At 33.8% G+C, this 117994-nt stretch overlaps 2 protein-coding genes across 2 annotated transcripts; both read right to left on the reverse strand.

Annotated features, from left to right (window-relative positions):
• Positions 1 to 238: 238 nt before the first annotated feature.
• Positions 239 to 18789, reverse strand: pins (G-protein-signaling modulator pins). Its single transcript, XM_089645829.1, has 10 exons — positions 18635 to 18789; positions 18142 to 18371; positions 16957 to 17235; positions 15738 to 15977; positions 14748 to 15012; positions 13401 to 13601; positions 12682 to 12947; positions 9004 to 9190; positions 7947 to 8087; positions 239 to 3894 (listed from the first exon to the last, which is right to left on the reverse strand). Exons 1-10 carry the CDS (start codon positions 18677 to 18679, stop codon positions 3841 to 3843), a joined length of 1908 nt encoding a protein of 635 aa, XP_089501955.1. The 5' UTR covers positions 18680 to 18789; the 3' UTR covers positions 239 to 3840.
• A 26031-nt stretch (positions 18790 to 44820) lies between these two features.
• On the reverse strand, positions 44821 to 117682 carry Awh (LIM/homeobox protein arrowhead). The gene is made up of 7 exons (XM_089645841.1): positions 117404 to 117682; positions 75973 to 76154; positions 51501 to 51718; positions 49103 to 49340; positions 47910 to 47914; positions 47013 to 47108; positions 44821 to 44882 (listed from the first exon to the last, which is right to left on the reverse strand). The coding sequence occupies exons 1-7, from the start codon at positions 117407 to 117409 to the stop codon at positions 44821 to 44823; spliced, it is 807 nt and encodes a 268-aa protein (XP_089501967.1). The 5' UTR covers positions 117410 to 117682.
• Between the last annotated feature and the right edge of the window lie 312 nt (positions 117683 to 117994).

Below are 117994 nucleotides of genomic sequence, written 5' to 3' on the forward strand. Positions count from 1 at the left end.
GCGTGCTGAACTTAAATAATTATTTTCTTAATAATACGGTACCAGGAAAATGTTGGGACACTCAAGAAAATCAAGCAGTTAACGCCTTCGGATTATTTTGTTCAGGGAATACTAAAAGTGTGCCACCTTGAACGTGCCAACCAATCAGGCCCTTATAAATCACGAAAGACTCATTCTTTAGTTTTACAAGAAATAAAAACATGTTTTAAAAAATTAATAAAAATCAACTTCATTGTATAATAAGTTTATTATTTTATTATAACTGTTAACAAAATATTCAATATTTACGTTGCTTCATCAATAACGATAACCACACCTGCCTTAAAAAAGTGTCTTATTCGATATGATAAAACATTTTTACAGGCTGTAACAGTTTGAGACAAAAAATAATATAAGTAACTTGTATTACAATAACAGCACCAGTAGATTGGGCAAATGTCATTCACAATGAGCTCATCTACTACCTTCGAAACCAGAAACAGTAAAGTGTAATGTTAGTAATTGAAAACATGATTCTAATAAAACCCTTATTTTATTGCTTAAACAAAAAAAAAACAACTTTTCGTCACTATCATTCAATTAAATTTCATTGGAATATTAGTATAAATATATAGAAGTAATGGATTAGAACATTACATTATCCATATTAAGTGTAACCTAGTGCATAATTGTGCTTGATTGCTTTTACCAATCCAAACATTAATCATTTAATGGTAAATATTAATTATTTACTATAATATATTATAATTTACATTTATGTTATCATGTATTAAATTAAAAGAGTTTATTTCGAGTCTCAATATTAGTGGCATGAAAATAATAACTCCACGAAATGACGATACCGTCAATTCACAAGTAAATATTAGAACCATTGGTTAACTATGCATATCGTAAGGTTAACAATATTTTATTATATGTACTTATCAAATTAATGGTTAGGGTTTTTTAAAAGTAGTTCATATTACTAATTCATTAAATTCTAGGCTTTGGCACACTACTTCTAACCATATTGATTATTGGAATACATAAATATATAAAAGCAACAATATTGTTTACATAGTGCACCATCACAATTTGTAATAAAACCTCCCACTCCATGAATAACACTGAAACCTAACTTGTCCAGATTCCGCCCCAAATCACACTATGGCATTGCACGCACGGTACGTGATGAATAATGTAACTAGATAATCATTATTCTAAACTGCAATTATGAGATCCAATCTACTTATTTGTATGGACAATAATATGGACGATTAGTATCAATCTAGCTTCATTCATTAATGTACTTACTGTCATCACTCACACTTATCTAAGTGGAGAATTATCTATGGAGTAAGTTACTGTACGATGGATTCTTTAACATTATGGAAGAGAATATTTACGAAATCTCAAATGCTGAATATGCCTATAAAATGAATAATATGTTTATTTACAATCGAATTACAAGAAGGCATTACGAATGCCATGAAAAAAATAATTATTTGTGATTAAAGCTTATCTGTGTATACTGAAGGGAAAAGGATAAATAATTCATGATTGTGGTGATTCAGATAAAAATATGCCTTTATAATAAATATACTATCTCTAGTCATGGCCGTTTTCGATGAAACCTTTAAATAAATGTATTCAAACACCTGGTTCACTAACCTTATTTTTGATTTTAACTAAATGTATCAAAACCTCTTATAAGAGAATAAATTCATTGTTTTGAGAGCAAATAATATTTGTTATCTATCTAATATCATTGTTTTAGCACATTAAAGTCTCTTTAGTACATATTCTCACAAATAAAAACACAATATTGAAAGTCATAACTGGTTGTCATGTAAACTCCTCAACCATAGTCAACCGTATTTGGTGTTAGGATTCTCACCCTCAATCATTCAACAATACATATTATTCTAAGGATGACATAAGTTTTGAAGCTGAGAAATTTTGAACAGTAAAATGAAAATATTGTGACATTTAAAACTTATAAAATCCAATCATACGTTTAAGCACACATACACAAACTTTTCCCTCAGGGAGGGAATGTGAATTAAAAAAGTCACATTAACATATTGAAAAATATATACTTTTGAAGAACAGCTTTGAAATAAAAATTATCAAATATGGAAAATTTTCTATTGCCAGAGCAATAAGCATAGACACTATTGCCAGAGCAATAAGCATAGACACTATTGCCAGAGCAATAAGCATAGACACTAATATAATTTTATAAATTTTAAATATGCGCTTAACCCATTGACGGACAATTGCCAGAAAATAGAGGTTCATAATACGACACATGCTGTTGCATATGTCGCTGTACGACACATTATGTATGTTGTTGCATGACACAAAAGGTATGACGCTAACAAGAATAGAAGAGTTTGTGGCAGTTTGTGGGCATTGTGACACATAGAGACAATACTACAACACAAAACTTGACTTCCTTGTCTTTTGTGTCGTATCGCGTCCTCAACTAAAAGATGTTTATATTCAGTGGCGGCTCGTGACTTTTGAGTGTGATAGAGGGCTAAGTTTGAAAAAAATCGACATATTGATGCTGTTTAGTCCAAAAATTTTTTTTATATATTTTTCGATAATTCAATTTTATGTATGAATATTTTCAGGAAAATTCAGATTGGCCAAGCGCTGTACGGATATCCTGAAAATTCATATAAAAAACCGAATTAAAAAAAAAAAAAGACTTTTTCACAAAAAAATGGATGTTTCAGTAATGCCATTTTAACATTAGCACTCTAGTACACCCAAAAGTCACCAACTGCCACTGTTTTATTGTTTCTATACATTTTATTGCTAGGATATTTAACCTCACTAGGTGTTGAGATTTGTTAACATTATGTATGTTGTGTCACTTCACATCTCCTCTAAAAAAATGTCAATAGATGTTGGGTCATATTACATATCCTCTAAAAATGACCTCAATAGTCATGGTGTTTGTGAATGTGTTAAAATTTAAAATTATTGTTCCCTATTTTCATTTTACTTATAATTTTATTTTTTTATTTCCCCCTCAGGAAAATGTTTACTTAAATTATCTCCTTTTGTAAATAAGATCCAAATCATTCTAATAAATAATACCAGCGCACTTAGTATAATAATTTGTAGGTATGATTTATTTTCACACTAAAAAAGAAAACACAGGGATAGTCAGTTCCCTAACTGAAATCATGGCAGTTTTACATCCATCAGTGGAATAAAAAAATCTCCCTTTTGAGCAATATTGTATGGCAGCATTATATATAATGTAATCTTTTTCTCCAACTAGTGGAAGTAATAATGATTTAAAGTCTATGGACTGAAAAGTATTTGAATGTTAAATTGTGCGCTCCTTTTTCCAATATAATAATTATTAAAGCAACGCTCCTTTTCCCTTCAAACCAATAAAACTAACTTAAATTAATTTGTAAGGATATAGTTGACTTAACTCTATAAAGAACTACTCTATCATAATAACATGTTAAAATATCAAGCTCAGTCAGTATCGATAATAATAAAAACCAGAACATACCAACTCATGCACTTGAGCAATACTTCCTCTTGATATCAATGGAAGGAGCCAAGATGAACAAAGATTAGCTGTCATTAAAGATAACAATATTCAATGCTTATTTCGAGAGATTTCTAAAACTCCTTTTTTTTAGGGAAGAGAAATGATTATCTTTATAAAATTAGGGTTTACCATCCAAATATTGTAAAATTGGAAGCCAATAGTGCGCCACTTAACAATTACACAATACTTAATTGATAAGGGAGCATTTGATGCAAAGTAGGCCAACAATTTTATAACCGTACAAACCGTTTGAGCACCAACAATATCTCAGGGAGTCTCTACTTCTTGGCAGCCGTGGTAGGCTTGGTCAGTTTTGCATCAGGATGAGGAACCTAGAACAAGAGAAATAATGATGCTTTAAAACACAAATGAGATAAAAAGAATTTAGATCTCAATAACTTAGGTAATGCCGACGAATGAAGGAAGTGACAAAAAGAAATAGATGGGAAGAAAAAGATTGGAAATTACTTAGGATGGGTTTCATGATATTTTATCAAAATGAAAATCGAACAATTTTTAATTTAATTAATTTAAAAACTAGGTTTAATAGTTACCTATGTAACCTATTTAACCTAGTTTTTGTATCACTTTTCATGACTTTATATCACTTTTTGTAGGTGAGTTGAATTGTCAGTACATTTCTCACTCTTTAAATGATGTGCAAATTTTTGCTCAGTCAAACTTAGTTATAACGACCATGAGGGGACCGACATAATTGGCACCTTATAGCCATTACTTGTTATATCAGAAATAGGATTTTTTTAAAGTCTTATGTATCTGCCTACTTACTACATATCAATATATTTGACAGTAATATGTTTAAAAGATAGAGTAATTAAAAAAAATGTATTTTACATTTATTGATAAAATTTACAGTCAATGATTGTTTTAACGATTCCGCTTTCATGTTTCTCAATTTCTTCCCCAAAACACTAAATGCATTATACCTCTCATCAACTAGTTAGAAGCTTCTAAGAAAAATATCACTAAGTTGTTCATCATATTATCACTAGCTTGATGATAATCATTAGCTCCAATAAACTGCGTTCAGATGGATAATTAAGCACACATTGTAAGACTCAACAGGCTGTTTATTTCGATTGTAAACCCTCACTTGTCATAAATAGATCTAGCTAGCAAGATTGGCATTGGCTACAGTTATAAAATGTTATAATGAAGCATTCATTGGCATAATACGTCGGTAAACTTTTTCTTTGATAATTACAAATTAAGTTTTGTTAGCGTTCAGCGTCATAGTGATTTTTTTAAATGGTTCTGGTATCGTTAACCTTGCTTGAAAAACGTGTGTTGGATGCTTTAAGGACTATCATACCAAATCAAATTTTTAATTATACATATATTGTATACGTAAATAAAAATTATGCAAATAAGATGTTCAACTTTTTATTTATTTAATAATAAAAAAACCTTACAAAAAATTTTTATTTTGAATATCTGAATTTAGAGCCGGCCGCGACGGAATACGGCCGCGAATTCTCGTTTTACGCGGAAATATATCGCATTTTTACGAATTTAAATTCAGATATTTGATATAAAGGGCCGGCCGCGACGGAAAATTACCGCGAAATCTCGATTTACACGGAAATATATCGTATTTTTACGAATATCTCAATTTAAAGGGTAGGCCGCGACCGAAATCGGCAGCGAAATTTCGATTTACGATAAATATATAGCAATTTATCGCGAATATCTGAATTTAAAGGGCCCGCCGCTACGGTAATCGGCCGCGAAAATAAAGAAATAATTGGTATTAATACGAATTTACAACTAAAATACCACCCGGATTTGAAGAGGCGGCCGAGAAAATCGATTTTCGGCGTATTTTTTTTTTTTTTTCATAAAATTTTGAATTTCGTGGGAATTTGTTAATTTGAAATTTGATTTTTGATGTCCCGTGGATTTCGGATTAACGAAGTTCTACTGTATTTAGTAAGCCACTGCAGATTTAAAAAATTTGGTACAAAATTAATTCAGATTTATGAAATCTTATGATTTATTTTCGTAAAAATCGAATTTTTGAATTACATGTACCTACATACAAATTTTTATGCGCAGAAATAAAAAAAAATTCGAATTACGAATTAACGATTTCCGAATTAAAAAACTGTTTATAAAAAAAAAATTCTGGCAATTTTTTTGGCGAATATTTCGAATTATGTGGTTTTTCATATTATCGGGGTTCGAATTAAGGGAGTTCTACTGTATACTGTTATGTATGTTTCAACAAGCAGTTCTCTCCATGTTTTCCCCTATTCGGCAACTGAGTCCCAAAGAGCTGGTCTCAGGTTAGACAGGATGTTACACTATGCTAATAGGTGGTTACATTATGTCATATTGGCATTCAGCAAGCTATAAGTGGAAACAACTCCGAGAGACCTTCATCAAGTGTTAGGTAAGAAAACGGATACATAAAATTATTATACAGATGATACCAAACATACGTGCATCTGCTTACATACTTGTTTTGGATTTACAGCATCCCTCGTACTCTACATTTAATAGCTTTAAATTTACGATATGACGCACAGAGCCAATCGAAAATGTTATACATTTTCAATGCTCAAATATCTTCGTGAAACAGCGTCTCAGCATCATTGCATTTAATACACACGAAAACACAACATACGGCCTCGGAACAAGTCGTTGTATGCTTGAATATCCATGAACCGCATACACACATAGCAGCAGCAGTTTGGATGTTATCTTGTACCCAGTATCCAAAAAGCTGCAAAGAATTCGAATTTCGCACTTGCGTATTCTCTCCCGCCCGCCTAGGTATTTGGCCAGAGCATCCAACATGGAAAACACAACTTTAATGCTTATGCGCATAGTGCTCAGAATAGCGTACCTTGCTACGAATGTAGTGGATTTTCTTTACTTAGTGTTTGCATGATGCATTTTAACAGTTTGGCTTGACATTATTGATACAATGAATATCCATCAAATAGTTAATGCTATTTTTGTCAGTAAGTGCATCAATAAAACTAATATATGTACTTTTAGCTATTTGACCGAAATCATGGCCAACCCATAACGTCACTATTTCGAATGCGGCCTAGCGTATTTTAACACACGTCAAGCGGGCAAAAATAGGGTCCAGTTCAAAAAAGTTCAAGTGATTTTGCTATAAACCTCTACATCTTTGAGAAAATTATATATTTGAATGATTTTTTTTTACTAGTAGTCACCACAACCCGACTGAAGTTAAAGTCAGTTTTGGGCCATTTAGAGATGTTTTATGTGTAAAAATGTACATCTTTTATTAGATAACAAAAAATTTGGTTCTCACTTAGGCACAAATCATTACAAAACAAGAACGACTTATGCATCTCCAGAGCCATAAGTGTAAGGATTTATTACCCATCTACAGGTTTGGTATAGTTTTCTTTTGATTAAATATTCTTCCACACAAGAGACAAGAAGATAACAAAATGGGAGAATTGTATAATATTTTTTATACACATTTATAGTTGGGATTCTCACAAAAAGATTGGTATAAACAATATTTATATAGAAATGTCTTTACAGCCATTCAAGAAGGACTGGTGTAAAAGGTAGAACCACCTAAAGTTAAGTTAATTAGCAAACTTAACTTAGGCGATCTATTTGTATGTTATGTCAAACCTTAGAAAACCGTACTTTAACAAACTTTCAGTAGAGATCGAGACTTCAGCGCAGTTGTTTTTGTTTTAGATTGTTATTTCATGTATGTAAATTTTATTTCATGTGTGTATATTGCATTTCAGTATGAAAAACAAAAAAAATTATTAACAATAAATGCAAAACTTAAATTAATCATTAAAAAGTTTTACTTTGATGCCATTTGCAGTCTATTGACTTGGGAGTAATTGGTAAGTTAATCCTTGTAATGCCAGGCTAAAATGACAAATGGCACGCCGTGCATAAAAAAAAAATAATACAATGAAGAAATACAAATATTTTATAATATATTTTTCAGCTAAGCGTTCTTCTCTAGTCCAGGCTTTCCGGTAAATAAATACAGTTATATGACTTTTGAAAATCAGAACTAGGATTTTGCAATGTGCTTTTTCACAAATAAAATAAATATGTTTGCAAATGATGAAATACTATAAGTAGAATCATTTTTAAGACACATTATTTCATTACAAATGGATTTGCTGGCATTCAAGGGGTTAATTTACTGTGAAATAATATTAGGTTCAGCCAAATGTCTAATACTTCACTTTAGATGTCATAATGGTAAGGTTGAAAACGATGACCATTGTGTCGCTAAAGATTTGATTCCAGCAGAAGTTTTTAAAAGAATAAACCATAAGACCACTAAAGTGTTCTAAAGTCATGCTCATATTGTTCTTACGTCACTATTGCAAAAAAAAATTACCGTAGCTCTCTGGTCTTCCATTCGTCCTCCTTGTACGCGGACGACGAGAGAGAAAAAATCCTCGTCAGGGACCGTGCAAGCCGACCTGTTGATGGGGCGATTGGCGGGCAGCTCGGTGCGCTGTTCTTCCAACCGGGAGCCCTGACAAACAAAAACATGGTCATCAGCAAGTAGAATATTATATGGATAATTGATGGTAAGGGTATTTAAATGAAAAATTGTTATGAAAGGACAAATCAGGTGAGAATATCAACATCATTAAATTATTATCCTGAACATACTAGTTCCTAGAGACGAGGACGATAGGGACATATTGATTGAACAATCAGAAGTTACAAACTACAATAAATGTTCAATTAACACAATCACTGAGGGACAATATTACTTCACATGGGATAAATGTATTATGCCCACATATTTTAAAACGATGTGGAAACATGGGACATAAGAGCCAGCGAAAGGAAACAGATCGACAGAGGAAGAATGTTCAAGATACCATGGAAATTCGGGAGCACCAATCCCTCAATTCTAGAATTGTTATGCACCCTAAACAGGCTGTCAACTGTTTGTACACAACGCACGCTAAGATACTTTGGACACGGAGCTCACCAACTAAGAACTCAAAACTGGAAAAATTCAATCACTGGTATAGTGGAAGGCAAGAGAAGCAAAGGAAGATCACCGATGGAATGATCAAATATAACAGAAGTCCAGAACATCAACGTTTGTAGCTCTTCATTCAGCGCAGGACTTTGGTGGTGGTAATGGTGATTGCAAGGCAATTGGAGTGGAGATTTGTTTTTTTGCTGAGTACAATACAAGAGTCTCAACTGCTCTCAACCCCTGGAGTCAGTGAGACTATGGCTATTCAGATCTGTTCACCAAACACGGCTGTAGCCATTTCAAGCAACGTTTCAATTCTAAATGGTGGTCTTACACCAGGGCGATACTGAGAGTATCTTCCACTCTGGAACGATTACGATCCTCAGTATTGATGCAACAACTCAAGATGTTCATATAAATATGCACTTGAATTTAATAAAATAAAAGTACTTACTTGGACTCTAGCCAGCATATCTAGAAAATCGTCATCTGGTTTGTCCTTGTCTGTCTTCGGTTTAGTTTGGTTCAGTGGTTCAGACTGTATGAGATTCTTCTTGGTAGGATGCAGTGACGCCCTCTGGGAGTCCATGCGTTCCGATTGAAGATCCAATATCATCTCCAGCATGGCTTCACTGTTCGTGCTGCAATACAAAGAAAATCAAACTGCAGGCAACTGGATATGTATCAAGGCAGTATTATTGATAATATATTTTATAAAATCGCTTCATTATTCGCTCTTTGTATTCAGGCACATTTATTTTACGCATTTTGCCTACTCTGGAAATCCTGTTTGGCCTGAAGATTTGTATATTTACACTTTATATATTTCTAATTAATAGATGAGGTGCTCTAATGAAGCTTTCATCTCTTACAGTATGTTAGTGACCGCTGTTATTACTTAGAATTTTCTGATAAAAAAGGTTAAATAATTGTGTAGACATTATTCATAGATTGACATTAGAAACCATTAAAAAGTGGAAAACATGACTTGCATTTAAGGTTAATTGTCTATATTTTTGGCTTCGTTCATTGCACTGAGTTAAGAATTTACTATAAGAGTGCAGCCACATGATTAATTAAATTAAAATGATTAAAACAAAGAATAAGTTTGAATTTAAAATACTATCTAATAATTTAAGATAATCTTTCTATGAAACACTTCACATAAATTGAAAGAAAATGTATTAAATCAGACATTTAATTTTTAACAAAGAATTAAAACAATGTAAGGAAAAACTTATAAAATCTTAAGATAGAAAAATTTCTATTGCGCTAGCAAACATTGACAAAAAAAAAGTTGTCAAGCGATATCGCTGAAATGTTCAAAATTAGTTCTTATTAGTACCAGGAGTGCTAAAGAGTGGTTTCAATGGTAGAAGTCAGGGATCCCCGAGGAATACTTAACGCAATGTCTCTGCACCGGAATGATAGTCAAATTATAGTCGATATAATGTAGCTTTCTAACAGTAACATTGTGGTATACAGTAATGAATGGTGGAAGAAGTAGGAGACGCCTGAGAAAGACATTAGCCATAGGGAAGCATAGACTGATGTCCTTGTCAAGTGTGTATGTTGATCAAATTTGAAAATTTTCAGGATGGGTTGTTTCAGAGAATTTCAACAATTCTTCAAATTTAAAAATTAATTTTTAAGTTCTGTGAAAGATTTTCTGTTATTATTTCAGTTCTGTCAAGCAACTAGCCAATAATGATATAATAACAGAACTTGAACAGGACTTTCACAGAACCCGAAAATGAATGTTTAAATTTGATGAATTGTTCAAATTCTGTGAAACCACCCATCCTAACGGTGAGTTATTCATTATTTCTAGTGTGGGAAATAATCCCAGTTTTTGTTCGCTTCATTATTATTCAGAAATAACAATCTTTTAATTACATATTACATTTGAAATAACTCCATAATAATTCATACAAATATCAGTAACACATTAATTAATTATGCAAAATAAGAATAAATAAAATAACAGTACTACATAATGTTAAACAACGATATATGTACAGTAGAACCCCGTTAATTCGAACCCCGATAATTCGAAAAAACGCGTAATTCGAAATTTTCGCAAAAAAAATTTCCGCTGAAAAATTTTTTCATACAAAATTTTTTTTAATTCGAAATTCGTTAATTCGTAATTCGAAATTTATTTTTGTCCGCGCACGAAAATTTGTTCATGTAATTCGAAAAAAATTGATTTTTGCGAAAATAAATCATAATATTTCGTAAATCTGAATCTAAAAGTCAGCCGTGGCGGTAAAACGCCGAAAAATGTATTTTTACGTGGTTATACATCGTCCTAATTAGTATTATTATTTTGTAAATCTGAATCGATTTACACTGGAATGTCGTATTTTTTCAAATTTATTTCGAATATCCGAGTTTAAAGGGCCGAGAAAATACATTTTACGCGGATATATGTCGTAGTTTTACGAGTTTACGCCAAATATCTGCATTTAAAGGGTCGGCTGCGACGAAACTCGGCCGCGTAATTTCGATTTACGCGTAAATATATCGTATTTTTACTAACTTTACTTCGAATATCCGCGTTGAAAAAATACGGCGCGACGGAAATCGGCCGAAAAATTTCGATCCATGCCGAAATATGACATATTTTTACGAATTTACTTCAAATATCTGAACTTAAAAGGCCGGCCGCGACGAAAAACTGCCGACAAAATTCGATTTACGCGGAAATATATCATATTTTTACGAATTTATTTCGAATATCTGAATTTGAAGAGCCGGCCGCGACAGAAAATTACCGCGAAATCTCGATTTACGCGGAAATATATCGTATTTTTACGAATATCTCAATTTAAAGGGTAGGCCGCGACCGAAATCGGCAGCAAAATCTCGATTTACGCGTAAATATATAGCATTTTTACGAATTTATAGCGAATATCTGAATTTGAAGAGCCGGCCGCGACGGAAATCGGCCGAAAAATTTCGATCCATGCCGAAATATGACATATTTTTACGAATTTACTTCAAATATCTGAACTTAAAAGGCCGGCCGCGACGAAAAACTGCCGACAAAATTCGATTTACGCAGAAATATATCACATTTTTATGAATTTATTTCGAATATCTGAATTTGAAGAGCCGGCCGCGACGGAAAACGGCCGTGAATCCTCGTTTTACGCGGAAATATATCGTATTTTTACGAATTCAAATTCAGATATTTGAAATAAAAGGCCGGCCGCGACGGAAAATTACCGCGAAATCTCGATTTACGCGGAAATATATCGTATTTTTACGAATATCTCAATTTAAAGGGTAGGCCGCGACCGAAATCGGCAGCAAAATCTCGATTTACGCGTAAATATATAGCATTTTTACGAATTTATAGCGAATATCTGAATTTACAGGGCCGGCCGCTACGGCAATCGACCGCGAAAATAAAGAAATAATTGGTATTAATACGAATTTACAACTAAAATACCACCCGGATTTGAAGAGGCGGCCGAGAAAATCGATTTTCGGCGTATTTTTTTTTTCATAAAATTTCGAATTACGTGGGAATTCGTTAATTCGAAATTTGATTTTTGATGTCCGCTGGATTTCGAATTAACGAGGTTCTACTGTACATAACAGAAAGATCAATCATATTATTTATTAAATACAATATTTAGCAATATATTGTGTATGCCTCAACTCGCGCTGCGATACCCATACCATCAAACAGATAATCCCTAGGTGTGAGATTTACATCGATTTGAAAGAAAATTGATGGCACCACCTTACACAAGACCTTTTTACTCCTAGGCCTTCGACACGCCCAATAAAATTGATTACCTGTTCAGGAAAGGACTTCAAATTTTGACAATATTTTATCAATTTCACTATAATAAGATAAAATTGACCTTACTTCGGTCATATAAACGCCTACAACACAATTCGAACAGGTTGTCGCTGCAGTGGTAACAGATAAAAATCGCAAATAACAACAATTACCACAGGCATGATTGAAAACTTTTCATTTTTTCATTTCCAAAATGTGCCCCAATAGTTTGGGACCCTCTAAAAGAGTTTTTTTCTATTTTGCAATGCATCGCCTTAATTGCCAAATAAATTTGACCAAAACAATATTCAGCGAGTATTCGGTAATCATCCATACCTGACATTGTGTTTGGTGTCATTGCTGGCGGACCTTTGCAACTTGGTGAGCTTCATACTGGAGTGCTTGCGGGCCTGATTGGCTTTACCAACTTGCGCTAGAGTGGCTCGCTGGTCGTCCATGCGCTCTGACTGGCAGCGGGAGAGCAGGTCGAAGAATGACTCTGCAGGGCCGGCGTCCTCGGACTGCATCTTGGTCAACTTCTTGGATGCCATTGTCTTGGAATGTTCCGTATTTTGCGATGCGTTCTTTGCATCTGGTGTGAGCTGAAAATGATACAGACATGGTAAGGATCATATTCATAAAGCATATTTTAATTTGGCTTATTCTTACAGATGTGAAATGAGGACAGAAAGAAGAAGGCTGAAAAGCAAGATCATTTTCATATTATTAAAACTTGGATTTGTCTCCTGAGGTTACCATCCCTGAACTAGAGCATTGTTTAATTCAATTAGAGTATGGCAAACAAGTGAGGAATTGAAAGATATTTAATAGCTGCATTGGGAATCCAGAACCACACTGGATCACTTCACAATAAAATCACTTCGGCAAAGCTGCCTGCAGTACCCAAAAGCAAAGCACAATCTTTAATTTTCCAAACTCTACCCTAATTGACTCGGGACTTAGCTTAGGATTAGCTTTCATTAGGATTTAGCTTTCAACTAGATTAAACCGGAGCAAGCTAAGTAGTCAGATTATAAAGATGCATTTTTATTTACCTGGAGTAAACTGAGTTGTTCCATGGATTGTCTTCTAACGCGCATGGCCATGATGGGGTCACACGTAACTCCCAAATTCACTCCACTCATATCATTCGTACCCTCAGCATCTTGGCTGGGGTCGATAGGAGGAAGTCCTAGCACTTTCCTCAAGTCGCATATATTTAGCTGGGCTGTAGCAAGTCCCAGCGAATCACCCAACTGAAAAAAAAAATTTTAATAAATAAATAATGAAACTTCCGTTTTGTAAAAACAAGACATCTTTGCCGACACGCACCCTTAGAATGAGAGTTGAAAGAGGGAATACCTAAATAGACTATGGGCCATCGACTGAACCCTTTGAGATAGGAGGCAAGTAGGTCACTGGAGTCTATGGAAAAGGTTGTTACCAAGTCAGTGAGCGAACCGTACCCACCTTCTTCAAAGAAGACCCTGAAGAAAATAATTTCCCTCAGGGCCTACGTCATCTTTGGGGATGATGTGTGGTGGGTCTTTTCAAGGAAATGAAGGAGCGGAAGTTCTGGGAAGGAAAAAGGTACGAGGGGTGGGTAGGAATCTATGAGCCAGTGTGTCCAGGAGTGACAAACGTATGAATCCATCCCTCCCGCTGCGGTGCAAGACGATGGGTTGAGAGACCAGCCGGGTCGCTGGGTTGAGAAGAGAGTTTCCGAGTTATCTTCAATCACAATTATTCAGCTTCATAAATTTAGGGGTGACAGCGTTAAGCTTCTGTTTTTCGACACAGGGTCACCAATCAGTTAGGTTTAAATTCAAAATGCAGTAATGTATATTATATAATGTTTTGTATATTCACAGCCTACGAAAAAATTCAGTGGCTGAAATGCAGAACTTTATATTTTGGTAACTAGACTGGGCACTTGAATAAAGATAGACACACTGAAGACCTGTTGTCCCAACAAGATGTCAGTCAGTCCACTCGCTTGTTAGACAGTCAACATGCGGGTAGAAGGCAATTTGTGTCCATATTTCAGTTTTGTCTCAAAAATCGGTTCCTCTTTAGGTAAAATTCTACACCTTTTGAATTTTGTTCTTCACTATTTACACTCTTCACTAATTTGAAAGAGAATCATTATTTTACAAATATGACACAATACAGAGCAACTTAACTATGGCCTTTGAGATGCCAGCAGTCACCGAATTTCAAGTCGTAATACTTGATAAAAGAAACATTGTAAGTCGAAATCGAATCGAATAGAGCAATATGTCCAGCAAAATCCAGAGATACTGACGAATAGAAGTATCATCATGCGTAATTGCATGATCGGCACCCGGGACACTCCCCTCATCACCCACAAACGCGTGAATAGCAATCAACCTGTTAAGCACCTGTTTGGAGATTTGATAATGCTTCTGCGCAAAGTAGAGTGCGCGTTCGTGATTTCCGAGCGCAGCGTGCGCATTTCCGAGTGACCAGCTGGCACGGCCCTCGCCCACTAGGTCACCGAGCTGGCGCGCTGCGGCCAGGTGGCGACTATGGTACTGCACAGCCGTGTTAAACTCGCGCAATAGCGTGTAAGTGTTGCCCAGCGAGTAGCATGCCTGCGCCTCCACCGCTACGTCACCCAACTCCTGAGCCAACACCAGGGTCCGTCTAGAAATTGTAAAGATTTATAAAAACAAAATTTTAAATGGTATTATTGATTCACCTACTCTACTGCAACTCATTCCCTTCAATATCCCCTCGCACAGACTCAGAAATAATGAACTGCTCTTCCTCAACCATCATTCGACAAATTATGGATATTATTCACCACTGTCCAGAATGTGTAGACTGGTCAACTCAAGTCAAAACTTTAACTTTTTTGGGATAAGTCTGAATGATTTTTGCCAGTCGCTAAACAAGTGACGGAATATTATAAGTGTCCTGTGGTCCTGACCCACGGCATAGTCTTGACTTGAGTTTGACTTGTCACTTTATTTTCTTATATTATATCTGCCTTATGTCTTTGCTTTCATGTACCTTTGTCTACTCCTGTATTTTTCATTTTACTGTATTCGTGTTATTATTTTGTAATTTGGACGATGTCCGTTAATAAATAAATAAATAAAAACGAAAACATACAGTGTGGAAGCACGGTTTATTCGTGCATACATTCATTTTCAAAAGTCATAATATCGTATTTATTTACAGGAAAGCCTCATAAGACTATTTTTAACTTATTTTTATTGTGAAGAATGCTTATTTGGCTGGAAAATATAATAAAACTCGAGAATTTTTTTGTATTTCATTATACAATTAAATGAAGATAAGCGAAAAGTTTGTTAGCAAATCATTTTATCAAAATCTCAAATAGAAATAATATTTAAAAAACATACTTGTAATGCTCAGCTGCATTTTCAAACTGCCCCAGGAAGATGTGGGAGTTGCCAAGGTTGCTGTTGGCTCGTCGCTCGGCCGCCTTGTCTACAAACTTGTTCGCAATCTCCAGGCGCTCCGTGTGGTACTGGATGGCCCGGCCAAAGTCACCCAGCAGGTAGCATGTGTTGCCCAAGTTGCCGCAGGCCCGACCGCACGCCTGCTCATCACCTAATTCTTTCATCAAAGCCAAGTTGTCTCTGGAAAAATGAAAAATAAGAAATATATATGTCTAATAATATAACAACGGTGAAGATCCAGAGAAAATGATGATTCATCTGTCTGGCTACTGCAGTGATTTGGTGTCCTTCATTTTTATTGAAAATCATTCACAAATTTATACCTACTTATGAGAAATGCGAATCAAACCTGACAGTCAATTGATTCTAGGAAATTATTCACCTTATAATGGTCACCCACACAATGTACATGTGGAGAAAAAACAAATTGTCTGTGTGGCTTGGGTGGATAGTAACCTGACTTACGGGTTAAGTTTTTTCTTTAATTGAACTAAACAAATATTTCCTGTTGAACTACTTTTATCCGTTATATCAATAACTTTAAACACATTTTAACAAAACCACCATTAGATAGAATATTATAGGGTATCACTGAAACCAAACAGTCTCAATAACCGAAAATCAAGGAAAATCTATGAACACACAGGAGCCCTCCTTAATCTATATGTATGCAACTGGGGAGGATTTTTTTTTTTTTTTTTTTACAGTATTACCGCACAAGAGTCCCAACTGCTCCCGTCTGGAGCCAGTGAGACTATGGCATCCCCAATTGGGGTATGTTGTGAGGCTGAGGGTATTGGGGAGGGGAGGGAGATGGGGAAGAGGAAGGTGAGGAAGTACCTGGCTATTCAGATCTGGTCACCAAACACGGCTAAAGCCATTTCAAGCAACGTTTCAATTCTGAATGGTGGTCTTACACCAGGGCGATAATGGATAATGTCATTAAAACAGTTCACAGAACCAAGAGTTATTTGAAATACTACAACTCGGCCAGATTCATATGAATAATTTGGGGATAACAACGAACCTACTGGGATAGGGATTGCTGGAAATAAGGCAATTAATAGACAGAAAAGAAGCACCATCATCAAGAAGTGGTGGCACATAGGCACAAAAGCCAGTTATTGGAAGCAACATTAAATATAATTGAAATACTCACTGGTAATAAGAGACAGCCTGGTTGAGGCAGTCACGCACCTCCTGCGGGAAATGGCCTGGGTCGTTCTGGCCCACACGGCCCAGCTGCTTGCCCTGAGCGTGGTACACATTGCCCAGGTTGTACAGCGCGCGCCCCTCGCTCAGCCTGTCTCCAAGTTCGCGCGATATCTCCAGGTGCCGCTTGCAGCATGCCACGGCCTCGCTGAACTTGCCCATCACCTTGAGTGTGTTGCCCAAATTGCCAGACGATTTCGCCTCGCCTAATTTGTCACCCATTGTTCTAAAAAATACAAATAAAATTTACATAATCATCGGTATTGAAAAATATATTTTTTTTATGTGACAGGTATTTTTAGTCTTGTCTCTCTCATGAAGTAACATCAAATTTGGTTGCTGTAATCAAATGCCGAAGATTTTTTTTTTGACCCATATAAACTATCTCAGTCAAAGTTTTGGGACTAGCCCATGACAAGGGATCAAGTCTGTTACTTAGCGCTCTTACCGTAGCCGTTGACTATGTATTTTGACAGTTCTGGCAAATTTGAGGCTTAGGCTACAGTCTACTCTCGAGAAACGCATCAATCTATGTTTAATCTAAAAATTTTCAATCTGTACTAACATGTAATAATTATTATCAGTGGACAGAATTTGTTTTGCTAGGGGATACCTCATTCATAACTAGATCACTGAAACTGGTGTGAAAGTGTAATTCAATCACTATCTAAGTCGTTTTGTTTCATAATTTGTATACATATATTAAATGTTTTCATGCAACGTAGGCTATGTATAATAAGGGAAGCAAAGCAGATGAACCATAGTTTGAAGGTCTATTTTCAAGGCGGACAATTTATTAAATTAATTTATCCAGTGTATACAAATTGAAGCCAGGTAGGCCCGGTTCAGGATTTGGAGGAATAATATAATAAGCGAAAATAACACAAGGACAGTGATATTATGTCTGACAATAATGTTTTGTATTACCAAAACAATTCATTTACGCACATTCTTCAGTTGACAGTTTTGCAGGGCGGGGTCAGTCTTTTCAGAATTATTTCTAATCAAGGTAGTTAGAATTATAATGAGTATGCAAAGCAGTACGGATGAATCAACAGGGTAATTGGTAGTTTAGAAACCAGGTCAGATAGAGAAAAGCGTGTGCAGATGTCTGATTTGATGGCTGACTTACCTGGCAAGTGTCAGATCGTGTTTATGATATTGCATAGCCTTGTTGTAGTCCCCAAGGTAGAAGAAAGCGTTCCCTAGCTGGCTGTAGATGGCACTGAGGGTCCGCAGGTCGTCCGTGCCCGCCTGGATCGCTGCTTGGAAGAAGGCCACTCCCGCGCGACAGTCGCCGGCCTTGCACAGCCGTTCTCCTTCTAGGGCGAGCTCTAAACACATTGAGCCTCCATCGCAACTCTAAACATCCCAAACAATACAATCATTAATACACTCCCCCAAAAGGCAATCATATTAACACATACGAGGTGACTCATTCATCTGCATGACGTGATTCACAGCATCGCTCACTTGTATTAACTAATAAGCCACCTATTGAATGTGTAAAGCTAAGATTAAACGCTTGGCTTCGAGCAAGGATATTTTCAAAACAACACATTATTTATTGTTGAAGTTTGCCAACAATAATATGAAAACATCTAATTATTATGATGAATGAATACCTGATTATCACCCGTCAAATTTTCAGCACTAGCACTTAATGACATTATAACTCAACAAGAAAGAAATAATATCAAATAACATAAATATATACTTAAAACTCCCAAATAACAAATAAAACAGAATAACCGACAGAACAGAGCAAAATCCGTTAAAAGGCGGAAATGTAAGATGGCGCAGCTGTACATTAAAACAAAAAAAGTATTGCCCGCGACAGGGACGCTGTACGTAGGAACTTTGTTTATCAAAAATCCGGGGTCACTTGTGTTATTACTTATTTACGTAACTACACTTTTATTAAATTTTTTATACGATGGAAAATGTATTAAAAAAACTGTTTTGTCTATTCTTGGCACTCAATAAATATAACGAATTGGAATGAATTATTAAATGTATCCCTTGGCGAGAGAAGAGGGGAAGGAACAATTTTAAAAAGTAAAAGTAATTAGAAATAATAATTTCAGTGGCATATACTAATATTAGACGGGGTGTTTCTTTGTGTAACTCTGGTTCAATAATCTCTAGAACTGGGTTTTCGTTTGATTTTCAACATTGAAACTGGTTGTCGGAACGATTCAGACACACAGTAAAATAAGTACATACCAAAATTATTTTAATAACAATTCTATGTATGAAATACGTAATAATTTTTTTTTATATTTTGATAGATATCGTATTCGTAAAGTTTGCTAACGGCAAGTGCTAACGATTTTCAGGTAAATTTAAAATCGTCTTACAGATCGGCTGAGGTAAATGTTTTTTATAAATGCTTTCAGTTTCACAGATCCTACAATTATTATAATATCCCTTAAGTACGAGGTAAAATAATATATTTAAACACTTTTTTTTTTCACATATAGAATTCTTTGGGAAAATGTTATTTCTTCAAAATGCAGTTATTATTGTTGCACTAGCAGAACACCTGTTATGTGTTTTTTTGTTGGTAGTTCCTGCAATGTAGAAAAAGTATCTGAAAGTAGGGTTATTCCTATTGATATTTGCCCCCTTCTACGTATATACGGATAATACGGTGGTCATTTTTGGGGGTGCTGTGTGGAGGGTCTTTTTAAGGCGCCGATAATTTGTTTCACGTAATTTTTTTTCCATCATATCCCTAATTGAGGTAGGTATGTGGTGTGGGTGAGGGGAGTGGAATATTAATTGTTTCATTCACAACCTTCAATCCTGTAGTATTTTCTTAATCGGAGATATTTTAGTATTGTTTGGGTGTGAAATTTATTTTTGTAATTGTTTATTAAAAAAATATAATGTTACATAATTTACAGAAAATATAGTAATACTTATTTCACCTATTTTTATACATTAGATGTACCACCATAATAAAGCTGGGCTTTTGTTTATGGCGTGTTAGTTGTGTCCTCAATATGTATCATTTTGACACCTAGCAGGCCCCCTCCGACGTTGGGGCCCTGTGGAAAATTTGGTTTCTTATTTTTCTATGTCCTCAAAGTGTATCAGTTTTATAGTATCCCCAAAGATTAAAAGTTATTTTTTTAGGACGTTATTTCCTATTGGAACTTTCTGGGGGAGTTAATTTAAAAAAAAAAATTGCCTGGCCGGTGCGCCTCACCCTCAGGTTGTGGCCCTAGGCCTGGCCTCTCGAATCTAGACGGAAGTCCGGCCCTGACCAAGACGACCCGTTACTTTTTACATTTGACATAAAGATTTCAGATTAGTAGATTTGTCGCCAGTTATAAACGTCTTTCTTTTATTTTATTTTTTGTTCACCAATTTGTCTAGGGGGGGGCAGCTGCCCCTCTCTGCCCCCTCCTGCTGACTCCCATGGGTAGATACCTTCCTAACCTATGCCTATACTTATTTTATTTTTTGGTATAACTTAATGAGTTAAACCTCAAATTGGAATATTTAATTATTGAAGACAATATTTGAGAAAATATACTGTCACCGTTCGAGTCCTAGATGTGACTTTCTTTTTCAAATTTTCGTTTAGGAATCGCTAATACTGTCTTCAATAAGACTAAAACTTAATTAAAATGGATGTGCAGTACTGCTGTAAAGTATCACAATGGCGTATTTCATTATAATGTTGTTATTTCCACCCGGACCGCTTAGCAGCGACGGATTCCCACTTTCCATCTAGACATCGAGGGTTCAGTCATCAGCTCTCTAAATCCACCGTCATTACACATTACATATTTTCAACTTATAATTATGGATTCGAGTGTAATTCAAATAGTAACAAACAGGTACCGAATCATTACTAACCCGGAAATGTTTATCTGTATTCAGTTTCAGCAATAGCAATAAATAGGTTATATCAAGACTTAACTGAGTGAAGAGTGAACAAAAGAGGAAAGAAGCATCCTACAAGAGCAAAAAAATCAGAAAGGTCATTTTGAAAACTTAACAACGTACGAGGATTATTTTTATCTAACTAATAATGAGTAGGTACAGGGCCGGCCCTGAGCCATACGGCGCCTGACGCTAGTAAAAACCTCAATGGCACTGTATTATAATGGTAGAAAAATACAAAATTTCAGCGAGCTAAACCATGAATTGCGGGAAATAGTCCAGTCAATGGGGAGTTTTACCTTGCAAAAGGTTAGGTAGTAGCGATTTTGATATATGTTGTTAAGATTGGGACTCTAAGGAAAAAAAAAAGTTTTCGACCTTGGGAGGGTCGAGCTCGACCCGCCATCTTGGATTGAAGGTGCCAAAATTTGTTTTTTTCAAAATAATTGTGAAGTGGTCGTTTTTACAACCAAATTGTTGAAGGCAAACTTAAAGACAACTAAATTACCTACATTTTTTGTAGAAAGTTATTTTTTGTAAGTCTAATAGATAACGAGTTACAGTGGCGGAAATGTGAATATTTTTCTAAAAAATGATGAAATTCCCAACATTGTAAATTTTTCGGGTTATTCATTACATAATTATAATAATTTTGTTAACTCATTTCCACACCACCATGAGGTAGAGAACATGTCGAATTTTTTTTATTGTGGTATCCCCAGTAGGTCTACTTCACAGATTATTATTACTATGAATTATGTTACTATAAATTATGTTACTTAATAACAGTCTTCGTCATCAATGTCATCATCTAACTCATTGCCTGTGATACTGAGATTCTGGGCTTCCATTGACAAAATCTCTTCTTCTTCGTCCTCGACATCGATGTGAACCTCTGGCGAATTTCGGCATGTTTGACCATTACAGCACCCACATACAATAGAACACTTCAATCCAGCTTTCCTGCAGCTACATGCAACGCCGCATCCTTTTTTACAATTGCATGAAATAAATTTTAATAAAGTCTCGGGTGCTGGTTTCTTTGTCATTCTTAATGGAAAAAGCCCGTTGGTGTCACGTTTCCAGCCCCAGTTTTCTGGATTTTTTTGGATTCCATACCATTTTTGGACTTGATGGTTCGTTCTAAATGCATGGTACCGTGCAGCGTCGTTCGTTGGTGGTAAAGAGGCAAGATTGAATTTGCTTTTTGTTGTCGACTTTGCGAAACGTTTGTAGCGGACTTCTTCCAAGGTTTCCTTATCCATGTCACCCCCGTACAAAGCAACAAGGAAGCGTGTTCCTGCAACTGCTATGTCTTCTGGTGTTGCATCATGTTGTTTGAAGATTCCTATCATGGCATTGAGTCTTGTGTCGTTTTGCACAAGCGAACAAAATTTTGTTTTTCCTTGGTTGAAGAAGGACGATGTTGTATCGCAGCCGCTAAAGGCATGAAGAAACAGAATATTCTCAGCCGCCTCTTTGTATTTCACACTATTCGCGGAATACAGTCTTTCAAAAGTTTTGCCTCTCCCAGGTTTGCGAAGATATATACTAATTTTGGGTGGTACATATGCTGTCAGCAGAACTAGGATCTCCTAGTTCCAACATCTTCGCCAATAATGAAAACAGCGTCATATGATGAACACAAGGAAATCGCAGTACTGACAATCAACTCATCAGCATCTTCTTCAGCCTGCTTAACTGTAAAATCATCCTGTATAATATCGCTTTGTAAGCATCGAAATCAGACGGACTTTTTTATTTTCATTGGCTAAAAATCGTTCTTGTGAAACTTGAACTGGCATTGTTTCATCGAAAAGAACATCTGCAGACATGAGCATCCAGGCAACGTCCTGTAACCAGGACTCAATCAGTGTTGCCAAGTCAGCTGTAGACTAGGATCCCACTATAACAAATCAACGTCATCGAGCAACACGGATGATGCTATATAAGTATATTGTAACGTAGAAATACGTTAAATTGATATTGTGTAATATGTTAGTACAAAATTTATCAAGAAAACTGGAGTTTTACAATTTTTTGTCAAAATTTTCTTCTTTCAACCGCTGTAACTCGTTACCTATTAGACTTACAAAAAAAAACTTTCTACAAAAAATGTAGGTAATTTAGTTGTTTTTAAGTTTGTTTTCCGCAATTCGTTTGTTAAATCAACCACTACATAATTATTTTGAAAAAACCAAATTTTGGCACCTTCAATCCAAGATGGCGGATCGAGCTCGACCCCCCCAAGGTCGAAAACTTTTTTTTTTCTTTAGAGTCCCAATCTTAACAACATATGTGAAAATCGCTACTACCTAACCTTTTGCAAGGTGGAGCCCTTTTTTATCCCCCACTGACTGGACTAAAAGGAACAAAAGCAACCACAAGCGGTGTGTCGCACCGTTTTGTTTAGTTTATACGCATCCTTAGGTGTTAGGTTAGGTTAGGTTAGGTTACTTGGCACCTTGGCGCCATTGCAAGTCGGCGCCTGGAAAGGACAATTGCAGGTAATCTGAAATGCTCCAATTAGCATTTGGCGCTGGTGTAGTTGGATATCATGCCTGCCATTATTCTTATGCAATGGCGAAAGTTTTTTTTACAAAAGTAATGAAACCGTCTCAATGTTGTATTGTGCCTGTATGCTCCTCGAAAACGTCTGGATATAGATTTCCAAGTGATGAACAGTAAAGATTAAAATTGGATTGTGCTTTAAAGAATCATAAATATAAAGCAGTATAAATATTTCGTTTTTGCAATAAACATGTGGTTTTATCAGATTATGTGATGCTTCTGGAAACTGTATAATCGTGAGCGTGGAATTTGAATATAAAAAACTATTTTAACAGCGATATAAATGTAAATAGAAACTATTTCAATACTTAAGTTTACTTCACTTTTCAACATTTTGTTAGTTAGTTATTTCTGTCGCCAGCCGCCAATCTTAAAAAAAAAACTCTAATCTAATTCTGTTTTCCTATGAACGTACGTGTTGATATATACGTTCAATTTTCTTTGTTCATCGTAAAACAATCTGAAATGGGTTGCGCTTATAAACAAACCAAGTCTTCCTTTTTCCCAATTACTTTGGCATTCATATTTCTCAATTAATCACTCTTTGACATTCCAACCACGATATTTATCAACCATTTGTTTATGTCTTTATCCTTAAAACAATATCTTTTGCCGTATCATATGACGCAAAGGGTATCCAACTGAACACTGAGCTGAAACAGAAAGCAGAATTTTTTAGGAGTGATATAGTATTCAATACACATTCTTTACACACGAGTATTAGACTCTTGTAAAGGTAAACATGTTAATTTTTATTGAAATATGTTCTTACTATGTAAATTTAAACATTATACTGTATTTTATAAAATAAATAAAAATATTAAAAAAAAAAAATAAAAAAAAATATCGACAGTATTCAATATCGACAGAATCACTCTTGTGAAAGACCACCATTAAGAATCTAAACATTACTTACGACATTGGCGGCGTTTGGTAACCAGATCTGAATAGCCAGGCCACTACTTCCCTACCTTCCTCTTCCCCAACTTCTCCTCATACCCTTCAACCTCATGAAATACCCCTATTGGGGTGGCAGCTCCATTGACTTCGGTCACTACGGACTTGGGACTCTTGACTCTTATGCGTTTTACAAATTAAAAATGAATAAATCGGTGAAGCAAGGTAGTACCTAACCATTAGGTGAAGCTACTAAGCTTCTAACTATAAACATAAATTTATCTGCCCAATAAATACCATTCTTTAAATATTAATTTTGGTTAATAAGCCATTAAAACGATTGTTTGTGACTATCAAAGTAAGACAAAGAAAATTTCTGGTTGCATGTCTCATGACACGTGAGACACGTGGGTAGCGTGGGCCGTATGGTGAAGTTGGGACTGTCAGGAGCTGAGTGGTCAGGCAGTCAGGCAATGCGGCAGTGGAGCATGGTCAGCCGGGAGCCGAAGGTAAGGTAAGACAAGCAGACTGCTGAGAAGCAGTCGGGCGGTAGATGAGTGCCGAGTAGCAGCCGCGGAACCGTTTGCTGGCGAGCCAGTAGCCGCCGTAGCCGGTAGCGCGACCCGCCCCTCGGTACCCGGTGCAGGGCCAGAGGCTGATTAACGACACTCGTGTATTTGTTCGGGCCAATGCCGTGTGTCCCATTTTTCAATTAAAATTCAAATTAAAAGGAGAAATGCGAGGCCCGACTTTTACGCGCATAAATTACCTCGGCGATATCACTCGTATTATATTTCTTGTTAGCCAATAAATTAATGGATACGTCCGGGTAACCTTTTATAAAAAGTTAATTAGTATTGTAAGGCCGGGACGCACCTCGACTGTAGGTTGCCCTGGATATCTCCAGATCTCCTTTGATTGTTTTACTAAATAATTGTTTGATTTATAAGAAAGATATGTTAATTGACCATAAATATCCCTTCTGTCGGAATCATGCCCTATCTATTATTGTGTTTTTATTTTATTTTGTAAGCATGTTATAGCCGTTGTCACAATTTAATTGTACCCACCCGATGTCCTATTTAGGAAAGAAGCTGCCTTATTAGATAGGTATCTAGTAATCTATAAAAATAACTACCTTGTTATGATAATGAGATAAGTAGCAACCTGCTTTTAATATTTATAGTCCAATGACTGCCATTAACGTACCTTGTAGCGATTTTGAAAAACTAGGTCCATCCGTTTTCTTACCAACGCCCATGCACCCTTCTCCTTGACATGATTCCTCAATAAGGGTTTGCAATAATCCCACTGGCTCCGGGCTTTTGTATAATGTTTGCAAAAATATAAACTAATGGTAAAATTAACATAAATACATATATCAAATAATAGGTGGTCAATTTTACATGGGTAATGGTCATATGACGAAATTACACCGCCGTGAAATTCTAATAGATACCAATAACGCTGCCAGAATTACGCATTGCCAAATTACATGGGCGCGAAATACACCCGGAGAGAAATTATAGATACTTTAATTACATCCACTAGATAACACACTTCAACAAACATAATGTTTTTAATATTTTCGTTAATAATAGTTTATTTTGAAAACGATCTAAAAGCACCCATTCCGAAACCTTTCCAACTGGCGACAACGTCATTATGACGTAGAAAACTCTACCTACTGGCTGTTAAGACGGCTGTCACCAATGTTGACCAACGCTAAGTAAAAAATCATGCTCACGATCAAAACGAACACATCGGCGGCATATTCAAAATGGTAAATTTCAAACGGTTATTTTATTTGGTTTTACGCCCACCCGGCTTTTACGTGGATTTTAAGAACAGATTTACCTAGTGAGCTATCGAAAATTATACACAAAGTTTTTAAAGTATGAAATAACATTAAACTGAATATGAAACAATATTAGTAAAACATGTAATAGTAACATAGAAAATTAAATTAAAAGAATTTGGCATTCTCAGTCTACAAAAATATTACCATTTGTTATTTCGGCTACTGACATCTACCTAGCTCTCTCATTCAAAATTTAGGCGAAATAGATCTGTCAAAGAATTTATATATAAAAATGCAAAAATCAGTCATTTTAAATACATGTAGGATTGCGAAAGATTTTTTAAATATTTATATTGAGGGATCAGTAGGATTTGTAGGTCCAGTTGGAAGTTCTACCGAGCCGAACCCTCTGATATGAAAATATCTGGAGTCGGTGAATTATTTTCCCATTTGATCTCTGGTGATTTGACGTGTTGTTCTTGTATTGTTTTGTATTTATAATGCTTATATAATGCACTTGCATAATGTGGATTGACTAGATGATCATTTGTGGAAAAGTGTATGAAAGGTATTTTTTCCGGTGGGGAAGATTTAACCCGGATATAAAGTCGAAAAATATTATAGCCACATAAATAATATATAACCTATAACAATTCTAAATATTAGACAAATCACTAAAACTTCATTATCGACGTTACTATAATTTGTAGGATTCAACAATGTGCTGGTATATACTACGCTTAATTCTATAAATGGAGTCAGTAAATATATCAATAGTATCGCCAAATTTGCTGCCCAGAACACGCATCCTACTGTTTAGTGAGTGTGTCTGATAGTTGGTTGTGTATGTATTGACGAAGAACGTTATATTTTGTCTTTTTCTTGTCTATTCGTCAACATAAAAATAATATAAAAATGCCATCACCATTGTATTTTTTTTCCTAATTCAATCAGTCAATCAGACTGTTGAGAGCAGTTGAGACTCTTGTGCGGTATTAACATAAAAAGGAAACTTCGAATTGTGATTATCAAACCACCCTGTAAGTACCTAGTATCTGCTAGCTACAGGGTACCTCCAGGGATATATTGACTGTAAAATTCTGTCAGCGAAAACGACGGGGATTTCATCCCCTTTGGGCGGGAAAGCGCCCTGATTAGAGACCCGGTAGCCGACTGAGGGGGACTGGGCAAGGGGTGATGGGAGGGGCTGATGGGGTATGGAGGAAAAAGGGTAGAATCTGGTATCTGAAATATTGGCGTATATATTAAATTTTCAGCGTTTATTCAATAGTCTTTCAATGTATTTTTTTGCTCTGGAAACTTCAAAGGTTGGAGACATATTTGACTCGGATGAACAGAAAACTATTTATGAGACGATAAATGAATGTGATTAAGCTAGGTTATGTGTCGAGAGAGTGTTTTGTAGCGGTCTCCTCTGCCCTCTCGGTTGCCCTCTGCCTACCCGATACACAATAAGTTATATACGTTGCATCAAAATACTATTTTACAGCATTTGGCAATACATCGTAAGAAAATGTTTTAAAATAAGGAGGGGCTCTGTTTTTGATGTGGGGTTAAGTAATCTAGAAGTGAAATAATTATTTTTTTACAATTCACTTTGTTGCTTCCAATATAAATAAATAAAAATCAAGTGAAACACAATATATTTTTGGTTTCTCTTAGATCTTGGATATTCGCGCATTTGGATTTCAGTTATTTATATAGATTCCTGATAAGTGACAAAAGTTTATGTTTGTCGATCGGATAACTTTTATATAAAGGGAGGGAAAGGCGGACTCGAGCGGAGCATTTTCAAATTATATTATCTGAGGTATATTTTCGTTTGCATTGATTGAACAGAGCGTGAACGGAATTTAAAATCCCACACAAAACGGAGTTTATATTCTGAAGAAACACAATATAAAAAAAGCGATCTGCAGGACTGAAGGTATTCTGAAACCTGAAACTGTTAATATATCCTGGAAATGTAAAACTGTCTAGTAACAATTTTATTTTTTGTATAAACTGTTGCTATAAGATTGTGAGGTTGGCATAAAATCACAATTTATTATTTAGTTTGTCCATCTGTTGAACTTGATATGTAGAGTGTGTATTATAAGTACCACTTTAAACAGTATGTCTAAAACGACAATACCTACTTGCACATTACTATCTTACGCGAGAATTCCAGAGTTTTTCTTTATTTTAGTCGAAAACAAACAATTTTCATTCATTCCCCAATTCAAAGGCTATTTCTACATAGACTTGGAAATAAATTAAATGACATTTTCATTTAACAAACGGATTGCAATCTTTAGAGCACATGCGTTGGATGAGAATGCTGCCCCTGTTCTACTGATATTTCAATAGAATTTGCTTTGAGGAACCCCTCAAAATTTGTACACAGTTGAAATTTGTCACATGATAACGAGTCTATGACTCGTTCTTGCGTTCAACAGCTCGGCTGTGGAACGATTTGCCGGCCTACGTGTTTCATCCCTCCTACATCATGAATCTTTTCGAGACCCAGGTTCACTCCTTCCTTTCCACAAATAGACTATCCACCCTTATCCCCAAAGATGATAAAGGGGAAAAAAATATTAGTCTGGAGTTAATGTAAAAAAGCTAATTATTTTTATTCGATATTACTTGACATTATCCTGACGAAGAAACCATTGGTTTTAATACATGTAGTTTATTATGTATTAATAGTGGTGTACACAAAGTTATTTATATCCATTAAATTAAAATGATGCTGCAATGTGAATTATTGATTTTTGAAGAAGGTATTTTCATTTATTTAATTTTATTTTTTTTTAATTCACTTAAATAATAATAATATTTGGATGATTTGTATGACGCCGATTTGTAAAAAAATCACGTCATTAGCGCGGTATGAGAACACTTACATATTATATAATCTGCACACTTTTATGTTGATTTTTGATATTTACCGTAGGTACCTAAAAGAAATTATTTTAATTTTTTATAATTTGTTGATTTATGTTGTAAATTTATCATTTTTTATTATATTTAACAGTATTAGCTCGTCATTAATGCTTGTAATTTATTATTATAAATAAATTTATGTAGATTCAATCACACAGTTACAGTGGGTAGATAAACAAAACAATAATTGAGGGATAAATAAATATGGACTTTCAGTTTCTACAAGCTTCCCGTTGCTATTTCCACTTACATAACATTATATACTTTCCATACCTTTACTGCCCTACTATAAAAATATGGCTTGGTTGGAAGAAAATATCATTAGGCTATAACCCACTTTATTCGAACATGAATTATATTATATAATATCCATAATTATGTTGTTGTGAACGTTTCGAACAGACTTGCATAGGGGTGAACAATTGCTCACATCCTCAAAAATGTTTTCAATTTATCATCTAAATTTTCATATCGAACGACTTCTATTAGAATCTTACAAGAATATTTTCTTAGGATCGGATGCGAACCTTTGGTGTTGTAGTATGCGGTGTTAATTTAGAATATTGACTGGGAAAAAGTACCACTGAACGACAAAGAAATGGGCAAAGTAATTAAGTACTCAACTATTTTGTCAAACTACATATTACTATTATAGGTAACAATATGAAAGAATTACCCATGTGAAGCAGTTTTTACCTATTCGGTAAGATTATTTGCTATCGAAGGAATAGTTATAATCACGAAGAAATTCCTACATCATGATAATATATTCGTAATTTACTAAAGGTTTATCAGGATATTTGCTAATTTATTCGTTAGGGCCTGCAATTCCGCACGGAGAAAAACGAGTAGAATTGCTAATTTATTGAAAATCTCTTCAAATTATTGATAATCCTTTTAAAAATGGGATTGCAGGCCGTTTCCTAATAAACTTTAAGTAAATTCCTCATATATCGGAACACGTGTTCATGTACCTGCATTTGAATATACAATGAAGAACATTAGAATTTTTATGAACACGTGCTCCGACATCGTGATAATACATTCATATTTTAAGTTTATTGGGAAACCTATTAATTCATTCGTTAAGGTCCTGCAATCCCGTTTTTAACCAGATTACGAATAATTTTAAGAGATTTTTAATAAATTATCAATATTCAATGTTATAAATATTTCTCCGTGCGTTTTTAACCGGATTACCAATAATTTGAAGAGATTGTTAATAAATTAACAAAACTCATTTTTCTCCGTGTTACCTACTTACTTTTTGTCTGATTATCTAGATAGGTACCTACCTACTTTTCGTCGGCGAACAGATTTTAGGTTGTATGATTTTCTCAACTTTTTGGTTAGTCGGGAGTAAATTTTATCTACTAATAGCTTTAACCTTACTTTTATCTGAATAATATATATATATATTTTTTTTTAAAGTGAATTGATTAAATTATAACAATTCGTTTCGGAGATACAAGATCCAATTCTTACTCTAATTTATTAAAAGACTCTTCTGTAAAGTTGGGAAAATTGTGCCCAATGTTAAAACAAATTTAGTAACCAACTACTCAGCCGTTTGTCAAATTTTATAAATTCTTCGCTTCTTATTCCGTGAGAATTATTAAAATAGATACAGAAACATCAGCTAGTAACTTGCAAACATGTTTACTGCTGAAAGATTTATTTTCTACAAAGTTAACAAAAAATCTGTATAAAAGGCGGAGCTAGACGGTAGACGCGGCACGTCCGGACTCTGTTACTGAACATCCGATTTCCAAAGTTTTCCAGTGTTTCCCTCCCAGGGGCGTTGAATTACGGAGCCATCTTCTTTTCCTGCGTACTACCTTCCCTCTATCTGTCCTTCCCAGAGAACTCGAAGGGGAAAATAATCCCGTGAATGTTTATGCTTCCCAAATATCTCATTTTCATCGCCTTTGATGATTTTCTATCCATCGTGTGATGTAACATATGAAGAATTTTATGAAACTAGGGTCATATTGAACATCATGTAAATCAATTATCATCAATATAGGTATTAAAGTCTATTTAGGGCAAAGGCGCCAATAAGACGTAGGTATAAAAATAAAAACCTGTATCTAATGAGGATACGCATTTCTTAATTATAATTGATGCAAACCATTCAGTACTTAGAACTATTATTAGAATGTTTGGTATTTAGGTATCTACGTTTCACAGAATTTGAACAAGTTCAAGTTCTTTTATTATATAATATATTGCCAGTTATTTTACAAAACTGGAATAATAATAATAGAACCTTTACAGAACTTGAAAATCAACTTTGAAATTTGATGAATTGTTCAAATTCTGTTGTGTAGAGTTTGAAATTAGTGAAGCCAAAAAACTTTCCTTTTATTATTTACTCTTTATTCAAAATAACTAAAATATATCGTCAACCATTAAATAGGCAGTTGCCTAGCATGGAAATTCAATGGATCAATACCTTGTCAATGCCATTTAAAAATCCATGTATTTTTTAAATAAAAAAATATGTATTGCATTTCAAGTTAACGTATTGTGTTTCTTTCGCCTGGCGTCAGATAATTTTAATTTTCACTACTCATAGTGTTGAAAGGGGGTTTACATGACAAATCAGACCAGGGATAAATCAGAACACGTTTGAAAAGTTGTGTAAAGTCAATAGTGATCAAAAATCCTAAACTAACATAACCTAGTATTTTCATAACTTTTCAAAGGTTTTCTGATTTGGATTTCATTCGGAGAATTTTGAGGATTTGGTTCCTTAGAACAGGCAGCGTGCCTAGCTAAGAATATCGACCTGATGAGACATAATAACACTTTAAATTTAAAATTTTCCTAAAACGGGAAACCTTCCTAGTTGGACAGTCAAAAGCTTCCTTGCATATAATATGAATATTATTAAAAAAAAAAAAACACTTTTGCAAATTTAAATAAAATACGCATGTAATATGTACGGTACTGAAAAATTGTTATTATGGATTGATAAATTAGAAAGAATAATACAAAACTACTTTTGTATATAGATTCACATTTATCAGGGCTGGAGTACACTCTAACTAGAAAAACTTATGAAATTGAATGAATCATATATTTCATCAACACAATATTAAAAAATCACAATATTACTGATTTATGTGCAATTTGTCATTCGTTACTTTATTCAGATGAAGCTTATTTTGCTACGTCCCTACAAATCTCTTAATTTATTTAACTGTTTTCGGTTTGTATTGTATTGTGATATTATTGGGTGACTAGCTAACGTGTACCTGGCGTTGCTCTACTTTACTCTACTTTCAATAAAAGTATAATATCCACAGACATAGGAATTAATAGACGAGAAGATAATGGCGAGGGGTAAAATCAACTGTTGAAGAACGAAGGGGGTAAGGCTGACTGTGATTCGTCAATAAATCAATCTGACAGTAAATAGGCACCTCGCATTATAATATCACCATTTACTTCTTAAAAGTAAAATCTGCTTTTGAATGAATAGACATTTTTACATGGGAGCGCAAATTACTCGCCACGTTATGAACAAATTTGCGAAGTCCAAATTCGGCAAAAAAATTCGGTTCTATTTTCAGAGTCGAATATTTCGTTTAAGTATTTAGTTAAGACACTTTTATAAATGTTCATAATTTACTTCCCAGCAACCAACCAGCTTTGTGTTTCGCGTCCAGACGTTTCTCGATGTGATAGTATATTATGTTTCTACAACTGATCCATATTATACGATGTGAATATGCTTAAAATAAAGTAAAATAATGCTTATATATGGAATGTAATACGACAATTGGGTTTCTTCTCTTTTTCACATCTATTTTTACAAATTTTCATGGCATAAGTCAACATTTTGCCGTGTTATTTCGTAAAATGAACCGATGATGCCTCGACCATAGTTCGCACAAGAATGATGACGTCACGTTTTCAAATTTCACTTGAGGCCATACGCGAGCACAGCCGGCTCCAATGGAACCGGTATGGGGAGTGGGGATAATACACTTTTAATCACTTAGGGCAGGTCTACTAATATTCATATGTCTATGATAATATCCATGTTTTATATATATAATCCTTCCGGAAAAAATTCTCTAAATGATAGTGAAAACTCTATCAAACTCCGTTGCATAGTTTAGAAGAACTAAGCGCAACAACAGACAGACGCGGATAGTTACTTTTCAATACTCGTATTTACAGATTCCAATGTATTGTCATGATCACGAATTTACTAAAAGTTTATCAGGAAACGGCCTGTAATCCCGTTTTTAGTTCATTATGATCTGGGATGTTCTGAGATGTTCCAGACTATTCCCGAACATTCCATAACATTCAAGAATATTCCACAACATTCCAGAATATTTCTGGATGTTCTGGAATGTTGTGGAATGCTCTCAAATACTCTCGAATGTTCTGGATTGTTCTAGAAATTTCTAAAGGACGAATATTCCACTCCTTATATCTACAATATCACGCCCTTTGGGTAAAACCGAGAACCTACTTCATGGATGGGGGATAGAGGGCTGCCATACTATAAAATTGCCTTGATCGTACCGGGACTTGTTTCTGAGTTTTAACGGCATACACGTTGTACAATTACCTTTATGTATATATATATTTTTTTTATGTATTTTATATAAATACATTTTTTTTCATATTTATATATATATTAATTATCATTAAACAAATATAATAGGCAAAATATCACTTATTGAAATTTGAACATTCAAAGACTTTTCAAAACAAATGTTCAAAACAATTCGAAACAAGTAGCTCACCACGTGTAACTTATCTATTCCTATACCTAGCCACTTATCCATAGAGAGGTATTTGAAATCGTTATGCTTATTATAAAATAAACATTCATTAACACCGCTCTCTTGTGGTACGTTATTTAATAAGAGCCCACACAGGTTGAAATGCGCGCAAAAAATAATTTTAAATTAAAATGAAAAATGCGTCAAATAAATAATAAGTCTTATTGTAAGTAATTGGTGTGCTTTGAAGTTGAAGAGTCGGAGTTGTGATCCGCGGGTCACGGGTTCAGGCTCAACAGAAAAGATACACGCCAGTGTTTTTGATTTAAAAATGCGCTGGCATTTCGGCTTGGTGGACAGGTTGAACTTTGTTTGTTTGCTTTGAAGATGCATTTTGAAATATGGAAGGAAACAATGTGAATTGTAAATAAATTTTAAGAAAATTAAAATTGGTTACACATGTGACAAACATTTTTTGGCCTTTCATAATCACACAACTTCAATTTAAAAATTTTAATCGTTAAATAGCCCTGTACTTCCTAACACTATCCTTCCTCCCCCACCATTTTCCTTCCGTCACACATCGAGTTTTACGTTTTATTACCTTGGTATTACATTTTATCAATATCTTAAGTGGAATATACATTGCCTACTTAACACGAATAAACTTAGAAAATATATTTATTTTAAATATTGAAGACAATATTAGTGATTTCTAAACGAAAATCTGAAACAGAAAAATCAGAAAAGGAAACGGTCACATCTGGGACATCTATATTACAATTTGAGGTTTTAATCAATAAAGTTATTCCGAAAAATAAAAATAAATATATTTATTTCTTCAAAAACATTAGAAACATACTAGACTCCAAATCTATGAAAAAAAAATTATTACTTTCTTTGTCAATCTATCATTGAGTATGGAATAATCGCATGGGGAGATGCAACACTATCAGCTATAGGTACATTAATTATCGAAGGCACAAAAATTAATCATGAAAGATATTCTAATAGTTCCCTTAATAACAAGTACTGCTGATATATTCTACAAATTCCATTTATTAGATATTTGACAAATTTACACAAAAACTATCTTAACTCATCTGTTTAAAAATATAAAACATACATTTTGTGAAAATACCCAAAATATTGTAAACACGAGGCACAAAACCAAAGAACTCATACAAAACACCTAAAACAAACGCAACATTTGGTCAAAAAAAATTCAAATACATTCCGTCTAAAATATACAATAACCTACCTGAAAAAACAAGACAATCGAATAATATTAACAAAATCAAAATCCTGATCAAACAATGGATCATCGAAAAAGGTCGTACAATAATTAGTCACCTCACCCAAATATAATCCTCTATCTCATTATTGTTACCACTGTTGGTGGGTACCAACCTGAAAATCTTTTCAAATATTTTTGCTTTATTGAAAAATGTACTATATTTTAATATTAAAAAATATTTGTAAACTAGTCTGTCTCGACACAGGATTTCCTAGTGAGACAGACAAAGCCAAAAAAATATATGTTAACCTTTTTTATATAGATGCACATAATAATAAATAAATAAAAAATAAATATTAATCGGTAGGTACTTACCTACCTACGTTTTCATGTTGTATTTGGTACCAATACAGATCTAATAGAAATATGCAAAAATCTTCTTCTGAGTCGGTTCCACAATACTGAGGATCGTGATCCCTACTCCAATTTATACGGTGGACAAGGCCCCTCCTCTTCTCGCGGTCCTGCGTTGCGTTTGGAGTTTGGAGCCAAGGACACCGTGGGATGTACAGGACGCCAGAGATACTTAGTCACTCCAGCGCACTGGTGACCTATCTGCATCTCCTGCCCACGTTGTATTTCTTTTACATTGATTTTCTCCAAGATTGAGTTAAGGTTCAGTTTGCCGAGCAATACGTCGAAAGTGTACTAAAATACGCTATTATAGGCAGACCATTGTCCAATAATATGTAATGTGTATAGGTACCACGAAAAATATTTTAACTAACCTTTATAATCGTGTTCCTAAATCTTAACGACTCATCGCAATCTCATGTTGCAACATCTCAAAATCATGTGATTTTTATGCAGTATTAAATCAATCAATAACATTTACTTACCCAATTCCTACATACAAATCAAATTTTCCTGAGATATTGATTTTGCTAACACTGTAATTTACCAATATTTTTAATTGCATTCTGCATATCACAGCGGAAAGTTTTCACTTTAATTTAACAAATATTACATAAGTTCTAGCTGCTAAGTTCCCTGGAAAAGGTAAAATGCATAGGCTAGAAGGTAAGAACTCGGCCTGACAAATCCCTATTACACCAAATGAATTCATTTTGTGTAATAGGGATTATATAAATCGACCGAAGAGTACAAAGTGAATTGCAGTCAATTTGTACTCTAATGAATATACCAAGGCATTAACTTATATTTTATTTAGCAATTTATTTATATGTAACAAGATAAAAATAATAATTTTTCATTAATGTACACCCGAATTTCACGTTAATTACATTTAGAACAAGCCCATCAAATCAAGGTACATAATGTTGGGATTATAGGGTTGTGGCCAAACATAATACCATGTCCTTTTTTCTACACTTTTCAGGCCCTTTCTTTTACTTAACTAACTATACAATACAATGACAAACTATGTAGGGGAAAAATCTACCCAATACTTTTAATCTAAAAACGAAATCATTATAGTTTACTGCGGAGCACCTGTTCGATTGACCTGCAGATAATTATTTCGCTTTACTGAAGAGCATTCACGCAGCAAAACTCGATTCAGCAATTTATGATGATTCGTGGTTATGACCTTATCAAAGGGTCGAATTGTAACTATGACATTTGTTTATTACAGCTGACATGTAAACTGCGTGTAAGGTAGTGTTTATTTACTAAAGAGCTCGGAGGGGGAGGTAGGATGCTGTGTATCGTAAGGGATTTAATTGGATTATCAGCGTGTTTGATGCAATCAATTCAGAAACATTATTACTGAGCTCTTTCACAATAACACTGTTTTAAATGTCAGTAGTTTAAGTTTGTTCATTTTATTGGAAAAACAAACGATATTGCTAAGCAGGCAACTAATATAGATGAAATTAGTTTAAAAAAACTGATAGGTTTAATGGGGGAAACCCTTTTTATTACTGAGTTTCCACTGGGAATTATTTTTTTCTATTTTTCTCCACTTTTGTATCTTTCTAATAATTGTTGCATTAATTTATTTCGTATTTCCAAAAAACCTACAAAGTTTCACAAAATGTGTTATGTTGTTGAAACTTAACATGATAGCTAAGCAGCTGCGTGAGGAATCCACAAAATAAATAAAAAAATACCTGCAAATTATTTTCTCATTCCTTCAAATATTAATCGATAAGAATAAGTTACAAATCTGCAATCACTTGTAACGAAATTTTATTGAAAATGAATGCTATAATTATACCTAACGTCCTATGAAATGTATGTTTATTGGTGAAGGTATTTATTTTATGTAGGTACTTTGTAGTATTTAGGTGTGAACTTATACCAACAATCCATGTTTTAAATTTACTTACACGCCTGCTGGTAGGGGGCGTTTTATTGTTACAATTGCACAATAGGGGCGGTAAACTCTATTAGGGTGCTACCCCGCGCTGTGCCTCCCAAGCAAATCTAAGGGAATAATGACACCCTGCACCCACAAAAATTACGCAAGGACCTTCTGTTACTGCCACATAATGCAGTCTACCAGGATGCAGTAATGGACCATGTTCGCATAATATATTATGTTAGGCAGCTAAATACATCGTGTGTTTAGTTTTTAGTTTGTTCTTAGTTTTTACTAAATTATTTTCAACTTTCATCGCCACATAAAATAGTCATTTGGACGATTATCAAAAGTATCCAAAGTTATTTTTTTTCTGTGATATTTTTTCCAAGACGTAAAATTTATACTTTCTTTATAATAAGTATATCAAAAAATGTTTGTATAAAAATACTGTAAGGATTTTTTTAATAAATTAAATTGGTGTTCTCTAATGTTGATATTATGTCGTATCTAATGAACGTGAATCAACCTACTCGTATCTTTTTGTTGTTTTCAATTGAGGCTACAAACTATCATAGCTCGGAATAGTCTAAAATAAACTACACACTTTTTCTCCGCTGTAAAATATCGTAATAGTTAAATACGATATATTTTAAGATCTATTTTCCAACGTAGAATATAGTAAGGGTTACCTAAGATAATTATTCGATTTTAAAAATGACGTAATCCGTCGTAAATGATTCTTACTACATTGCATTTCGTAAAATATTAAAATAAAATGACACCCGCGATACACTTGCGCTCGCTGCGCGTAGATGATAGTAGCATATTGTATCATATCGTATCATATACGCTGTATCTTTTACATTCACCGTCCCGCGTAAACTATTGTAAAATTACATACGATAGTGCACGCTGTTAAAAAATATTAGATTATTGAGTTACGATAAATTACGCTGTCGAAGAATAAATTTACATTTTTATGTTGACTCTCACATAAAGTTTATATTATATACAAACTAAATACCCGAAAAGTCGAAATGGTTATTTTGTGGTATACGATATTTTCCAATATTATTGTATTCGACCATTGTGTTTCTGGATTATGACTACTTTGAGTCCCTCAACTTGAGTGTGCCACAGCTTTATTGCCTCCGAGCAGCAGGTCTATTACGTAATTGTAATGTACGCATAAATAAAACATACAAGTTCCTACATTAATTGTATAAAAATAGGGAATTGCTACTAATTTTATTAATATTTTACCTGTATATTTATGTTGGTGCTGCTAACTTTGTTACTTCAAAAAACAAAATGTGTTGTAGTCAAACTATGCCATATGTATGTAGATGGTTTGTTTCAATAAAGAGAAATCTCTTTCAAACTCTCGTGTTCTAAGCGCTTTTACATGCAGTACTCACATAGCATAAATAATATTTGGGGGGTGATTTTTGAACAGTGCCCTGCAAATCGAGTTAGCTCTAAACCAGTTAGTTCCCGGGTTAAACTGGGTGGTGCAATCCTAATACGGCGATGCTATCGTAAATTGAGAGGCAGAGGCTCGATTTGATTACGACAGTATAAATTAAATCAATTACTTTTGTGCAATGTTGTAAATATTTTGCGCGGCCGAGGGATGCGTGAGGAATATCGATTGGTGAAGGAAAAGATAGATTTGGTTTTTCGATCCAAATTGCTTAGAATACCTGAGCAAAAATACATGGAGCAACAAAAGAGCATGGAGAAATTAACGTGGTTACATGACATCGATAAAACTCTGGCGGTACGACCAGATATTATAGATAAGTCCCTTGGACTTGTCACCCTTTCTAGCGGACTTCATAATTTATCTCTCAGTCAAAAATCAAATCCTGCTAAGAACCTCAATATCGGCCACAAAAAACGTCTTTATTTTGTTTTGTTTTCTTACCTAAATTGCGGTGCTAAGTATATATCATATAATGTGGTACCTATTACATATCTTTTTACGTGATCAACATATTGCAGGACAGATTTAGAATACAGATATTTTTGGTCGATACATTTGTTGTATAATAGATTTTTTAAACTTTACTTTTATTACCGAGTAAAAATAACACATTCAATTGTATTGGAATAACTTTTGAAGGTGAAACCCATCAATGTAATATGTCATTGAAGAAGAAGATGAGATAATGACGAAACATGAAACAGAACAAGACAGAAAAAATAAAAAAATCAACAAAAATGACATAAAATAATTAGGTCCCAATGACCAAGTGGTTAGAGGTGTTTTCCCGGTAAGACAGAGATCCTGGGTTCTATTCTGAGTTGAGACCGCTATCGTTTTTTTTTAATTTTTCTGTGTCTTATTCTGTTTCATGTTATTAGTATTATCGTCTTCAAGGATATAAAAAGAAATATACTTGCCCTTAAAAATTAAAATAAATAAAAAACAAAACTAACATTCAAAATAATTTAATCAGTTGTTCAAGACAACGGGCCGCTTCTTCGACTCGTTTTTGTGTAAGACTGCTCGTATATGAAACGAGCTACCAGCATTGTGTTTTTCATGTCTTTCCTCAACCATTTAATCCGGGCCTCTTCAAGACCCGAATTAACAAAGCCATTCCTACAGCCCCTACCTTAAGCCGCCTCACAACGCTGTCCAACAGGGTAGCGCCATAGCTCTCCAGCCTTTACACTGTACAGACGGGGGCGCTCTTGTGAGGTGTAAAATAAGTTTTTTCTTTCTTTTATTCTGTATATTTTCTTCAATGATTTATTGCAAGACAGTTTTTAGAAGGTTTACCGTATGTACATAAGATCCAGTAACATACCTGGCAACACTTTAATATTACAAATTTGAAAATACCTACATGCTTATGTTTGCACGGAAATCGAACCCGTAACCTTTCGACTAAAAGCCAAATGCGTTGACCACTACGAGGGGCATCATTTTCATGGCGACCATTATAAAACATACAATCATTATAAAACTATGGGAAAAGTTAAGGGGGAATGAGAATTACATTTATTTTATACATTCGTTTATTGGCGATATCATAGCGCGTCGTACATATTGAACATGGGAAATGATTATAAATAAACACGAACAATTTGAAACTATTTCCTACGTTTTGTTTAAGGAGATTCATTGGACATAACCAAAGACGTATTATTAAATTAAATCTAAAATTACATTACGATAATGACGAAAAATATCAGTCATCATGTTGTGTATTTTTTTGTAATTTCCCGATTTTATTGTAGAGAACTTTTCTCACAATAATTCAGAATTATATAAAGTGGTACTTATGAATTTGTATCGTTTTTGTGCTTATTTTAATGAAGGTTTATGACACCGACAACAATAAAACAAGTGAAATAATTTACGAGTCGCAGTATTATAATGCTTTAACAATAGGTATTGCTTTTTAAATATCGAGACAACAATAATCATTTTATTTACAAGATTTCAAAATACATTGAAATGTAACGTACATTAATACCTACTAGCATTCTTAGTTGGAGGAATGAAAAAAAATAATGAGAATTAAACATTAATAGGCTCACTTAAACGAACCATCATATCATATATTATATATAAATCCACAGTACTTCACCAACTCATTTGTAGTTACACTATCTTTATTGTGGAAAAATTGTTAAAATGATGTTCTTTGAATGTCAGTTAGTAGGTTACCTAAAAAGTGCATGTTTATATTCCTTGAAAAACTAATAAATATTATTTAAGTAAATAAAATATTATAACTTAAATTATTAGTACGTTAGAAGCTTTAGACACGTCGATTCTTTTCAGAAATATTATATTACACGGAGAAAAATGAGTATTGCATTTTTTTTTTACTATTATTTTTTACAACTGTAGAAAAGAATATGACCTTATCGGGGTACCCTGTTTTAAGGTCACATTGTACTTGGTTATTTGTGTGAATTATAATTTTGTTTTTTTAGTAAGTTATTTTGGAAGCGTGTCAATATACATATAACAAGAGGTAAATTATAAAGCGAAATAATAGAAGAAAAACATAACATTATACAAGAAAAATATAAAGTGGAAAAATATACAGAAAAAAACATAACATAACGTTAATCTTTTTTAGGTGCAACATTTTTTCTATATTCTTCCATCCAGTGTCAATAATCCATGTCTTAATACATCTTTTGAAGTCCGTTTCTTTTAATGGTTTTTATTGCAAGAGGAAGGACATTAAATAGTTTGATAGAGTTAATTAATTAAGAATCTCTTAAAATTATTAGTAATCCGGTTAAAAACGGGATTGCAGGCTCATAAAGAATGAATTGATAGGTTTCATATTAAACTTAATGAGGAATTTTTTATCACGATGTCGGAACACGTGTTCATAAAAATTATAATATTTTCGCATTATATATTAACAAGGCCAATGCAAGTGCATGAACACATGTTCCGAAATATTAGGAATTGGTAAAAATTTTATCAGGAAACTGCCTGTAAAACCGTTTTTAACCGGATTATGAATAATTTGAAGAGATTTTTAATAAATCAGCCATACTGATTTTTCTCCGTGCAGAACTTGAAACATGTTTTAGAAAAAATAAATAAATACACATATTTAAAGGTGTGGGTACCCAGAACGCCAGGAACGCCAGTTGAAGAAGTATACATGACTGTTTCAATACAAGAATTTTTGAACTTACTTTAACCATTTAAGAAATTTGATGCTCATTTCTGGCGCAATTCTAATGAGGCAACTGAACGACAAGAGGCATGCTACATGTTACCTAGTGATGCCAGTTTCTGGGTGTGCGACTTTGTGCCACAAATTTTAACAATATCGCATGCGGATTTTGACTACAAGCACGTGGTTTGCCGTATGCTTATGTCGTTATGCTAATGGCAATAGCATGCTTATAGCATATCGACATAAGCAGTCTGAACGTCTAAGCGATTAGCGATTCAAGGTGGTGGAGAAGAGAATTATATGTTGATGGTCAAGAAACTCAGAGTGATTTTTACAAGAAATTTGTTTCTATTGTATTTACTCTACTAATTTTATTATTCTACGACTCCGGTGAATTATGATATTCTTCGACATTGTTGGATACGTTGGAACGTGTCGAGAGTTGATGCATGCGCCCCGGCAACAATAATCAACATGTAGCATGCGGCAAAGATACTTGCTCCTTCGATTTGTGTCCCTTCGATTGGAAGACTGTCTGTAGCCTAAATATTGCCTCAGTGGAATTGCACCTTTACGTTCACAATGTATTTTTTTAGAAGTTAAGTGAATAGAAGAGAAAGTAGATGAGAATTTAGGATATTATTTCCTTTTCATTATAAATTAACTTACACATGTAATTAAATAAATAATAGTACATTTTCGTTCATATTTATGTAGGATGGGTACAAAACATTTGATATAATTCTCAATATTAATCCTCCACGAATTGTTCATCGATTTAAATTTGAAGAAGTTTTGGCACTTATCTTGGGAGTTTTTTTGTACCCTCTAACTTCCTGTACATTGTCAGTATCAAATATGGTATGCCACTGATCCGTTGTAATATTTTCTCATATATGATACAACATGTACCCAAAAGGAACGTTACAACGAAGCTCTCATCAGCAGAACCACATAACAGACAATAATATTAATCCAATCACCTAACAATTCAAATGTAAAACGTTTGTCCATTTTATTTGCTGTATTACATGGATCGTATATAGTTGTTACTGGTTACGAACAAATAGTCGTTCAATATTTACATAACGCGTTTGACTATTTCAGACGGATGAATGTGTGCGATAACATTTTATAATTAGTATAACTATACAGTTATATAATTCTTTACATTAATCATAGTTATATTACAGATTTGTCATAAATATTTTATTTTAGCCATAAACAATAGAATGAAAACAGATATTTACAAAGGTTATCATAGTAAATCGTATGTAACTAACGATATGTTATAACTTTATAACTGATTCGGATTCAGTGGCGGACCGATAAAAGCTACGACCCCAGGCTAAGTGTGAATAGTTAATGGCCACTGAATCAATAAATATGTTTTTTTTATATTTAAAAATATTTGTTTTGATGCTTTTTATAAATCCTTTGTTATTTATTCAAATACCTTCCAACGTTTTCAATTTATTTAAATATTGGCAGAATTTAGAAAAAAATCAATAGAATTGTAACACATTATAAAGCGTTTGCCTTAAATTTGAGGGTATGGAATCCATTGCTTGGATCACACACTTTTTATGCCTGCCATAGCTCTAGTAAAGTTTAAAAATATCAATTGTTTTTTTATAAAATAACACTTTCAATTAATTTCACATAAAAGCGGGATTAATAGGATAAAGTTAAGGTCTGATTTTCGAAAACTTCTTTGTTTTGTAATTTTCTTAACTTTAAGTTATCACTAGATATTTTTTATCAATTTGAATTCAGTATGTACGGATGGGTCACCGGATAAATCATCACATCTTTAAAAAGTTATTTAAAATCATGGAAAGTGATGAAACAAAAACTTTATTAAATCGGTTATGTAGGTTAGGTTAGGTTAAGAATTTTTTTTTTTCATCGTTCCTAATGACTTTATATCACTTTTTAAAAGTGTGTTGAATTGTCACTGTGTTGAGTTATCATGGAACCGTACGGATGATGTATGTTTTAAATAAATATGGATACTGTTTATATGTACACCTAATGCTATAGAGTACCATGGCTTATTATTATTTAGATTAAAATGTGCATATTCATGAGACATAGATTTTAAAAAGGTTTACTGTACACAATGAGCTAAAAAATGTGCTTTAAATAAATATCCTAGACAATAGAAGAATGATTGATAATGTACATTGTAAGTAAATTACATTACATAATGGAATATTAATGAAATCGCCAACTAAACTAAAGATTATTATGTTACTATCGTGGGTAAATGTTCTCATTCAATCAAGTTAATCTTATTATTATGTAGCATTCGATGGAACATTAGACTTTGATTTGCATGAAGTGTATTTACGAGTCTTCTGATAGTTCCATTATGTAGCATTCTGTGTAACATTAGACTTCGATTTGCAGGAAGTGTATTGACGATTTTTTGATAGTTCCATTATGTAACATTATGTAGCATTCTTTTTAACATTAGACTTCTTCTTTCATGCAGTGTATTGACGAGTCTTCTGATAGTTCATCCATTATGTAACATCATGTGGCACTCGGTGTAACATTAGACTTCGTTTTTAATGCAGTGTATTGACGAGTCTTCCGATAGTTCATCCATTATGTAATATTATGTGGCCCTCGATGTAACATTAGACTTTGAATGCAGTGTATGACGAGTCTTCTGATAGTTCCATTATGTAACATTATGTAGCATTCTGTGTAACATTAGACTTCGCTTTGCATGCAGTGTATTGAAGAGTCTTCTGATAGTTCATCCATTGAAGAATCTAAACAAATAAGGCAACACATTAGAACACCGTAAATACCTAGTTTAAAAAAAACTGTATGTCCGGGGTTACAGTGCGCTAACTTCAGCGGGTAAAAGTTAAAAAAAAAAATTTGTCGAATTCCTAACGTTTTAAGTTGGTTTTTTTAGGTAGAAGAATTAATTTAATTGGTTGAAAAATATTTTGGAATGGGAAAAAAGTTGGAATTTAGAAATTTTTTTTACTTCTACTATCATGTAAAATCATCTCCCTAAGTTAGCGCACTTTACACAGGACATCCTGTACATCGTAGTTGTAATATTATAATAATAATTAATAACAACGCCGCTTCGTGACAGGGACAGGCTATTGTGTAGTCACACAATCTTTGCTTCATCAACATTCATACTATTTTAGTGCTCCGACCCCTTGATATGACCTGCATCAAATACTTAGTTCTCCTCAATTCCTTAATCTTTAATCTACTGTCTTCAACAAAGATATTATTTTTTATGGATTAAGAATGTAAGAATTTTAAATAAATAAACTTTTTTTTAAATTAACTTCATAGGAGGACCTGAAGTTCTGGGGAGGAAAAATGTACGAAGAGTGGGTAAGAATTCGGGGGGTCAATGTTTCAATAGGTAGAGGACGAATTAATCCATCACTCCTACTACGGTGCAAGGCGAGGGGTCGAGAGAGTCCAGTTGGAGAGGTCAAAAAGTTTTCCTTCAACCAGTCTCTCTCCCTATAAGACCTAGACAAACCCCACCCCATGAACCCGGGCACCCCTGCTAAGTTACCAAACTTAGAAAACCACTTTGGGGTGACCTATGGCAAGGGTGTTGGTTATTCAACAAATGGTATCCGGGGCGGCGGTACCCATACCCGCCTCCCAAATTAACATGGAATTAATAAGATAGGTAGGTACCAATCTTTTTCAGAAGGCATACTACCTTTATGGAGCTACAATCTCTTGAATTTAGCCATCGATTTTATTCTATCATTCATTTTATCAACCTTTCGCTGCATCCAACATAACTACCTAAGCTTCTCATCTTCAAATAATATCTTAACTAATTTTATTGGTACTTTATTTTTTTTTTTTTACCCACCAATGTATCATTTAAGGCGAAGATAATACTAATAAATCTTAACGAAACATGAAACATAATACATTAAAAAAGATAACGGACTCAATAAAAATTGAATATTCATTTATACTTTTAGAAAAAGCCAATAGGTATCCCTAGTCTTTAAAAATTTGAAAACGTTTAAAGAGATAGCTGCCAAAAATTGTTGCAAGATAATATTGTTAATTCTGATTTAGAAATATGAGATCGACAAAAATGATGTATAATAATTAGATCTCAATGTTCTAGTGGTTAAAGACATTGTCCCGGTCTGGGAGATCCTGGGTTTGTTTGATAGTTGAGACTGTTATCTTATTATTTGTCTGTGTCAAGACATATATCTGTGAATCGAATTTGGGAGTGTATAGTGATTTTATATCGGAAAAAAATTTTATATGGAAAAACTATGTCTCTGTCAGCCTTTTTTCTAAAGGGCCTGGTACCTGTCTGGAAAATGAACAAGTTCAGTTTCATTATGTACATGTATTGTTAGTTATAATAAAATTGTACCATAATTGGACTTACCTGTCTGTCGTACAATAAAAAAAGTACCTACATTTAGATTTATTAATATTTTCTTCTTCCTCAATAATATCTCATCTAGTTATGTAGTGAGTATATATTTACCCAATGATATATTACCAATGCGTATGTCAAGCTATACACAGCGAAAATCTCTAATCTTTAAATAGTATAAAATTAAGTCGCTATCCGCGTCTGTCTGTTTAAGCGCTTTGTTCATCTAAACTTCTTCCGGAAAGTTTATATATATATAATACATGCATATTATATTTATAGAAACTAAAGAAAAGTCGATGTTTTGTAATCAAGACGTAAAAAGATATTTTCGAACGCTTGCATTGCTAAAGCTGGCTAAACCTTATAAAATACATCAACATTATGTACTACGGAATTGTATATCTTAAAAATGCCTGGATAATAGTATCAATATATTCCACTGTGGCGCTTTATTTATCAAACAAACATACATAAGAATCCTGGTGAAAATTTTACTTACCAACTGGTGCATATTGCTGTTTGTTCTGGAAAGAGTAGGTGAGGTGAAGGTTGATGTGCCTCCCGAAGCCCGCAGGATCGCCGTCTCGTCCCATCACTGGAAATACCAGGAACGTTAGGATTTTATTTTTATTACTGGCAAGGCGTTTGTGGCATTACAGAGCTTGCGAAGAAAGTCAACATTAAGGTGAGCGTGCTACTGAGATATGGACATACATTTGACAAAAAATTTGTTAAGAAGGATGGACACTTAAAAACAGTATAGCATATTTAAAAAATAATCGCCGCAAGAAAATTCATACATCAAATCAGTATCATAAATATTGTGTTTGTTGCTAAGTTGTGGTACATGTAGTAATTTATGTTTATAAATTGTTGGTAGTTAAATGAACTAAATATGTCGCACGCAACTAAACGTAAATTATTACATATGGGTAGATAAAAATGTATTGAGACATGTTATTGACCTAAACCACTTTTAGCGAAAGACAAAAACAACTTTTCTCTACTGATATGTGATAACTTTTGACTTTAATTTACAACTATTTATTTGGTTTGGAAGCACATTACATTGATTTATAATAATTGCTTTTGAAACCAGGTAAGGTTGGGTAACATAATGTTATAATCAAGAAAATTGGGTTGATATGTATTTATTTAGAATACAAGCATTGTACCTATTAACATTATAACTGATCACTTATTTCAAATAACTGGAACCCTACGTAAAACTGGAAAAGATGTAGATATCATAAGATTTACATAAATATAATTAATAATATCGCATAGTAGGTATATAGTGAATATGAAACAAGCGCAAAATAACAATTTTCTACGTACAAGCAATGGTTAAAAAAATGTATATTTACATCCTACGCCATCTGTAAGATAAAACAACTTTGTCTAGTTATAACTAATCGCAATATTGTGATTCGTTTCTAGTTGTTATTCGAAATACGAAAAACTGGCAAAGAAGGCTAACTTGTATGGGAGAAGAAATATGAATTAAGTGATTGATAGTTGAATGAAGATGTAACTTGAGAATATTAATTAAATTGTTTTGCTAGGTTATTTGTGGCCTAAATGGGCACCATGCGTACGCATCCAAATTGATGTACTTGCCCTAACATGTAATCCGCATATCATTTCGATGAGCTGGAGGCTCACCACGTGACCATATTGTTGGCGCCAGAGGGGTTCGAGAATGCTTTGAATAATCTACAATATCAGACGAACGTTGAACGCCGAAGAGCACACATTGAAATAACCAGACCCTGCGCAAAAAAAAATCGTCAAAGTAATTCAACGATTTACAGCGTAGTCTATTGTGGGACTAGTCTGCGCAGGATCGCAGACTAGTTAAAAAACCGAACCGCCTTCAAAACGGGTTGCGCAGCGATGCAAAAAAATGACTGAGATGGGTAAATTATAACACATTTGTATTTGTGTCTAAATAGTGTAACACAATATTCAGTTTTCGAAGCAAGGCCGAATTTTAGTTTAACCGATTTTTGGCGCCATTGTAAAAAGGACTAGTAATTCGTAAGGATATTTTACTATTAAAATTTTGATTTTAAAATGCGAATTGCCTGTATACTGTCAGATTCATTTGTTGAAAAATTACAGAAAAGGAGACGATCACAACCCCTCCGCGCTCCGCGCAACTAGGTATGTTCCTCTTTTCTTGGTGGGCTAGCCTATTGATTTGGATGTCTATGGCACCATGCTAATTGAGAATTGAAATCGTTTTAGATATAACAAAAACGAAATAAAAAAGGAGCTGCAACCAGCAAACTTACTTAACATAAAAAACATCATTTCTCCCAAATGACCGAAACGGTAATCAGTTAAAACAGAATACAATAAAATAATAAGATATGATTTTTTTTATTCCTCACTTTTCACACTTAACTTTTCCGCAGTGTTCTGTTTTTCCACGAAACCGCAAGAAACCACCGAAGATATTTATTTGCGATGCGACGGAAATCGAAACCCGCTTCTGTCCTTTGTCAATGGCGTCGTAATGGAGTTGACATTGAGTTCTGTAATTAAACATTAGATTTATAAATAGCCTTTATGAATCTTGTCTACTTACTCTTCGTCTTTCCAGTGTGCTGATGCTTCTTCTGCCTCGCCCTGGAGTTCTGGAACCAGACCTGCGTGACCCGCTTGCTGAGGCCCGTGACCTGCGCGATCCGCTCCAGGTCTTGCCCGTCAGGGTTGGAGTCCAGTTGGAAGTTGGCCTGCAGCACCTGGAGCTGCTCCTCCGTGAAGGTGGTGCGAACGCGCTTCGCCTTGCTCTTGTGGTAGCCCTCGCCCTCGCAGCCGTCTGGAGTGGGACACTTTGTCACATCAATCGATTGTTGCAGCGGGTTGTTTTAACACATTAGCACACAGCTTATACGATATTGGATCATTGTAAGAAATTGGATCATTTTCAGATGTTAGATAACTTTTAGATTTGGATTTTTCAGAAATTGGATCATTTTGAGATATTGGTTCATCTTTACATATTAGATTCCATAGGTTTTATATTGGGACCTATACTATATATAATGTATGTAACTATAATGAAAAAACTTTTCTCTTTTGTTAAATATTTTGTATTCGCAGATTATACGGCATTGGTAATATCACATAAAGATCTAAAAATTGCAATTAAACTCATGCAAATTGAGTTTAATCAACTTTGTAAATGGTCACATGATGCAGGACTATTAATAAATGCTAAAAAAATCAATCAATCACCTAATGCCAGATTTCAATTTAATCCTAATATTATTTCTCATAATTTTAATTGCATCCATAAAAATATCCCGACTAATTGTAAATGTGAAAGCTTAGAATTAGTTACGGAATATGTCTATCTTGGTGTTACAGTATATTGCTTTTTCGAATGGGACAAACATATTAAAAAACCCTGTAAAAGACTCAGATCAATTGCTGGCAGAATGTACACATAAATTTTTTTCCTATCAATTTAAACACTTAAAATAATTTATATGTCAATGGCAGAATCTATTATAAGATATGGATTAACCATATGGGGAAATACTACTATAACCAATCTAAAACAAGTCCAAGTTGTACAAAACGCAATTGTAAAATTACTAGTCGTCCCTAATATTTTTAAACAGAGACATAATACACCGTTGCTGTTTCAGAGTGCCAAAATTTTACCTGTTAAGGTTATTCTATGGCAAAAAATCATATTTCAGCATATATAGCAGCATAAAGAAAAATGAGAACATAAATACAATACTAGATTCACGCGCAATGACGGGTTAATAGTTCCGAAATTTAATAATAAATACGGACAGAGAACGTTTAAATACAACATACCGAAGATATTTAATTTATTACCTGACACTATAAAGCAACGTAAGTCTATGAATAAGGTTAAATATATGGTGAAAAATTAGCTATCGGGAAAAAATATTTACTTTAATATGTATGAAAAAATTTTGATTCTGTATATATAAGATGTAAATTATAACTTATAAAAATGTATATGTAACTAAACTTTAAGCACCTGTTGACAAGTCAATTTAATTGGCTTAGCAGGACTTGTTTTTTTATATGTATTAACTATTTATTAAAAAAAAAATTAAAAAAATATAACGTCGGGGTACCGAATCATTTGGCGAAATTAAGTTACTTGAGATATTGTATATTTTCAAGGATAACGTAATTTCAGAAAATTAATCACTTTTAGAAAAATTATCATTTTGTAATGTGTTGCTAATACCTACTTACATCATTTTACGCTGCAATTGGAAAGGTGCGATGTTATAAATGAACTCCATTAGATTATGCCTCTCGTGTTCTTCGTTTAAAATACATGATTTTAGTGACTTTGCCGATGGAAATAAAGTTACAGCAACGTAAAATCTTCTTTTTTATTCAAATGCTACCGCCTAGTTTGAGATGTGATCACGTTTTGATTTGTGATCATTTTACCTCTTTTTTTATATGCTAAATATATTTAATAGCTTCATTTCTACTGATCCAACATTCGAACCAGCACCTCACAATCCAAACGCAGATATTTCGCTAAACCGTGAATTTGTCATCAAAATATTAAGAGAGTTTAGCAGACTGATTTTAGACTTCCAATTACAAATGTTCAGCTGATCCAAATTTAAACAAATATGTACATACAAATCTATACATACGTAAGTAGATATGTATGTAATATATACGGTGTCAGAAAATTCATGGTACAAGCGGGAAACTGGTAAATTTACGGTAAACTGGTGATTTGTTTATTTGGATCACAGTGTATCTTTTCACTATACTTCAAACGAGTCGCGTTTTTCTTAATATTTCCAATTATTGTCGCGTTTTTAATTTCTCTTTGCAATGAAGGTTTACAAGTTTCCCGCTTGATCCACTAGTTTCTAAGAACTGCGTATTGGTTTTAATGTAAAAGTTAATTATTATTTTAATCTAAATAAAATATTTTATGTTATATGGTATGGGTGCTCACCATCGGAAGACACACTCCCCCCGTCCAGGGTCTCCAGGTAATGTGGCTTGCACAGCACGCGGTCGTCGTGCAGCGCGAACTGCTCCCCGGTGCTCAGCTGGCGGCCGCACGCCTCGCACGCGAAGCACGCCAAGTGGTAGACCTGCGCACGCGCCCGCCGCACCCAGTCCGAGCTGGAGATGCCCCTGCTGCACTTGGAGCACTTGGCGCCGAAACTTCTGGACGGAAGCGGGCATTAGTCTCGTAAATACCAACAAAACATTATTGATGAATTTTTACAATACTTCGCTATTTTTTTCGCTAGATTTTTTTATTATTACATTAGCAACTAAACACCATATACTTTAACACACAGTTGACACAGGAATAGGGATAATAATTTTTCATTGATGCTCGCGAGAACTAGACTCAGGACGTTGTGCATGCTTTATTTAGACGGAACCAATAATGTTACATTAATAGTTATTTCTTGTTATTAAGTTGAAACCAAGGGCGATTTATATTTTTAAGCGAATTTATCGCTCAGCCGAATTCGACAAGTAAATCAAAGTAGGGATATAAGATATTGCTAATTTATTTAAAAAAAATATTCATATTCCTGTTAAAAATGGGACTGCGGGTCTTTAACGAAAGAATTGACAGGTTTCCTAATAAACTATCAGTAAAAATGCGAATGTGTTTTGGCGATGTCGGAACATGATTCATCCAAATTCTAATATTTTCGCAAAAGATTCTTTAATAAATTAGCATTATCTTGTGTCAGTAAGATTTCTCGGTGTATATTCAGGACAAACGCAGGTGCATAAGCATGTGTTCCGATATATTATAATGTTATAAAATTTCAGTAGGAAAAGTCTTGCTATCCCGTTTTTAATAGACAAGCCCAAATGCTTAACTTATAAAGATACTACTTCAACGCATACATCATTTTTGTTAGTGAACATGTCATGGTCTGGAATAGTAAATTAATAATTTGTTGCAAAAAAGTCACTTACAGTGAAAGGAAACATTTCATGTATTACATAGCGCATTTATTTATCAACAAAAGCAAGGTCGCATTATACCTAATAACAATGTAAATAAAACAGAACATGGTGACAATATATAACTTGCCCTCAATACATAACCAATAGAAAATCACAACACATCTTAATATGAACGAAAGTAATAAAATTCCAGTAATCCAGAAGCTCACAATAATCTCGTCACAAGAACATTAAAGATCAAAGGGAATTCTCCGTGCCCTGATTATTGCCACTTTATAATTAAAACACTCCGAACATTGTAGTAATAACGTAGGTGGAAAGAACCTAGTAATTAATTCTACGTGCTATTGAACAAACATGTTTTGTGTAATGAAGTTCAGTAGGTTCCTGTTAGTTTAGGTAAACAAATCTCTCACTGGCATCAATGATGGTAACAACACGCCTTTTGGGGGCGTTGTGATTTGTAATTGAGTACGCAAAAAATATATATTATTGAAAGTTTTGATACAGCTTTGAAATATTTATACAAATTAAAATACATTGTAGTGCGTAGCAAAAAATCCCACAAAGGCAAAGCCTGTGCGGGGGCACTATAGTAGATTATAAAATTTATAGGGTTCGAAGTGCATTATGAGATAGTGAAGTATTGCAGCATAAAGCAGTAAAAACTATAGATGTATGTAGTTTTATATATTTATATCTCTTATATGATGAAGGGTCGAAGATTTTTATGATCTCACTGCCGTGCAGATGCCACCATGAGGTTTGTGAGGAATAGGCGTTCTGGATTGAGAATCCCGCTGTTATCACTTTCCACTCTGCGAGGGGAAGAATATCAATTTTACCTGTCTAAATATCTGCTTATAAGATTAATAAATTATGCTCTGAAATGGGATGGCGGAAAAGGTTGTCGAAATCTTGTAATTAACACAATGCATTACTCGAGTAACAAGAAGAGACACTCGACAACCGTTTACACTATTTTATATAGTCCTGTTTTCTCTTCTCTAAGGCTATCTTTTTCATACTTTAAGACGTCAGTCGCATGTTCATTACATATATTTAGTGCTAAACGAACTGACTGATTCATTGATGTAATTTAAACTCATAACTACAGACAATAAATACAGGCGTAACTATAGTAATATTGTCAGCAGATGGGAAACAGAAACTTGAGACGTTCTTCTATCTCTCAGTGTCCTGGTACTTGTAGTAAAGTCAGTCGATTTCTGAAAAAAGAAGTAGAAAAACTCCCGATAAGCGGGAGTCAGCAATGGCCAGATATCTGCAAACACGGCGCATCCGCCCGAACTAAATAATTAACATTCCTCCTGCTCTCCGTGTGTATAATGAATGAAACGGCACGGCTCGGACGCGCACTCAAATGCAACCTTCATGTTATATGCTAATGGCGGACCCTAATTAATCGATCAAGGCGGCGAGGCGTTTCAGTGGCACTTGTTTGTTTATAAGTATTACCACCCGACAGATCCGTTACTGCCTTTGAAGTCGGATAATAATAAATAAATGTCTGTCGCGACAGAGATTCAAAAACATGTTTCTCCTGTGTACACCAGTAAGTACTACGCTAGGATAGCGGAGATTTTATTGAAATGGTTAATGAAATAATACTAAACTCGAAAATGTTATCATATTTTGTAATTCAACCGACACATCGTCGCAAAAGTCACCTTTGGGAGTGGGCGGGAATGAAAATGTTTCGCTCTCTCTCACTCAGTTCCGTGACAACTCAAGACATTGGCAATTTAACACACGTTAGAAAATTGATATAATTCATTAAAAGTGTTGAAAACAAAACAAAAAACTGGCATTTAAACATAACCTAACGTAACCTACACTTTTCACGACTTTATTACAGTTTGTTGAACAGTCACTGTCATGAGTTGTCCGGTTATCCTTTCATTCGACCCTGACTATTGACCAGTGGCGGCTCGTGACTTTTGGGTTACTAGAGTGCTAATATTACAAAAAATGGCATTATTGATGTTGTTTTAGCTGAAAACGATTTTTTATTTTTTTTCGAAAAATTGATTTTTTGTATGAAGATTTTCAGGAATTCCGTGCGGCGCACGGCTATACTGAAATTTCCTGAAAATCTTCATACAAAAAATCGATTTTCGAAAAAAAATTAAAAATCGTTTTCAGCTATAACAACATCAGAAATGCCATTTTTTTTAAATATTAGCACTCTAGTACACCCAAAAGTCACGAGCCGCCACTGCTATTGACTACGTTCTACATACAAATTTTACCTCTTCAATTCAAATCAAATTTCTAACATATAACTCAAGTTATTCCTTTTCATATATCGGCATACTATTACACGCTGGTAATATAGTTATAATTCATGCCTGAATCTAAGGATGGAATGAACAAATTTGTAACACACTTTTTCCCTTTACCATACTAATAATACGTTGATGCCTTCAAAGATTTCTCAATTTCACCCAACTCAAAATTCGACTCGAAATCATCACCTTTACTTTACCAGGAAAAGACATCCACTTAAGTATACATACATATTTACTATTTAAACTCTTTACCTTTGCAACCAGAAAAAATATAAGGAATCTTGGTGTTTTCACTATCCTTCACTGTACCGCATACCTACAATCATTTTGCCATATAGCACAAGTAATATGTAGATAATCTGCGATGCATTTATTCTAATTTAAAATTGTGAAATACCTTGATGACCCATCATTTTAGAGAGGATTGGATTTCGTTGCCCAGGGGTTTCGATTCTCTAATCCAGACTGATCGCAATCGCCGTCGAAAGTACGTATATTAGTTGACACTCTTATTCTTGAGCCTCATCGAAGTTACATACTTACATACGCCAAACGTCGAAAGTCATTTCACTCGAACAACGAGTAGGTCGAACTACAATATAAACTAATATAAAGTCATTTCACTCGAACAACGAGTAGGTCGAACTACTCGTTGTTCGAGTGGAATGACTTCGTCGAGAATCGAGCCCCTGAACACCAAACCAGATCGAACGATTTATTTAGTATACCAAATTGTAAATCAAAATATGCGTAAAGTTTAATACGCAAAAAATAAAATATCTTACGAGATTTAGACATTTTCAACTTCACCTTAAAAACAATATAAAATTAAGCTGACTGAATTTATCGTACTATTTTGGTTCGAAAATTATACTCGATTTTAAATACATATCTTTGAATATTGGAGATAATACTAGCGATTTTTAAACGAAAATTTGAAACAGAAAGTCTCCTTTTTCAAATATGTAATTAGTATTTTTTTAATTTTAAAAAATTTTCCAATTTTATTTTTATCTTAAACACTTTGTGATCTATGTTTTTACTATTAGCATCGAAAATAAACTTGTTATTGATACCTAATCTATTGACTGCAATAAGGAAAAATTTGTTACAAGTGCACTGAGGCAAAATACACTAATTTAAAAAAAATACAAAAAGAATATTGAATGTTATTTATGTTTCAATATGGTTTATATAGTGGTTTTAATGGTAGAAGTAGTCGGCGGCGCTGGAGGAAAACGTAACGGAATATCTATTAATTAATTAATTTATTGGACAATTTATATAGCGCCGCTTTTGTGAGATATCACCTCAGGGTCGCTTTACAGTTGATGCAGGTATTACAAAAATATAAATATTACAAAAATAAATTGAATTTAAGTTAATTAAAATGAAGAACAGAAACAGGTGACACGAAGATTCTGCAGCAAGAATACTAGTTGGTGAAGAAACTGGACCAGCTGCTGCAGCGAGAGAGTCCACCGCGTCCACCAACAGTGTCAGCACGGGGTTCGTCATCCGTTCAGGTATGTGTCTGCTGTTAATAAAGCGCTGACACAATATCCTCACATAGATACCAGACCTTGGCAGCACCGCTGTGACGTTCGACGAAGATAGAAAAGGGAGATTATTCAGCAAGAATCCTAGGTGGTGAAGAAAGCACCAGAACGAGATAAACGAGATAAAGTCGATTTAATGTAGTTTTTAACGGTAACATTGTGGTATACAGTAGTAAATGGTGGAAGAAGTGGGAAACGCCCGAGAAAGACATTAGCAATAGCGAAGCATTGCGGTGTCCAATAGTTAATGATAAAACCATAATTTATCATATTACACACGTTCTTATTTTATTCTAGTAATAACCGACACCTGAGTAGTACGCCTTAGTGGGTTCCCGTTACGTACATTATTTGTTTTATGTTAAAGTAATGAGATTGTGGGAAAAAAGATATAAATATAATAGTTCTTATTATTTAAGTTCGGTCATTCTTTGAATTATCGTTGTGTGCCAGGGATAACAGCAATACCTTATTGTTATTTAAATCATCAACAAATAATATCTCAAATATTGATTTACATATTAATTAAATCGTTGTGATTTTAACGATCTGACGACAAGGCTCATGTCGGGGTGGTGGTATGTGGATGTGGTATTGCCGGCAAATGTATTAATAAGTATTGAAAAACGCTTGGAACGAATGCATGTCGGCCGCAAGCCATATTCAAATACTTAATTAGTTTTGGATGTCGATTGGATTTTATTTATAACGATACGGAGTCATTAAAATGTACGCCAACGAATAAATTACAATGTTAGATTAAGATGACAAATAAAGAATAACCCTTTTAATGGAGCACTTCATGATGAACTTTTTGTAGAACAGTTGGTTGTGCTGAATAAAAGGCTCAAACTAATTATATTTCAGTGTCCTGAACCTACAAAATTGAAGTGTCAAATACAGCAATTTTAATAATCAAAAATGACTTTACACAAACTGAAAAATAAACTCTATCCCATCCAACATATTTTTGAAAAATAAATTTTGTTTTTTATAGACATTTAAATATACTTAATAAATCTATAATATTTGCTTTCCAGCCGATTTTATTCATCTATTTAAACTAAAGAATTTAGTGCAGATATTTCCAACTAAATAACAATATTTTCTTGTGCGATCGATTGACACTAATTTATTCTGAATGAAGGAAATTTCGATCATTACAACCCTGTCGGTGGGCAAAATGAACCAATAAATAATCATACATTTTTAAGTGGCTTGTCCAATTTCCATGTGTGATACCTAAGCAAACCTCCCCTGTCTAAAAGAAAACTAATTTTACATCAACAACAAAATTGCGTGCAGTAATCAGAACTCTGTTTAACAAAATCTGTCAAATTCTTTGATAATCAATAAAATTCTACTCTGTAAAACTTTCTGACTTTTTCTGAAATTTATAAACAGTATAAAATAAAGACTATTTGTGCGTTTAGTTCTTTAACATCTTTATAGGATTTCACTATCATTTAAAAATTTCTTCCGAAAGGTTTATATTTATAATCCATGCATATTATATTTATAGAAAGTTTAGAAAAGTCAATGTTTGGCAATCGAGTCGTAAAAAAAATTCGGAAGCTTACATCGCTAAAGCTTTCTAAACCTTATGAGATTGTTTTTATTTAGTTATAATTGTGTGAATATAATGGAATTTTATATCTTAAAAAGGTTTACAGAAAATTCCGCCTAGGTATATGTCTATCTCCTAAAGTCCGCCTAGGTATATGTCTATCTCCAATGACATTCCCCAACAATGCCGGGTACACGTCAGCTAGTCTATGTATAAATGAAAATCGAATACAAACTAATATATTGTGTTTTATTTCACTAGCGCAGAATTCGTTGGCGCCGTTTAGCTGCGGTGCTTATTCCCTCGAGCTATCGTTATGTTTGATCTTTCTGTATCTCAGACAATTAATATTTTATTTACTACCTGAGATTGAATAATGTATAGAGGAAACATAAATGCTCCGATAAATTACCGGCTAACTAACACGTCATAACGAAGCACAGAGCGGATTTTAATAACCTAAATAATCACGCAAACTAATAATGGAATTCTTTAACCAAGCGCAGTTAGGCACATGTAACATGTATACCTATATATTATTATTTAATAATATTTACCAACACAATTATGAGCCCGTTTGCTTCCAGCAAAATTAATATTTCTTGGTGATGGTACGTTTTTCTACCTTTATCTAATTTAGATTTTTGTACCATTATGTTAGATAACATTACTCGTTTTTTTTATATTATGTTGTGTGAAAATAATCGTATCCTGCTTGTTTGTAATAAATTTTAAAGGTTATCTTTATAAGCTCATTTAATTTGTAGGTTTTCTCACCATAGAGAAAGGTACTCTACCCGAGTAAAAAACAAAATTTAATTAATAATTTATTTCAAGATTTCAAATGATGTTATCAATAAAAAATAGTTACGATTTGCAAGTGAGATTAAGATGCAATATAATATTTTTAAACTATTCAATATTCATTTTTGGAGAAATTTAATGAGTAAAACATCAATTTTTAATATTTAACTTGGGCTGTGCATTGATAAACAGCATATTCAAGAAATTAAAGATAAAATCACCTCCCTCATTAGCGTATTTAGCCGGTTATCATGTCTGTTAACAAATAAAATTTAAAAGGGTCTGTATTATAGCTTTGTACATTCACATTTAAACTACTTGATTGAAATCTAGAGAAACGCATATGAAACATATATAAATGAACTACAAGTAACAAAAAACAATGTCATCAAAAAGCTATTTCACTTCAAACCTAGAACATCCACAAAAAATTATACACGGAAACAAAACTGTTAACATTAAGAAAATTATATGAATACTATACATGTCTCCTTATATACAAAATAAATAATAAACTCATACATACAAATACAGAACTCATTAAAACGTCCCAAGTACACACACACTTTACACGGCAACACGATAACATACATTTAAATACCATACATACTCACTATGGCAAGCAATCCATTGGTTACGAGGGGGGCAACATATATAATTGCCTTGTAGACAAAATTAAAAATGAAAAAAGTATAAGTTCATTTAAAAAAAAAAAAATTGTTCACATTTATGCTCAATCAACAAAACACTGAAAGTGAATAATATTGTTCTGTAATGTATTAGTTATTTCTAGTTAAATAAGTGAAAATTTAATTTTCTTTAATCTAGAATAAAAACTTTTTAAAAAAGTGCGATCGCATCTTCTTCTATTTTTCTGTTTCAAATTTTCGTTTCAAACATACTATAATATACAAGTTTAACCAATTTTGAGTAACTTCGTTTTGAGTACGTACATCGTATGACTTATTCAATGGGTTAAATTTCATAATCTCATAACTAGCATTTTCACTTAGAACCTCGCAGAATGATTCGGTGTTGAAATTAAACGGGGTCTTAGTAAAATAAGACTAGAATATTGATATTCCGACGTGACATCCGGAAGTCCTTTTAACTTTGGACTTCTCAACCGCCCCCGATAAATAAAATTATAATATCTTGTGGATTTATCTGGAATCTTGCCATCACCCTGTTTGGGCATTGGGCGCACGTAGGGGAGGAAAATAAAAGGCATAATCCGAAAGGGAGAATCGGGAACAAGCGAGCGTGCGATTGCGCCAATTAGGTTATCCGGAGGTAGGTCCCGCCCGGCGGTCCTTCAGGGATGGCAATAGGATTAGAGCGGGGAAGCCGACTCGCCTGACTCGCCTGACTCGCCCGACTCGCTGACTCTCCCCCTGACTCGCTTGCTTACAGATACAGAATGTTACTTTGCCAGAGCCCCTTCCCTGCCGTACTTAAACCCAGTCGAAGTCTTCAAGTATACAGTTTCAGACAAACGGCTGAAGGGAACTCTGCCTTGATTGCTCACCCTTATTCTTGCAAATTAAGGGTAAGCCGCCTTTTTACATTGTGTTTGTGGTGTAATTTTTGACTAAGGATTCACTCAACTGTGAGGAATAAACCATTACGTGGTTATCGGCTTTCAAATAATTTACTTCAATCGATCAACATGTACATACATAAAAGGGAACTGGAAGAAAGAGTCTTCTTTCTTTCATCACCAATCATTATCTCGACTAACGAATGAAAAACACTTTCGAATTCGAATTTTTTTCATAAATCTTCCTGATGAATGTCTTTTGAAGAGACGAGAATGTTCTTTTTGCAAGTCTTCAAACTTGACAATTAACATCACAATAACATTAATGAGCTTTTGCGTTAGGTACTCTGGAAATGAACCCACAGCCAATTCATTTGCACAGACCACTAAGCAGGATGACGCATTCATGCTTGTTCCTTATGGTTCGCGTTATTGAATACTAGATACACCAAAACATAATAATTTACCACAAGAGTTTGGTTACTAACGACATCTATAGTAGATTCAAAATATACCATCTCACAAAAGCGGCGCTATACAAATTGTACAGTAAATTAATTAATTAATATAGTATGGTTTATTTTATTTCTAAACTAGCCTGGAAAATTCTACAAAATTTATCCCGTATCTGCCATGTTTTTGTTTATTCAAGATTCAGAGTAGAGAGATATTACATTGAAACTTAAATTGCCGTAATTACTGTACAAAATTAAGCATCAATAACGTAAATAAAACCGAACATTTACCGAGCTTTACTGACTAAGTACCAAACAACTACGATATCTCCCAATAAAATTAGAAACTTTTTTTAGAACTATTCAATTGGAGCAACTTTCAAACCATTATAAATAAAAAGTACCACTGGCACCGGTTAGGACATAATTATTTGAAATTCCAATCACTATTACAACAAATTATAAAACCAACCTTTCAAAACTATTTATCGACAAATTAAATAATGCCCGCTGACATAATATTTCCAAAAGATCATACTGCAGATAAAGTCATTGACTAAATCCATAATAATTATTGGCGGTGGTATATCAGGTTGATTCCATACAAGTACAAGCACAAGGGACGCAGCAGAGGGAGGTCTGGCGTCTGTACTGAATAGAAGCTGATTGAAGAGGGGAATCGTTGCCTGAGCCGAGATGAGAATGGCTACCCGAATTTAGTCACTGAATATGGCAACGTTATTAGTGACTTCACTGATTTGAGTTAAGGGAGACATTCCGATAACTTGTCATGTGGGTACAATTACCAATTTGTGTATGTACATAAACATACAACCTGTTATGGGTAGGCAAATTTGGAGATATGGCTGCCCCGCGTGGTGAATAATTGAAGTATTTTTCAGGGCATTGGTGGTGCGTATCAAACAATGTCATTCCGCAATCTGTATTCAGAGGCTATCCATTTAAAGGGTTTTATAAATCATGTATTTCGATCTGCCGTCAAGCTATTATCTGCCCACCTCGGATGGGAGATAATAGCGCTGGCACTTTATTTTCGTTCGCCCAGGAACGAAACAGGTGAACAACGGTGGAAGAAATTACTGTCGGTCGAATTTATTTAACAAACCTTTTATTTAATATCTAACCTGTATATAACATGTCTGTTATGTGCTGATAAAATTACGTATTGTTGAGTGGACAAAATACTATCCAGGTATTTAAATAAGTTACAGTGTTATTACTGTCAATTATGAAAAACAAAAACATGGTTCAAAATACATATGGCTAAAATCTTTAAAATTAGAAGAAAGTGGATAGTGAATTAAATTTCCTTTTGAAATTAGCTATCAAAAATAATAGCCGTCGAGGGACGCCTGGCAGATGTGAAACATCGAAATTTATTTTTATTGGAGGAAGTGAAAAAGAAAAAAAAGGTTTTATATTTTTTATAAAAAATCATTTCTTTTATTTTTATCAAAATATTCATAGTGAAATATATTATGAATTAAAAATCATCCTTCCATTGCTAATTTTAGTGAGAACAGGAGCAAATATACCGCACAGAGTTTTGGCGGCCGGGTGGAAAGAGCCGATGACAAGGCTGGCCGAATGTAGCGTTGTTCCGTGTAAGACGGTCGTTCCGTCTTGCCTCGCTTGCTACGCAAGAGAATTGATTTTACCCCCCTAGACGAGGAAAAACATTTCCCCCGTAAAAATTTAATTTAAACAAACTGTTGCTGATGTCAATATGGAATCACATATTTACCTCGTATTATTTTTGTTAAAAGTTATTTGCGGAATTATTTCAAAATAAGATACACCTACGATGAAAGGTTTAGAAACGATTTGATATAATTACAACAGTATCATCAGGCACGAAAGTAATAGCATCTTGGGATCAGAAACGTAAACTTTATTTAATTCTTTACCTTTATCGCGTTATGTGGAACTGGTAGAGCAGGGCCGCATCCCGATCACATAAATCAGCTTTGTCCCTCCACAGTACTCAAGGGTCAAACGGCTCTCATTAACATATCAAACACACCGCGGGTCTGGGAGAATCCTAATATATTAAGGAGTTACATATAAAAATAAAGAAAACAAACACTGCCCTTAGTGCCTCACTTTTAATGTCTTTTATTGAAAAATTATTTCGTGTTTAGGTGGTCCCATGAAAACCTCGTCGTTATGTCTAAGTTATTGTGATGTTATACAACATTTATAACGGTTTTGTTTTATAATTATGTTTATTTATAAGTGAGTGTTTGCCCCGCGGTGTCTACCGTCTGTGCTGGGGAATAGATTGTTGCAAGACTTACGCAAAGTAGGTTCCTAGTTCCTACGTAATCGGATTAGCTGATTTATATGTGTCTGCGCACCGGAGCAATATTTTAATATGTACAAACTTATCAAAATTGTGTATTACTATATCTCATATCAGGAGCGTCGCTACTGGATGTATTGTAATTACAGTGCAAATACGTCAATTTTTTTTAAAGTAGTTATCTTTTGACCGCCTGCAAAAAAAATTTTTCTAAATTTGATGCCACTTCAATAACTATAGAAAATTTTGTGGACTGAATACGAAAGTTATATGAATGGACTGAATAACTGGTCGTTACTGATTTAATTTAACGTATGCGTTCACCAAAATTACTCTTGTAAATTAGTTATTATTGAGAGATTTTTCCTCATTTATTGGGTAATACACATGTCTGAATGATTGTTAGACTCAAATGATTTTGTTTGTTTGTTTTCAAACTTTAATGACGTATTTAATTATATGAATGGCCTATATCTAGATCTTGGTGAACATTCCGATGTTCTTAAGAAACAATTTTATCCTAGTCGGCATGCTACGCACCAAATTTTTGCGGCTGTTTTTTTTCATTTCTTGGTTGTGGTGCCATATTTAAATGAGTTCCTCGATGAGTATTAGCTGTCTTCAATTGTTTCTTCACTATCGACCACAGATTTTTGTTAGGATTCATACAATTATTTTTTCACTATCGACCACAGATTCTCGATAGGGTTCAGTAAATTATTTTTTCACTATCGACCACAGATTTTCGATAGGATTCATTCAATTATTTCTTCACTATCGAACACAGATTTTCGATAGGATTCATTCAATTATTTCTTCGCTATCGACCACAGATTTTCGATAGGATTCATTCAATTATTTCTTCACTATCGACCACAGATTTTCGATAGGATTCATTCAATTATTTCTTCACTATCGACCACAGATTTTCGATAGGATTCATTCAATTATTTCTTCACTATCGACCACAGATTTTCGATAGGATTCATTCAATTATTTCTTCAATATCGATCACAGATTTTCGATAGGATTCATTCAATTATTTCTTCACTATCGACCACAGATTTTCGATAGGATTCATTCAATTATTTCTTCACTATCGACCACAGATTTTCGATAGGATTCATTCAATTATTTCTTCACTATCGACCACAGATTTTCGATAGGATTCATTCAATTATTTCTTCACTATCGACCACAGATTTTCGATAGGATTCATTCAATTATTTCTTCAATATCGATCACAGATTTTCGATAGGATTCATTCAATTATTTCTTCACTATCGACCACAGATTTTCGATAGGATTCATTCAATTATTTCTTCACTATCGACCACAGATTTTCGATAGGATTCATTCAATTATTTCTTCACTGTCGACCACAGATTTTCGACAGGATTCAAATTGAAGCTTCTTCCAGGCCATTGGAGCGTTGAAATTTGCATTTATTTAAGGTATTTGTCAAAAATTAAATAACTACAATAAACAGTTTTTTTGTAATCTAATGTATACCATAATGTTACTGTTAAAATACTACATTATATCGACTTTTTTTATTGTTGATGTATTATTTTACAATATTTCATATTTTAATTCAGTAATGTTGGCCTCACTGGGTTGTTTACCCGTGCTGAGGCCCCCATTTTATAATATAAGAATTTATACATTTAAAAAAAAGAAAAACAACATTAAAATAAAGATAAATTTAAACTAAAAATAAAGATTAAAAATTAAAATATAATTATCACACTAAAAGAAAAATATTAAAAGAGAATGTAAATCGGCATTTATAATGATTTATGTGTTTGTGCGTGTTGCGTGTTTTATTTTTTTTTTGTGTTGGGTGTATATGTTTTATTATTTTATGTCATAGAATTTTGGTAATATTGTATTTTTGTTCTTTAATCCATTTTTTTATTTTGTGTTTGAATTTATTTTTATTTTCCTCAGTTTTTGTTTCAAGTGGAAGACTGTTGAATGCTTTAATGGCGTGGTATTTATGGTGTCTTTGTCCAAAGGTAGTTTTTACCGTCGGAGTTTTTATGTTTTCTTTGTACGCTTGTCTGACCGGTATAATTTAATATAATCTTTAATACGACTCTTTACGTATTTCTTTCCGGTGTATAGATATTGCGTTAAGTATTCCTCTGGTGTCCCCGACTTCTGCTACCATTCAAACCACTCACTAAACACTCATGGCAATAATAAGAATAAAAAATTTATAAATTTTCAGCGATATCGGTCGACTAATTTTCGAGTTTTGTGAGCACAAACTTACGCAGGCTGATATTTTATCGATTGAAATTACATTTATATTCTGTCAAAATTACATTTAGGTTATATAATAAAATTATTACATTTATTACAATTGCAAAGAAACATTTTTAACAATAACGGTGAAATTAGATTTTTATTTTATTTTTATTCGGTACATTATTTTTTACATTTCAAAGTTTTCCAGTAATGTTATATAGATATACACGGTGTCCGGAAACTCGTAGTACAAGCGGGAAACTGGAGAATCTACACCACATGGGGAACCCAAAAAAACATAAAGTTTTTTGATTTGAGCATTTTCAAAAAAAAAAAAAAACCAAAAAAATATATTTTTCGGCTATTTTAGGGTTAAAGTTTTTTCTGGTGTTTAGGGTTGAATAACAGATGTTTTAACCCTGCAGAGCAGAAACATTTTATGATTACACCGGGTTAAATGAAGGGTGATTTCAAAATAATGCTTCAAATCCGAGTTTCTTCATTTGTTTTACTTTCAAATAGTTTTAATTAGTTGGGTACTTTGATCTTCAGTAATAATTTATAAGAATTTGATTAAAAAAAAAAAAAAAAATCAACTTCAAACTCGATTTACTCGATAACGAAAGCTCAAATAAAAAAAATATACTACAAAATCGACTCCAAATGTGATGTAGATTCACCAGTTTCCCGCTTGTACTACGAGTTTCCGGACACCCTGTATAGCAGACGTGGCCTTTTACGCAACAAATTTGGCGAATTCAAGGAAGTTAGTTTTGTGTAACCGATAGTTTTGTTTCAACGCGTCGGGTTCCCACACAGCTCTCCCTTGTTGAACCCTCTGCTAGCTAACTCTTCCACGATTGAGTCATCAACACTGAATAGGTGATACTGAATTATTATTCTATGATAAGAAACACATTCCATTGTTTTTGTAACTATATAAACCAGAGGTTCCCAAAGTGTTCTATATGGACCCCTCGGTGTCGATATCGGCTTGCTGAGGGTCCGTGTCAGCGAGAAAAAAATTTGGGGGTCCAAGAGATTCAAATGGGGGTACGTACGAGCGGAACTTTATTTAAATCAAGTCATCAACATTCAGCAGTTCCGTAAATGACACAATACATCTAACACAAAAAACACAGTTTACGTAATACTAATAATAGACTAACAAATTTCTTATTTGATATTTGTAATTTTATATTTCGTTAAATGTTTATTGAGGTATATAAATAGAGTCTCCGTTCCTTTTCTTGTCACAACTAATATATTGAAGCAAAACGTTGCACATTGGAAGCCGCAAATTTTCCTAGTTCCCCAACTTGTTTTTGAAAAACGTCTACAATTAACCTACTTCACACAGACTTCAAAACTATGTTTGAGGACATTATTACTATGGAAATGGAACGTTGAAGAATCGGATATCATATTGTGATAAGAAGAACTGATCAGAATAAGCACTAGATTGTATTGTTTGCTAGTACGAGTGGTAATAAATAAAATAAGCAAACATAAGGAGCAGTTACAGAAAGAAATTCCCGTTGTTTATCCTGGTTCATTTTCATTTGGTGTAATACTAGGAACTATACCGCCACCTGATTGTTGGGCAGGCAAGGGAAGGGAATCTTCTTACTAAAAAAATAAATGATTATCACATAGGATGCTAAGGCCCTGTAGTAAGCATTCACAGAAGGTTTGAAAGGGAAATATGTAAATACGAATGTTAGAGGGATCGCGCTAATATTAAAAAACGATAATAATTTTAAAAAATATTTGATGTTTTGTGAAAATATTTAATAAAACACGACTCGTTTGAAATAGTGCAACAATCTCTCGACAAATGCTTTAGTTGCTTTTAAAGATACATTGTGATTTTTTTCATGCCTATAAGATATTAAATACCAGAACGAAACGTGTTTTAAAAAAATTCCGGAGTTTACTTTACAATTTCATGTAATTAACTTTTTGGCGTAACAACTATATATATTATCTTTAAAAATAACATATATTTATTTTTTTAACTTAAAGAGTTAACTAAAAACATTCTATAAATCTTATACTTACTATAAATCGTTAGAAATTGGGTGTGCGGGGGCTTAATAGTTTTAGGAAAATTCAATATTCGGCAGGCAGAAAAAAAAATGGCAAGTGGTCTACGGGGCAAAAAAAGTTTGGAAACCTGTGGTATAAACAATCGTAGAGAAAAAAATGTTATTGATAAGGGGTTAAGAATCTACTTTCAGTTTAATTTATTTATGATTATTTGCAATAACCAGTTTCTCAGATACTTGATAATATATGCTCCTATTACGCGGAGGTAGCATGGTCCTTTTACAATGTAAAAATTATTAATTTTATCGTTCGTAATGTTTAGTAAATACAAATTAAATAACTCTACGAGTGCAAACGGTTAACAAGCTGTAAAAAGGGTGTTTAAAGGCGGGTGGGAGACGCGTGAGTGCAAAGAATGTAGGTTGATAAGCAATGTTATAAATATTTGTAATCAACCGTTTATCTGCAGGGCTAAGCACACGAACTTTGATTCGTTCGTCTAGGACAAGGCTGCCCAACCCCAGGCCCGCGGGCCACAAAGTGGCCCGCGAACGAATTATAAGTGGCCCGCGTGAACCATTTTCAAAAAACCCGCCAATTTGAAAAAGTGTCGCGGGCCCGCGGTAAAACAAACAATCGCTATTTAGGCTACTCAGAACGAAAATCAGCGACGAAAAAATCTAACCTGTTGAACTTACGTTTTAAACAAAAATACACCGGTTTTTGATATAATATTTTTTGCGTCCGTTGCGTTGTGGGGAATTACGTTTTATAGAAATTCTCTAACAACCCCCCCCCCCCATGGATTTAAAATATTTTGTGGGGAGCACTCATATTGAATTTTTTTGTGGGGAATCATGTTTTATAGAAATTCTCTAACAACCCCCCCCCATGGAAATAGGAACCGTCAGGTATTCAGTGGCCCGCCAGTGATTCAAAATCGTCAATTTGGCCCAACTGTTAAAAAGGTTGGGCAGCCTTGGTCTAGGACAACATATTCTTCAGTTATTCTGACCGTTGAAATGCTCAGACTAACTTATAACCTAATATGTACCTTAAATACTTAGTATAAGTTTTAAAGCTTTTAATAAAATATATGTATTTTTGAAGATAATATCCATATATTTGTAGAGCTGAAACGGTGATTATAGGAAAATTCTTAAAAATACATTTTGATCTGTTATTAAACTTGTTATAGTTCACAGTGTTTTTAATTGCTAATTTAGACATTTGTCAAAAGTTTTGCTCTATTTCAAATAATTAATTATGCTTTATTAAATAATAGTTGATCCCGTAATGCTAAGATATTGCTTTAAGTCTTTTTCGAGCGTCTCCGACTTCTTCCACCATTCACTACAATATTACTTTAAAAAAAACTACATTACATCCACAGACATAGGAATTAATAGACGAGAAGATAATGGCGAGGGGTAAAATCAACTGTTGAAGAACGAAGGGAGTGAAGCTGACTGTGATTCGTCAATAAATCAATCTGACAGTAAATAGGCATCTCGCATTATAATATCACCATTTACTTCTTAAAAGTAAAATCTGCTTTTGAATGAATAGACATTTTTACATGGGAGCGCAAATTACTCGCCACGTTATGAACAAATTTGCGAAGTCCAAATTCGGCAAAAAAATTCGGTTCTATTTTCAGAGTCGAATATTTCGTTTAAGTATTTAGTTAAGACACTTTTATAAATGTTCATAATTTACTTCCCAGCAACCAACCAGCTTTGTGTTTCGCGTCCAGACGTTTCTCGATGTGATAGTAACAACTGATTCATATTATACGATGTGAATATGCTTAAAATAAAGTAAAATAATGCTTATATATGGAATGTAATACGACAATTGGGTTTATTCTCTTTTTCACATCTATTTTTACAAGTTTTCATAGTACAAGTCAACATTTTGCCGTGTTATTTCGTAAAATGAACCGATGATGCCTCGACCATAGTTCGCACAAGAATGATGACGTCACGTTTTCAAATTTCACTTGAGGCCATACGCGAGCACAGCCGGCTCCAATGGAACCGGTATGGGGAGTGGGGATAATACGCTTTTAATCACTTAGGGCAGGTCTACTAATATTCATATGTCTATGATTACATCGCATTTAATTTACTAACTCATTCCGGTGCAGAGATCCGACTAATAAGAACAAACTTTGAAATTTTGAGCGATATCGGTCGACTACTTTTCGAATGTTGCGTGCGCAAACATACGAAGGCTGAATTTTTAAAAAACATTAATATTAAATTAAATTTTCAATTGTAAACGTTTTTCTTATGTTATCGCGCTTCCTCTAATATTCGTATTTACATATATCCCTTACAAACCATCTTCTTCTTCTTTTTTAAGGAGCCTTAATTAATTCAATTCACTTTGGGTAATGCGTGAGTGTAAAGTAGGAACTTACAAACATTTTACAAAATATTATGAACTTGAAAACAAAAACAAAAAAGGACTGACAGAGAGCGAGAGGTTTTACAAACATCAAATTCATCTGAATGACCTCACTTTTCCCCAATTAAAAATACGCCGTCATCTTTGTCGGATTTCGAAAAACTATAAAAATATTTTTAGGTAGGCATATAATATTCGTATTGGAAATATCATAATAGGCACTTGACATTCCGTGAAGGTGGCCGAAGGGTTGGTAAACCCGACGGTGACTTGCAACACTTTGTTTTCATTTGTCATTTATTTTGATTGTCGTAACTCCATCTGACATGCAACCATATATCATAATCTCCTGTCTAAAGTCCGGACTGCACCTTTGTTGTATTTGAGTAGCATCGAAGGAGATTCACAAACTTTTATGTATGATAAATGACTCGAAAGTTTTAGAACTGACGATACGTTTTCACGCTGTTCTTGACACCCGCTTTCGAAACCTAAATCTTAACAATAAAGCAGAAACTTTGAGTGACCCACTAAAAACTCTCGAACAGTGAGCTCGAGTGTTATAAAATTTGACAAGTTTATCTGTAAAGAAGCAACTATTTTCAACTAGCTTTGTAATATCAATCTCGAATCTCAAAAGGTGAGTGAGTGATGGCGTTATGAAATTTGAACAGCTTTTGTGTGCAGAGATTTTAAGTAAAACAAACTATATTTATATATATGCATAAATGAAGAATCATGTTTTTTTGGTTGTATTGTAGGTAACTATTGTATCTATGTCAAAGTATGTGTTTCTTTTAATTTCATTTAAATATTAGGTACAGGTTAATTAAACGCACTTATAACATCACATCCTTCTAAACATTAAGTTTATTTACGTCAGATATAATATTTCACATTAAATCATTATTTTTTGTACTTTTTGTACTTTTTTCTTTTCATTTTGTTTATCATCAATCAAAAATCTGCCTTGGCCTTATTTATGTACGTAAGCACCTACTACACTTCTCAATTGGCTTCATATATCACGCATTGTACTGTGAAATTAATTGACGTCGTAAAAAAGTAAACGACATCGTATCGATGCATTTTATCGGTTATCTGAATCGTTGTAACATTTTTACAACCTGCAGCTATGATTATTTTTACACTTGTCATCGTAGGGCTCTATGAAACGGAGGACAATAAAAAAGCTCGTCTTTTTCAAAGCCATTCACGAGCAGATTTTTTTCCACGTTGAATCCAACAATAAAAATTCTCCGTGTGACCTAAAATAATATTCGGTAGGATTCGGTTTATGTGAATTTTCGGGCACCCATTGTGAAAGCGATGAAATCGAGACAGGTGGTTAAAAGTCAAACTTGATAATGATTAGTTGGATTATTCTTGTAAACGGAATGGATTTAAAAACGGGCCCAAATCCGCCAAAGGATAGCTTTTGACGGAAAGGAATGTTTGGAATTTACAAGTCAATATTGTTATTAATCGGAATTGTCTGCTCACAAAACTTGTTTTTGAATATGATTACAAAACTAAAGTCAATTTTACCTGGCAATTAATTGCCGACAACCCGGGCATTTATTGAGATAAAATATTGTAATGCGTGTACATTACCTGTTAGACGCTATCAAATACAACAAAATAATTTAAAAATGTATTAGAATTACATAAAAATTGCAGAAAAGATACATGAAAATACAAAATTAAGTGTATAAATCAAGAATAAAAAATATTAAATATCTCATAAATAGTTATGTAAAAAAAAAAATTTCTACGTTATAAAATGTAAAACATGCCATAAATGCATAGTTCCGACATAATTACATTAAAAAAATATGTTCTTTAAAAATACATCAAATACGCATAAAAAAGAATTGAAAGATCTAAATCAAAAATAATATTACATTAATTATAAAATATACATAGATATATCAATTTTTGATGCATCTACCTGCGCATACGTTTCATTTAAAAAAACTTGTTTCTGTTTTATACGTTCATAATAATATTGATTATTACTTTGGAGAAATATTTCCTGAGATTATTACAAATGATAACAAAACATTTTTTTAAAACCATAGGTAGATATTTTGATGATTGGAATAGCGCCGTTTTTGGCGAAATAATCACCTCAGAGTTCATGTTTCACAAAATTTTAAAATTCAAGAAAAATCAAAGTTAGTTCTATTCAAGTTCTGTTTTTATCAAAGTATATAATAATAAAGAACCATCATACAAATTCAATTTTAACGTAATTAACGTTTAAAGTTTTAACTTTTTAGATTATGTGTTCCAATAATAATATTCTGTAAATTTATAGTTAGTAATAAAATTATGTACACATATATACATTTTAATTGAACACGTAAATCCTGTTGACAAACTGCTTCTGTAGTTTAACGGGACAATACTTTAAAGAACAATACAAAAATTTGAAAATAAAAAATTCTGTGAAAAAACACGTCCAGTAAAATAAGACTATGCTGCACAAAGTTATTGGGTCGGTATTAAAAAAAAGTTTAATTCCCGAGTTCTATAAAATATGTTTATGTATGAATTATTAATCTCCATGGTGAAAACGACATTGCGACAATCAGAACTATGTTATTTATAAAAGTGTCAGTCCAATACGTATCTTTACGTCATCAACGGTTGCTAGATTACCCGTGTAGAATAAAACACGTTTCCCCAAAAAAAACGTATAATATTCGTTTACTTTTTAACACAGGTTTTAGGAACGCTACGTTAAAAAAATGATTTATTCATGCTTACGAATGATACAGTAAGAATTCTGAGAACTCAAGTCTCAAGAAGTGATTTTTCATATAGGGCTAGCAGTTTCTTCAAAAGTGACCAGCTGCTAACCTAATCTAACCTAACCTAACCCTATACAAATCTCAAGTACACTTAACAACAGAATTTGGAAACCACCTCGGTGCTGGAGGCCCATAATATTTAATAAACCTACTTGATTCTGTGCAAAGAACAGATTGATTGAAAGAACGATTGCCTTCTCTAACGCGCAGAAGCATGCATGCTTCTTCTGTTCTACAGGTATTTCAATGGAGCACGCTCTAAGGAGCCAGCAGTATTGATCCCCGGTACACCGGTGCACGTGCGTGAAACTTGACGTACACGAGAGGAACACCCTTTTACGGTAAATTATGGCTTCATGAGAACGGGCCACTTCTTCGACTTGTTTATGTAAAAGACAGTTTCTTCCTGTAATCCGGGCCTCTTCAAGACCCGCATTTATAAATCCCTTCTTTCAGCCCATACCTTAATCCGCCTCACAACTATGTGGCAACATAGCTCCCATTGTGAGGTGAAGATTTTTTTTGAATAGTCAATAAATATCCAATTATTTTTATTAAAAAGATAATAACATATCTAAATTATTTGCATGCACGGAGAAAAATAAGTATTGCTAATTTATTGAGAATCTCTTTATATTTGGGATCCGGTTAAAAACGGAATTGCAAGCCGTTTCCTGATAATTTTTTGTTAATTCCTAATATATCGGAACACGTGTTCAAGCACCTGCATTTGCCTCTTTAATATATATAATGACGATATGCGAAAACTTTATGATTTTTTTGAACACGTGTTCCGGCATCATGATAATATATTCTTATTTTACTGAAAGTTTATCAGGAAACCTATTAAATCATTCGATAATAATTTGAAGAGATTCATAATAAATTAGCAATGCTCATTTTTCTCCGGTAAAACATGCACTATATGTGATTATATAGTATATATCATAAGTAATATTTCACGAATTTCTATTAGCAATATTTTTATGAAGGAATGTAACTATTGTTCGCGCTTGACTAGGCAGTTCATACCACGAGGTATGTGGTATTTTGTAGTTATAGGTACTAGCCCGCTGCAGTATCGGTACGGTGTTGTGCCAGTATGGTATCTTCTATTTGAACCCGGCACATAGTGTGGCCATTATGCGCAGCAACTAGCATTCCTGGCCGGTCTAATAAAGGTTTCCATTGATTGTATCGGCCACGTATTGACCAAACATAACAAATACTTATTATAAACGTTGGTGAGATTGACACATCATCTAGCGTCTGCAGGGGGCGGCCCGGCCCGCCGCGCACGCTGTTTCTTACCCGCCCGATCAATAATTTATCGACCCGAAAATAAAATTATGTATTAATAAACGCTTAAACACCGACACCATTTTAAATGCGTTATTCTGATATCGGATAACCGCTGATTTATTGACAAATAATCGGCTTGGTAAGGAAGCCTAATTTGTATCTAAACTATTAGATTAAAACTAATATGCTATTATATATCATAGGTAAATTAACTCGTTTTAGTTTTCAGTGTGTTGTGTATATATTATGCTTGAGATGTATTGACGAAATTGAGGTAGGTGCTATCAAGAGCGTAGCTTTATCATTCACATTGTGGAAGGGGGGTTTTATCCTAGGGGGGGGGGGGTAAGCTTAAATATAGGGGGTTATAAACAGTTTTTTTTTAAATTGGGACTCATTTTTACCACAACTTTTTATTTATTCTTAAGAGGGATGGTGCACAAATTGTCAGGTTTATTCGTAACCCGGGTATGTTTTTATTAAAAATATATATATTGTATTGTCATTTTTTCCAAAAATGTAATCAGTTAGTACTATTATCTTTCTTTTCCTGAGGCCGATGGGGGGGGGGGGTTAAACCTCCTAACCCCCCCCCTTACTTTCGCCTTTGGGTGCTATCTAATAAGGTGTTCTTCTATATTTAAGATCCATTCTAAATAAGTTATAAGGAAAAAGCAGGGTAAGTAAGGGGATGCTTAGAAAGATTTTTTATTTGTGAGAAAATTTGTTCAAAAGAGGTTTGGTTTTAGGATATAGTTTTGAGAGATAAATAAAAAAACAATAAATAAATAAAAAAACACACACAAAAATAGTATGCAATCATTATTTTAGCTCAAATGATTATTTTTTTATGAATAGGTAGTATTATTATTTTTGTTAACGCACGTAGCTTTGCAGAATACAATTGAATTACAGCGGGTAACTGAGTTATGGAAGTTACGTGATTATTCCAGATGACTGTCCTGGAAGTGTGGGGTGGGGGCAGTTTGCGGAAATAAGGCAGCGGACTAAGCAAAACTGACGAAATACACAGCGTATAAATATTAATACACTTTTTTCGGATTAATAAATATTTTTTCGCTAGAAATTACATTGAACCATAATCGGTGTTCCTAATATCAGACTGAACACTGAACAACCAACACTATTTAGTACTGAAGCACCTCAAGCTCTCAATGCACCTATTTTAATTCTTGTTTTAATTAGTATGTATTTATGCAACATTTTTGAAGGTTCAGAAAACGAATCTAGTTTGGGTAAAATAAACGGTGTTAAAACATTTGTCTTAATACTTATTCGTCTGTATATGTCTATTCCTAAATTTGTTAATTTTCATTACACGTTTATCCTGACGAAGAAACCATTGGTTTTGATTCAACCATTGAATTCGTTTGATCGATTCTTTTGATGAATTATTGGTGTATACAAAGTTTTTTTTTTATTATTTTCTTTAAAATTCTCTGTGAAACAAAACAATTGAAATACCCAATATATATTCGATGAGTTTACTTTACAAAATAATCATCTCGCCATTTCCCCGCAAGAAAAGACTAGTTAGTATAATGCATATTACTATTTGGCACTAACTACTTACTTGATCCATATCCACAATCTTAGATATTATATCTGAGATTCTATCTCTTCTATTAGTGTGACTATTGACATGACCCTACTCAACTCTTTCATTCACTTAAGCTCGCCGTGACTTCTTGGGAAGCACCCGACTCCTGCTTTCACCTACTTCTGCATCATGAATCCACCTGTTTCTTCACAGTGAGTTACCTTCGCTTGATTGAAAATGATTATTAACCGCCGATAATATTTTTCAAACAGTACATACATGTAAAAAATTCAAATTTGTCCATTTTATCGCATTAATAGTCACTCACTTGTGGAAAATTGTGAAAACAGTGAGACATTAACTTTATAAACTCCTCACGGGCACGCCTAGTCACACGGAATCAGAACGATTCGTTTGCAGTTTCTACTTATTAATCAATACAGGGTTGAGATAAAACGATCAAAATTGGAATAACGATGCGAACCGATCCCATGCGACTTGTATGCCACCAGTCGTGCCTAGCGTGTACTCACTTGGCGTAGTCCTGCTTGCAGTAGACCTGATGGTCCCGTATGAAGCACGAGGGCTGTTGCTCCAGTCGCAGCGCGCACACGCAGCAGCGCAGGCACGCGGCGTGCCACGCGCGCCCGCTCACCTCGAGCAAGAAGCGGTCCGCGATGGGCGCGCCGCACGACGCGCACGACCGCTGCTCCGTCTGAAAACAATATTCAGCAAGGTTAACATATTATTCAGTTTTCTTATTTTTCCCTTGAACTATAATTGGAATCAGTTACCTAGTTTATTTCATATTACCTAATAATAGCTACAATTTGTAATTGAAAAGCGTTTTAACAAATACAGATAAAGAAAAAAAATCGTGGTGATTTTAATGTGAAAAATCACACAGATTTTATACTGTTCTGTAAATGCACTTATTGTGCATTCATTCATTCATTATAATGCACTCAATTGAATAAAAAGAAAACTGAAAGTGAAATATCTTTTAATATAAGTTTTAGTTCAACAATAAAATTATAATCCATATAAATAAAATATACTAAATCTTAAATTCTTCACCGATTACTTTGAAATTTTGACACAAGGTATTAGAATTACCTCTTGGGGAGCACCTTGAGGAAGGATTTGCAATGAAACGCAACTTCACGAAAGTCGTCGGACAACTGACTGATTGGGCCAGTTGTTTGCGTATTTATTGGGTTAAAATTCAACAGATTCTGCACGTTTTAATGTTGAGCAACTATTCTTATACCTAAACATAAAATATTATCAGTTTGTTTACCTTGTTTTCCTTATTCTCCCTAATTAATTACTAAGGTCCCACGATTTTGTCGTACGAGTAATTCTTCCATGAAATAGAAATATGGCACGTGTACGGTGAATTTAAATATTATCAAGATGACTGATGCGCAAGAGCAGATAAACAATTATTTTAATTTTATAACATTTTTCTGCTGTCCGGTTCACCTACCTCATATAGATGTCACCTGTGACAGGTAAAAAGATGTTTTCTTAAGCAGTGCCATCTGTTGGACGTAAAAGCAACATTAGCTATTGTTTCACTATCTTCACAGACATAATGATTCACAGCAACACGTAGCGGGGTACAGCTAGTTTTCAATAAATAATTAGAAATCTTTATATATATATATGTAGATAGGTACCTACAGGTAGGTATGGATAGGTGGGTACCTATCTTCATCTAAATAAACAGTTTACATAAATACTTATTTATAAAAATTATCATTATATAAAAATACATTGCATAAAAATTTATCATTTTCCAGTACACATAATGCAGGTAAGTAATATTTTGCTTTGGTGAAAATCTGAGTTAGCTATTTCAAAGACACACGGAGAAAACCTACTGATTTAAAATATTGCTAATTTACTAAAACTCTGGTCACATTATTCGTTCATTATTGAATTGGGAAAGTCGGAACTCGTGTTCATAAAAATTAAATTTTCTCGTTTTGAAAAGCTCCTTAATTGTTTGACAACCATATTTGTATGAAAGAGGAATGCTAAATATCCTGAGATTTGCAAGAATAAGAAGGAAGAATATTTTTTTTAAATTGCTGTGTACCGATCTATTATATGTGTTAAATGGGTACTTTGGTACCTAAGAAATATTCATCATAGTTTCCTAAAATAAGACGTCGATTTATTTATTATTTTTCAAGTACGAGTATGTATTACACTGAAGCACATATTTAATGCAGGGGAGTATTAGCTGGAAAGAAAAATAAAAGGTAATTGGTCAATTTTTGTTATTCTCTGTGAAAAGTTATTTGGAATCGAAGAAATACTTTTAAACCATACAATTTTCTTTATTTCTTCTGTACTTGGCATTTCATCGAGCTTATTTTAAGTACTTCATATTATTTTGCCATATTTACGCTTATATGTAAAATAATTGAATAAATAATACTGCTAATAAATAATAATTTTTTAAAATAAACTGTTTAAATTCACGGTATACTTCGAGTGCCAATGTGTGAATTTTATAGCGCTAACAGTGTAAATTAGTATTCCTAAATAAATTTCTTCCGGATGCATGGGCTTCGCGCGTGCAATGATTTTGCACGGGATGAGTTATATATCTGCACTATTCCAACACTTGATTTTCCGTAATGAGCGTAATCGTCCCGCTCATGTCACCGTTTCGTGGACCGAGTTGTCTCGATTCAGCCCGATGCTGTCCCAGTGTAGTATCAACAAAGTTTTGTGCACAACGAAATACGCACGTCTCATTTGCGCTTGCGCGGGAGTCTTGTACTGAAATATACATAGCTCAAACAATGACCAGGCGAGAATGAGTGGAGTACATCAATGACTGGTGCACAGGCAACAGATATCATTGTGAAGACTGAAGACAAGCAGTGCAATGCACAAATGCACATACCAAAGCCTCTGCTTCTGACTACAGCTGGAATGCAGTGACTTTCCTTAATTTATTGGACAATAATGCATTAGTATTGATAAATACCCGTTTTGTTGGATAGGTACAATATTATAGGTATCATTTTGCAATATTGCGTAGGTCAAAATTCTTGTTTATCTAGACTTATTGATCAGCGGGTAGCTGGTGGAGTTTTTTAGTTTGCTAATATTGATTATTGTTGTAGAAAATAAATACATCTAGGTATATTAATTTGGTAACCGGATAAATCATCACAATGATAATTCATCACATCTTTAAAAAGTTATATAAAGTCATGGAAAGTGATGAAACAAAAACTTTATTAACTGGGTTATGTAGGTTAGGTTAGGTTAGGTTAGTTTAAAAAAATATTTCATCGTTTCTAATGACTTTATATCACTTTTTAAAAGTGTGTTGAATTGTCACTGTGTTGAGTTATCATAGAACCGGCATATGAGATAAACAGCCACTAAACTCTAACTCGGTACGTACTCCTACAAACACTTTCGTTCTTCTATCTCTTGACATGTCCCAACTCTAGGTTTTAAAAAAAACGTTCACGGGTTACGAATAACCTGACAATATTTGAAATTTACCTACTACCATCGTAGTAAGCGGCAAATATTGCTTTTGTCATGTTATGGGACTTTGCCAGCCGATGAATTGAACTCACTACATTTTATTCACTTGATTGTGTCATTTCTTCCTCGGACTTCCCTAACTACTTCTACAACTAATATTCGTGTTTTTTTCTACTTACACTCCTTTTATTCGCTCAACACCATCGCAAAGCATCTAAGCTTCCTTTTCTTAATCTTTATGCCCCCGCATACTAAGATATGCTATGCCTAATCGTTAATTATAAGAAAATTCACTGGATAAAAAAAATAGCAAAGTAAGCCCCGAAAATTATTTAAAAAACTTTTATTCTGTTATTTAATATGTTGTAAGCATGAAAAAATTCAAGGTGTATCTTTAAATGCAGCTAAAGCATCTGTCGAGAGATTTTTCTCTATTTCAAACGTGTCGTGTTTTATGAAAAATGTTTCAAAATTTTCGCTTATTATCGTTTTGTAACATTAGCGCACTCTCTCATATTTACATATTTCTCTTTCAAAACATCTTTGAACACTTACTACGGGGCTTTAAGGTGATGCAGTACGTAGTAATGCAAAAACATGTGTTTTTGGTTTGAAAATTTTGTCGCCTAGAAATGTTTCAGATGCTTTAATTAAATACTGCGAGTAGAATACATCTTGGCCTTTGAAATGATCGAGTATTTTTTAGATAAATTTTTTTATGAGCCCAGAAAAAAATAATGTATAAGGTCTATGAAAACTGCTTTAAAGTTCAAAATCTCCTACTTACGAACCCATTTTGGGAATGGTTTTATTGTATAATGTGGCAAATTAAGTTATTTATAAAATGATCGAAAAACATTTTAATTTTTTGCCTGAACATCCACAAAATAAAATAAAAGGCACTTTTTGGACATGTTTTTTTCTTGCATAAATCAAAACAGATGGATGGTGTTAAGTGGGAATTTAAGCCTTATCGCCATCTACGTAAGGTGTGTTATTGATAACGGCTGGATTCAAAATATTACACGACGTAGTGCATCGCCCCAATGAGGATATATCTACCTCAAAGGTTTACCACAAATACGTCTCACAACATACCACTCTGAATTCTGAATAAGAAAATACCCCGGCATGTAGATTGTTACAAATTCCCAATATCTACTGAGAGGAATGCATCATTCACAAATCGCAAAGGTCAAAGTGGTCCGTGGTCCGGTCACTGGTTTGAGCTCGGCCCGCGTGCACGCGCACGAGTGTGCGGCGGGGCCCCGCCGGTATGCGCACGCACACCGCGAGGCGCACACTCTCGTCTTCACAATGCCACTCGAGATTCCTCGAGGGATGATAAATAATGTTTCGATGATCCATCGATCTGCTCGCATCGGTGCTGGCAATCAAAGCCGTGATGAATTACTCCCGTCCGTACGGGAAATTGGGACATGCAACCATTTCACTTTTATCGTGGATATTTCAAAATGCATCGATCGAAGTAAAATGTATTTTTTTACCTTCACCTACCTTTATTATTGCAGGTTCCATGTCAACTTAGAACAGTTACAAAATAGAACTTTGAAGAAAAGTGAAATATGGTATCTCCCATTTATAAGTACCTACTTGTAACTTAACAACGTAACACCTCTCGATGAAAGTACAAATGAGCAGTGGCGTAGCTACCTAGGGGCTACGCGGGGCAGTGCCCCGGGGCCCTCAAGCTCAGGGGGCCCTCGAATCCTTACCAGAAATCTCGATCGAACTGAACTTTTGGAAATTTCTCCAATTATCAAATTCAAAATAAAAATGACAGGTTGCAACTTGCAACTCCACTTTAATCATGACAACTCAGTTGAGAGAAATTCAAAAGTTATGCCTAGGGAATTCCCCTAAATTCTTTCTGTAGGTTGGCAGTGTTGTCAATTTGACGGATAGTTATATGTGCCTCATTCCCCAACGACACTTGTAGCGTATTAAAATATAGATAAAAAGAAGAAACCCAGTGGTGCATTTAAACGCAAACAACGCCAAGAAAGAGAAGATAGTAAAAAAAAAATTGCCCAAAATTGACAAGATTTTTAGTCAGCCTTCTGCAAGTACATCTGGCCAAAATATTTCTATTGATAGTGACTCAAATAATGTGGTAACTGCAGTGTTGGTTGAGAAGCCTACTGAAGAAGATTAGACAATTATTGCAGTTGGAGATACCTCCGCCGCCGATCATGTGAACGTGGATGATGTTTGCATGACACACATAAGAGCGGAGGGTTTGGAGGAACCACATTTCATATTTTTATTTGATAATACCTAATCAGTTTACATAGCAGTGGGGCCCCATTTTTTAATTTGCCCCAGGGCCCTTGGTTACCTAGCTACGCCACTGCAAATGAGGTTTTTTAGATATATTCAATATAATAGGTTATAAGTTGAGTCAAATGTAATTGATATATGCTGTAAAACCGCTACTTTATGTACAGAAAACGATTAAGGTTATTCTTATACTTTTAAAATTACTGAATAACATCACAGATTGTCCTCACACAAATGTAAAGTGCCATAAATATAAGTGTTCCTCTTAAATCTACTTGACTCGACCATCTTTGTGACAACCAAAACACTAACTGTTCATGTGACTTACAACTAGCTTTTTTTTATCGAACTGCCAATAACTATACAAACCTTTTCGATAAATTATAACAATAATATTGAGCTAATGTATATAGCGCAGTTTTCGTGAAAAATCACCCCGAGGGCGCTGTGTTATATTCTAAACCTCTTCGTCCTGCACCAAAACAAAAATAATTCGTTCTGAATAATATATCATGTATTATCCGATATGTATTACTTTAGTTTCTTTTCTACTATAATTGTTGTGTTGTTTAACAAACTATTCTACCTACTACCTACTCCTATTTTAACTCAATGTTAAATGTGTAAAATCCCTACGGCTTTCAATAACTTTAATAAAATGAATTTGTGAGCTGAAGATACTACTTTAGCTTAGGAATTTCAAACTAATTAAATTGAACAAATTCCATGACGCTGAAACTCACTGTCCGAGAGAATTTTAGTGACAAATATAAAGAGATGTTCTAAAATATATGTTTAATTTATTTTTGACACATAATTACTACTTATGGAAGTAATTATGAAATGACCGTGTACTTATGAAAGTAACGTAAGTACCTTCTTTTCAAAATAAATTTCATTCTTATAATTACGTACTTCTGCATTCGACTATATTACAATTTTAAGTTCTACCCCAAAAGTTATTATTAATGTTTCTCATGTTCACTGATAATTTATTAAAGAATTTTATTCCTAGGTATACCCATACATATATTTGTAGTTTTGTAAGTATTTTTCAGATTTTTTTTGTGTTTTTGAATTGTGATGTTATTTTTAATATATATATATATATATATAAATTCATATATTTGTAATATTGCGTATTTTAAATTCCTTAAATAAAAGTTCTGAAATATCTTTATATCAATTACTGACGAGAGTAATATCTGTATCTGGTGCCACCTGTACCGCCCCCCTGGCGCGGCCGCTATAAAGCCCGAACTCTGTCGGCCTAAACGGCGGTACACAAACGAGTGGCGGCTGTAAAAAATATTATCTGTGTGGGAATGTGTGAGAGGCGAGTGAGATCATTAGACGTGAAGTAGAGGTGTGTTGGTGGCGTGATCTGCGACCTGTGGTGATTGATAGTCTAGCGGGAGGAGCGGCGTACCTCCCAGAACCTCCTCGGAGGTCCAAGCGCTGACACTCTTCAGCCAACCAACCAACTGAACCTACCAGCCAAACAACTGTGCATAATGATGACAATTATTTTATTTATCTATAAATTGTGTACACTTTCTAGCATGAGTTTAACTGTCTAAACACAGATCAACAGGCAATGCAGGCAAAATAGGTACAAGTTACAATAGGTAAGAAATAATATCATAATTGTCACATAAAAAATAAGAAGGCGTACAAGAGAACGCAAATTTTTATTTTTCCTATGGGTCTGTGCACATTCTAGCATGAGTTCACTAGATCAGAGGTTCCCAAAGTAAAAAGTAGTCAATATCGGCTGGCTGGGGGTTCATGTCAGCGAGAAAAAAAAATTGGGGGTCCACGAGATTCAAATATGGGTACATACGAGCGGACCCCCATTTACATCAATTCATCAACATTCAGGAGTTCCGTAAAAGAAACAATACACATAACACAAATAACACAGTTTACGTTATACTAATAATAGGCTGAGAAATTACTTATTCGATATTTGTATTTTTGTATATCGTAAAATTGTTTGTCGGGGTATATACTCGTAAATAGAGTCTACTTTCCTTTTCTTTTCGTTTTTAGAATTAATATACTGAAGGAAAACATTGCAAATTGGAAGACGTGAATTTTCCTAGTTCCCCAACAAGTTTTTGAAAAACGTCGAGAGTAATGTCGTTTTGATCTACATTAAACATTTAAATTTACTTCAGGCAGACTTCAAAAGTAAGTTTGAGGACATTTTGACTATGTAAATGGAACGTTGAAGAATCGAATATCATGTGATAAGAAGAACTGATCGGAATAAGCACTAACAAAGAACTTAAGCGGCATTTATACTGCCACTCGGTTGTTGGGCATGCAAGGGAAGAATAACGTGGGACGTTAATAGTTTTAGGAAAATTCAATATTCGGCATGCCTACGGGGCAGAAAATTTTGAGAACCTCTGAACTAGACATATGTATGTACATAGACGAACATCAGCTGTATGACCAGGGTCGTCCCTATGAGGGCGCAATTGGAGTAGTCCGCTCCGGGCGCGAATTGTCAAGGCACAAAGGTGCCGATAATTCCTAACAACTAACAGCCCTAAAACCACGCCCTTGAGATTATTTTTCATCAAAATAACGCTTCACAAAAGTACTATTCATCAGAAATATTATTGATTACAGTGACCTACATAGGCGTCAACTGGTCTTGATAAGGGGCATAAAAAAGGCGGCTCAGGGCCGGCCCTGTGTATGACGATGGTAATAATAATAGTTTTTGATCAAATGGTTCGGTATACATTCTTATGAGTTCAAGAGCCCTTACTTAGTTTAAAATCAGTGTTAGATAGACGAACATTTACATCATAAGATATGTTGTACTCTGCATAATTATGACAATAATTATTGTTTTCTATATGCTTTTTTGCATGAGTCCAACCCTATTAGCAGAGATTAATTAAAACTACTGTTTGTATAACTATGATAATTTTTTTATTGGTTGTTTGCATATTATTGCATGCGTACAGCGGTTTGGGCGAAGATATGGTTATTTGTTTATTCACATTGCTTTTAGACTGTTAGATTATGTAACATTACATATAAAATATTGAATTTAAAATAAGGATATAATATAAAATATAGGTTGCATATATTTATAATAAACAAACAAGTTAACTACGGAGTGTAGTAACAAATTATCAAGAACTGTCAAGAGCGGAAGATATAGACTCTACGCAAGGATTGTTCTGTGCAAGGATTTGCACGAACAGTGTAACGAATAATTTAATCGAATGTTCATCATATCCTGCGGTGTGCAAAAACATTCACCAAATTATTTCGTAAAAAGTTTGAGAGTTTATCGTGCCCAATAATTGTTGGGCTGTCCTTGTACTGTAGTGCCACCGAAATGTTTGCAGACGGGCCCGTTCCCGGGTTCTAACTCCTTAGCTAAAAACGGATCGCCAATAAGGGAATTTAAAAAATATATATATGAAAGTTTACATTCTAACTTAAATACGAGTTTTTTATGACGATTTCAGTTTTATTCAGATTTTTAGTCAATTATAATAATATTTTGTGTACATATGATTGCTACTGGCATTATACCTAGCTCTCTCATTAAAAATTTTGGGGTATTAGATCTATCAAAAAATTTATATATAAAGATGCAAAAGTCGGTCATTTTGAATACATGTAGGATAACGAAAGATTTTTAAATATTTATGTTGAGGGATCAGTAGGATTTATAGGCCCTGTTAGGAGTTCTACCGAGCCGAACCCTCTGATATGAAAATATCTTGAGTCGGTGAATTATTTTCCCATTTGATCTCTGGTGAGTTGACGTGTTGTTCTTGTATTGTTTTGTATTTATTTTGTTTATATAATGCACTTGCATAATGTTGATTGACTAGATGATCATTTGTGGAAAAGTGTGTGGAAGGGTTTAGTTTTTCCTATGGGGAAGATTTAACCCGGACATAAACTCGGAAGTATTATATATAATGTTTTATTCAAATAAGAGTGTTGTGCACTGTAAATGATGGTAAATTTCAATTAAAAATGGATATTCCAGCAATTTTGTTGAACTAAAACACTCTTTAAAATGATATGAATATGATTAATTTATTAGACAGAAGAATTTTCACTTTTCCCTTCTAAATTATGCATTTGATATTCCAGAATTGCTTGCATTGATAAGCTTTCGGATTCCACTACGTAATGCTAAAAATCGAGATTTATTTCAAGGAGAAACTCTTATACCAACTACCATATGTATTCCTCTTTACCCAAAATACTAATAGAGGGAAATAATTATACCGAGTCAGTGAACATCTTCAATTTATCAATAAACAACAACACAAAATTTTGTAACTGAGGCAGTTCAGTTAAATTAATGAATACTTTATATTTTTTACTATTCATATGTAATAGCGATAAGAGATAGCTTTTATAACTAAATAAATGAATAGTTAAATATTTATTTCGTGAACACCTCACAGAAAACATATGCTCAGGTGTTAACGTGTTTTTGGAGGTATTGTTGTACATTGCTAGTGTAACTACGTCAAAGAAAATTTATAATATTTAACGAATTAATGAATTGAACAATTCAAAACGATAATATTACATAACTTTTTTATTATGACTATTATGAGTGCTGTTTTCGCGAAAATATACCTTCCATATACCTATAAGAACTAGTCGATCCAAACCTCTTTTTAATTGCAATAAAAATATAAGGACTGAGTCATTTAGATACTCACTTGTACCTAGATTGCATGCAGTTGGCAATGTTTTCTCAGAAATTATAGATGTGTTTAACTGCACGGAAAATAGTAAAAGAAGGCTATAATAAAATACCTCAGTAATAATAACAATTAAGTTTAATATAAAACATTTTTTTGTATGGGTTCTGTATAATTTTAATATTGATTACTCTTTCACTGAATTTTATGTTCATATTATCAAATGTTTGTAAAAGTTCTTATGGGCGTATGATAAATAAATAAATAAATAAAATTACTATGGCAGTGTCCGACATCAACAATTTTTTTTATTCCGACACGAATGTACCTATCGAACAAATAGGTACATTCGTGTACAAAGTTAAAATAGGTTATAAACTAAATCTTATTTTTTACGTTTGATATTAAAACCAATAAATATATTTTTTTAAATGTGTAGGTAGTGATGAAATATATTATGTATTATTTGAACGTGGGATGGCGGGATATGAATGTGACATACCGTATAAGTAATGTCTTCCAATATTATCAACACATGTACGTAAATGTTTCCGTTAATATCTTTTTTTATATTTTATGACCCTAAAACCGTCACTTGTGGGTTGGGCATATTTGTTTTAATTTCAATTAAAATACAAAGTGTTAACATCAAATTAAGTGAAAATTAATAATAATGTGAAAAATTACCATCGCTTCGTTGGCGGTTGGGATTTTATGGCGGTAAACAAATTGATAAATTGTGATGAGGTAAACTTAACTTTCGATGTTATTGAAAAGTATCACCAAAATTGTATGAGTTATGCATTTCTACCCACAATGTAAGTGTTATTAAGGTTTTTACGTTCTAAATGTTATTGAGAAAATCCTCAATTTGATTACTTATCATAAAATAGTTTGTTTTTAATTTAATTGTTTTTGAAAATATTTTCAAGTTAATTTGATCAATAATTGAAAAAGCCTACAGTTTTTCAGCACAAATATTGTGTTGTGTTGAAAATCTGTAGGCTTCTTCGATTATTGATGAACATATATTGATAAAATATAGCGAAGTCCTGTCTTAACTCGACTCGCATTTCGTCTGTCCGTAAATTTGTTATCGTGTTCTGTTTTTTAGTTCAAGTTGGTGGCCATGTGGGAAAATCAGAATATTCAATATTACACAAGGTGTACTGTTCCCAGAACTGCTAGTATTATTTTTAATTTAGGCAAAACAGATTAATTATCCACTTCAGGTAATACAAGATTTTTTTTTTTACATTCATTACCTAACTTCCCAATAACAGTTGGGAAGTTAGGTAAACATAAAGTTTAAAAAGTTATTTAAAGAATAATTTAATACTACTGTTTTACAAAATTTGTCAATAGCACAATTCTTAATGTCATTCTCTCCTGTGCTAGAGCATATGTTCTGCCTTGTGGTGTCTTGAACTTGAAGATGTGTAAATTTTAAGAAAATTTCTATAAATTAGATTGTAAGATATTAGATTGTAGGTACCATTGTACAAAATGAAATCTTGTACTTTATCGGGACTTTCAAGAAAATGGCTTCCATACAGTAAATTTATCTACGATTGTAGATTCTATCACTTATTGTCCCAAGCCCAGATATCAATTACAAATATATATTTTGTTAATTAGGTGGTAATTTTTTGACGTCCCTGCATGTTTCGTTATTTATCATATACCAAATGAGAAAAAAATCTGTAATTTATTTGTCCTGAGATGGTATCTTCAGGTGACGCGGATAACCTAAAAATGGAAAAAAAATTCTTTATACATGTTACTAGAACTCCTTGCTATTATTATTATGTTTTATTATTTATGGTGGCACGTGCGTATTGGACTATTGTTTCACGCTCTTGCAATTATTTCTAGTGACAATTTTTAATTATCAAAGCGCGTGAAACTCAAAATACTCCCGCGCACCATGCTGCCACACTTATTTACCGAAAAATGAAACACAAGAAAAGATTTGCCGTGTCCAGTGTTGGGTAGACCTAAACCGTTTAAATACAATGTGTTACCCACTAATTGTAATGTTATTGAGTACCTATCATCAGAATTTGTGAAATATTAGCAATTTACAGAAATAAATTGAAATGGTACAAGGATCATATTAATCATTGACATTTTCGGTCATGAATTTTATTATGTTTGAGGAACCCTGTATATATGACTTTCCTTCACAAACCGCTGCATCTGTCTCAGTTATCACTCTCCAAAATGATTTATAAGAGCAGTCCCATCTTTTATGAATAATTGACGTAATATTTTCCCTTGGTGTCGCGGTACTGGCAGGTCGTAGCTCGCAGCTCGCAGCCCGCTCCCGGGCCGCACTACGCCCCGCTCACCTGCCGGCAGAGCTGGCCCCTCCTCCGGGGACCGCCCATCGCCGCCCCGCTCCGCCTCCTACCTCAATTCACTGCTCACATCACATTCGGAAAACACGACGAAAACGAGTCTATTTAAATGTTGCATGAAGACACACCGACAAACTGTGGGAAAAACGATGTCTTTAGATGAATTGATGAAATAGGTCACATATCCACTCGGTGTACATTGATTTCAATAAATATGACATTTTTGATTTTTTATCCATTTTCACTCAGTAACCATAAATTTTTTTTCTTTGTTGGAATATTCCGGAAGCTTCCATTAAGAAATAAATTTGGTTGTAGAAGAGTTTTATTTTGTAATGTCACCGCATACATCTGTATTAAAGTAGCATTTTTAAACTACAACGAAACCGGTAGCGTACTAAAAACTTACAATATAAAATTCTTCTAAAATAAAATGTCAAGAAATTATGACATAGTTAGTAGTGAAAAATACAAAAAAGAGAAAGTTTTTAGAATAGGTACATCCATCACTTTCGTGAATTATTTTTTTTCTGTGTTTAAAACAATAGTTTTCATTCAGGTTTTTTTTAAGTTTTCTACTTCATAAAAGCTAAAACACCCATTCAATAAATTTAGTTTTTCTCAAACCCGAAAACTACGTAGGTACTTAAATACCAAGCATTTTCTTTCTTTTTTAATCTTAATGAATTTAACCTGCGACCTGTGGGTTGCTAGTCAAGAGCCTTACCCCTCGTCGACGGATGATATCAAATATTGTATTACAAAGTATGTTATAAATTAATATCTAATAATTTCACATTTTCAGAAAATATAAATAACAAAAAAATTTGCAAAAAAGAATTCACTGAATTCTAAAATAAATTAAAAACCTGCAGCAGAAATAGGTAAAAAAATGTTTTAAGACTCCTTTTCAGAAAATAAACACAGGGAGCAATGAATAAATAAAATTAGAAGAAAACGTAAACAACTTTAAACCTAAATTACTAAAATACGTGGTTGATTTATTCTAAAATTGTTTTTTTTACAGCGATTGTATTATGTCATGGATAAATTTACCTATTTAAAATACCACAAATAAATAAATATGAAAATAGAATCTTCATTGAACCATAACGGGAAACATTGAACCGGGACGAAAAAAACAAATTTACAGATTTATTGGCCAGTGAAAAAAATATAGCTAGCCTATCTTTTTGAATGAACAGGGATATTTTTTTGATCGAATACAAAATTTACGATTAGGATTCTAATTATTATCTATGAACATAATATTTTGCCTACCTAGGTTTACCTACTATATGTAAGTACCAACTATCACGAGTGTCATAGAAAGAATGATTGATCTAACAGCTTTGTTGGTGCCAATGCGTTTTGATACCGAGCCATGATGCCGTGGAGATATTATAAAATGTAAAAAAGAATGCATCAACCACTCGGATTTCTGTCCCTACGTTTGCATCATTGTCTGTTGACAAACTGACATGTTTGATGATTTATAGCGCGGACGCTCTTAGATAGATACCATTCTGAATTCTGTAGAAATGAGATCACTGCGGCGTATGTGTGGTAAAGCCGTGAAACAAGAAAAAACGTGAAACGTAAAAAATGAACCAAATACTTGAGTCGAGCCATGTCAATAGTCAGAATAACAGAAGGGTATATTTGAGACGATGTGTGAATGTGAATAACGCAAGGAGGGTGTATCTAGACTGAGTTGTTTGACGGTCCATCCATTCGACTACCCCTGCGGGGTAACGTCATGTTGGTTATTTAGTTATTAATAACTTTCTCAAAACAATTTTCTCATCTTGTTGATTAAAAGTATGTGGTATTGGTATTATGGTATTGAAATGAACACAGCCATCTAATACAAAACCATTGAATTTGATCACATTTTGTGATATGTTTTAATATTTACCAAATGGAGTAATAGCTTTTTAAGTAAGCTTTTTTTGTAACTAGTATTATGCAATTGTTATAATACGATCACATTACTCTAATCGGTAGCGTTCAAAAATTTATTGTAAATTCCATTAATTGGCATATATCTCCTGATTTCGCAACTCAAAGTGATTTCTCGAATGAACCGGCAAACGATCCCAGAAGTTCCCATTGCTTTGCCATGAAGTTTGTAATTTAATGTTGCTATGATACCGTTCATCGTGTGTGAACTTATAGGTACCTAACTCTAGTAGGTGATTATTACGTCCCAGCCTCCCAGACAGACAGTGGCGTACAGTAAATAATGCCTCGATCACACGGCGAAGTTTTAATGCTGCTATCTTGCCGCGGCGAGTAATCTCCGCTTGTCGTGGCCGCTAGGAGACAGTCACACGGAGCTAGTGTAACTGCAAACGTCAAACAAAACAAAACAATACAAACTTCGAGTGAAACGTCATAGGTACATCTCGAAAAATGCATGAAACAAACAAAAAACGTTCAACAACAACCAGCGAGTGCGACTATTTGAGATATCGCCGACAGACTCGATACCGAGGCGACAACAGCGCCGAATAACGACAAAGACTGGCCACTAGAAGTGACGGCCAAAATCAGAAATGAATCACGTTCTAATCGAATTGCGTGATTTTTTAAGCTGCTAATTGAGTTGCACCTAGCGAATAACAGGAATACCTTGTCACACCAAGCTATTTCAATGCTACTAATTAAATAGCAGCGTTGAAATCGCAGCGTATTCGATTTTTAAAGGCTGAAAAGCTGGGCATACGGCCTACCCCAACAAAACTGTATTTTTTTAACACTAAACATTTCTAACCACTTTTTTAAAAATACAGGGTTTTTCAATAAGAGGTGTTATTTTAAATAGCCCGCTATTTCGGTAGATGTTACTTTTGAAGCTGTCATTTTTTAACATTTGACATCTAAAAACTACGCCATTGATAAAAATGGAACGATACAGGCTTCAACAACGCATTGAAATTATTAAAAATCACTTGAGTGAATCAAATGCAAATCATCTTGAGTGATGAGGCCCATTTTTTCCACCTCGGTGGCTTCGTCAACAAGCAAAATTGTCGCATATGGGGTTTGGAAAACCCAAGAGTTATTGTTGAAAAGCTTCTCTATCTTCAACGTGTGACTGTTTGGTGCGGTTTGTGGTCCGGCGGAGTCATTGGACCTTACTTTTTCGAAAATGAGGCTGGAGCAACAGTTACGGTGAATGGACTGCGCTATCGAGAGATGATTAATGATTTTTTTTGGCCGGAATTGGATGGTATTGATTTGGACAACGTTTGCTTTCAACAAGACAGAGTTACGTGCCACACAAGCAACGAAACCATTGATCTTTTACGATTGAATATCAAAATAACACCTGTTATTGGAAAACCCTACATCTATTAGAATTTCACTTTTGTTTTCGGGAATGAATGAATGCAAATCTTTGAATCGGAAAATAACCCACTTCTAGATCGAGCTGAAACTTGTCAGATAGACAAGTTGTCGATGACATTGCATTCTAATTAACTTTGCTGGTCATCACGTACACACGCATGGACATATACGCATTTCTCTGAGATTGGATAACATTACAGCAGTTAATGAGTGAAATAAATGTTGGTCCTAACCGATCAGTATTTGCCTAGGTGGTAGAGTTCTTGTTTCCAGTACCTGGATAGGAAGGTTCAATACTCAGTCAACAAATCAAAAAATTACAATCAAAAATACATTTTAAAATAGATTCGCAGGATTTGGGCAGGAACTACAAATACCTACGAGAGATATCAGCAAAAGATGATAATCAAATGGCAATTTTCAAATATTCAATGCACGTTTACACATCCATAGAGCAATGCACGCTACTGGTAATAGGTACCTATGTTAGAACTTAGGGTGTACGTTCCACTCCCCACAGTTTATAGTTTGTACATCAATATCTCAAATGTTATAAGTTACAACCATGTCACACCACCCCAGGTCTATTTGCTCGTCGATCAACCGTCGAGGACAAACAATGACGGAGACCATGTGTAATACATCAAAAGTTAATAAATAATAATAGATATACTCGGATGTGTCTGGTATAATGCAGAACACGCAGCCACAATGCCGGCCGCTGCGGTAAATGTAGACACAATGGCTTGCCGGGGGATCATAACAAAATAAATATCACAATGTCAAACCTCTGGGGCCTACTGGTCCGCAAAGGGGATGGTGACTGCGCGTGAATGCGTTTCGCATTATGCCCAAAGGCCGTCAAGTATTATTAAATTAACACCGGTGTTGGAAAGTACTTAATGAAACTTCCAGCCTACTTACTTAAATGCCGGAACAAATTGAATTAAATTAAAAAATGTAATAAAATAAATGTGTGCATACAAATAATGTTTCAAGACCAATGGTTTCTTCGTCAGAATAAACACATAATTAAAATAAATAATAGATATTAAATACAGGCAAATAAGTATCTCAAGGAAAAAATATGACAATGAGCTGTGATTAATTAGATATTGTTTTAAATAAAATTATTTAAAGTAAAATATTAATTATTTAAAAAAAAATATTTAAAATATTTTATAAGTGTATCAAACTATTTCTATTTATTTATAATTATTTCGTTGATGTTCGTATATAAAAGGTTATTATAAATTAATATTTTTTTATTAAATGGTGATTCATGCAGAGTGATTTTATTTAAGTTCCTTATCAAATGTATGGAAAAATTTCATTTTGTTCAGATATTTGACACTTTTTTTCGTTTTTCTTAGGGTACGCACATGTTATCAGTTATTTTGGACTGCGCGCTACTGATCTATGTCCGCTGTAGATATTCTTGTTTGTAATAGTATGAAGAAGAACATTAGAAATACCTTCCGTATAAATTTGAATGTAAGTGATGGCAAAACAAAGTTCTGCATGGAGAAAAATGAGTATCGCTAATTTATTAAGAGTTTCTCAAATTATTGTAAATCCTGTTAAAAGCATCCAGTTAAAAAAATATACAGTCATCCTTTTATAACTTTGTCGTATTCTAAAAAGAATATCCCTATTTAAATTAGAGTGTATTTATAATTGTTTCAAATGATTACACAAACTATATTGGAAAGGACGTTCGACATTATAGTATGGTCTCAAAACGTGGGTAGGTAGATAATCATAAAATCTATTTTCATCTTTATTAAGGTGTAATGCACTCCGATATCAAACGCAGTATCATATCAATCTGCAAGTCGAATATTGGAGTACTAATACCTGGACATTATTTCAAAGGTGTTTTGTATGACATTATTTGATTTGTCCTTTGTGGTCGTGTCAGTGTAAAAACGCAGTAGAAACGGCAGCACTCCATCGCAGGCCGGATTGGCCGTCCATTGTGCCTTCACAAAGGACTTAGGGAGTCAAGCGGGGCTTGACTGAAATTATACTGATATTGCGGTGGCAATTTAAATGCCCACTCCAAATGGCACTACTTTGGAAATCCTATTCACTTTCGAATAATAAATGGTCTACTTACAAGGGATTTCGTTGAGCCGGCAGTGTTGCATTCCTTGGGTGTAGGGGTTCGAAGGATTATGGGGCTTAGCCAATATTAAAATATGTTTATTATTTTTTTTATAAATATAAGAAATTTATTGCAATATTTCGTATTACCTAAAAATAAACTAATGTTTCCCAAGAATCCCTGATAACATCAGATAAGTGAATCAAATAGTTATCATAACATAAGAGAACCCATGAACTACTTGTTTGTATGAAACATCTTTTGGCGCGCCTAGGGGGGTAAAACCGACTATCGGGTGGCAAGACGGAACTACGCTCTTGCATGGAACGACACTCCATCTTCGGGTCTTTCCGCCCGGCCGCCTAAACTCTGTGCGGTATATTTGCTTCTATTCTCCCTAAAATTGGCAATGGATCTATTCCAAATGATGAATAATTTTTATTTTCTGATTTTTTTCTTTGTGTATAATTTAATATCAATATTTTTTTAAGAATTGCTTACTTACATACTTACTTCATTAAAATTCAACTTCTATGTTTCACATCTGCCAAGCGTCCTGTGACTATTATTAACTTTTTATATAATTTTTACCGTTTCTCATTTACTGTAACTTACTGTGTTCTAATTGTTTAATCTCCTCTGCAATATTATGTCTTTGGTATATAACTGTTTTGTGGAGACTATAAAAAATGAGGTATGACTGTGAATGAAACAAAAGGTGCGTGCCATAACAATTGTATGGCGTTACATTATTTTTGCCTACCTCTGCAGAAGAAATGGCGTGATTAGGTAGTTGGATTAGTTTTGCAAGAGAACTTAAGTTTTTCTAAGAAACCGAATTATTTAATTACACGAATTTACATTTTTATGACCTAAATGTTCATACGAACTAGTTTTAATAAGCATAAAAGCTAACTGTAATTAATATCTCCTACGAACAGATCAGAGATTATCAAATAAGTAATGATCGTTCTTGTTACAAAATCTGTTTTTTAAATTAATCAAAACCTCATTTATTTAAAAAGAATAACAGTGACGCCCTGAAAACCAACCACTTCAATCAAACACCTTAGGGGTGTGATTGCGTATAAAACGGTGGGCTCGCTGTAAAATATCTGTTAACATTTAACATGAACACATAACGGTTGCTGACGGTTCAAAAGTGCCACAATGGGAGAAGGAAACAGTAGGTACACAAAATAGGAAAATACAAACACAATTTTTAACTTATTTGAAAGAGATTGCTGCCATTCTTCTCCTAAGTGTCAGTTAAGAAAGCATAATACAAACCAATTCCGTTGTGACCCATTCTCAGGTAAATGAGCGTGCTAGATATCACCAAGGATGAATGTATTCTTTGGAAATCGAAGACAACGGACAGAGCAGCTGACTGGAAGATTCAAACGTCTCGACTACCCGAGAGTCCGGACAATTTATTTTGTTTTTTTCTCGAGAAGCACGTGCTAATTTTGGTGTCGCAAATTGATATTATAAGTTTAAAACATTTAAAAGATTTTCTGGAATCTGGTGAATCAGAAAATTTCCATTGAAATACAATTAAATATTTTTTTTTTAAATCCAAACATCCATCACGAAAACAGTCACCAGTCACCAGCGTACCACTGCAACTTAGAGTAACAATTTTTAACCGGTTTTATTCACTTTAGGGATGTCCTCATTAAAAAAGACTTAAGGTAGGTTGTTTCACAGAATTTGGATAATTCATCAATTTTCAAAGTTGATCTTCATGTTATGTGAATGTTCTATTCAAGTTTGGTTATTATTTCAGTTTTGTGAAACTACTGGCCAAAAATGATAATAACAGATTTTGAATATATCCTTCACAGAACTTGAAATTAACTTTGAAATTTGATGCATTGTTCAAATTATGTGAAACAACCCGTCCTTAATCAAGATCTACATGGCTATTGGACAATCACTGTTAGAATACGATATTATCGGATGGGGCAAACGACAATATCCTAAAATCACTGATTAAAAAGCCATAAAGGAAATTCTTCTGAAAGTTCCTGTATGAACGAGCACCGATGAAATCTTCAACATCTTTTTTTAATAGTGCAGTAAACATCATATCAATAAAACAACTTTATCTAAACGAAACATGAAACACAACAAGACAAAACTAAATAAAAAGATAACGGTGATAACTAGGAATCGAACCCAGGATCTCTTATCTTACCAGACAGGCGTCTTAACCAACTTGACCATTGGGACCTATTTATTAAACGTCATATTTTTTGATCTCGTATTTCAAATTCCGAATTAACAATATGATCTTGCAACTAATAACACAAGAGATCCTGACTCCTAGTTGTTACCGTTATCTTTTTTTTCTGTTTCTTGTGCTGTTTTATTTTTCTATTATCTTCATCTTTAGTAATATATTACATTGATGGTTATAACCTTCAAAATAAGTTAAAAAGAAAAAGTTGTAACAGAAAATAAAACAATTATTATTAATAATTTTCCAATTTATTTGATAATTATACAGTAAATAGTATAGTATAAGATATACTATATAGAAGTGTCTGTTTTACAGAATTTTCGGCTCCATACTTTTTGGTAACTATAATTAGTAACTACCGATCTGCGCTTGAAGGCAGCTTACCTTTGTACCTTTTGACATTGGTAGTTAGTTGGGTCTAGGTTAATAACTACCAATATCAAAAGGCACAAAGGTAAGCTGCCTCCAAGCGCAGATCTGTACTTACTAATTATAATTACCAAAAAGTATGGAGCCGAAAATTCTGTAAAACAGACAAAAAAATATATTTTAAAACGCGATGCCGCATTCTGTTTCTTGTTCATTAGCCAAAAAATTGTATTCATAGTCCATACCATTATCTATTCTACTTAAACGACCATCGGCTCTCGAGTGAGTTTAATTACTGCTAATCGTATCGCTCCTCGGTCAATGCCACTTCCTTTATAATATGAAATTCGCAATTCCAGAGCAGTGTAGTCTGAAATCAATCTTACATTGTGCAGTGCGGTTGAGAGAGGAGATTTAGTTAGCACAATAAAGCGTGCTATCGATAGGGCCATCGCATCTGCCAGCAGACGGGCGCAGACGGCGGGGCTTATAAATCAGGAGGCTCGATCGGCCACGCCCAGAACCTTCTACCTTCCACTTCTGCCTCTTGAGTATTTACATTATCGTTTATTGTGCGTAGCTTTACGCTTTTTGACCATCAAGAGGGATAATAATTAGGAAGTTAGTAACTACCTTCTTACAAATGTAAAATATATGTAGGTACCTACCTAATCTACACACATTTTAGACATCAACCTTTAATATTTTATATTATCACATCTAGAGGACGTCCGTTTTCGACCGTCTAAAAAGTTGATTCATCATCATTGGGTGTATGTTAAAAATAAGACTAACGTTTCGATTGTTTGACATGAACCACTAAAGTAAAGTTAATTCACAAAAAAAAATTGCGGCATGTTCAAAGCTCTCGTCGAAGCAATAGAATCGTTTCTTAAAATGGCTTTTGCCGTGTTTAGTGACCATATTTGAATATCTCCTTCTTCATTTTTGAACTACCCTTACTACTATTAAATGGGATTAACTATTAAAGATTCTTTGAGAGTTATAAAAATCATGTATTTGTCGCAAGTACGCAACTTATTACAATTCAATTCAATAGTGTGGTATCAAAAATATATAAATTGTGGAGTTCACATTTTTACGATTGACTTCAAACTAATCGTACTTATTCAACACATAAACTATACATTCTTACTAAATACACATAAAATATATTCCTATAGAAAAATAAATGGCAATTTTTTGTTTAAATTATTCACTCCGAACTAGCGGTTGTGAGCTCCTGCACCTAATCAACTTTAAAGTACCGAATTACAAAAGTTTATTATTCTTCAACAATATTTCCGGGACTTTTCACCTTCATACAAAACCTTGGAAACAAATTTAACTCAAATATTTAAGACGGGTTGTTTCACGGAATTTGAACAATTTATCAAATTTCAAAGTTGATTCGCAAGTCCTGTGAAGGTTCTATTATTATATCATTACTGTGCAGTTGCTTCACAAAACTGAAATCACAACAAAACTTGAATAGAACCTTCACAGAACTTGAAAATCAACTTTCAAATTTGACGAATTGTACAAATTCTGTTAAATGAGATACTTGAATGATATTTTCCCGTTGTAATATTTTATGTTATTTTATACCATATGCTTTTAAACACTGGTTTATTTTATTTTTTTCACTTTTCCATCTTAGCTTATATATTAATCAACAGCTATATCTATCGTGTATTTAATTATTTTTTTCTTTTTTTTATGTTATTCAAACATTTAAAACTGTTTTCTCTTTATCATGCAATTAATCATGTAAAATATAAAATAAATAAATAAAAATTTTAAAGAAAAGAAAAAATTTACCAACTCGATAAAACATCTATCTTTCCCCACTGCACCACGGGGCCAAAGCGAATCCATTAAAATTGCAATAATTAATATGAAACAAAAACGAAAAAACCTCTCAGAACCCAATTCTATAACATAATTTAGTAGAATATTTATGACCGCGTAAAGTCAATATTTGTAGGGCGCTGTAAGAATTATTACTAATGAGAAACGAAATATGATGAGATGCACAAAAACCTTGGTATGCCCTGCCATTTTACCTTAAATAAATGATTTAATAAATCAATTTGACTGTTGAAAATTCTATTACCATTGAAGAAAACGAACTTGATTTTTTCATTACACGTTGAAATTACATTTTGTTGCTTTGAGGTCACAAAAATAGTGCCATAAGAAAATATGAAAATTTTCAATTAGCTGATATTGATTCCTTATAATGGTGATATTTTATGATAATTTGGTAGGTACCAACTTAATAGAATACAATCAAATGCTGACAATAGGTACACTTTTATGTATGTCGGTAGGTACCTAACTACATGAAGTAGTCTTTTCGGCCAACGAAATAATAGAAAAAACTGTCTGTCAAAAAGTAATTAAAGTGTCCCATAAAAAAGAGTTATGAATTATTCGTGGTGTAAATATTATCTGTGTTAAGTAAGGTTATGTTTGGTTTTGACTACGTTACGGTAATAAAACCACCACCGTCAGGACATTAAACCAAACATATTTTAGTGATCCAATGATCATGGAACTCGTAGAACATCGATAAAGATGAAACAGAAATGTTTTGGTTTAAATTATTTAACCGTCTAGGAAATTATTGTTAACGATAGATATATACGACCGGTTGGTGGCCGGATAGACATCGCGTTTGGGTCCCACCCAAGCGTAGTGTGTTCAATTCCTCGGCTGGCTAAGTCCTCCGTCACAACCATTCAGCTTACTGTGGTGGTAGTAAGAGATTTTCAAATATTGTCAGGTTATTCGTAACCCGGGAATGTTTGTCTTTCTTTTTTTAAAATTTAAATTAAACAAAATATATACATGCATAGAAAATTAAAATTAAACAATATATATATAGGTAATTTTATGTGACAACAGTAGAAGGTATAGTAACCAATCGGGGCACGTACTTCAATATCTATTATCAGTATCCATAATCAGTATCTATAATCAGTTATATCCCCTTTCCTACTTTGGTCAGATATATAATATAAACCGATTGAGAAAAAAAAGGTTTATCTTAAAAGATTACCAAAGACGCATTACTTACACATCTAAAACAATGAAGGCCTCAGCACGGGCAAGCCACCCAGTGAGGCCAACATTACTGGAAAACTTTGAAATGTAAAAAAAATATTGTACCAAATAAAAAAAAATAAAAAATCTATGAAACAAAAAAAAGCTCACCCGGTCAAGGTTTGTCAAATTATTTCATAATTTTGTATTATATCACTAAAAAAGTGAAGCGAATAAAAACTTTACATCTTTCTGATTTTTTAGTTTTGTAAAATACAGTTAAAACAAAAAAATACGTTCAAAATTTTAATATTTTTAATTGCACACCGTTTGTAAAATCAAAATCCGAAAGAGTCTTTCGTCTGCTTTCAAAAACAGTATATTATTCATTTTAAGATATCTACGTTAAAAAACAATTAATCTACTTGAAATGGAAAGCCTCGCTGTAATATTTGATAACATAGTTTTATTTTGTCTATATTAGGGGTAGTGTACTTAATTGATTCTTATTATAAATAATTCAAGTAAATGACTCACTGAAAATTAACAGTAGTGGTATAATTATATTAGGTACACAACAGAACAGAAATATGCTGATTATAACATAATTATTAAAATTAATTATTTTTAATTAATTGGAGATAATTAATTGTAGATAATTAATTTTTTATAATTAATTGTAGATAATTAATTGTTAATAATTAATTGTTAATAATTAATTGTTCATAATTAATTAAACACTTGCATGCTGAAGCGGGGAGAAAAAACTTTAAATATCAATGATCGGGACACGAGAAATGAATTAATTTTGGCAGAGCAATCCACCGTTTTACAGAGACGTTTACTTTCTTATGTTCCGTGATTTTTTTATGTTTCCTGATTTTGCTGACATCTATATAATCTTTTGAATTATTTGTTAGCGGTTTGCCACGTAGCGGTTACAATTACAGGGTACCATGCAACATGAATATGAGATTTAGTTTTTAACAACAGGATATTATAAGGTAAAAAAATATTTATATTTCAACGCAGTTTAAATATGTTCTAATAACGGCTTAGCGCAAACCTCACCATTTTAAACAGCTAGAAGCAAACAACTCATGAAAGGGGTGAAAACGCCAAACAACAAACACATATTGAGAACCAGGATTAAAAAGGCCGGAAACAAAACAACAACCATGTCCGTAAGGCATTTTAAGTAATGTTAACTGCTAGTCCCTTCATAAATATACACAATATAAAAAATATCTTTTTAATTAAATTCTCATGAAAAATTTACCTATTAACTTGTCGGTATCGGACCACTTGTGATACTTCACATCAAATAATGACGGGATTATATTTTTATGTGTTCTAGGTCTTCATAAAAAGTACTCTAGATTGGATTAGGTACGCTCTAAAACTTTTAAAGCAAGCTGAATCAATATCTATATGTTCCTCAATGGAATAGTTACCTGTCGGCGCTGCTTAAAACTAGGTATTGGCACTCTAAGTTAAATTTTATACTGTGTCAAGTTTGCTTTTTACTGTAACTATTAACACTATATAAGTACCTTTTAACAATTTCCGATACCTAATTATGACGCTGGTAGTGAATGTTGACACTGAAAGTGGCTTTTCACAACGTATTTGACTGAAAAAAACTATGGCAATGTAACTGACTGTGGCGTTATTAAGGGATTGATCGCACTGCATATGACACACTATGATGAACATTCAAGCACTGTAAGTGGCTATCGAAACAGTATTGGTAATAAGTTTGGAAACTGTAAACGAGTTTTGACACTGTACGTTTTTTTAAACACTAAGAGTGATTTTCGACACTATAAGAAACTGTTGACCCAAAAGTGAACATTTAATCAAAATCGTCCGTCGGTGCAAAAAATGATTTTTAACACAGTAAATTATTTTTTATCAGAATATGTTGCTTATATCACAAAAAAGTGACTTTTGGCCCGAATAGTGTCTTTCTTTAGTGACTTTTCACTGCACGAAATGCTTCAAACTAGCCCATATCCATTATTTTCAAAAGCCATCTTGTGTTTTCCATATCAATGGCTAAGGATTTTAGTGCGGGTGGCTCATTCTTCATCCCTTTACGAGCCAGGCCAGGTCAACCCTCGCCGACGGGCCCGAGGGTCGCTGTCTAATTACCGCAATGTAAATTATGTCTCCCCGTATGATAGCCTTTTTACATATTAACGTCATAATATTACAGTAAATAAGTCTTCAAGTCAAATAAGTCGTAAATGTTTAACGAGTTTATTTTCGACGGCGGGCTTTTTGTTGACGAGGTCGAGGACTGAGGCTTTTACGGCAAATGAAAACAAACAAGGGAAAAATTTATTATTTGATTTAATGAACAGATTTAATGTTTTTAGTCGGTTCTTAACAAAGAAATTATATTTATATATTTTTATATTTAATTAATATAGTTTTATCAATATTATCAGACAATATTTCATTATTTTTGTTGTTGTTGCTAATTGGGGAAAAGTCTGAAGTCTACTACCAGGATGGTACTAAGAGTATATTCCATTATAAAAAGTACCTCAAATATACCAACATATTATTTTAAATTTTAAAACACAAAATGATCAAAGTCTTAAAAATAACATTAAGTAATTATTTATTTACCGATTTAAAATAATATCAATTACATTCAGTTATTACAAACATATAAATAATATCTAAAAACATATTATTAGCGATATTATTATAACAAAGTGGCGGTCGGTGACTTTTTAGTGCACTGCAGTAGTAAGATTGAAAAATAGGTACTATTTTTTTGTACAAGGCAATTCGCATTAATAATACAACAGTTATAATGTTGTTGTAAATGAGCAAATAATAATTTCTAATATTTTTTTTGCAAAATTTTAGTTCGTGAAGCACGGCTTCCTCTAAAACTGAAATAATCCTAAAACTGAAAAAAAAAAACTTTGAAAAACATATAAATATGTTTTCAGCTACAACGACGTCAATACTGTCGTATTTTTCAATCTTACCACCCTAGATCACTGAAAAGTCACAGACTGCCACTGGTACCTACTAATTATAACGATTACCAATCTCCACCGACCGGTCGGTGGCCGAGTTGACGTCGCGTTTGGGTCCCACCCAGGCGTAATGTGTTCGATTCCTCGGCTGACTCCATCAGTCCTCCATCCCAACACAAGCAACATTTTCAGCTTACTGTGGTGGTAGTAGAAGATTGTCAAATATTTTCAGGTTATTCGTAACCTGGGAATGTTTGACTTTTTATTTATTTATTTATTTATTTAATACATTTTACATTATTATGAAATTTACATAAAGTAGATATAATGAATCACCATACTAGGCGGCTGCCTGTTTCATGGTGACCAATTGAGTGTAATTAATTTGTATGAAATATGAAATCTAGTGTAAACATATGAAATTAGTAACTATAGATGAAGCTAAAATTTTGGAAAAATTGTAATAAAAAGTAGAAGATAGAAATTAGAAAGGAGAAAGGAGTAAATTAGCATTAGATTGTAAAAATGTACATAATTATATATATAATTTTTAATATGTGTGCATGCAAGCACACATGTGTATATAGCAGCAGACATACCTATATACATATAACAGCACATGTATACATACACCCATATGACGCATCCTCACGCATATAAACAATATATACACCTCTATCTGAGTACTTGGAATAGGCTACTAACACTATAACAATCACACATCAAAAAATCCCCGAGCGCTTTCCTGAAACTGTCGTATTTGGCTATTGATTTTATTTCTAACGTTAAATTATTGAATATTTTTGGAGCAAGAAAGTTAAATTGTCTTTGTGCCATTGAGGTTTTTATTGGGGGAATAGTATAATTCGATTTGTTGGAATATCTTGTATTATGGGTCGATTCAAAAATATTTTTTTTCGTGTGTTTGAATTTATAGTAGGAGGATATGTTTTTGACGTATAAGGATTTTATGTTGAGTACTTTGAAGTCGTTAAATAAGTCCTTCGTGGGGTGAATATAGTGTACTTTGTAAATAGTCCGCATTATCAATTTTTGAGCTTTAATTAATGGATCTAATATCGTGTTAGAGCATCCTCCCCAGACTATTATACCGTAAGATATAATTGATTGGCATAAAGAAAAGTATACCGTTTTTAGTGTATTTTTATTAAGAATATTTCGTAATGACCTGAAGATATATGCCAGTTTCCGTATACGGTTTGTAACATTTATTACGTGATCTTCCCATCGTAGTTTATTGTCAATTATTACACCCAAATATTTAATGGAATCTACTCGTTCTAGTGGATTGCACAGACAACTAGAGTTATCTCTACAAGAATGTATTTTTAGTGTATGATTGATTGAAGGCTGACTCGGAATATTAAGACTAAACGTTATATATTTCGTTTTAGTTATGTTTAAGGTGAGTAGATTATCATCCAACCACTGTTTAATAATTTGCAATGTTAGATCCGCTCTGTGAAATGTTTCTTCCCATGTCTTACTTTTTAGTACTAGGGCAGTGTCATCAATAATAGATAGTTTACATAAGTCATTTATATAAATGAGAAAAACTTTCTTTAAAAAAAAATAAAAAATAGTGATTTACCTGAGGACTACTCTATATCTCCACCTAAATTAAATTAGCAGCAATATTGGAACAGTTTTCTAAAGTAGGTACCTATGACAACTGCCCAATGTGGTGAGCTTTGACATGAATTTCGCAATGTCATTGCCAAGCCTAAATATCCATTTATTGGTACATTATAATAATGTCTTCGAAGCCAGGTAGCAATAATTAAAAAATATATATTAATAATAATCTTTTTTATTCGTCATTACAGTTACCTGCTAAACTGTCAAAGCACTTTTTAGCAGGTAACTTTTACAATATTCATTATAACACTAAAGTACACATTTCTATAAGCTACAATAAATAAAATAGATATTTTATGCCCGTGCATTGTGTTTTTGTTATTTGTTTTTGGGGTGTTATGCCGTGTTGCGCCTCCTCCTATTGAACTCCTTCTTTAGCCAACGTTTCGGACAACATTCCATCGTCAGGGCAGATGTGTAATGTGTGTTAAGTACTTAGAGTAATAATATACTATTACTCTAAGGTTATGTACGTCTGTGTGATACCTTGTTGCCAGCTCACTACTTTATGAGCTGGTTTTAAGGCGTTTTTTTTGTTTTGGTTTTTTTTTATTTTTAGCGCAACTCGGCATAACACCCCAAAAACAAATAGCAAAAATACTTTTGGCCGTGAAAATCTTAAATCATATCTGTGCATTGTAGTTTTCACTACAATGCAAAGGCATAAAATACATAGACAGATATATATTTTTCAAATGTACCTATTGCCATATCAGCTCTAATTTCAATTGTATCTTTTTTTAAAACCATCCAGAACATATATTGTTTGCTTCACTTTTTCATTTCATTTCGTCATAATCTTACATCTGTCTTAAGTCTGTGTATAGATTAAAGACAGACATACATATTATTTTGATTTTGTAGGTATCGCCCGACATGGCGGTCAAATCCTCGAGAACAATCACCGATAGCACACACATCTCAAGCTGAACATAGAAAGCAGCGGTTGACACTGATTATTGTCTTGGACACAGCTCCACAGGGGATGACCTTTGAATGAACGACTTAGGCGTTTCCTGTACCACCTAGCAAAAAAAAACCACCATACCTAGAACCATATTCAAGTCGCTTACAGAAGAAACCATCCCTTTTATCGAAAGTTCAAGCTTGGTCTTGGAGCTTAGGTTGAATTCTTTATCCATTGTTTCCTTCGCTAGTTGTTTGTAAAAAATTATGATTATTGCCTCGTCATTGGTTGGCGTCATGCCCGGCAAACCGACAAAAGAAAACAGCCTCACGTGAAGTGCCCGCAAGTGTATCGTAAATCGATGATGGGAATTAAATAGAAGGAAATGAATACTATACCCAAAGATTTATTACACATTGCGGGAAATTATTATACTTACATGTTTATTGGGTATTAAAATTGAGACAAAAGCAAATATGTTTGGTAGGTAATGCTATAAAGTTACCACCGCATTATGCTCTCTCTCAAACATATCTGGAGGGACTTTAGATTATGTATGCAAGAAATAGTTATTTATATGAAATGACAGATTTTTTTCTTTCAACTTTAAATAAGGTAAGTGCACTTGTAAACATATGGTAGTTATCCGTGTATTAATGTTTTTGGTGAAATATGTATGATATTTATTTCATATGCTAATTTACTATTTTATAAGTTATCGTATTATTATGTGAACATAACAAACTAACGTTATTGTGATATTCCTATGGGTAGGATTTGTTAACTAACTAACTAACATAGTCTTCCGCGAGGTTTGGCAAAGAGGATAGACCGCCACACAACTATTGTGTGGTGTATCTTGACATATCTCTAGAATAACAGAAAAATCCGAGGCCAAGAATTAATACAGGTCATAACAGCGGAGCTCAGTAATGATTCGGATATTGAGCGACAGAGAAGATCACTATGCATTGGGGCAAATATGATGTTTCGAAGATTTAATAAGAGTAGCCCAGAAACAAAAATGCAACTATTTAACATATGCTGCACCAACTGTGGACCGTCTACAATAAAGGGTCTTTAAAAATAATGGAAGTTCAATACAAAAACGCGCACCGAATGCTGTTTGGATTGTCCCGGTAATGCAGTGCGCAGTGCCACTGAGGTGTTCGAAGAAGGGCACGTTCCCGGATTTCGAGCCCTAATCAGAAAACGTATCACCAGCTACAGAACGCGACTAGCTACGAGTATTGGCAGCACTAAACTTCTGGAAAGGTCCCATTTAATAGCGATGGAGCCTATTCCTGATGTCATGGATGTCTAAAAGTTAAGCTTTATTATTCTTTGCATATATTTTATTATTTTTCTTTTCCATCTTAAAATATTTTTACTTTATATGGATCTCTTGGGGTTGCACCACCCTCCCCGAGATCTAAAATAAACAAGTAAAAAAAATATATTTAATGTTTGTTATTCTGAATTTTGACATGACCGACTAAAATATTTGATTTAATTGATCGTGCCATATAAATCTCCGGTTTCCTCGACTTTTTATACAATTCATTTTCACTTCATATAATATATTGTCTTAACACTCCTATTTGAACAAATAATTTTTCAAATATTTTTTCAATAATTTTTCAAATATTTTTTCAATATTTTTTCCTATTTGAACAAATAATTTTTCAAATATTCGTAAATATGCCTAAACAATTATTAATAATTAGCTAAGCAACAATAGTCACCTACTAAATGATTGGTGCTGCGTAAATTTAAATTCCTAATCGACCGCACATTCTTATAAAGACAAAGTGTTTATATCGCCGACTCAGCCTTCAGCCAGCGTTGAATATTTATAACCTTTTCAATATCTTCATAAGTTACCAGATTCTAAGAGACACCTATTAACCATTAACTCCCATATATCAAGCGCAGTCCATAATTTACTTTAGAAGTGATATTTGTGATTTTAAGTATGTATGAGCATAATGGCATTATAACGATAACCGTTAAAATCCGTAAGCCCGAGGAACTCAGATACAAAGAATAAACATCGGTCGAGAACAGAGGCCCCGCCGCGGCTCCTCTACTACTAGCCACAAGGTGTAAACATTTTTCGGATGACCGAATATTTTTTATATGCGTTGTAAATAAAAGAGTTCATGTCACTTCGATATGATTTATGTTAGCGATACCCGTGGCCTCCGCTCTATAGCCGGGCATTCATAGCCAGCCGATATCACACACTCCAACTTTATAAATGTTATATTATAAATTTGTAATAATTTAAAACGAACGTAAATACTGGTGGCCGTCAGAGCCGCGAGAAAAATGATACGCCGCAATCATTCCGCTTTTATTCAATTTGGGTTGGAGTTAGGCCTTACTGGAGATGTGTCATTACTGCTTGCAGCTTTAACACGTGCGGCTCTAAATAACAATACTTATCAACCAACTGAATTCTCAACTAACAAACTCTTTGATACTTTAAGGCATATACCCCGACAACATTTATATCATCCTGAAATGACCAATTTGCATATTAATATCATCGATCCGTTTTTTTTCTAATCTACCCAACACCACAGACCAGATAGCGTATAACTCTTTTAGCTAGGCGTATATCAAATATTTAAAAAAAGTTTCGTAAAAAAACCCACGTTATCTTGAATATTTCCTGTACTGGTTTGTATCAACACAGAAATAACAAACGCGGTTCTAAAGCAGATTGTCATCATACCGCTCCCATTAGCCTTCTTCAAAGATTTGTATATTTTGTTCATTCTAATTTAAGCGCCAGGTAATCTCTTACTCGGAAGATTACGGAACCTTATTCAGCTAACACGACATACTTTCAGGGCGGCGATCCGGGTAGGTATAATACAAATCAATATTAAAATAAATCAAATTATGCACAGGCTTTATAACAATCTAATAATCTTTATGGTTTTGATTACGCCAACTGTGTCGTTTGTCGCCCCAGGCAGTGTCCGCTAAAAGTGCAAGGCAATAAATAGAAACATTGGCGATTTGATAGTGTAGCATGTAGCATGATGTGATTAGTTTCGGATAGGTCAACTCTCATGTCCAATGGGTCAAATCCATTGGAACTGAAGGACTGCATATTATTGCGAGGTAGGTTTGCTGCCAAATTAAGAAACCCACAATACCAGTCTGCACATAATATGTACTTTGCTACGATGTAGGAAACGATCGTATTGATCATACATGACATGTATGATCTTTCGTAAATGTATTTTTTTTACCATAAAACATAAAGACAGCAAAATAAATTAATGTTTTTAATCTGATAATCATGTATAAGTGTGCATAGCGGAGGTACCTACACGAAAAAAAATCATATTTGTAATTTATTAAAAGTTTTTCAGGAAACCTATTAGTTCATTCGTTAAGGTCTGCTATCCTCCAAGATCCAAAATTTTCTTACAAACTCCACATAGGAGGCCTTGGAGTAAACCATTTCGTCTCAAGTCCTTGTCATCTTTGAGGGTACTGTACGTTGAGCACCTTTTACTAAAAAATTGTCTTAACGTGTGCGGCAAAGGAGGTAAACGTAGGTACGTTTTGGAAAAGTGGTGGGGTTCAATATATGGAGAGAATTTTTGAGGAAAGCAAGAATTGAAACAGGGTCTTGAAGAGAACAATGTTGTGAGAGAGTGGAACAGAAAGGCCGACAAAACATATAAATGTCAAGCAGTTGAACACAAAAAAAACTAGCAGTCGGTGTGAGGTGTAACCCTCACAGTAATTGGACCAAAACGCTAGATAATATTATATTTTGATAAACAATCAATCCATTCTCCTGAACAACAATATAACAAACATTTTAATATACCTATGTAGCAGGTGGGTTTCCAGTGGCGTTTACGCATAAACTGAAAACACTTGCTAATATCTAATTCAGCGTATACACTTGCGAGCCGAACCACGAATAGTCGGAAAGGAACGAACTAACCACAAACGGCGCAAAACGCTGCTCGAGGTTGGTTCCCATAATTTGAGAGCTTGAAAATGCATACACAGCGTAAGAAGAGATCATCTTCATAAAAATAAATTGTATCGCTTTACATATGGTCACATCAAATAAGAATTAGACAATTAATATAATATTTATAATGGCTAATAGTGAATTGAACCACAGTTACCTATCCCTCTCTACTGACATAGCTTTGTGTGGTGGAAAGATGACCGATAAACAGAGAACAATAGCTAAAGCTCTCGGCTTAAAATCAAAGATTAAATAATACGAAGCGACGCGGGTGTCGGGGAATAAAGTCGATTGTTGGCTTTTTGTGTCACCTTCAACAACGGTTTTTTTAATAGCTCTCAACTTAGGTGACTCTTTGCGTTCTTAGTGTAGGATTGACATAGATATAATTTTTTTGCGGCCGGAACACAAACTATTATTATGTACATGCACAAGTGGAAAAGGGCACGATTGGTTAACATTTTGACAATAATTATAAACTGTGATGTGAAATAATGTATTTACGAACACATTGTTCAAAAAATTTGAATATCGCAATATTTTCAAAATTTACCTCGATTGCAAGTAGACTTAATTCCGTTGAACTCAAAAAATAAAATAAATAACGACAACCGGAGGTCAAACCTAAGTCACGGCTGTAACATTTTTCCCAGTTGGATTTTCTTGTATAATCTGTCAATTAATATTGTTTAAACGTATAAAATATTGTTTATTCGTGTTGGTTGTGCTTCCACCATTTCGTTTATAAAGAAGGCATGGAGGTCTAACATAGGTCAAAGTTCATGGGTACGTAAGTAGGTACTACCATAATAAATATATGGATACAATGTTACACTCACACCTCGCAGGCAGCTAAGAGTGGGTACCTTCCGAATTAACCTACCGAAGTGGGTTGGGTATGGTTCAACCAGAGTTAAATAGAAGTTGGAACCTTGTTTAGGAAGTAGGTACCTATCCAAGTGGGAATCCCACAAGATTAATCGACAGTACAACACGAACAGTGGTCCAGGCGTACTGCAAGTATTGGGCTCATCTCACGCCTCGGAGGGGCTAACTCAGATTTCCCGTGAAATATACATTTACATATATATTTAATTTAGATATGTCAGTATAATAATATTTCACCTGGTGGGGCGAATAGCCGAACGCGGAATATCATTTGTCAATAGGGAAATCTTCTTCCATACGGAACGCTCAGAACAAATCGGACGACAGAGTGACGGGAGTGAATACACGTAATTGATTTGTCATGCACTTTGACACATCATTCTAAAATATGTTTTTGAATTATTATCTGGTAACTGGCTGCCACATGACACAATAAGATAAGATAAATGCCTAAACATATGAAAATTAGTCCGTTTACTAATTTGTGATAATCCTTACCCCCATCGCAATTGTCTTCCTTTCTATAGTTCTATAAAGGGATCGTTGCTATATTGGAATGCTGAAATTTGTATATTTTTACTTTTACTTGGCTTTACTTGGCGTCGTGCAGCCTCGAGGCGCCCGGAGAAATTGGTGAAGTGGACATTATTTAACAGTGGACTCTGTGGTTTGAACTTATCCACATTCTCACATCGAGTTATCTTGTCGCTTTTTATATATCATCAGCACGGAGAAAACTTACTGATATAAAATATTGCTAATTTATTAAGAATCTCTTCAATTTATTAGTAACTCAGTTAAAAACGGCGGAAAAATGAATGAATTGAAAGGTTTCCTGTTAAACTTTTAGTAAACTACTTATGTATTATTGGGATGTTAGAACACATGTTCATAAAAATTTTAAAATTTTCGCATATACTAAAAGTTTTACAGGAAACGGCCTGCAATCCTGTTTCTAACTGGATTTTAATAAATCAGTAATTCTCAATTTTCTTCGTGTACGCACGACGGCTTTGTGTGCGGTCCTGTTCTGCATTCTGTATTTACGAGTAAGTTCCAGACGCTTGTGAAGTCTAATCAGGCTGTCTGCTCTTCCGTAGTGTGATTTTCTACAGGTTAGGTTAGGTTAGGTTAAGCCAAGCTCTTTGAGAATCATTGACGTGACTGACTGCCAATAGTGTCCATGGTCCTTTTTTATGTTAACACCGCACATGAGTCTCAACTGCTCCCAACCGTCTAAAGCTACTGAGAGTATGTTATGAGGCTGAAGGTAGTGGGAAAGGAAAGAAGATGGGGAAGAGGAAAATGGAGAAGTACCTGGCTGATAACCAAACTCGACTAATACTATTTCAAGCAACGTTTCAATTCTGGTGGTCTTAGATCAGGGCGATACTGAGAGTATCTTCCACTCCGTAATATCCTTGGCTATACCCGACCTCAAGGACATCCACCCCATCTTCTTCCATTGCGTTGGCTGTTTATGTTTCCAGTAGAAGTACAGCGGTTAAATAACAGATTTTTGTTTCTGTATCGTTAAATTTCCCCGCAAAAACATATTAAATTATAAATTCTAAAAATCAGATTCCTAGATACGTACTTTTAAATAAACTGGATACTTGGAAAAGTGGGCATATTGTTCCGATACACCTATCTATCCTGTTGATGTAACTTCAACTTTTTATATGGTCTACAAATAGGAATATTCGAAAATTAAGAAAGAACAAACCGCCAGTTAAAACCCAATGGTTGAAATTTGGTTTAATTTACTAAGCGTCACCTACTGCTAGTGAAAACTCATATAATTCCATAACTTACACATACCTAAATCATGACATGTGTTAATGGTGGTGTGTGGAATGGAAAATGGGTGAGCTATCAGTCAACTTCTCTTGTCTAGCGCAGCAATCAAGATACACACACGTCTACCTACATATTTCGGCATTTCGAATGTTGCCTTTTTTTCTTCACCTTATCGACATTTGGAGTAATGCGTATTGGGTTTGAGCCGTTTAAGGTGTGAATCGGGATCCTTACCTCCCGATATATCCAACAAAATTAAAGCAACTGAGTAAAAAGGAATGGAGAAATGCTTGACATTTCAAAATGATGTACTGAAATGCTGGATATTTTTTACTGCTTGAGTATCAAAAGCGCTTTTGTCGGGCTTAGGAACGGACTCCCGCGGTGCAGCATTTGTCTCCATCAAGATAGAGAATTGGATATTAATATTAGTAATGTATCATGTCGTCATATCCCAGCGGACTCGGAATGAATCTAAATATTTATATTTCATTATAGGAAATGGATGAAATTCCCACTCATTTGGTAGGTATACCGTCTACCTTCTAGGTCCAGGTTATGGTAAAGAAGTTATAGAAAAATTAAAATGCTGGTTTACATCAAGTGGTTTGCAGTCCATAATGGCTAAAAGCTTTGCAAGAAAATCGGACCATTATATAAAATAAATTTTGATCAAAATGCTTTTTCACGTAAATTTGCGATTTTTTTTATGCCACAGACGTTCTACGTTTATAAATAGTTTCTTTATTTTGACAAATATACACTTTATATTAACATAACTAGCGAAGACCGGTGAAAAATCATGGAATTGTCAGAGAGGCGCTATCGCATGGATCTGGTCAAAACGTGTTCAATATCCTCCCTATCACGCGAGTAGCTGTGCGCGGGGACCGAAGTCAGTAGTTTCCGGTCGTTCGGCGTCGTAGTTTGGAGAGCGTTGGACTAATTGGGCGTTTTGAGACTAATTGAAGGTAAAAATTGGTTCCAATTTCTTATCAATTCAGTATGTCTAAATGTATTACATCAATGGGGATAGTCTCAACTCCCGACAGATCACTTTTAATTTAAGAAAGTGTTTTTTTTTATGTGAAACCGCACCAGAGTCACAACTGCTCCCAACCGTCTCGAGCTAATGAGACTGTGGAATCCCCAATTGGGGTATTTTTTGAGGCTGAAGGTAGTGGGGAGGAGAAGGAAATGGAAAAAAGAAAGGTGAGGAAGTACCCGGCTAGTCAGATCTGGTCACCATACACGGCCAAAACCATTTCAAGCAACGTTTCAATTCTGATTGGTGGTTTGACACCGGGGCGATACTGACAGTATCTTCCACTCTGGAACGTGCAACAATATTATATATTATTTAAATACGACTAATTAATTTGACGACGGAGGCCGTCAAATCTCTCGATTCTCCAATTTTGAAAATGCTGCTTAAATTTAGAGCAAATGTTTTAGAGTTTATTGAACCGTAATTACAAACAAAGTCACATCCGAAATTAATATTTTTTAATTAAACGACTATTTTCAAATAATCAAAGAACAATTCCTACCTGAATTGTAAACCAACACACAGCCTAACTTTATTCATAAATCATTACACGCCACTGTTCTTATCAGGAGAAGGTTCTTTTTTTAAATCATCAATTTTATTATCATCAAGCCGTTTGTTGTTTTAGATACAAATTTTGTGCTTTTTTGCATGTTAGTACTATTACATACTATTTAATTATTGTTACATCTACTTAGTAGGCTCTGCCACACGTACACTTCGGAGCGGCGGTACCACGCGCCACTACAGGCCGTCGCGCTGAAAAATCTCACAATGGACTGCTGAGTATACCTTACTTTCGGATTTTACTTCACTTTATTGGATATTTGTTTTTATTTATATTATTAGGTAGGTACCTACATACTAGGGTACATACTTATATTTAAATAGAGATATTTCAATGATGGAATAAAACAACAATTGAAGTTATAAATATCTTTCAGATGGAGAATCATTAGAGTAGGTATTTCAAAAAAATTGTATTTGGAGAACTTGGTAGATAGGAAGGTCAGCTTTGCAACTTCAAATCATAAAGCAAAGATGGAAACGTAGACATTCGTGTGAAAATACACATTATTTATAGAAGTCATTGCTAAAATTAAGATATTTGAACTGATAAACGGAAGGAAAACGTTTTATTTGCAAAGAGAAACTCCGCCATCCTATTTGAGAAACGTTTAATCTACTCAGGCCTCGGCACGGGTAAGCCACCCAGTGAGGCCAACATTACTGGATTGTACTATGATATGTAAAATATTGTACCAAAATAAAAATAACACTTAGTTAACAAGTGTAGGTAGCATTTTATTTTGCCGGTAGGTACCTTCTCCTCATTATTAGTAGGAAGGTACCTAAATAAATAATACCTAATGTTCTCAAAATATTTTTACACAGAACTACACTCTGACGGTGTTATACGGAGAAAAAAATTAGTATTGGTAATTTAACCCGCTAAAAAAGTGAAAGCAGAACGTTTACGAATGAATTGATAGGTTTCCTGATAAACTTTCAGTAAAATACGAATGTAGGTACTATCACGATATTGAAAAATGTTGTCATAAAAATCGTAATATTTCCGAATTTGGTCTATATATATATATATATATATTATCAAGGCAAATATGCAGGTAACATGTCTTACGATGTATTAGGACTAAAAGTTTATTAGGAAACTGCCTGCAATCTTGTTTTTAACCGGATTATCAATAATTTACAGAGATTATCAATACTCATTTTTCTGCGTTTACTTTACTTTGGGGCATTAATACAACAACAAAAAATAATAGTCAAACAATAAACAATAATAAAATATATTCAGAGTAGAGATTAGAGGCAGGTACGTACGTAGGTATATGAATGAAAAAAATAGTATTTCCAATATAAGGAGCAATTTTAGTCGGTCCTCTCGTGCTCGTTATAACCAAGTTTGACTGTAAAATAAACAATTTTAATAATATTTGTACAGCACGGTTGTGTGTTATTTCACTTGAAGTGCATTTTACAGTACCTAAACTAATTATAAAATATATAAAATCTGGCATGAATAATATATTAATATGGCGTATTTATTGTTAAAATAATCATTCCGCAGAGTACTTTGTATTACAACCGCACAACGTAATTCATTTTCCAATAACACCGGCTACGATTAATTTATGAGAATTTGAACGCCGTTATTATTAATTATTATTATGAGTTATGGCAACTATCTTTTATGGCCGACTTATACTACCTTGATGGCCTCAGTGGTTGAAAGGTTACAATCCTTGGCTAAGATTCCGGAAGTCGCTATAATTCCGCGAATTTGATTAATTTATATTATTTCACAATACATTAAAAATATATATTATATTTGCGGTACGTTTTAGAATGAGGTTTGCTTTCAATGTCAACCTAGTGAAAGAAGATCCCCATTCAGAATGGAAACATTGCTTGAAATGGCTTTAGCCGTATTAGGTGACCAGATCTGAATAACCAGGTAAATACTTTCACGCGTTACTCTCCCCTCCTCCCCCCCAGCCAATACCTTCAACGCCATAAAGCAAACCAATTGGGGATACCAGTCTGACTGGCTCCAGATGGATGGGAGCCAAAGATATTAGAAGAACGAGATATGCTATGTTGGCCGCCGGACCGTAGCCGGAGTACTACCTAATTAGGGTACTTTGAACGGTATCGGGACGTGTACGCACAGAAATCTGTTCTATGTTAGTGCGGATACCTTAGCGCAAGCGAAGATGTGCAGTAGTATTGGTGAACAAAACCGGCGACACTCGGCAAAACAATTCCACTCAGTACGAACTGCGCATAGCACATCTCGTTCTTCTAATATCTTTGATGGGAGCAGTTGGGTGGGACTAAAAAAAATAATTAATATTGTTCATTGTAAAATAACCTACCTACAGTAAGTGAAATATTTTTCATAAATAAGTAGGTACAGCTGTGTTCAAAAAAACTTTCAAGTGTGTAATATAATGTATCTACCTAACTGGGTATTTAGGGAAAAGCATTGTTAAGTACATTATCAAACTATGTCCCAGATCTATAATGAAAATTCTGTAGGAATTACCTATACAGGAATCGACAATATCAATAAAGAGCAGTTAGTTTGCTAACATGTCATGAGGAAAGGATTATAATGTTAAGCATTTTATTAGGATATTTTCACGATCAAAAAACGATGCTAGGAATTTCAAAATTAATTGTACAGAAGATGCTACCTTGATATTATCCCACTCTTAAGTATATACTTAGCTGAATCTACGTACACCAGATACCTACCACTAACTAGGTAACTATTTAAAATAGAAATATGTACTTTTAGATTTTTTCGCGGAAAGACTTTAGTCTGTCCGTGCGTTGATGTTTTTCATGTATTTTTAATAAAATATATTTCAATTAAAAAACTATAGTACCTTCTAACTTAAATCCTTTTTTACAATTCTGATTTCACGGTTAAAATATTTTTTCAAAGCGCGCCAAAATGATAGAAATCTGACAGGGTACGCCTGACGTCATACGTACCTCGGTTTTGACGGTTAATAGTACGGTCAATCACACTCTGGTCAACAAAAATCAAGAAATCCTAATTTAAACATTATTTAAAACCAAAATAACCTTTTTTTAAATAATTAGTTTACCACCTGTGGTAACCCTTGTCCACGCGGTCGACCGACTAGTGAGGGAGCGGTGTAAGATTTATAATGCAAAATTATTTTATGTGAAAACTTTGCCGCTTCATTCAAATTTAAAATATGATTTATTAATTAAATTATAATTAATTACAATAACCACTTAAAATTGAATAAAAAGAAACATATGTTTGTTTTTATTTAATCAGCGTTTGTTGATCTGCATGAAAACATATTTTTTAGCCGTATATTTTTTAGTTCTTCAGATCTTATACTACCGCAGACTCGTGGAAAATTAACACCCGTGGGATATTATAATAATTACAGTATTTGCAAAGCTGAAAGATGAAATATTTGACTCTGTATCATTATATTCAAATCAAATCTTCGATCAAAAAATTACCTTTAGGAATGAACACCGTTAGCAAACTTGAAAAATTAGGAATTCTAAACAAAATAAAATTTAAAATATTGAATTATTAATTGATTAAAATAAAATAACTCTCTGACTAGGTAGGTACTTACCTGATTCAGAATATCAGAAAATTTGAGTTCATTCGAAGTAAATATGAATAAATTCACGTAGGAAAATTTCACTTCACGCACCGACTACCAAATTTACTATTTTTGATAGATTTTTGTCAAAATTCAGTAACATAAGTTCGCTGACAAAAGGGGCATGGCTTTGTACCAAAATAGGTACAAAGACATACCTACTTTGTACCTATTTTGTCAATTGAATTTAAAGAAAGGTAAATTTTTATTTGTAAAATATCGGCATAACACACATACCTACATAAAGATTAATTCGTAAACTACACTTTCCAAGTAAAAAAAATACCTTATAGGCGAAAATAAAAGATTTTTAAACATGTTTTATTTTAAACGGTTCCACTACATTTGCACTTATTTCCTTATTATTTGTTATTATAGCTACTAAATGCTTATTTAGCGGACACCTAATGGAGTAGAAATGCATTATTTTAAATAGAACTGTAGATTCTAAATCATACCTTCATCTCAATTTTGACAGGATACAGCTTAGCGGCTTTGCAGAACCTTAGTAGTAGTAAAACATCAATGTTTTGACAAGTCTATCACCTTTCTCGCAAACTTCATAAATCACAAAATATCACCATCCATAATAACTCACATTTTAAACCGGTGAAACACGAAACGAGAAATGCGACACTAAAAATACATTTTTCGCGGATTGAATATGTATGACGTAGTTATATAATATATATATATATATATATATATATGATACATACAGCTTTTTAACAGACCGTTTATTTAATTTTTCAAGCACAGACCCTATACGCGTGTGCTGCGATTCGATATCTTTACGACAACTGAGCTTTTTCGTCACGAGCTTTGAGCGTGCGCGGCCTAACCCCACTGAGCACCTCCTCTACCATTGGCTGTTGAAAATATCTGGAGATCCCTGGCTTTGCTGCCATTGGTCCAACGTCCTCCGGAGGCGGGACCCTATTTAAATAAAATAATTTTGTTTACATAGGCAAAGCGTTTATAATTCCGATAAAAAGTTTTTTCCATGCGGAAAATTGCGATCGATTTGATGGAAATAGCTTTACGTAGTT

The sequence above is a fragment of the Hesperophylax consimilis genome, chromosome 23 (genome assembly GCF_061612785.1).
Source record: "Hesperophylax consimilis isolate HC1 chromosome 23, BYU_Hcon_1.0, whole genome shotgun sequence".
NCBI classification, from domain to species: domain Eukaryota; kingdom Metazoa; phylum Arthropoda; class Insecta; order Trichoptera; family Limnephilidae; genus Hesperophylax; species Hesperophylax consimilis.

What these genes read in the sequence shown, in the direction of transcription:
- pins (XM_089645829.1), bottom strand. Translation starts at nt 18,679, where the DNA reads ATGTCATTAAGTGCTAGTGCTGAAAATTTGACGGGTGATAATCAG. An exon ending in CACGATCTGACACTTGCCAG is followed by an intron (nt 17,236 to 18,141) that starts GTAAGTCAGCCA and finishes TGTATTTTTTAG; the next exon opens with AACAATGGGTGACAAATTAG. An exon ending in AACAACTCAGTTTACTCCAG is followed by an intron (nt 12,948 to 13,400) that starts GTAAATAAAAAT and finishes TATCATTTTCAG; the next exon opens with CTCACACCAGATGCAAAGAA.
- Awh (XM_089645841.1), bottom strand. An exon ending in GGGGAGTGTGTCTTCCGATG is followed by an intron (nt 49,341 to 51,500) that starts GTGAGCACCCAT and finishes GTCCCACTCCAG; the next exon opens with ACGGCTGCGAGGGCGAGGGC. An exon ending in ACAGCAATATGCACCAGTTG is followed by an intron (nt 44,883 to 47,012) that starts GTAAGTAAAATT and finishes TTATTTGTTTAG; the next exon opens with ATTCTTCAATGGATGAACTA.